Source organism: Patella vulgata, chromosome 1, assembly GCF_932274485.2.
Source record: "Patella vulgata chromosome 1, xgPatVulg1.2, whole genome shotgun sequence".
Lineage (NCBI taxonomy): Eukaryota > Metazoa > Mollusca > Gastropoda > Patellidae > Patella > Patella vulgata.
In genome coordinates, this window is record NC_065879.2 from 3,153,047 (window position 1) to 3,287,658 (window position 134,612).

The 134,612-nt window shown below is 37.7% G+C and overlaps 3 protein-coding genes and 1 long non-coding RNA gene across 8 annotated transcripts; 2 read left to right on the plus strand and 2 right to left on the minus strand.

Moving 5' to 3' along the window:
• The first annotated feature begins 12,004 nt into the window (after positions 1–12,004).
• LOC126827772 (uncharacterized) lies at positions 12,005–26,333 on the plus strand. Its single transcript, XM_050557298.2, has 13 exons — positions 12,005–12,039; positions 13,551–13,822; positions 15,931–16,164; positions 17,144–17,336; positions 17,997–18,126; positions 19,273–19,387; positions 19,891–20,058; positions 20,243–20,305; positions 21,389–21,624; positions 22,735–22,955; positions 23,876–23,997; positions 25,079–25,136; positions 26,172–26,333. The coding sequence occupies exons 2-13, from the start codon at positions 13,606–13,608 to the stop codon at positions 26,179–26,181; spliced, it is 1,767 nt and encodes a 588-aa protein (XP_050413255.1). The 5' UTR covers positions 12,005–12,039; positions 13,551–13,605; the 3' UTR covers positions 26,182–26,333.
• A 5,011-nt stretch (positions 26,334–31,344) lies between these two features.
• Positions 31,345–92,194, plus strand: LOC126827745 (mesenchyme-specific cell surface glycoprotein). 4 transcript variants are annotated; one of them, XM_050557257.1, is made up of 13 exons: positions 31,345–31,537; positions 36,553–36,768; positions 37,650–37,886; positions 39,092–39,284; positions 41,277–41,406; positions 42,642–42,756; positions 44,453–44,620; positions 45,774–45,836; positions 47,018–47,256; positions 48,112–48,332; positions 49,057–49,184; positions 49,674–49,694; positions 54,588–55,504. In XM_050557257.1, the coding sequence occupies exons 2-13, from the start codon at positions 36,570–36,572 to the stop codon at positions 54,644–54,646; spliced, it is 1,773 nt and encodes a 590-aa protein (XP_050413214.1). In that variant the 5' UTR covers positions 31,345–31,537; positions 36,553–36,569; the 3' UTR covers positions 54,647–55,504. The 4 variants fall into 4 exon arrangements, with proteins under 4 accessions (XP_050413214.1, XP_050413240.1, XP_050413232.1 ...); XM_050557283.1 differs by lacking the exons at positions 49,057–49,184; positions 49,674–49,694; positions 54,588–55,504 and adding exons at positions 79,715–79,839; positions 91,908–92,194; XM_050557275.2 differs by lacking the exons at positions 44,453–44,620; positions 45,774–45,836; positions 47,018–47,256; ... (2 more) ...; positions 49,674–49,694; positions 54,588–55,504 and adding exons at positions 73,224–73,391; positions 74,143–74,205; positions 75,487–75,725; ... (1 more) ...; positions 79,715–79,839; positions 91,908–92,194 and having other exon boundaries at positions 31,353–31,537.
• A 4,715-nt stretch (positions 92,195–96,909) lies between these two features.
• LOC126827830 (uncharacterized) lies at positions 96,910–101,773 on the minus strand. Its single transcript, XR_007682888.2, has 3 exons — positions 101,595–101,773; positions 99,692–99,933; positions 96,910–97,407 (listed from the first exon to the last, which is right to left on the minus strand). It is a non-coding gene; the product is annotated as an uncharacterized LOC126827830 (long non-coding RNA).
• A 13,890-nt stretch (positions 101,774–115,663) lies between these two features.
• LOC126827695 (NACHT and WD repeat domain-containing protein 2) lies at positions 115,664–133,588 on the minus strand. Of its 2 annotated transcripts, none has more exons than XM_050557155.2 (7): positions 133,481–133,588; positions 128,686–128,831; positions 125,120–125,208; positions 124,465–124,572; positions 123,622–123,843; positions 121,475–122,200; positions 115,664–120,503 (listed from the first exon to the last, which is right to left on the minus strand). In XM_050557155.2, the coding sequence occupies exons 2-7, from the start codon at positions 128,801–128,803 to the stop codon at positions 116,595–116,597; spliced, it is 5,172 nt and encodes a 1,723-aa protein (XP_050413112.1). In that variant the 5' UTR covers positions 128,804–128,831; positions 133,481–133,588; the 3' UTR covers positions 115,664–116,594. The 2 variants fall into 2 exon arrangements, with proteins under 2 accessions (XP_050413112.1, XP_050413119.1); XM_050557162.2 differs by lacking the exon at positions 133,481–133,588 and adding an exon at positions 129,995–130,041.
• Between the last annotated feature and the right edge of the window lie 1,024 nt (positions 133,589–134,612).

The following is a 134,612-nucleotide window of genomic DNA, read 5'->3' on the forward strand; positions in this document are numbered from 1 at the left end:
ACATCAATAAATATCAATGCGATCCACGGAAAACTTTTTACGATACGGATGTTTAACCATGCCACCGAACTGCCAATATTATGAATATTTTATTTAGTAGCGAACAGATATATAGAGAGTCTTTTTTGATATAAAAAAAATATAAATACAAGTCAATAAAGTAAAAAAGACGAGTCATGTTATCGACGAGTGTTGATATATTTTGATATATACAAAACACGAGTAGGAGATTTTATTTATCAGCCAATCCTTTCTTACGTGCATCAATAAATAAATATAATTCTTTGCTATAGATATCACTTTTACTGAACCTGATTATATTACGGCTTAGTGTCACATCATTTTTTGCCACATCATTTTTTTCAACCATTGCAAAATCCTTTATACTGCCCCAGTGTTTCCATCAAGGTCAATTAAATAAAAAAAAGTTTCCTTTTAATAAAAAAAAGTTCCCTTTTAATAAAAAAAAGTTCCCTTTTAATAAAAAAAAGTTCCCTTTTAATAAAAAAAAGTTCCCTTTTAATAAAAAAAAAAGAAGTTACTTTTAATAAAAAATTAACTGTTCTTTGAAATAAAAAAAAAGTAGTTCCTATTTAATTGACTAATCAAATTGACTCAATGACAGACCTTATGATACAGCGCGCACGCGCTAACTATTCGACCCCCCCCCCCACACACACACACCTAACATATTTAGGATAATGTATTTATTTATTATTTGATTGGCTGTATTTACAAACTGGCCTTGTAAATCATTAACATAACAATGTCCGATTTAACGTTCAATTCGTTGGTGAAAATGTATAAATATATGGTTGTAAGAAAGTAAATAATCTGAAAGGTTAAAACAACAAGTTCATATAATGGTTGGGGTGGATAGCCGAATGGTTAGTATCATAAGGTCTGTCATTGAGTCAAATGGCGTGGTTTCAATTCCCCAGTTGTGCGTGACAAGGAGTAGGGTCGCCTGTCCGACCTTCATTTGCTGATTACACTATTTTGCCTATACCGTTTTCTAGTCTTTCGAATTTTGTCTAACGGTTTGGATTGTTGTACTTTTATTTTACTCTCTCTCTCTCTCTCTCTCACTCCCTCTCTCTCTCTCTCTCTCTCTCACTCCCTCTCTCTCTCTCTCTCTCTCTCTCACTCTCTCTCTCTCTTGCTATAAATTGTATGGTTAAATCAAAATGAATTTTTAATGGCATTGTTCATTCACGATCTATCGTATGTATTATATGTGATAACTCTATATGTGTAATTACTCTCTCTATCTGTTCAATTTATGATTATATAATATAGTTGAATTGTTCTATTATAGTTGTTCCACCATGGGCCTGTGGTAATAAAATCATGGTACCAAATGATGAGGTGGTTTTAGATTGTCCAGTAATTACAGAAATAACAGTAATCACCAGAATACACTGTCTTAACGAATGTATCGTTAGCGATGACTGTACTTGTGTTAATTTTAAAAAGAATGTTCTCAGTTCAAATTGTTTGTTACTCCATTGTGCTGGACAGTCAAACACAGACGTACCATCGCCTAATACGATGTCGATATGTCTGTGAACTTAACAATCGAATCTGGTCCCCAGTCCTCAGCGAGATCTATATGACTAGTTTTGAAAAGGATGCCCTATCCACTTCACCGGTTCAACCTACAGCTTGGCTTCGTAAGGTAGATGATATTTTTGTCATTCTCAAACAGAATGAAGACCCCAACCTCCTCCTCATCCACCTCAACAACCAAAATAACAGAATAAAATTCACGATAGAAAAAGAACAGCACCAATCCCCCCCGTTCCTGGATGTCCTAGTTAAGAGATCTGCTGACAAACTAAATACCAGCGTATATAGAAAGCCCACACATACCAACCAGTACATCAATTATAAGTCGAATCATTCGCACAGCGTAAAGAAAGCTACTGTATCCACTTTAGCGCGCAGAGCCGTGAACATCTGCGACAAAGACTACATCAGAGCAGAACTTGATCACATTGAAACATCTCTAACCAACTTCAATAACTACCCCCGACAATTAGTGCAGAAAATTATCAAAGCCACCACCAATCCTCCTACAGATATAAGCCAACCTAAACCAGATAAACCACCAGTGAGAATAACAATACCTTTTCAAGGCAAACTATCGTACCACCTCAGAAGACTCCTAACCCCAACAGGCATCCAGGTAACATTTTCCAAAGGAAGAACTCTCAAAGATCTCCTGAAGGCCAGTGGCAAACTTCCCCCAACCAAACAACTGAACCCAAAAGAATGTGTTTATGAAATAACCTGCACGTGTGACAAAAAATACATCGGAGAAACTAGACAGCCTTTAGACAAGAGAATCAGTCAGCATAAATCTAAATCCTCTACTACCAATTCAGCTGTGGCCCAACACACACAATCCAACCCAGGACACAGAATTAAAACGTATAGAACCCTGGCGGCCAACCTACCGACAGAAAAAACCCGCAAAATTATTGAGGCCATACACATTAAAAGAAACAGTCCAGACCTCAACCGCGACACAGGGATATTCCTGCCTAGTGCTTATGATGAACTTATTAAATATACCTAAATTATGTGTTTTCCATCACCCCCACTCATTCTACAGTACAGTGGATAAGAAACCTTTGTGAATTTTTATGAGTTTTATTATTTTTCATTTTTCTAATATTATTATCAATTTATCAGTTATATCCACTCTATTTCTTAGAATTATTACACATATGGGTTACTCTAGTCTAATTGTACATTTAATCACACAGACATATAAAGTTAATTACCATTATCTAAACAAACCATGGTATATCATAATTGTATTGTAGGTACTATCCCATTCTGTCGGTAGTATTGTATCTATTATCATAGCTACCTAATTGCTTAACTATACTCAATGGCTACTCTTCACACTTAATTAGTTTTTGTAGAATAAACCCCTTTGATCTTGTTGTTGTCCTGTATGGTTTCATGAATTGTTGTTACAGTTTTCTGTATATATTGATCTCATTATTCTTGTATTACTGTATTAGCTTGATAACTCTTCGAAACGTCGCCCAAATAAATAAGTAGCTGCTTTTCCATAAGTATGTGTTTTTTGTGTATTGCTCTACCCAGTTACTAAATGCCTCTTAAAGATTATTGTCTTAACGAATGTATCGTTCGTGATAACTGTACTTGTGTTAATTTCAAAAACGATGTTCTCAGTTCAAATTGTTTGTTACTCCATTGTGCTGGGCAGTCATACACAGACATACCATCACTTAATACGGTGTCAATATGTTTGTGATAACATAACCCTCCATTGTTTAAAAAGACAGTTGGGACCATGTTACATGAAGATATGAAACGTGTGTAAAACAATATGCCACCGGCGATTTTTGATAAAACAAAATTCACTAACAAAAAAGAAAAGGAAAGAATGATTTTTTTTAAAAATTGGCATGTGTACTGCAATCTGATTAAAACACAGATACTATTTCGTTTCGTTTTTTATAGTTCAAAATTTCGCTTTACTTGTCTTGACTACACTCGGATCTGAAAGAGCTGTTATATAACACGCGTTCGGGATGGCGTGAGGGTTTAGCCAATGAAACGGTCTGTTACAGCGAGATTTTGGCGTGTGGTGCATCGAAAGTATAAAAAGACGAAACGAAATATAGATCTGTATTTTAATCCGATCGTTTGTAATGTTTATAATTCCACCCCGCTCCCGGAATTCGGGGTTTATTATTAAGAAAGCTTAGAACAAAAAAGATATTATGTGGAACATAAAAAACAAACAATTAAATATACAGCAGTTATTTGTTGTTTTGAGAAGGGTGGGGTGGATGACCGAATGGTTAGCACGTGCCCGCTGTATCATAAGGTTGTCATTGAGTCAACTGGCGTGGTTTCGATCCCCGGTTGTACATGACTAGGAGTAGGGTCGCCTGTCAAACCTCATGGGTTTTCTCTGGGTGCTCCGGTTTCCTCCCACTGCTAAAGACCCCTACGCGCATGCAAATTATCGAAATAAAATTGAACTATTTGTTAGCCCCGAAATGACTTGTTTGTGCCGAGTGGACATTAAATCCCATCCCTCTCTTTCTCTCTCCTTCTTTCTGTTTTTGTTTTAGGTTATAAAAGTCAACGAGTTATTAATATGGGTCTCTCTATCAGCACCAGGCCTATTTATTTATACTCTATATCTTGAGTACTACTTGTGAGTTAAATGGTTAATGACCACTAGAAGATATGCGGTGAATTAAGGGGGGGGGAGAGAGAGAGAGCGTTAATGTCCACTCGACACAAACTAGGTCATTTAGGGACTAACACATGGTTCAATTTTATTTCAATAATTCGCTTGCGCGTAAGGGCCTTTAGCTGTGGGAGGAAACCGGATGACCCGGAGAAAACCCACGAGGTTGGATGGTGAATAAGGTTGGAATCTCTAGCTTGAAGGTCAGGCATACCGACAACTCATACAGACAACTTCAATTTTACCTTCTACTAACATTGTTGTATAACGAGGCAGCACATGTATTAAACCAAATAAAACTATTTTGGGATGAGTGGGCTTATTTTTAAGTTGGGATGAGTTGTCTTTTATCTTGGGATGTGTTGTCTTCTAACTTGGGATGAGTTTTCTTATATTGCGATGAGCTGTCTTGGGCTGAGTTGTCTTCTAACTTGGGATGAGTTGTCTTATATTGGGATGAGTTGTCTTTGGATCACAATTTTGGTTGATCTTTGTTTGACGACCTTAGGGTTGGTGTTTATAATCTATGCCCGCTCTTGAATACTGCTTGGAGTTAAATGGTTATACTTCGCATGATATTCGCATGATAGTTCACTATCTGGAAGTGGACTGTGAATATCCGAATCAGGCCGTCTTCAGTACTGTCCCGGTCAGATAGATATTGAAACAGTTATTGGAATCAAATATGTCAGTTTTTAGTTAAATGTAAATAGTCATTGATAAATACCCAGACAGAACACCGAATATCCCGATATATCATTATCCCATTAATGATATATTTTTCCTGCACGATGCCAAATTTCCGTTGATAAGTGGCATGCTTAAAGAGGCAAGTGAGAATAAAAGTAACGCCAGTGTGTCTAGCTTAGGTAACAAGAGCCACGGAGTATCGTCTTATTTCTACTGATACGTCACACATTCTATATTATATTATATTAGATTTGATGTTTGTTATTGATTTTTTAACACTAAAAATTATATACTCTGAAGAACTACAGCGATATCTCTCATGGGAATATTTCCTTAAAGCCGTTTCAAAATATATGACATCCAATTCCCAATCGATCAGAAACAACGAACTGTCTATGAATAAAAGTATCGTTTTTGAAGGGTTTGCAGCTATATAATTGGGTTCGTTCAAGTTCATCATTTGAACAAGACATTGTGTATTGTTCAAGTATTTTGATTTCCAATAATCAACCTAACAGGAAAGAAAATTGAAAGCATGAAATAAACAACGACATTTTCCTACACAGTTCGTAGTGTTGCGCACCGGAATTTTTTAAAGCAACATTTTCATTATTCGAAGGTAGGATTCGTAATTTTGGGGGGCTTTAAGAGATTTAATAGGTCACGTAATAAAGCGCCGACCTTACGAATTTAAACCAAACAATGCAATGATATTTTGTCCGGATAACGACACTATGGCCTACTCTTATATCGAATTCCAACTGTCGGGGATCTTTTACGTGCACGCCAATGTGTACACTGGACCTCGGTTTTCTTATCACCATGACGACTATACATTGTACCTTCCCAGGCCATCGATCCTGCACTTCTCACAAGGAGGAACAACACCGGAAAATTCCCGATGAACTTTTTCAGCCAACGCACAGACCTCCAGGTTAGCGAGTCCACGTCTTACTCACTGAGACACCGCGGCTCCCTTTAAACAAAAAACAAAATGCATAATAAAAAGCTGAAAATATCTAACAAATGAAATGAAAATAAAATGGGGTTTAACGTCCTACTGTTCTGCTCCTAACCTGGGCTAATGAAGACGGGCATACGCCATACAGTGTGCTATGAGGGGAATTTTGCCTGGGCAGCGGCACTACGGCCTACTCTTATATCGAATTCCAACTGCCAAGGGATCTTTTACGTGCACGCCAATTTGTACACGGGACCCCGGTTTTCGTCCCGTCCGAACGACTAGACAGCTGTCCTTGTTAGACCCTCCGTCCTGCATCACTGACAAAGGGAACCCACGCCGGAAATCTGGGTGAACTTTCTCGGCCAATGCAGGGATCGAACACTCGAACTCCAGGATAGCAAGCCAGCGTCTTACCCATGCCAAGGGATCGTTTTACCTGCACGCCAATTTGTCAATTTGTACACGGGACCTCGGTTTTTCGTCCCATCCGAACGACTAGACAGCTGTCCCTCCGTCCTGCATCACTGGCAAAGGGAACCCACGCCGGAAATCTGGGTGAACTTTCTCGGCCAATGCAGGGATCGAACACTCGACCTCCAGGCTAGCGAGCCAGCGTCTTACCCACTTAGCCACGTGATCCTCCGAAAATGTCTAACAGAATAAGGTTAATCTGAAGAACAATTCTTCAAAATAATATACGTCTTCTTTAACAAAATGTTACGATTGACCTAATTTAATATGGCAACCCCTATCTTTCAGATAATATATTTAATATATATATATATATATATATATATATATATACAGAGAGAGAGAGAGAGAGAGAGACAGACACAGACAGAGATGGGGTATATCGTCCACTTGACACAAACTAGGTCATTCCGGGACTAACATGGTTCAATTTTATTTCCATAATTCGCTTGCGCGTAGGGGTCTTTGGCGGTGGGAGGAAACCAGAGGATCCGGAGAAAACCCACGAGGTTTGACAGGTGATCCTACTCCTGGTCACGTACAACGGGGGAATCGAAACCACGCCAGTTGACTCAATGACAGACTTTGTGATACAGCGTGCACTTGCTAACCATTAAGCCATCCAACACCCCTACATAAAATATAGCAAGAGATTATAACATTTTAACATTTAAAGGGAGAGTAGTTTTACATAGGCTAAACCTATTCCCCAATCCGATTTAGATAACCCGAACAAAAATATTGTTTAAAACAATGCAATAATTTTTACTTTTCTAATTTAAAATTAAACATACATTATGCAAGAGCTAAATATGATTATTGCAAGTCTTTATTTGGGCTTCAGATGTCATTGAAATTATAAATTAGATCTTTATTTACACAACAAGCACAAAACCAACTCTGTAGACCCACGGATGGCTTGGATTCAGCTTGGATTTAAACGGGATTTCGTTGACTGATTTAATTCTAAATGGCGTCGTGAGCGGAGATTAGCCGTTACGTTGACGTCATTATCCCGGATCGAGGCTAAATGATAGAGTGTACGAAGCGAAGCCGCTGTTGAGCGATGCCTTAACAAATGACATCTAAACTATTTAAAGTGCAATAAACTAAACACATATAATGACAAATTATACAATTCCTGGAGACCGTGTGATGACTAATACAGACGGACAAGTCTTCTGTCTTAATAATATAAATAACAATATTTTTATTTAACCAATAGACAGGACGCCACTGGTGTATACCTATAGATTTATCATAATTGTATTATAATAACATGTCCTATAATCAAGGGATTTAATGCATGCCCAAAATACAAGTAAGAATGAAAATTTACCCTCTCACTCATTTGGTCCAATTGTTATAAAAATCCAGAAGGTTAAACAAAAATTCGAATATGATGACAGAAGACAAAAGACAGCAGAGATTATGTAGGTGGAGTTAACGCCTGTCAATCAAACGATCGGCCATACTAGGAATCGGTGAAGATGGAATTCAATCCCATTTCTAGTCAAAAATTACACTGGTGATAACTATGTTTAGAATAAAGTAATTTGACTGAAATTTTCAATATATTCTTCTTTCATCATCTATTTTTGAACTGTTATAGCAAGAACGGCTAACTCCTTATAAAAATCTCCCATAATGTATCTTTAAAATATAATATCTTAGCATTGCACACTTACCTTTACATATGTCATCGATTGTTTATTGTAAACAGAGAGTGGGGGAGAGAAAGAGAGAGAGGGGAGAGAGAGAGAGAGAGAGATGGAATTTAATGTCCACTCGACACAAACTAGGTCATTACGGGACTAACACTTCTAAAGACCCCCTACGCGCTAGCGAATTATTGAAATAACATTGAATCATGTATGTTAGTCCCGAAATGACCTAGTTTGTGTCGAGTTGACGTTAAACCCCATCTCTCTCTCTCTCTCTCTCTCTCTCTCTCTCCTTCTGTCTCTGTTCCGACTGGTAACCCGTCCCGATCAGTGAACGGACTTTCAGCGGATTGGTGTACTGGTATCCGATCATCTGCTAATTACTTTCGCTTTGAAAAGTTTTTCAACGCAATTTTATGACAAAAACATTTCAATTTTGATCTCGTACGGCAATGGACGGAAAGCTTACCTCTAAGAAAAGGATTATCTTCAAGTTAACAAATAGGATTTTTCTTTACCCAATATTTACGTCAGAATCCACCAAATGGTATTGTTTGGGGTTTTTTTTTAATTTTATGGGGGAGGACTCCCTCAGAGGATCGATACCCCGCCCGCCTGCCCCATCCCATTTCCCATCGCACTCACTATTTATTCATTGGGCAGGGCCTACTTTCTTCATAATTTAGGAAAAAAAACCTCTAATCTCTCTAAGGGTTATGAAGGGTTATTTCCAAACTTTGAAAATCATTTTATTGGCTCAAAGTTTTTACGATGGCAATGTTTGACGAATTATATTGATGCCACCTTTGCGAATTCAGAGTCATTCTATCAGTTATTGCCGTTTAGGCGGGGCTGTTTGATCTGAGATTGATTTTCCAATCTTGGTATGATTCTGTGGAGACATTTATTTCAAAACCTCAAAATATTAGAATGGTGACAGCTGAAATAACTAAGCTGGTGGGAGGCGTATCTTTCGTTGCCCGCCAACATTAAACTCCTCATAATTGCAACACTTGTCGACTCTGATATAAGTTATTTATTGCAAAGAATATTTTTGACGGGACTGAAATTAATGACCGGATCTTTTTTTCTGCTGCGTTGTCCTGTTAAATTAAAGCACAAATCATTCATGTTATATCACAGAGACTTCCTCACAAAAACTATAGTGTATTTTAATAGCTTTGTATATTTACATCTTCAATGTCGTTCAAGGTGATGGGTGTACCACCATAAAATGCAGCACATTCCTTTATACAAGCTGAGTAATAAACCAACAGCAGCTAACAAAACTTGGCAAGATTAGAAGTTGTTACATAATATTAAGCAACTGTGGGTTTTTTTTTTTTGATTGAGTTGTAACATAGTATCAAAGGATTTAATAATAACAATGACTGTGAATTTGACTTCTTTATTTTAACAGAAACACACATTAATAATTATTACATCTATAATTCTAATAACACAGGAACATAACATATCACATTGTAGTCATTTCGGAAATCGTCTTAGTTCAAGTCTGCCTCCATTGTGGTATACCCTCGTTCTGCCTTTAGGTTTCCGACTCCTCTAGTGGACAACCACAGCCCGTCTCATTTATGTCATCATATATACCTAAGCTATTTTATACTAATTCAGTTCATTGCAGTTATCTAATTAACTACTGTACATGAATAAATGATATAATGAAATCATATTATCTCTCAATAAGCCTATAACAGACTACATAACAATGGATGTGTGATAACGTATTTGACCAATGATTATCTAACTTGGCCATTTACCTATATTAGCTGGAGTGATTGTACCTCCATCCAACTCTTAGCTAGAAACCACAGCTATTCTTGCTTAATAGTATGTAACAAAGTAACAAAATTAGCATTTAAGAGATTCTGAAAGTTGAATTTCTAAAAGTCATTCCAGTCCAAAAATGGTTCAATTCCGTTTAGTACTTACTTGAAAAATTGTAAACATTCGGAATACACTGCAGTGGAATTTAACTTGAATCTCCAAAAGTCATACCTGTCCAAAAATAATTCAATTCTATTCAGTACTTACGAAGTTACGATGATTTCAAAAATTGTCAACATTCGGAATACACTGCAGATATTTAAGATTTGTTTTCTGAAATCTAGCGATGGGGCTCTTTTTTACTTGGATTGAATTCATGACGGGAGATTATCTACTGCTTATATTTTGAATTTATTTTCTTAATCACAGGTTTTCTCCGGGTCCTCCCGTTTCCTCCCATTGCCAAAGACCCCTACGCCCAAACGAATTATTGAAATAAAATTGTAAACTCTCTCTCTCTCTCTCTCTCTCTCTCTCTCTCACACACAACCTCACTACTAATCTGGTAAGCCCCCCCCCCCTCCCCGTCGGACCGGATTGGCGTCCTTACTACGCTGCTGCTACCGTATGACGACCAAAAAATACACAAGGTCGCAGTCAAAACACACGCCGTGACTCGGCGATCATTGGCGACCATGGAGATCACAGGACGATATCTGGCGTTTCCACTACGTTTTTACCACGCTTATGGCGATGTTGAGGGCTCTGTGACGCCAGCCCGGTCTGATGGAGGTATAATTAAGGACATATAGCTACATGTAATATGTATCTTATTCCACTTTGATCACGAATTGCTCTATTATTTAGAGGGGGCAGCATTCACAGACTACACAGCAAATGGTTTACACATTGTTCAGGCGGACCAGTTAGACTGTTTGAAAGTTACCCTAGCTTCTGTTTTAAAGGGCCAATCCCGATAAAATGTTGGAGAATAAAACTGCTTAATTTTGTGTTAAAATTCCTTAAAATCTCCCATCTAAGGGCCAAGCAACTAACCCAATATTTGTGATGCGTTTTCAAACAACTTTAACCCGTTAGAGTAAATCTGGAAATGGAGACCGGTGTCCCAAGCTGTAGTCTGGAACAAACTAGACTTTTATTTTATAAAAATAATGTGTAGGTGAAATTTATCTTTCGTTATCAAGTACAGCACATGGGTCATTCACTACATAGACCTCTGAAGGAACGGGAATCGATTATCAGGTCACCCAACGAAAAAACTGACCCGAAATCTTAAAAGGGTACGTGTCCGGATAAGCATTTTTGACTTTCACGTCCAAACGACTCAATATTTTGAGCTGAAATTTTGAGACAAGGTAAATACATCATTCCTCTATATTTTGGCGCTTAAATTTCATACGTACTCAGACTTTTATTTTTGAGACTCTTTTCATATCGGGGTAGTCCCTTTAAAAAAATAAATTTACACAAAACCAGCTTTATGCCTCTAACAGCACCCAAGGCCATGAAGTTATCTTATCCCATTTGTTTTAATATTCTAATCTAATATCTTGTATTGTCCGGCGTGGTTTCCCCTTGTCAGTGATGCAGGACGGAAGGTCTGACAAGGACAGCTGTCTAGTCGTGCGGGTGGGACGAAAAACCGAGATCCCGTGTACACAATGGCATGCACGCAAAAGATCCCTTGGCAGTTGGAATTCGATATAAGAGTAGGCCGCAGTGCCGCTGCCCGGGCATAATATCCCTCATTGAGCACTGTACGGCGTATGCCCGTCTTCATTAGCCCCTTTTAAGAGCAGAACAGTAGGACGTTAAACCCCATTTCATTTCATGTCACTACTATCTTGTATTTTTTATCATATACATATGTTTTTGCTTTCAACCAGGTTGGCTATTCAACCGTGACACTGTATTAGTTTATCTGTATATTTTCTGTAATATTTTATAAAATATGTTTTTGCACCGCATGATACTTATATAACATATTTTGTTTATGTCAAAATATAAAAACAGTAAGTGTCAAAAACCGACCCTGAAGCTACGATATCTTCTTCTTACATAAATAATAAATTGTAAAGGGATGTTTCAGATCATCAGCCGTTGGCAAAAATAGTTTTCGGTTTGCCTGATTGTTCAGGATGTGAATATTTGTCATTTGATATAGGAATATAGCCAGTGTTTGGAGTTTCTAGACTTGGGTGAGTCTAGCGTTAGTTTATTATATATGATGTGATGTCATCTTTAACGTCATAATTCTTTTAAAACCCATTTGTTATGATTTACTTGTATAGTTTTATTTAGTTTTCCTATATGTATATTTATTTTTATTGCATATTTTATTGAATTGTATTGAAGAGCGCATCTGAACACGTTTTATGGAAGATAGCGCTCTATGAGTGTTAATAATGATAAAAATAATAATAATAATTTGATGTTGGTGTACCATTATTTCAAAAAATGGTACGGCCAAAGTGCCAAGCGTGCAGTATTTATACTAGTTGAAATTTTGGACCCGCGTGACGTATTTCATTGTAAAGCACGTGCGTGTATTTTAAGTTGTTTAATGGTCTCGAGCTTAAGACATCGTAATATATTGAAACAACAGCCCGGGACTACTTAATGTCTCGCCCTCGACCATTAAACCATATATTTATTTTGCTGTTCAAAGTGATAATGTCTCCCTAAAAAGACAACCTTCTTCATTAGACCAGTTGGTATAGAAAAGTAGGGCGCTAAAACCAATTTCATTTCTGAAGAGACAAATCAATTCAAAACTCTCACGGATACCCAGTCGGTGCAGAAACACTTTCGTGGTCGAACTACGAACTGCTACGAACAATACGAATGTGTTAGAACCAAATAAGAATCACTCACGAACTTCAAGAACCATCTACGAATCGGAATATGTTGGATTCGGGACGATTCGTGGCATTCGTAACCCATATGAAAGCTGGTCACAAAAGGTTTTCTTTCAAAAATCACTTATGAACCTCAATAACAGTCTACGATTTATTTACGAATCGGAAAAAGTTTGGATTCGGAGCGACCTGATAGGAATACAACGATTACTCCTCGATTACGACCACGATTTCAACCATAGCGCGATAGTGTGCATCACTTTAACCGATATCGTTCGGTTTATGATGGGGGCCACGGTGGTTAAGTGGGTGAGACGCTGGCTCGCTAGCCTGGAGGTCGGGTGTTCGATCCCTACATTGGCCGAGAAAGTTCATTCAGATTTTCCGGTGTGGTTCGCCTTGTCAGTGATGCAGGACAAGGACAGCTGTCTAGTCGTTCGGATGGGACGAAAAACCGAGGTCCCGTGTATACATTGGCGTGCACGTAAAAGATTCCTTGACAGTTGGAATTCGATATAAGAGTAGGCCGTAGTGCCGCTGTCCGAGCAAAATGTCTCTATTAGCACACTGTATGGCGCATGCCCGTCTTTATCAGCACAGTTCAGGAGCAGAAAGTAGGACGTTAAACCCCATTTCATATCATTTTCATTTCGATTTATGATGATATGTTCATTGGTACAACAAATGGTATCGTTGGTGCTTAAATGGAACCAGTAGGGGGCGAGGAGGTAATTATTATAAATGCTATATCATCAATAATCAAGTTCTGTTCATGACTCATTTCTGATCAACTTTTCCATTTGTAAATGTAAATAGGTATTGCTTTCATTCCATTATACTTTCACTTATAGTTACAGCAAGTCCCAATAGGTTGTTGCGCCAAGAGAACCATACTTTATTTTTGGTATGATGTTGCCATCTATAATGAAGTTCCTGCTAGCTGCCATAGTGCTTTTCACTCCATTCCCCGGTTTATCTGAATCGAAGTATGTTCTCAGTAAACTTTCAACCCTTTATGTACCATATTATGATGCGACAACAGGGCAACCAATATATAAATATGATATGAAGACAGCTGATCAGATTGCCTATGATCCACAAGATAAGATCATCTACCTCGTAGGTTAGTCACAGTTTTAAGACATTTGTTCACATTACAACTACTGTATTCAATCAAGAGAGCGAGAGAGAGAGAGCGAGAGAGAGAGAGAGAGAGAGAGAAAGAGATTTAACGTCTAGTCCTCACAAACTAGGTCATTTCGGGACTAACATATGGTTCAATTTTATTTCAATAATTCGCTTGCGCGTAGGGGCCTTTAGCAGTGAGTGGACACCGGAGGAAACCCACGCGGTTGGACAAGCGACCCGACTCCTTGTTACGTACAACCGGGGAATCGGCACCACGCCAGTAGATTCAATGACAGACCTTGTGATACAAGGCGCACGCGCTAAGCATTCGGCCATCCACCCCCTCCCCCTCCCTCGATCAAATAAGGACCGGAATGAAACCGATTTAGGGAGGCGGAAACAAAATGTAATTTATTCGCATCTTGAAGCCCCATTGCACAGGTTCGATCCCAGTGTTGGCCGAGAAAGTTCATCAGGATTTTCCGGCGTGGTTTCCCCTTGTCAGTGATGCAGGACGGAGGGCCTGACAGGGACAACTGTCTAGTCGATCAGATGGGACGGAAAACCAGTTACTTATCCCATTTGTTTTAATATTCTAATCTAATATCTTGTATTGTCCGGCGTGGTTTCCCCTTGTCAGTGATGCAGGACGGAGGGCCTGACAAGCACAACTGTCTAGTCGATCAGATGGGACGAAAAACCAGGTCCCGTGTATACATTGGCGTGCACATAAAAGATCCCTTGACAGTTGGAATTCGATATAAGAGTAGGCCGTAGCACCGGTGTCCTGGCAAAATTTCCCTCGTGGCACACTGTATGGCGTATGCCTGTCTTCATTAGCCCAGTGGGAGCAGAACAGTGGGACGTTAAACCCCATTTCATTTTATTTCATTTTTTTTAAACTTGGAGATTTTGTGATTTATCTGGAAAACGAAACAAATAGTCCTAACCACTGAGGCAAATAGAATGCAACATGATTAATAATAGAGACATAGCTTGTCACGCTCAGCCTCAAGTCGTATGATTCACTGACTATAGGTTACATAATACGAAGCCTTTAAAGAGAGAGAGAGAGAGAGAGAGAGAGAGCGAGAGAGAAATGGGGTTTAACGTCTACTCGACACAAACAAGCTCATTTCAGGACTAACATATGGTTTAATTTTATTTCAATAATTCGCTTGCGCGTAGGGGTCTTTAGCAGTGTGGGGAAACCGGAAGACCCGAGGAAAATCCACGAGGTTGGACAGGCCACCCTACTCCGTGTCACGTACAACCGTGGAATCGAAACCCCGCCAGTTGACTCAATGACAGACCGTATGATACAGCGCGCGCATGCTAACCATTCGTCCATCAAATTCCCCTAAAATATAAAAAGAATTTTAAAATAATTTACTTAAAATTGTTTATTTGTATGAATGTGCCAGAAACTAATTTTCCTTTAAAGATACATTATGTAGGATTTAGATAACAGTTGCTATACTAGTTCGAAAATGGATAATGTAAAATGAATAATTTGAAAATTTCATTCCAACTACTCTATAGCGAGCCAAGATATACATAGCTTTTGAAGGTTTAACAAGACGTGTGCAATAATTTCAACCACCGTACTGGTTGTTCGAAGCTAAGTGTCGCTCGTCCATTTTTAAATTACATGTAAATTAAAAAATGTCTGAACCGTTCTAATCTATTTAATATCGGAGAAATCCGATGCCATCGAGAGTTGATTATTATGGCCTGGATCAGATAAAGATACATTATGGGAGATAAGATAAAGAGCTGGCAGTTCTCACTAAAATGTAAAGGCAATTTGCTGAAAATTTCAGTCAAATTTATCCACTATGAACCGAGAATTAAGCGATTTAAATTTCGGCCTAGCCTCGATCATCATTACTGAAGTTCGTACGATCATCCATTTCATAATTAAATTATGAATGGAAGCCAAGCAGCAAATGGGATCATAATCCAGTAAATATCGCAGGCTAGCTCTTGCATAATGTACGTTTACGTCTGTATTTGTTTTTAATTTGATGTATTAAAGTAAATAAATTTATGAATATCGAATAAAGCACATCGTTAACAAACTTTTTATCCAACTCGTTTCAGGTTATAGTGTGTTGTATGTGATCGATGTATCCGACCCTAAGAACATGGCCATTTTACACCATCAGGTTTATAATAAAACTCAGTTGACAGAAATTGAATTTTGTGATGGATTTGTCTTTTTTTCTGCTGATGATGAGACTAGTGCCGATACACGACTTCATGGAAAGGTTTATGTGTTAAAGAAATACCATGCTAACGATGTCGATTCCTTGAAGGTACTTCACACAGTGGAAGGTAGTTTCAACAGCGCTATATGACTTTATATTGTAGTGATTTTGTAGTGGGGTGGACTTTTTGTCCTTCCCTCTTTTTGATGTGCAATAACTTCATTATCATTTTCACTCTATATGATATGCAACAACTTGAGATATAACTTAATAATTATTTTCACTCTCGTAGATTCTCAAATCCCCGTAGCCCATGCATGCATAGTAAATTAGAAATGCATTTCTAACTGGCCAACTGTATCTGCATAGTAAATTAGAAATACATTTCTAACGCAACTATATCTGAAGAGAAAGAGAGAGGGGGGGGGGGGGGTGAGGGGGTAATGTCCACTCGACACAAACAAGGTGATTTCGGGACTAACATATGGTTCAATTTTATTTCAATAATTCACTTGCGCGTAGGGGCCTTTAGCAGTCGGAGGAAACCGGAAGGCCGGAGAAAACACACGAGGTTCGACAGGCAACCCTACTCCTTGTCACGTACAACCGGGGAATCGAAACCTTTATGATGCAACGCGCACGCACTAACCATTCGGCCATCCAAATTATTGAATTAAAATTGAACCATATGTTTGTCCCGAAATGACCTTGTTTGTGTCGAGTGAACGTTAAACCCCATGCCCCCCCCCACCTCTCTCTCTGGTAACAAAAAAGTATCGAAGCCCCGTCTCCACCTTTCACAATATTGTAGTGTGCAACTGATTATATAGCGTTAAAATGATACATCGAGACTTTAATATAGTGTACACATACTGTTGTAAACAGAAACGCTGTACCGTGTACCCGGAATTACCAGCGGGTAAATGTGAATTAGATCCATAATTCAAACTGACAATAGCCCGGGGCCTACACAATCATAATCCGGGTCTCTCCGTCGGTAGCCTGAGGCCTGCACAGTCATAATCCGGGTCTCTCTCTCTCTTCTCTCTCTCTCTCTCTCTCATCTCTCTCTCTCTCTCTCACTCTCAAATCTTTTTTAATTGTAGTTGGTGCTATACCGGATTCAATAAAAGTAACAAAAGACTGTCGAACAGTTGTAGTAGCAGTTGGAGGAGAAGCCTTTGGAACTGGCAGAGACTTTCAAGATCCTCCCGGGTCTGTTGGAATAATCAAATTTCCTAACGGGGTCCAGGGTGATAGTACCTACACCAATTTAGACTTCGGTGAATTTAATAGCAAGTAAGAGAATTTTGATATTTACCCGTGTTAATTTTTTTGGTCTTCACGGATATTTCACAAAGGGAACTAATGATGTACGTTTCGATGTTGGACTTCATCAAGCAACAACCCGGTTATTACTTGGACCTTTTAAACTCAATCTGATTAAAATACAGATCTTTATTTCGTTTCATTTTTTTTTTATCCTTTTGGTGGCCTACACTACATGGAGATCTGACCGATATTAGTAAAAGGTCGCAACAGAGGTCGTACGAACGGCTTTTGACTTATGACGTCAGAAATTGATTAATCAATCGGCGTGGACGTTTCTATTGGTTTTACCCACAGTTCCGTGCGTCGCACGCCAAGAAATCGCCATAACAGATGGTTTCATTGGCTAATCCCTCACGCCACCCGGAAAGCAGGTTATATAACAACTCTTCGAGATCCTAGTGCAGTAAAGACAAGTAAAACAAAATTTTGAGCTATAAAAAACAAAACGAAATAGGATCTGCGTTTTTTTTTTATCAAATTGTTTTAAACTTCGCCCCTTTAAAGTCTCTCGGGACTTGCACATTCAGCAGTGAATTATCATTTTTTGGACAAGTGTTCGTGTTTGACACTGGAGCGTTGAGTTGGCATTTAGGAATTAATTTATTTATTTATTTATTTACATTTTAGAATTTTTCAGTTGGAGAAAGATGGCGTACGTTTTATATATCGTGATAATAGTAATATCTTTCTTAAAGATGCCCAGCCAGAAACTATCGCATTGAATGGGGATGAAACAATAGCTTACGTTTGCTTGCAGGTACTGTAGAAATCGCCCCTGAACTACGTGTTAAAATAATAAACTATATGTGGAGAACAGGGAATTGTGTATCCCTTGGATACGATAAGCTTGATTATACCCCTGTCAGACCGGATGGCGTCTTTACTGGGCTGCTACGTCGACGGAAATTGACTACATAGCGCGTCAAGATCGCCATAAGCGTGGTAAAAGCGTGGTGGAAACGCCAGATATCGTGCTGTGATCTCAATGATCGCCGAGTCACGGCGTTTGTTTTAAGCATATTCAAAGCGAACGCCAAGTTTCTGCGATCTCGCCTGGATGCTTTTTAAAGTTTATAATTTATCGGGACATTTTGTCGCGTTGTTTTCACGTTTGCCGGCGACCTTGTGTATTTTTTGGTCGCCGTACGGTTGCAGCAGCGTAGTAAGGACGCCACCCCGGTCTAACGGGGGCATTACAGTGGATCAACCTTTTTGAATTGTAATCTTTAAACGGCATTTAGTAACTGGGTAGAGTAAAACCAAAAATACATACTTATGGACAACAGCTACTAGTGTATGTAAGACGGCGTTGTGAAATGAAGTGAAATGGGGTTTAACGTCCATACTGTTCTGCTCCGACTGGGCTAATGTAGATGGTCATACGCCATACAGTGTGCTATGAGGGAAATTTTGCCCGGGCAGCGGCACTATGACCTACTCTTATATCGAATTCCAACTGCCAAGGGATCTTTTACGTGTATGCCAATGTATAAACGTGACTTCGGTTTTTCGTCCAATCCAAACGACTAGACAGCTGTCCGTGTCAGGCTCTCCGTCCTACACCAGTGACAAGGGGAAACCACGTCGGAAAAACCGTCTTACCCACCATGGATCCCCTGAACGTTATCAGATATGAGGAAAATATGAATTAGTTTTAAAAAGTTAAAGTGTCAATTTAATTAAACCTAGTGTGATGGTTTGTTCTGCGAAGTGGGGGTCTGTTAGAAAACCAATAGGCCAGTGTCGAGAGATATAATTATTCAACAGTCAGCAGTTTACGCCCAAATCCAAACGAAAATTAGTAGTGTAGAGCTGGAACAATATTAATTGTATTTCTGGCCAAAATAAAATAGGCCAAGTACCTTTAAATCGATACCATAATTCATTTCGTATATATTTTAAGGCAAATAATGCAATTGCAGAAGTGAATTTAGTTACCATGACGATAACTGCTCTTCGTGGACTGGGATATAAATCATGGAGCTCATATAAGTTGGATGCAAGTGATAGAGATGGAGGTATAACCGATTTGTCAAGTTTGAATTAAGGCCAATTTAAATATAAAAATTATTTTGACTAAAACTGTAATGTTTTACATAAAAATGTAATTCGCGATGAACATGCAGCCATGATCCGTTGGAATAGCTCAGAGCATTTGAGAATCCAAAACGAAAATCTATGTTAACCACTGCTGCGAGTTAATAATTTTAAGAATTAAATACATGGAAGGAGAATTTGTGAGAATATCCTAATAGATCGGTTCAAGTCCTGTGAAATGGCATGGTGTGATTTCCATTTTTCAATAATTACAAGCTTAACAGATATTCATATTACAGGGTTTATTTACAGACATGCATACGTCGTTTGCTCACGTATTTGGTTTAAGGAAGTCCTACTGGGTTATATCGATAAGAAACTCGGATATTCTACAAAGTTTGTTTTATAAAACATTGATCTTGCCAAGTTTCCGATATATAACGGACACTTCAGAGGGTTGCCCAATACCTGTCTTTATTTACAGGAATCAAAATGAACTCCTACGATATTAGAGCATTTTATCAACCCGATGGTATCCATCACACAACATGGAATGGTAAAAGCATCATCATCACCGCGAATGAAGGGTTTACTAAGAATTACGATGATCAAATAGGCTGGAAGGAGGAAATACGAGGAAGTAAAATTGTAGGTGAGATTCTCAGTGTTAAAATGTATTTATGATTTGAATGATAGATTTTGCAGTTGACTCTCTGTGTTGAGACTGTTGGGGTTAAAATGTATTTATGATTTGAATGATAGGGTTTGCAGTTGACTCTATAAATGCTTGCTGAATTCACCCTCTACTTTTAACTTTATCACCTTTTAAATTTCAGCTAGTCTCTCCAAGACAGTGTCACAGAATTTAAAAACAGCCTTAGCCGATGATAGTAAACTAGGTGAGTCTATCAATCTTATATGTAAGGTTATGAATGTCACCTGCAGAAGATCTTCTCTAATTCCTCCTCTTTTTGATCAAACTAAATAACAACGTCTAAAAAACTTAAAGACGCACGGTGCCAGAAAACCAATACGACTTTGATTATTTAGGTTTAATATAAATATGTCCCTAAATGTGTTCCTTAGATAGTATATATAGATTGCCCTATGCAAAATCACTAGAACATCAGATGGACAAAACATATGTTAGGTTGACCGATAATAATTTCTGGTCCAATATGCTTTTTCGTAAGATTGCTTTTATTGTGTACTATCCGAAAGTTTACTTTTAATGCGGAATATATTGCCTTTAATCTATCAAGATGTGATGAACCAAGATGTACAGGTTGAAACGGGTAACCTATTAACTAAATAGTGCTCGATCTGGAAAAATTCATTTTGTCTCGTGGTTAGGATAGTTTGTGTTTCTCTTTATCGTGGTCTTATTTTGTCATCGTCCGACCTCTCGCAAAACCCTAGTTTACCTACTATTGCTGTCACTGCCACCGAAACCATACAAATTTGAAGGGATATTTTTCAGTCTTGCATCTAGTTGTTCGGCTGATTGCACTTGATGGTCAGTATGATCTGTCATCAAGTCTATAGGTTTCTAGACCTCTCCGGAAGGTTCAATTAAAACTTCGATCTTGTAGTTAAAAATATGAATACGGCAAACCTGAAATTGTAAATACGAACACAGCCTTTTTGTTCATTTTATTCAGATTGGTTAGGAGCCACGTTGGCTAAGTGGGTAAGACGCTAGCTCGCTGGCTGGCTGGCCTGGAGGTCACGTGTTCGATCCCTGCATTGGCCGAGAAAGTTTATTGGGATTTTCCAACGTGTTTTCCTCTTGTTAGTGATACAGGACAGAGGGCCTGATAAGGACAGCTGTCTAGTCGTTAAACCCATTTCATTTCATAATTTGGTATATAGTCTTTTTGTATATATTTCCTGTAATATAGGAGAGATGTAATATAGGCCTAGCCTGTTCTTCAATTCTTTTCTGAGAATAAAATATTGTTTATTTTTATGTTTTTATTCAGGTAGATTGATCTTCAGTAAATTTGATGGTTTAAATGCTGATGGTGAATATAATCATCTGTATACATTTGGTGGTAGAGGGATATCAATCCGATTAGCCAGTGATATGTCAGTACTCTATGACAGTGGTAATATTGTAGAAGAACAGAGTGCTAAACACCTGCCTGACCTTTTCAACTGTGATGGGCATCCTCACAATACACCACGTGAAAGTATGGATACAAGATCGGACAATAGGGTAGATTATGTTAAACATACATTATGCAAGAGCTAAATTTGACTATTGCAGGTCTTTCTGTGCGCCTGTAATGTTATATAAACTATTAATTTGACATTTATTAACATGAAATGACCGTAATCAACTCCCTATGCCATCTTATGAATTGGATTTTCACTGCATTTGAATCCGATTTGCTGCTCAACGTTCATTGATGATTTAATCCAAAAATGTATAATCGAGACTATATTTATTATCGTACGGACTTTAGTAATGATGATCGAGGCTAGGCCTAAAATTCAAACACTAATATCTCTGTTCAGACTCGAACAATTTGACTGAAATTTTCAGCAAATTCCCCTTAGCGTATCTAGTTTTTAACTATTATAGTGAGAACTGCTAGCCCTTTATCTAATCCCCTAATGTCCCTTTAATGAAATATGTTTTTAAATCAACTTTCAAGATCATTTTTCTTTTCTGGGCACCTGGTGGCTCAGTAAGGCACTGGCTCGCAAACCTGGACGTCCCTAGACTCTAGCCGTTTTTAATGGTACAAAACCATACGTTGGCATGCACGTAACATAACTCTGGACTGCAGGAGTATGACGTAGCGTCCTTTTAGACCTGGACACCAGAAGTAAATGTCATTTCCATCAAGTTTGTACAATTTTCATGAAAATATTCCAGCGTGTAATTGAATGGAGAATAGCGCCCACTCAACACAAAGTGGGTCATTTCGGGACTAACATATGGTTCAATTTTATATCAATAATTCGCTTGCGCGTAGGGCATTTTTCGCAGTAGGGAGGAACCGGAGGGCCCGGAGAAAACCCACGAGGTTGGACAGGCGACTCTACACTTTGTCACGTACAAGCAGGGAATCGAAACTACGCCACTTGACTCAATGATATACCTTATGATCCAGCGCGCACGCGTTAACCATTCGTTAAGCCCGCCCCCAATAACCTAAGGATCAATCATCTAACTATTGTTCGTGCTTAGCTTCAGTAGTTCTGTACTGTATCGTTGCTATCCCAGTGTACTTAAGCAGACAAATTAAATACAATGCCGTTTCTAACCGAGTGGAATATAACATATTATATGCATCTGCTTTTTTTTTATTTATTTAAGGGAACTGAGTGTGAAGCCATAGAAACAGCAGTGATCGATGAACGTTTGGTAATATTTGTTGGGTGCGAGACACCCGGTGCTGTTTATGTTTTCTCTGTTGGTGATGATTTCTCTACTACGCGTTTCGAATCTATATTCACTAATGTACCCAGAAATGACGTAACCTTTTCTGATATGTACGACAAGCGTGTTCTGTCTGAAATTGACCCAGAGGATATAAGGTATTCTTTATATTTCTAAAAACAATAACCATTTTATATTATGATAAGGAACATTGACGACAAGATGTTATTTCTTCTAGTCCAGAGAACAAAACATTAATATAAAACAGAGTAGCATTCGATTAATTCAATAAATATTTAAAGGAATAAAATGGGGTTCAACGTCCTACTGTTCTTCTCCTATACTGGGCTAATGAAGACGGGTATACGCCATACAGTATGCTATCAGGAAAATTTTGCCCGGGCAGCGGCACTATGGCCTACTACTCTGCTCCGACTGGGCTAATGAAGACGGGCATACGCCATACAGTGTGCTATGAGGGCAATTTTGCCCGGACAGCGGCACCGTGGCCTAGACTTGTATCGAATTCCAACTGCCAAAGGATCTTTTATGTACACGCCAATGTATACAAGAGACCTCGGTTTTCCGACAATCCGAACGACTAGACAGTAGGTCAAGACATCCGTTCTGCACCACTGACAAGGGGAAACTTGTACGTCGGAAAATATTTTATGATTGAGACTTAAGCGAACAGGGGGTTGGATTGCCGAATGTTTAAAACATGCGCGCTGTATCATAAGGGGTGTCATGGAGTCAACTGGTGGGGTTTCGATTTCCCGGTTGTACGTGACAAGGACGGTCTCCTGTCCAACCTCACGGGTTTTCTCCGGGTCCTCCGGTTTCCACTCACTGATAAAGACCCCTACGCGCAAGCGAATTAATGAAATAAAATTGAACCATTCGTTAGCCCCGAAATGACCTTGTTAGTCCCGAAAGACCTAAATTGTGTGTGTGTGTGTGTGTCTCTCTCTCTCTCTCTCTCTCTCTCTCTCTCATGGGATACATTCCTTTACTATATGTCACCTAAAGCACCTACCTGATTCCTGTCACATGAATAACCTACCTGCTTTTTAATTAGGTATGTAACTGGTAGTGACAGTCCTACTAACAGTTCAGTATTGTTTGTATCCAGTTCGGAGTCAGGTACACTATCTGTGTTTCAAGTAAATGTAGTCAATACCAACTCGGGGACCAGAACAGGTGAGATATTTCTTTTATTTGTATAATATTCCTTCTGTTATAAGCTCGAATCGATACTGTACAACCAAAATGTAACCTCGTCAAAGGCTATGCCATTTCTGGTTACCATTAAGAAGAGGGGTCTAAGGGGCATAACCGCTATTGAACCTCCTTTAAACTAACTCGTACATGTAGTAACGAAAGAACAATAATAGTAATTTAAACTATGTCTATTCCAATGACATCTTGTTTAAACATGACAGGCTATTTGAAATGTTATGGAACGTTAACTGCAGGGTCATTGCTTTAGATATGCCATTGTAATAGCAAATCCCAGTAATCCCAGTAAACATGGTGTCTTACTGGTAAAAGCATTAAAGGACAATATTGATGTCAGTGTATTACCATGTTTTTATTAAGTATAGAATGAATAAAAACAAGGGAATGTACGGACTATTTCTATTTTTCTCGTTTTCTCTTATCTAATGACATTCATTTACTTTTTTGAATTGTCAGATATCCTCTTACAGTATCATATAACAACTTTTGGTCTTCGAAGGAATTACTAGCGAGTAGAAATTCGCCCGTGTATCTGTTATCACTCGTCACGTCAGTCAGTTATATAGAGGGATAACTCGTGTTTTCCTTTTGCGTTCGTCACTTTCGATTGTTGAAACCTTTATTTTGCATCTATCGTAGCAATGATCTCTGTGTTAAAATTATATTCGGAACGTCTTTAACCCGTTCTATCACTTATGTGATAATGACTGACACCAATATTGTCCTTTAAGAAGTCGTCCTTCTGTTCCCCATAGTAATCTTGTCTGTCAGGTCAACGATAAAACCCGAGCTATTGTAACAACCCTTATATGGATGGGAATATAGCTATGTCGGTAGAGCACTGGACTGTCCTGGGTTACCCAGTTTGATATGGATAGGAGAGGGAGGTCGGATCCCACCGAGGCCCAACTCGAAACCTCTCTCTACGGCTATGAAATATAATCTGATTATATGTATGCCAGAGTAAAGTCGTGACTTTTTTACCTGGACATATTTTTAAAATTATTTATATGTATTTAATTTGCACGTATTTTTTTTCCAGGATCTATTAACTCACTTGGATTATTTTTAGCAACAGTAGTTTTAGTCATGTTAATTAGGTACCTAATTTAAACAAATTTTATTTGACTTTATACCCCCCCCCCCCCATACGATTTAAATAATTGTCAGCTGAATACATCCACGTTTATAACCAGAATTAGACTAGATTAAAAATTTCACCGCGTGACGATTTCATTGAAATGCGCGGGCGGGCTTTGTCTGTGTTTTAAGTTGTTTAATGGAACATGAAATGGGGTTTAACATCCAACTGGGCTAATGAAAATGCGGGCATACGCCATACAGGGAAATTTTGCCCGGACAGCGGCACTACGGCCTACTCTTATATCGAATTCCATTTGCCAAGGGATTAACGTCCACTTGACACAAACCAGGTCATTTCAGGACTAACATATGGTTCAATTTTATTTCAAAAATTCGCTTGAGCGTAGGGGTCTTTAGCAGTGGGAGAAAACCGGAAGGCCCAGAGAAAACCCACGAGGTTGGACAGGCGACCCTACTCCTTGTCACGTACAACCGGGGAATTGAAACCATGTCAGTTGACCCAATGACAGACCTTATGACACAGCACGCACGTGTTTTAACGTAGCACACAATATTCTCAATGAAAACGAATGGTATTGTGTTCGATCTTTCTGTTTTATGGCTAGTAATCGGATATTTACTCCAGTCTCCATATATTAATGCTTATAGGTTACTATACACATTTGGAGTGCATTTCCCGCGATGATCTGTCCATTTTGCATCATTATGTTGTAGTATTAGGTAATATTTTGTGGTGATATTGGGGTGGTATTGGGTAGTATTGGGTAAATCGTACCACCCCATGTAATTAATGCTTATAGGTTACAATACACATATGAAATACATTTCCCCGCGATATAACTCTCTGTTTTTTGCAAAAAAGAATTAAATGATTTTGCATCATTATGTTGTAGTATTGGGTAGTATATGGTGATATTGAGGTGTTATTGGGTGGTATTGGGTAGTATTGGGTAAATCGTCCCAACCCATGTAACCATAGGAGGAACAAAGATTACAATAGATTTGACAAGACCCTGTTTCATTTTTTACAGAACTCCGTGAGACCGAGACACATGGTGTAGTTATTTCTAGATGCTTACAGACCCATCAAAAGGAAATGAATTAAAATGGCTTAATACCACTGACATGTTGTACATATAATAATTTTTAGAAATAATTTGTAAATAAAACTGTATCAATATTGACGATTAATAAAACAGTCCCTGTAATTTATAATGTGATACTATATATAATGATAACTGAAAAGTCACTTTTTATATTGATACTAATCATTTTAAAGCGGCATTATGCATGGTCATTTTTTATATTTATACTAATCATTTTAAAGCGGCATTATGCAAGATTAGATAAAGAGCTGACAGTTCGCACTATAATAGTCAAAAACTAGATAATGTACAGAAAATATGATGAAAATTTTAGTCAAATTGCTCAAATCTGAACCGAGATATTAGCGATTGAATTTTAGACCTAGCCTCGATCATCATGACTTAGTCTCGATTATCCAATTTTGGATTTAATCATCAATGAGAGTTGAGCAGCAGATCAGATTCAGGAGGAAAGGAAAATAATGGTGCGCAGATAACAGAACTCTTAGCAGTTATAATTCGATGAAGACGTTGCGGGGCGGGTAGCGGGTGGGAGGCAGTGGGGTCGCAGCTGTACGTCTTCGTCATCCCGGTTAGCGCTAAAACATTTGATTTATTAAAAAGTTTATCTTTTTCTTCGAGTGCACATTATAATTGCGTACGAACTTCAAACTTAGAACTTCGCAGCGTCACCATTATCTTATTGGGGTTAGCTTGAATAATTCCACTCTACACAAACTAGGTCATTTCGGAACTGTCATATGGTTGAATTTAATTTCAATAATTCGCTTGTGCGTAGAGTTCTTTAAAGTCTAGCTCATGTCGCCCTACCATGCGATAAAATTCATGTCGCCCGGCGACAGTTTCAGAATCGCAGCTACAGCTGATCACATGACTGCCGCGTGATAACCTTCAAAATACCCTCATTCCACTTGTCTGCCATGTTTGTTATCGCCCTCTGGGTACCACGTGACTGAACAACCAAATATTATTGGCTACCTCAGCGAGGCGCCGACTCAAAGTAGTCGTAGGTGTGCTCATGTCGCTTGCGACTAGTGACATCTAGTTGTCTCCAGTTGTAGGAGTAGAACATGTGCGACTTCAAGAAACTTGAGGCGACTGGTTGCCATCCGACTTACACCAGTCGTAAGAGCGCTCGGGTCGCCCAGGTAGTCACGACTGATCAGTTCCACTTGATCGTAAACCAGTTGCCGATTTCGAGTCGCCCTCAGTTTTGTCGCGTCGTAGGGCGACATAAGCTAGATGACTACGTGTAACCACGCAATTTGAATCAATGATAGACTGTACGCCTTAAAATATTCGCCACCTCAGATACAAAATAACTAGTGCAGAATGCCATATTTTACACATAATAATTAAGTCATGCCTACGGGATACTTTAGTTATCTGAAGCGTTTAGTATCTCGAGCGCTCGAGAAATGTTTTGGGGGTCATGTTCTAAATCTGCGAGCGTGCACATAAAATTTATCATGAGATAAACGTAAGATATATTTTAACATCACATCTGTTTACACTGTTGATATCACTAATTGACACAGTGTTAAAACCTGATATATAGGTGACCGTGTTAACGTCCACTCGACACAAACTAGGTCATTTCGGGACTAAAACATGGTTCAGTTTCAACAATTCGCTTGTGTTAGTCCCGAAATGACCTAGTCGAGTGGACAGGCGACCCAACTCCTCGTCACGTACAACCGGGGAATCGAAGTGTAAACCTAGCATTAAGCCGGTTGTCTTAACGTCTATTTTTATGGTCTGCACGAATAAAATGAATAGTCAGATCTTTTATGCTCCATATAACACCTCACTGGTTTGCACTATTAAAATGAATAGTGAGACCTTTTATGCGCTATAACACCGTCACATGTGTAAAAGAAAATTGATATTTGAGTAACTTTATTGTTGAATAACTATGCCAATAATAATATATACATGTAATATAATGTTCTGCTCGTGCAGTTCCTTATTTATACACTTGGATCATGACCTGATTTTTAAAATATTTTAATAACCAGGCACCTTTTATGAAGGGTAATCCACGTTTCACCGGTGTCCTCTTACCATGATGGGGGGGGGGGGGTAGCCGAATGGTTAGCACGTGCGCGCTGTATAACAAAGTATGGTGGGTTTTCGATTCCCTGGTTGTATGTGACAAGGAGTAGGGTCGCCTGTTCAACCTCGTGGGATTTCTCCGGGTCCTCCGGCTTCCTCCCACTGCTAAAGACCCCTAGGCGCAAGCGATTTAAAGACAAAAATTGGACTATGTGTTAGTCCCGAAATGACCTAGTTTGTGTCGAGTGGACGTTAAACCCAAATTCTTTCTCTCTTACAAGATACATCTAGAAATATCAGATAAATATATAAATAAAATGGTCCCGTGGTGCATAGCACGAGCTCGATGAATGATTGAATATGCTCTTGCCGAAAACCCGTTTTCCTGCTATTCCCGCCCGTGAATACAGCAACTTCAATATAGGCCACATTAAGTGATTTACCTGAATCCCAAACAACCAATCAGTCGTCGCGGGGTATGGAGGTCTCGCGCTCCCCGAGAGAAATTTAACCGTCGCAAATGCGTTTTTTATGCGATTCTAGCCAGTGCATGAAGCAACTTCAAAGTTTCCAATTGGGTTGCAACCGAAATCCGACCTGAATTCCAACCATCCTGTCAGACTGTTGCATCTGCATTCACAAATAATAATCGATGCCCGAAAATGTCGCACAAAGTAGAGTGACTCCAGACAAAATGTTTTAATCCATAGTCAATAAAAAAAAAATTCAGTACAAATTTTGGGGGGGTTGGATGGCCGAATGGTTAGCACGTGCGTGCTGTATCATAAAAAGCCTGTCATTGAGTCAACTGGCGTGGTTTCGAAACCCCGGTTGTACGTGACAAGGAGTAGGGTCGCCTGTCCAACCTCGTGGGTTTTCTCCGGGTCCTCTGGTTTCCTCCCACTGCTAAAGACCCCTACGCGCAAGCGAATTATTGAAAATAAAATTAAACCATATGTTAGTCCCGAAATGACCTAGTTTGTGTCGAGTGGACGTTAAACCCCATTTCTCTCTCTCTCAGTACAAATTTGTGGTTTTCAATTAAAATCAAAGTAAAATTGGTGTGGTATTACTAATAATATTAGATTTCGGATACTTTATTTTGCCAACTAGATAGATAATAATTTTTGATTTCACTTTAACCGTCCGCCCGAAAAGTCAGAAAAATTGCCCGGAAGTTAGCGGGGGTAGCTGCCCTGCCCCCCTGGCTCGCACGCCTATGTGTGGTGCGTCGCCTCTGTACTATTATGCTCCGTGTTATAAAACGATCACACACAACTGTGTATACCCTTTACAATAATAATACTTACTTGCCCATTGAGAACTGACCTTTAATAGAATTAATAGAAACATTTTGATTCAATGAAAGAAATATATCACATGTGCTATTACGAATCACTCGTGAGCCACATATGTAAGATACGGTATATTTACATAAATACATTATTATACCTAAAAGGTCCAAGTGTACTCAAGCATAATTCTATTGTTCCACATCGGCATCAGATTTTCACATTGGGAACTGAAGAATGTTTTGGGATTTAAAATTCCGTTAATTTATATAATGTTCTTGTAATCGTCTTCTTCCAGCTCCTAGTGTAGTAAAGACAAGTAAAACGAAATTTTGAACTATAATAAAACGAAACGAAATAGGATCTGTGTTTTAACCAGATTGTGAATATGATATAATTATAAGCATATAGCGCCACGTGCATGGTAAAAAGCAAAAAGTTCTTCTGAAGTTATAATTCAAACTTACTGCACGTCTTTTTTTCTATAAATGTGCCATTCTCTGTTGAATTGAAATTTTTCTAATCCCTACTTAAATGTTTTCACAGTTTGTATACTGCTTCCCTCGAGCTTCCGGCGCCTCCTGGAATATAGCATGGACGGGGTGTGGATGGTAGGGCGGATAACAATACGGCACCAGTTTGTAAACATGACAGAATGCCAGTCACATGGAGTTAAAGTCCCTGGCCCTGTTTCTCGAAATCTTAACTAACGATAAAATCCAAATTTTAGTAGATACTTCAATTTTGATTGGCTAAGCACTAAAATCAATCTAATATTATCCAATCAAATTACAAAAAAATAGATTTTATTTTAGTTAAAATTTCGTGAAACAGGCCCTAGACGTAGGCCTACTTATTGGCCTCTCACCATTTATTATTATCATTATTTATTACACTACTGATTACACAAAGAAAAAGATATAAAAAAAAATAAAATGGTGGTCCCTTAATAAAGTTCATCCAGATTTTCCGGCGTGGTTACACCTTGTCAGTGATACAGGACGGAGGGTCTGACAAGTACAGCTATCTAGTCGTTCGAATGGGCCGGAAAATCGAGGTCCCGTGTACACGTTGGGGTGCACGTAAAAGATCCCTTGACAGTTGGAATTCGATATAAGAGTAGGCCGTTGTGTCGCTGTCCGGCCAAAATTTCCCTCATAGCACAGTGTATGGCGTATGGCCATCTTCATTATCCCAGTTCGGAGCAGATTAGTAGGACGTTAACCCCCATTTCATTTCATTTAATAATAATTCAATCTATAAGTAATTGAATATTTTAAAAAGGTGAAAGGGGGAGGGGTGCAAATACCACGACGTGATGTTAGGAAAAGGCGACGTAGCGTGTTTTGTTCTTTTTTGAAAGGCATGCGCAGACTCAGTAAAGTAAATCCCCAAGCTAACGGTCTGGACTGGTATAAGCGTATTAATTTTTTGGGCCATATTAATCTATTTTACGGGGCAGGGAGGACCGAATGATTTAAGGCGTGCGCGCTGTATCATAAGGTCTGTCACTGAGTCAACTGGCGCGGTTTCGATTACCCGCTTGTAGGTGACAAGGAGTATGGTCGCTAAAAACCCCTATGCGCAAGCCTATTATTGAAATAAAATTGAACCATATGTTAGTCCCGAAATGACCTGGTTTGTGTCAGTGGACTTTAAACCCTCTCCACCCTGTACCTACCCAACTTACGCCGCCCCATCATTTTTTTCCTGTCACTTTATGAAATGATGTCACAGTCGTTGCATGTTAGTGTACTATGCGTTATCTAAGCATGTCTAGGCTTAACTGCCTTGAGTGAATATAGTTCGATGAACTTTTAAATTCGAAAGAATATAATGATTTATTAATCAATTCGGGTCGGTTTAATGGTATAAAAGACAGAGTATAATCTGTCGTATCGTTTTTCAAAATTTGGATCATATAATTATCTCACAGTATAAAAGGTAAGACATTTATTTTTGTGTATACTCGTCTGGAATAACATGCATGGAAAGTGTGGCTAGCTATTGTATCTACCCAGTCATGCATATACACGGTTGATTTTCAAATATTTCCAGGTCGATTTCTAACTCAGTTATAATCTTAACACGTGCTATTAAACTGTAGTTTATTTTGAATACTCCCAAAATGTTTTTTCTCCTTGTGAATTTTTGCTTTCGAAACATTTTGTGCTGCTGCTTTACATTTATAGTTAAAAATACAATATACAAGAGCTAAATTTGCCTGTTGCGGGTCTTTCTTTAGGCCTGAAATGCTTTCTAAATTATTAATTAGACATTAAGTAACTTATCCAGGGGCTTGTTTCACGAAATTTTAACTAAGATAAAATCCAAATTTTAGTAATTTGATTGGATAATATTAGATTGATTTCTGTGCTTAGCCAATCAAAATTGAAGTATCTACTAAAATTTAGATTTTATCTTTAGTTAAAATTTCGTGAAACAGGCCCCTGGCCATAATCAACTCTCGATGGCATCGGATTTCTCCGATATTAAATAGATTAAAACAGTTCAGCCATATTTTGATTTAGGCTAAAAATGGAGGAGCGAGACTTAGCTTCAAACAACCAGTATGGTGGTTGAAATTATTGCACACGTCTTGTCAAACCTTCAAAGGCTAATATCTTCGCTCACAATAGAGTAATTTGAATGAAATTTTCAAATTATTCATTTTACATTTCTATTTTCGAACTAGTATAGCAAGAAGGGCTAGCTTTTTATCTAAACGTGGTTTCCCCTTGGCAGTGATGCAGGACGGAGGGCCTGACAAGGACAGCTGTCTAGTCATTCGGATGAGACGAAAAACCGAGGTCCCGTGTACACATTGGCTTGCACGTAAAGTGTCCCTTGACAGTTGGAATTCGATTTAGAGTAGGCCGTAGTGCCGCTGTCCGGGCAAAATTTCCCTCATCGCACACTGTATGGCGTATGTCCGTCTTCATTAGCCCAGTTCGCAGCAAAACAGTAGGACGTTAAACCCCATTTCATTTCATTTCTTTATCTAAATCTTACATAATGTATATTTAAAGGATTTAAATCGGTAATATTTGGGACCTACAAATGGGTCGCAACGTATATAATAATGTAATATGAATGTATATAAACTGATTTGCATTCACTTGTTTCGGTTTTTACTCATTTCTAATTAGGTATTTTTAGCGAAATACGCGAGAAGTCTTAATCGAATGCCAATCTCTGGCATCTGGTTATTCCGGTCTACACCGATAGTGTTTATTGTGTATGCTCTCCAGATAGGAATATGACGTCACCGTTTGACATGACTAGTGATATGTCGACCCTTGTTCTTCGACTCCCTTTGTGGCATATGATATGAAATGGGGTTTAGAGTCCTACTGTGTGCAATCTGATTAAAACACAGATCCAATTTCGTTTCGTTTTTATAGTTCAAAATTTCGATTTTACTTGTCTTTACTACACTTGGATCTGGAAGCGTTGTTATTTAACTCGTGTTCTGCTTGAAATGAGGGGTCAGCCAATCAAATGGTCTGTCGAATCGAGCGTTTGATCTTTTTTGCGCGGAACTGTGGGTAGACATTAGCGGCAATAGAAATCAAAACAAAGCAAAAGTAGTTAAAGAATACATGGTGGTCGCTAATTGGTTAATCGAATGACTGACGTAATCGGGTGAAATGTCGCTTGCTTGGTACCTGACGTCATAGAACGTGAACTCCCACTATAACTTGTCAGATCTTCATGTAGTGTAGGCCATCGAAAGTATAAAAAAACGAAACGAAATATAGATCTGTATTTTAATCAAATTGTACTGTGTGCTATGGGGGAAATTTTGCCCGGGCAGCGGGACTATGGCCTACTCTTATATAGAATTCCAACAGGATTTGTTAAAGTTTGGGGGTTGATGGCTAAATGAAATGAAATGAAATTGAGTTTAACGTCATACTGTTTTGCTTCTATACTGGGCTAATGGAAATGGACATACGCCATATCGTGTACTGTGAGTAAAATTTTTCCCGGGCAGTGACACTATGCCTACTTTTATATCGAATTCCAGCTGCCAAGAAACATTTTACGTGCACGCCAATGTATACACCGGACCTCCGTCCTGCGCCAATGACAAGGGAAAGTCACGTCGGAAAATCCCGACGAACTTTCTCGGCCACTGCAGGGATCGAACACGCGACCTCCAGGATAGCGAGTCAGTGTCCTACCCACTTAGGCACCTTGGCTCCCCGGGTTGATGGCTAAAATGACACGAAACCACTTATCACTTAAATGAGAAATGACATCGGTTTTGTAGTTATAAAATGTCGTTGCTGAGAAAAAGGGTAGTTAAACATACATTATGCTAGAGCTAAATCTGCCTATTGCAGGTCTTTCTTTAGGCCTGAAATTTTATCTAAAATATTAATTAAACATTAATTAACTTATCAGGACCATAATCAACTCTCGATGGCATCGCTAGCCTGCGATATTTACTGGATTAGGATTCGATTTGCTGCTTAACTTTCATTGATGATTAAATCATGACGTGGATAATCGAGACTATGCTTTTTATCGTACTGACTTTAGTAATGATGATCGAGGCTAGACCGAAAATCACTAATTCTCGGTTCAGAGTGGATCAATTTGACTGAAATTTTCCGCAAATCCCCTTTACATTATCTAGTGTTAACTATTATAGTGAGAACTGTCGCCCTTATATAATCTCCCATAATGTATCTTTAATAAATCGTTCTAGGATAGTTGACATTTAATGTATAGGCCGTGTCACCAACACACCTAATCTTCATGACAAACAGGTTATACCCTAAAGCTTACGACTGGCAACCGGATCTATTCACTTGATTTGATATGTGTTTATTTTTTGCAATGTTTATTGTTCTGTCTTGTCCGCAGGTTTATTTTGTAGATTTTTGTCTTGCGTACAGTGTGGTCCACCGGAACTTTTTATTAGTATTCATGACGTCATATGCCATGTTATAAACATACTTACTTCCTGCTTTACGACATATTTGTACACATATTTGACAGCACGATTTGCATAGCAAGAGTTGACTTATACTTCGTAACAATCCCAGCACACAATCAATCATCTTTACGACACATGTTAAAGATGCATCCCCACGTGTAAACTGTGTGATTTGATTATTTATTTATAACAAAAACATATTCAAACAAACGTATCTATCTAACCTATTCAGCAAAAGTCTATTTTAAGCTCCTTTGTTTATCACGTGACTTGGGATTTTCCAACAGCTTTCTAGTCGTTCGGATGGAACGAAAAACCGCGATCCCGTGTTATTGGCGTGCAAGTAAAAGAACCCTTGGCAGTTGGAAGTCGTTATAAGAGTAGATCATAGTGCCGCTGTCAGGGCAAAATGTCCCAGCATAGCACACTGTATGGTGTATACCCGTCTTCATTAGCCCAGTATACGAGCAGAAGCTATAAGCCAACTTCTTTTTCCGATGTATAATGACAGTCTGCGGTACGTTTAAAGTAGCTAAGTCTCTAATTCAACATTATCCAAAGTTTTCGACATTGAAAACACAAATTATTTGTCAATTTAAATATTTTAAATCAACATTGATTGGCTTCTGATAATCCAATATTAATTAAGACAATGTAAACATTTTACCAGTAGTACACGAATCGTGTACCATAATGCGTTTCAGTGCCATTTGTAACAAGGGACCCGAAGAATGAGGCTAGACATATTCCATAAGTCATGTCAAACGGTGACCACATATTCTTATCTTGAGAACATGCACACTACGTACTATCGGGGTAGACTGGAATAACCAGACACCGTATAGAGGTTGCCATTCAATTAAGACTTAAGTATTTCGTCGAACATAACTGATTGATTTGAAATTAGAGTAAAAACGGAAACGATTGAATGTAAATCAGTTTATATGCATTCATATTACATTATTATATGCGTTGCTACCCATTTGTGTCAATTTCTAGGTCCCAAATATTAGCGATTTAGCTCCTTTAAGTTTCTCAAAGATCAGACAGCAAGCAGACAGGTTGTCAGTTAGTGTGTTCAGGGAATTCGGTATATTTTTCTAGTAAGACTGGGTGTCTCTACTTTCCATTTATACATATAAATACACGGCTATAATCTATTTGTTAAGGTCAACTCAATGTTTGTCAAGGTCGCTGAGATGTATGTAAGGTTAGGCCGCGTGATTGTTGGCGAGATAGTGGTTTAGCGTTAGGGTAAGCATTGTGGCTAAATCCAGGGTTAGGTTTAAGAATTTGGGGGAGAGGTTAAGTCTCCACATAAGCACTGACCTAGGATGATGAAAAATTAGTTCGTGATATTTCCTAGTTTTATTAAAAATACATACAATACATTAGATTTATATACAAAGGCGATTTCACTGTTTATTGGTGTTGGTGGCGCTGATGGTCTTCCTTGGGTGGTGCTTCTGGTATTCTGGTATTATTGTTTCTGAAGAAAAAAGAAAATAAATTTGAGGCTCTCGGGAGAGAGCCACATTAGTGTGTTTCTTACTACGGATTGGATTTTCTAAAAAATCGTGTTTGTTCCACGTCACCGGGTTAGGGCTAGGGATTCTTATATCTAATTGATTTTATTTACTAACGGTTAGGGATAGGATTTGATATATGGTTTGTTTTGGGTCAGGGTGGAGACTGGTCTTATTTAATCTAATTTACTGTGCACTAGGATGTCGTTCAGATTTTTATTTTTAGAATATGCAATTATAAGTTTCTGTGTGAATATTTTCGGGTGATTTTCTTGGAGATCAGTATAGTGTTTTCTGATGATTTTGGATGCACTTGCTGCTGTTGCGCTAAATGGAACTACAAAAGGAGCTATTGCGCTAGCCGTATGAATATTTAAACCTAGGGGGGGGGGGGGGTTGTTGTTTTCAATGAGCTGGCCTTATCATTTAGCACTTACTATAAATACAAGGGCACGCATCGTCATCTGCTGATTTTTAATCTTCAGTTTCCAACAAGTCGACCATGACGAGATTTCTAATTACATCTTTAGTGTGTGCTAGTTTGTTTCTGTGTTCCTCTGGATTTAGTTATTCGTTGAGCAAGGTTTCAACTCTGTACGTACCAGCCTATGATGCCACAGATAATGCTGTCTACGGATTCAACCAGGGGACAGTTGAACAGATTGCTTATGATCCCCAGAATAAAATAGTTTACGCTGTTGGTGAGTATGTTTAACTTTTTACCATATAATCAATTTTATATGAATGAAATGAAATGGGGTTTAATGTCCTACTGTTCTGCTCCTATACTGGGCTAATGAAGACGGGCATACGCCATACAGTGTGCTATGAGGGAAATTTGGCCCGGGGAGCGGCACTATCGCCTACTCTTATATCGAATTCCAACTGCCAAGGGATATTTTACGTGCATTCCAATCAATTTTATAACATGACACAAGGAATATAAGTAAGCAAACCATAGAGCAGTAAAGGGTTTGGAAAGATTTACCCAATACTACCCAATACCACCCCATACCACGTCAATATAACCACATACTACCCAATACTACAACATAATGATGCAAATGTGCATATTACTTGAAATAGGTAGTTATATGGCGGGAAAATTACTTCAGATGCAGTTACCGATGTCTGGCTCTCCTATTTGCCTCCCTATACAGTCACACCCTTCTCACGAACCGGCAAGACGTTCCAGAGATATAAGCCGTACGAAACCTCAGTGGCTGATAATATAATCTTTGATTTCATCTGGTGTATTCAATTAATGGTTCTAAACGGTTTTAGGACTCGGGTTTGTGGTGTCTGAGGAATCCGGGGGACCCGCAGAAAACCCATAAGGTTACATACTATCGTTACGTACAAGTTTGGGACTTTACGATCTAATGCACACGCGTTAGATGATTCGGCCACCCAACTAACAAAAGAGAGCTACACCTTGAATTGCTAGTCCATGTTCATGAAGCAACGACCGCGAGTTTTACAACATCTATGATGTACGTAGTTAAGGCGAGATCAAGCCTTCTATTGAAGGTGCTGCTAGCCAAGAGAATGTATCTTTCAAATTAACGAGATCTAATTTCAGGAGCCAATATCTTCCATGTCATTGATGTATCCAATCCCAACAGTATGCAGATTGTCTATCATAAAGTGTATGCCAACACTGACTTAACAGATATTGAGTTTTGTGGAGACCATGTTTTCTTTGCTGTTGACAACGATACCAATGTTGAGAGTCGTTTACAAGGCACAGTCTATGTTTTGAAGAAATACCAGAAAAACAACGCAGCTGAATCCTTGAGAGAAATACACAGAATAAAAGGTAAATAAAGGAAAACAATGATTGGTTCTTATATACCAGGCCATTAGCAATCTGATTAAAACACAGATCCTATTTCGTTTCGTTTTTTATAGTTCAAAATTTCGTTTTACTTGTTTTTACTACACTAGGATCTGGAAGAGTTGTTATATTACCGGCGTTCGGGTTAAGGTGAGGGTTTAGCCAATGACACGGTCTGTTACGGCGAGTTCTTGGCGCTTGATGCACGCAACTGTGGGTAAACTACTAGAAACATCAACATTGATTGATTAATAAATGTCTGACGTCATAGGGCCAAAGCCGCTCGTACATCCCTGACGCAACCTTCCAGTACAACCGGTCAATCTTCATGTTGTATAGACCATTGAAAATGTAAAAAGCGAAACGAAATATAGATCTGTATTTGAATCAGATCGCGTTAAGAGTAGGCCAAGGAGCTGTTGTCCGGGCAAAGTTTGCTAATACATACACTGCGTAGCGTATGCCCCACTATGTTCCTGAAGCAACGACTGTCAGTTTTACAACATCTTGACGTTGCCCGATTGCTTTGCCATTCCCGAACTTAAAGCTACGTTATCTCCCTTTATTGAAGACACGTGAACAGTACCGTCCAATCAGAGGTTGTGATAGAAACACACTCAAATCAAACACGACGACCTCCACAGAAACCTTAATATTGAACGAACCTTGAACTTTGCAACTCGATTATCACAGGTAGATATTTTAGCTGGAAAGCGTAAGACTTGGTATTCGCGATGATCAAGGAATCTGATAGGCTCACGAGCTGGGTGAATACCCAATCGAAATTAGTGCCAAAATATGTAGGGCATTACGTGAAGGCCTTGATAAGATGTACGGAGTTAAAGCGAGATCAAGCCGTCTATTGAAGATGATGCTCCACTGGTATTAGTGCAGAGACGTTAGACGGTAATGATCATTTCATGTGTTTTCTCATTTGCGATCAATGGGTTTAACGTCCACTCGACACAAACTAGGTCATTTTTAGACTAACACACGGTTCAATTTTATTTCAACAATTCGCTTGCGCTAACAGTGGGAGGAAACCGGAGGACCCAGAGAAAACCCACAGCGCGCACGTGCTAACCATTCGGCGATCTAATCCTTCCCCTCTCATTTGCGATCAATACATTTTCAATACAATTTTCTGCCCCTACCGGATAAAAATCTCCACCTTCTGCTCTTTTTAGTTGGCGCCATACCTGATATGATCAAGCCCACTAAAGACTGTCGGACAGTTCTAGTAGCAATAGAAGCCGAGGCTTTTGGATCTGGGAGCGCTTTCCAAGATCCCCAAGGTGGCGTTGGTGTCATCAAATTTCCTAATGGAGTCGAACAACCAAACACCTATACTAATTTAGATTTTACCGCCTTCAACAACAGGTAAGAACTGTATTGGTTTATGTATTACTGTATGTGTTATGGGAAACCACAGTGACCCGAAGATTGTGGCGTTGGCAAATGCTAGGTTCCCACTATCACGATGTGTGCTGCATTTGAAATCGTGGTTCTAATTGTGAACTAATCGTGGTGATGCTATCAGGTCTTATCATATATTGAGGCCAGTCGGAGCAATCGTGTCGATCGTATCCGAAAGTATCTGCACGTACCAGATCGTGGAATCACCAGGGACAATCCTGTCGTGACGAATCGCACGACAGTGGGAACCTAGCATGACTAACTAGGTATTCCCCGAGAATGTTTAAAGGAAATTTCCATCCACGTTTCCACTTTACGGTGTTGCAGGGCCGCAAAGGCTTTCAGACGGGACGCTACCTGGCGTGCATGAATATTTGTCATATAGAATTCGATGAAAAGCGGGCGGAGACTCCCGTCTTCATATAGTCATATTGATGTAGAAAAGTATGACATTAAACCCCATTTCATTTCTTAAAATCTGATAACACCACCCTTCTCTAATGTTTTAACATATACTATTCAAAAAAAGTAGGGGATATTTGATTTTGGGGGCATAATACTAAAATATGCAAATGACTACGAAAAAAGTCACTATAGAACTTAACAGAAGAAACATTTCCAGTTACATGTGACGCCCAAACGCACCAATAGCTACCGCATGGAATGCAGGTGATGCTTGGGATCATCATGGGGGTCCAACCCAAGATTTGCACGACTTTGAATGTTACAGTCATTGTGGCATTGAATTCCAGGGTGGAAACATCAGTTTAATTGTTTTAGTGACCAGAAAACAAATTTTGATATGCGTCGGCTTACCCAAAATGAAAGGTTACGTGCCCTTGGCATGCTACAGATCGGCACAACACAGGCGGTTGTGGCGCGGACGATGAATGTTTCTCAGTCTGTCATAAGCAGGCTATGGTCCAGATACCGTGATACACAATCTGTACAGGACAGACCACGCTCAGGTCGACCAAGGGCGACAACTCAAGCCCAGGATCGATTTATCCGTACCTTGGCCTTGAGAAATCGTGTCATCACAGCAAATCAGATCAGCGCTCGTCTTCAAACAGACACTGGTGTGAGAGTGAGTGGCCAGACGATTCGGAATCGACTGCATAGGGGTCACCTTCGCGCCCGACGTCCTCGCGTGATCCCTTGTTTGAGAGATCATCACATTCAGGCAAAACGTCGTTGGTGTAGGGATCGTCAACACTGGGATAATCGACGCTGGAGCAATGTGATGTTTTCAGATGAGTCAAGGTTCACTGTTGATTTTTTGGACAGACGTAGGAGGGTGTGGCGTCGTCGAAACGAGCGCTTCCAAGACGTTAACGTCATCAGACATGATCGATTTGGGGGTGGTTCTGTTATGGTGTGGGGAGGCATCACTGTTGCTGGAAGAACGGCTTTACATGTAGTTGCAGGGCGTGTTACAGGCCAGTACTACCGGGACAACATCTTGGCAGTCCATGTTGTGCCGTTCGCACGACGTCATGGCCGCCGTTTCATCTTCCAGGATGACAACGCAAGATGTCACAGGGCCAGGATCGTTACAGGTTACCTCCAACAACAGAACATCACCACATTACCTTGGCCAGCACTGAGTCCCGACCTCTCCCCCATCGAGCATGTCTGGGGCATGCTTGGACAGAGGTTACGTCAACGTCAACAACGTCCTGCCAATGTCCAAGAACTTGCTGCTGCGTTGCAACAGCAATGGGACAATCTGGACCAAAATGACCTTAGACGTCTCATTAGGAGTATGCCACGTCGAATCAATGCTTGTTAGTCTAACGATCATTTGGAATAAATCGATGAATGTGAACTTCATTTCATTTTGTCATTTGTTTCTTCGTCAGTTTCATTAGGTGACTTTAATAACACTTAAAAATCAAATATCCCCTTCTTTTTTTGAATAGTATATTAATGTAATATTTTGTTTCTATGATATAGATTAACTGAATTAGAAGATCAGGGCGTGCGGTTTGTTTACAGAGAGAATAATAATACCTTTGATAGAGACGTTGAACCAGAATATATAACATACAATACTGATGAATCTATAGCTTATATTGGTCTACAGGTAAATCTATACCTTATATTGGTCTTCAGGTAAATATATAGCTTATATTAACCTTCAGGTAAATCTATAGCTTATATTGGTCTACAGGTAAATCTATACCTTATATTGATCTTCAGGTAAATCTATAGCTTATATTGATTTTCAGGTAAATCTATAGCTTATATTGGTCTTCAGGTAAATCTATAGCTTATATTGATTTTCAGGTAAATCTATAGCTTATATTGGCCTTCAGGTAAATATATAGCTTATATTGATCTTCAGGTAAATCTATGAGCACCGGTAATTTGATTATTAAAGAGTAATGCCATATTATATTAGTACCACAATCTCAGACAGAAGAATTAGAAAGATTGCACTATTAGGCGTAGGGCATACTCCATGCAGAGTTTCGTTTGATTACAGCTAATGCCACTACTCACTGCTGTAAACAAAGCAAATTCTTGTTATAAATTATGGCTGGTCAATAGTCCGATTAACAACCAATAGCTAACTGCGTAACAATACCAAACAGAGCTCCAAATTGGACCACATATGTTTACATAACGTTACGTCATGACTCGCGATTTTATTATGCCCAATTAACCAGTGCATAGCAGAATATTGCAGAAAAACTAATTGTGTGACAAACAAGGTTATCAACTGTCAACACGGATATAATGTAAACAATATTGTTTTGAGACGAACAACACTTTCACTGTTTTTAATTCCTTAAATCACTGTCCAAAGTTTTAGGAAGACCCCTGATTAAAAGACAGGCTGTCATGTTGCTGTAGTTGGGATAGATTTGATTGAACGGGAAGAATAGACACACTCTCTCAAAAGCGAAAGTATCAGAAGCTAATCCAGCAATGGCCAGAGAGGGATTTCTCGGGCCATTGCGTCAGGAATATGGGCGTAGGGTAGTTGTGAAGGTTTTCTTTGATTATCTTTTTGTGTCAAAAACGTGTAATCTTTTAGCATAAGCAAATGTTTTACGGAAAGCCATAATCTTATACGTGGTTTAATGGTCGAGAGCGAGACATTAAGTAATATATTTAAACAACTTGAGGGCGAGTTCAATATATTACGCAATGTCTTAAGCTCGAGACCATTAAACAACTGAAAATACAGACACTTTACAATACGTCAACTAAATAATGTACGATTGACATATTACCTGTACCATTATTTGAAATAATGGTGCGCCAACATCAGAGGATGACGTCACATCTTTATTTTACTAATATTTATTACAGGAAAACAATGCTATTGCGGAAGTTAACCTGATAACCGAGACAATCACGGCTATTCATGGACTTGGAGCTAAATCATGGAGTAACTACAAACTTGATCCTAGTGATAAAGATGGTGGTAAGATCACGTGGTATTTTGAATTACAAAAGTAATCTTATATTAAAAGAACTAAACCCCCTTGATGCGCATTAGAAATGATTTCTTTATGAAGTATTCTGGGTCCACAGAGAGAAGAGAGAGAGAGAGAGGGGGGGGGGGGGGTTACGTTCGCTCGAGAGAGATGGGTTTAACGTCCACTCGACACAAACCAAGTCATTTCGGGACTAACATATCGTGCAATTTTTATTTCAATAATTCGCTTGTGCGTAGGGGTCTTTAGCCGTAGGAGAAACTCGCAGCACCCGGAGAAAACCCACAAGGTTGGACAGGCTACCCTGCTCCTTGTCACGTACAATCAGGGAATCGAAACCACGCCAGTTGACTCAGTGAGAGACCTGATCATTCGGCCATCCAACATAGGGTTTATTCCCGATTGAACGAAGGGCGTCTAGGATAATGTCTTAAGTGGCATATATGTTAAATCAGGCGATACGTTTCAAGTCAGTAGCTTGAAGCGTATATATGGTATTAGTGTCAGTGGCCTGTGGCACGAAGTAACGGTATATTGTCGCATACATAATATATTATGTCAACGCTTGGGCGATATAATATATTATGTCAACGCTTGGAACTAGGATGGAGGTGACTAGGCATGAACTTGCAACGATAGATTTAATTGGCGCTTTGATAACCAATGAATGCTTTGGAGACATATTTTGGCGGTATTTTCCATCATGGAATCGGTAAGTTTCGATTGTTTTTTTCTTTTCTGTTTTTTCTCTCTTTTCTGTGTCCTAACCCTAACCCTAACCCTAACCCTAATCCGAAAGAAAAGTGCCCTTTTTTGAAATTCTGACATCACAGGTGCCCTTTTTCTGATAAGGATGCCCTCTTTTATTTACAGGGACACTTTCTATTGTTAAGGGGGTGGACCGGTCCCCATGGTCCAACCCCTGGATCCGCTCTGATGACGCGTACATTCCACTGAGTCTACAGGTCTAATATGCTAACACGCTTGGAGCGTCAACACAATATATTATGTCGCCCAAGCGTTGACATAATATATTATGTATGCGACAATATACTGTTACTTCGTGCCACAAGCCACTGACACTAATACCATATATACGCTTCAAGCTACTGACTTGAAACGTGCAGGGTGGTTAAATAGTTCAATTTTTTGGTACAAATAGGAAATTTCTTAATTAAACGCAAATTATTTTTTAAAAGAAACGTTAATTGTTTAGATTTTGACCAAACACAGATCCTATTTCGTTTCGTTTTTTATAGTTCAAAATTTCGTTTTACTTGTCTTCATAACACTAGAATCTGGAAGAGTTGTTATATAACCCGCGTTCTGGTTAATGTGAGGGGTTATCCAATGAAATAGTCTATTACGGTGAGCTCTTGACTTGATTTGCATGGAACTGTGGGTAACCCACTAAAAACACTGATTGGTTAATCAAATATCTAGCGTCATAGGGTCAAAAGCCGCTCGTATGACATCTGACGCGACTTCCAGTTGCAACTGGTCAGATCCTCTGAAAGTATAAAAAAGATATAGACCTGTATTTTAATCAGATTGTGTTCTGACTCATCACTAATTGAAATGATCTACCCGAGCAACCCAATTCAACATCAACGGAGTTTGGCGCTTTTGAGTTGAATACTGGCGAAAAGTTAAATTCATTGCTTCTGTTTATTATTTTTACAGGAATTGATTTGTCAAATTACGATATAAAATCATTCTACCTGCCCGATTCTATACATTTTCAAACATGGATGGGTACCAATATCATCATAATGGCTAATGAAGGCGACGCTAAAGACTACGAGGATCTGATTGGTTGGAATGAGGAGGTGAGAGGAAGCAAACTTGCGGGTAAGTAGTCTCTATCATCCAGAAAAATATTCTACGATTATTAGTCTGGATGTGTTGTCAACATTTGAGAATAATAGGTCATCGGCTAGATTATCCGGTCTTTTACATTATCATAGACAATATCTAAGGGAGATAACTAGTCCTAAAACAAGATTTTATGACGTCAATGAAAATAAGAATGCCATTTTAAAAAATCCATTTGACTGCATAGCCATTTCAATATCCAACACTATTAATTTTTTTATTGTAAAATGTCTCTCTTCATGGGCCATATGTTTTTTTTAAAAAATTAATCCTAATTCGTCTTCACGATTCATGTTTGTTTATATCAATGCAAGAATTACGGAATTTATTGCGGGGAGGGGCGCAACTCTTAGTTGACTTGGCCAAAGATACTGGATAACCAACCACATGAAAAACCAAATTCCTGGTTACGCATGGACAATGGACTTTTCGTCAAATATTGACAACGGTTCCAGACTCTCCCTACGTTGAGGACCAGGAGATTCTGGGTGACCGAGACTAGCTGGTGAGGAAGTTGATATAAAACTGTAGGATTCATGCGCATACAATCTGAGGTACAAATGCGTGTTTGCAGGTAAAGGAATGTTACTTATACAAGCCTTGAGTTTCCACTCCTGGGTTTCAAGTAACAAAGTGTAAGGTCACCTGCGACACCACGGTTTTACGTGACAAAGAATAATGTCACCTGCTGATTATTATGGAGTATCTTCGGGTTCACCGAATTCTCCTTGCTGGTATTGGTCGACTCACAAGAGGAGTAGGAGTATTGAAATAACAAAATGTTACCCCCCCCCCCCCCAACTACAATAATACTTTCCATGGACAAAATTCGTTGCATCTTCAATTTGATTAAGATACAGAAATATATTTCGTTTCGTTTTTTATGCATTCGACGGCCTCTACTACATGCAGATCTGACCGGTTGTACTGGAAGGTTGCATCAGCGTTGACGGTTCTAGTAATATAGTAACCCTCCAGATCCTAGTGTAGTATAGTCAAGTAAAGCGAAATTTTGAACTATAAAAAACGAACCGAAATAGGATCTGTGTTTTAATCAGATTGTTACATTTACTACCTTCGTGAAAATTTTATATTAGTTTTTACAAAATATTTTTATGCAATATTTCAGCAAATGTTTCAAACGCCATACCCCATCTTGTCCAAACAGCTTTAGCAGATGATAACAGACTTGGTAAGTTTATAAATAACAATAACCGACACAGTTGGTAAGTTTATAAATATCAGTAACCCATACAGTTGGTAAGTTTATAAATAACAGTAACCGATACAGGTGGTAAGTTTATAAATAACAGTAACAGATACAGTTGGTAAGTTTATACATTACAGTAACCGATACAGTTGGTAAGTTTATAAATAACAATAACCCATACAGTTGGTAAGTTTATAAATTACAGTAACCGATACAGTTAGTAAGTTTATAAATAACAGTAAACAATACAGGTGGTAAGTTTATAAATTACAATAACCGATACAGTTGTTAAGTTTATAAATTACAGTAACCGATACAGTTGGTAAGTTTATAAATTACAGTAACCGATACAGTTGGCAAGTTTATGAATAACAATAACCGACACAGATGATAAGTTTATAAGTAACAGATACAGTTGGTAAGTTTCTAAATAACAGTAAACAATACAGTTGGTAAGTTTATAAATTACAGTAACCGATACAGTTGGTAAGTTTATAAATAACAGTAAACAATACAGTTGGTAAGTTTATAAATTACAGTAACCGATACAGTTGGTAAGTTTATAAATAACAGTAACCGATACAGTTGGTAAGTTTATAAATAACAGTAACCGATACAGTTGTTTTATCTAGTAGTGTTGTAGGTATTATAGATAAATTTTTGTATTTAAAATGCTGACGGACCCTGTGGCTGGTTTTGTTATTAACCGAAAGAAGTGTAAAAAAAAACAGTTAGTAACAATCTGATTAAAACACAGATCCTATTTCGTTTCATTTTTATAGTTAAAAATTTCGTTTTACTTGTCTTTACTACACTAGGTTCTGGAAGAACTACGCTAGGATCTGGAAGAGTTGTTATATAATCCGCGTTCCTATTGATGTGAGGGATTAGCGGATGAAACGGTCTGTTACGGCGAGTTTTTGGCGTGAGTTGCATGGAACTGTGGGTAACCCACTAGAGACATCAGCGCTGATTAGTTAATCAAATGTCTAACATCATAGGGTCAAAAGCCACTCGTATGACCTCTGTCGCGAACTCCCGTTACAGCTGGTCAATCTTCATGTAGTAGAGGCCATTAAAAGTATGAAAATAAAACGAAACGAAATATTGATCTGTAATTTAATCAGATTGAGTTAGCAATAAAGGATTTATTTTACTTTAAGGTCGTCTGTTGTTTAGTAAAGTAGACGGTCTGAACTCGGCCGGAAAATATGACAATGTATATGCTTATGGTGGAAGAAGCATGACCATTAGATCAGTTGTCAGTGGTATGCCAGTCCTGTATGATAGTGGGGGAATTATCGAGGAGCAGATTGCCAAAAACTTTCCAGACTTTTTTAATAGTAACGGTAGATCTGGAGATACGCCTAAAGAAAATATGGATGGTCGCTCAGACAACAAGGTAGGCCTCTTGATTCCTCAAAAATATGTGTTTTTGTTACCCATAAGCGATCGCCATGTTTCTTCTACAAATTGAAAACAAGTATGGCGGTCGTTTAGGGCGTTACCTTTTTTAATTAATTATTTTTGTAGTTTTGTAATCGGAGTTCAGCTTAAACCTTAATCTAACCCTAACGAACAATCTACATAATAATATGACGTCATATGTGCAGAACAGTCTCCGATCTAGCGTTCTCCAATAATGTAGTCAGAATTTTCGTCGTGTCAATCTATACAATATGGACATGCCCACGCCGTCACGTGTACTGACGATAATATATCTCCAAACAAAATATGTAATCTAAATATAGCAATATACTCAACCGTCCAGACACTCGTTTCGATCACTGGTCAACAGTGGCGCTTCTTAGCACCTTATTGGGAGATGCAAATTGGGGAGGTTCGGGAATTTCCGAAATGAGTATTTTGTGGGTGCCTAATCCTAACCCTAACCTTTTTAGAAGATTGAACTTAGTTCCAATTTAACTTTTACTCCTCTTAAAATAGTGGGGGGGGGGGGCGGGGTGGATGGCCGAATGGTTAGCGTGTGCGCGCTGCATCATAAGGTCTGTCATTGAGTCAACTGTCGTGGTTTCGATTCTTCGCTTGGACGTGACAAGGAGTATGGTCGCCTGTCTAACCTTCAGGTTTCCTCCAAATGCTAAAGACCCCTACGCACAAGCTAATTATTGAAATAAAATTGAACCATATGTTAGTTCCGAAATGTCTTAGTTTGTGTCGGGTGGACGTTGAATCCTCTCTCGTTGATACCGCTCCAAACTTATTGATTTAAGACGTTTACCCATCTATGTTACAGGGACCTGAATGTGAATCGTTAGAAACAGCTGTTATTGGTGGTCGTTTGATTATATTTGTTGGTAATGAAAGACCTGGAAGTATCTCTATATTCTCTGTCGGTGATGATTTCTCAGATACTCGATATGAATCAACTTATTTTGGTATTCCACAATCTGATGTCACATTCGGGAGTATGTACGATCAGAGGACTTTATCAGAAATAGATCCAGAAGATATCAGGTAACCTACACTGTCACCCAAGGCTTCGCGCGTTTCCGTTATTTGAGAATGCTGTCTGTATAACCTGTTTTTTTGTCTTTTAAGACAATACTGATATATTTGTATTCAGTGATTTTAAAACCAGTTCCAGACAATTATTTTGACAAAACAGGTCTTCATAAATGGAAGAACCAGCGCAATATAGGTATTCGCGATAAACATTATATTTATCGATTTTTTATAAACATTATATTTATCGATTTTTTATAAACATTATATTTATCGATTTTTTATAAACATTATATTTATCGATTTTTTATAAAATTCTCAATCTGATTACAACACAGATCCTATTTCGTTTCGTTTTTTATAGTTCAAAATTTCGTTTTACTTGTCTTCACAACACTAAGATCTGGAAGAGTTGTTATATAATCCGTGTTCTGGTTGATTTGAAGGAGTACCCGATGAAACGTCCTGTTGCATCGAGTTCTTGGTAAACCACTAGAAACATCAACGCTGATTAGTTAATCAAATGTCTGACGTCATATGGTCAAAAGCCACTCGTATGACCCCTTACGCGGCCCCCAGTACAACTGGTCATATCTTCATGTAGTGTAGGCCATCGAAAGTATAAAAAAATGAAACGAAATACAGATCTGTATTTTAATCAGACTGTAAAATTCGTGATTGTGTTTAGATATTTGACTGACTTATATCGGATGATATGAATGATTTGTTTTTAAAGATATGTATCTCCCAGTGACAGCCCAACCAATGGTCCAGTTATATTTGTTGCTGGTTCAGTGTCAGGTACCCTATCGATCCTTAGAGTGAATGTAAATGATGAACCGCCTGTAAATGATGACAATCCTGGTAAGTTACTCCCCTTTAAAATACAGATGGGGTTGGATGGCTGAATGGTTAACACGTGCGCGCTGTATCATAAGGCCTGTCATTGAGTCAACTGGCATGGTTTTGATTCCCCGGTTGTACGTGACAAGGAGTAGGGTCGTGGATTTTCTCCGGGTCCTTTGGTTTCCTCCCACTGCTAAAGACCCCCTACGCGCTGGCCAATTATTGAAATAAAATTGAACCATGTGTGATTCTAAGATGTTACACACTGTGTATGTAATATGTAATGGAAAAAAAGTAAAATAGTTAGAATTATATTATCTCGAATTGCCTTTGAACATCAGTATTACATGATAGCTAGCAAAAAGAAACAAAACTGTGATTTAGAACATATTTTCTTTAAGAAAACGCAATTTTTCTTACATCCATCGTAGCTCGAATCTAAACAATCAGTACAAATTACGAAAAATTATTAGCTATTTACAAGGACGTGTTTTTTTTGTTTTTCAGGTTCAGGTTCATCAGTATTGGGTAAGCTACTATTAAGATCGAGAGATTCATCTAACCAAACACGTAGATAGACTACTAACATTATTAATATTAGGTGAGAGCACAAAACCCTTTAACACAATATGATATTCCCGAATCATTAATGCTGATCATCATCATCAGAATTACGTCGGAACTTGTTTTTTCATTACTTACTGTCTCATGGATTTGGCTATTCGACAAGCCAAATTGACTGTCCAATGAAAAAATAATCAATCATAATTATTATCTGATGTAAATCTGAGGTTTCAGGGCCCTGCTTCTCGAAATCTTAACTAAGATAAAATCCAAATTTTAGTAGATACTCCAATTTTGATTGGCTAAGCACTAAAATCAATCTAATATTATCCAATCAAATTACTAAAATTTCAATGTTATTTTAATTAAAATTTCGTGAAACAGGCCCCTGGGTTTTAAGAAAGTAATGATCGGGACGTTAACCTTTATTGCAACTTGTGGCTAAGTAAGATGCATGGAAGTCGCGGGTTCGCTCCCGGTGTTGACCGAGAAGGTTCATCGGGATTTTCCGGCTCCGCTTTCGCCTTGTCAGTGGTGCAGGAAGGAATGTCTGACAGGGACAGCCGTCTAGTTGTTCGAATTCGACGAAAAACCGAGATCGGGTGTACACATTGGCATGCACGTAAAAAAATCCCTTGGCAGTTGGTATTTTATATAAGAGTAGGCCATAGTGCCTCTCTCCGGGCAAAATTGGCCTCATAGCACACTTTATGACGTATGCCCGTCTTCATTAGCCCTGTTGGAGCAGTAGGACATTAAACCCCATTTCATTGCGACTTCAAATGATCGTGTTAGCGGGTCGTGGGATTCGTTAATCTTTTTACCAAACCATGGACAATTGAGGGCTTATAATCAATGAAAATTCGGTTTTTTGGAATCATTTTCCTGAATTTTGAAAATTCGGTTGAAGTATTTGAATATTTTGTTAGGTTAAACTCAAATAATTCGATCTATTAAACTTGCATTTGTTGCTTACTAACACAGTCTAACATCAGCTGTTATAATCTATTATCTTGCCTCAATAACCAATCTGATTAAAACACAGATCCTATTTCGTTTCGTTTTATATAGTTCACAATTTTGTTTACTTGTCTTTACTACACTAGGATCTGGAAGAGTTGTTGAATAACAGGCGTTCTGGTTAATGTGAGGGATTAGTCAATGAAACGGTCTGTTACGGCGAGTTACACTTACTGTCTGTTCCAGGCGACACTACGACTCGAAAATTGCTTACTATTTCTTCATTTTTTAATTAAAATGGTTAAAACTTCACGACCTACCTTGAATTGTCACCCCATTACTTTCTTCGTCGAACCTTAACGCCTATAAATTTGATGAAATCCTTTATTCTCTTGTAAATTTCACATTTTTCGACACTTAATCAATTTCTCAGAACATAAACATTATCACTGCGCTTGCGTAAGTTGGGTCACTCGTATATCAGGTAGGGGTATACGGTATTCCACAAATCGGGTGCATTCGGTTAATAATATTTGTGCGGGAGGATTCGCCCGTTTGTTTTGCGGCAATGCGGGGGGTGTTGGTGTGAGTAAGTTTGTGTGTGTTTAGGTTTATTTGGTTACCGGTATTTTAATATTCCTTAGAGATATTCATAGTATTGCATGTCTCCCAAACTATTCCTAACGGAACACTTATTTTCAGCATTAGATGGCATGGTAACCTTTCTGATAAAGTATAAATTTGTACGATATCTTATAATTTTATGGACTTAAATAGTTTTGATTAACGGTATCTATTTGTATTTATATTCGCGTTCCAAAGGCACACAAGATTTGTTTCAGATATTGCCGCAGAACAGATAGAAAAAAACGAATCAATCGTAGAAAATATAATTCCTTGAATAATGGACCATCCTTTCATCACATGCATTTGCAAGTGCACGATGCTGTGTGTATATAAGAAGGTGGATACTTTAATTTTAGCACAAGAAAAGGCCTATGTCTCCCGAAGAAACACCAATTTTAATATCAAAGACGTTAAGCCTCTTTTCCTGGAGGCCACGGCTAGTGTGACAACTGGAGATTGAGCTGCATGTCAACACGTCATAGACAAGGTGGAGGATCGGTTTTGGGAAGCGGAAGATTGAATGAGGAAGTACCACCAGTCGTGATTTCGTTCGGGAGTGACAGCGAGTGTGAGAGTGAGGATTTGGGCGACAATTTCAGTGGAGAGTGTGATAGTGAAAATGTTGCTGAGAATATTGATGGCGGTGGTGTTGCGAATGAAGATTCGAGTGATGATGATATAAACGTGTGTAGTGTATGAGATTGTGAGAACCCACCGGGAAGTGAATCGGATGCGATTGTGGATTGGGTGGGTTATGATGTGTTTGAAAGGTGGATGCTTGTGAAAGTACAGGGAAAGAGATTGATGTAAGCGCAAGTGTGGTAAAGTGTGTAGATTTTGTGCATAAATTGTATGATAGATATAGCGGCTCGTGAATGTAGGCCAGACAGCTTCTGTAATATATGTATATAGTCGGGGAATTTTCTGTGAATTTGTGTAAATAAATGATTTTTATAAAACAGGTTATTTTCCGTTTTCTTGTTTAAAAGGTAGACTTGCAGAAATTGAATTAAGTTCAAGATGAATCAAAAAGAATAAATTAAATGTAAAAAAAAACCAAAAAAACAACACCTGTGGTCTGAACTCACGCATTTATGTGCCGTTGATCTATCAGGAGTTGACACGCCGTTCCGTTTTCTGTCATATTATCACTTGCTTAGGGACATTTCACAAAATCAAACAAGAAAAAGAGTAGGCTATATATAAAAATACCTTAGGAGCGCCCCCCCCCCCCTTTCAATTGGATTAAAACTTTTAAAATAGAAAAGAAAACTCTATCAATATATTGCTAACTATGGTGGTCCACCAAGGTATATATCTTTCTAAAAAGTGCTACAAGACCACGATTTGGCGGTCTGAAAATAGTATTAAAAGTCGCACAAAGGCAAATAAAATCGACAGTTATATATCTATTATTCTAAAGCCAGATAAACAATTCGTTTGAATTGTCATTTAGCCTACAATATGGGGTCAAACTTTGTATGTAGTTTAGATCAATTTCCAAAAGCCACAGAACTGGGGCCGCCAATTTAATATCTAAGGCAGTGGAGTAAACAAATGTGGTCTGAACCCAAATAGCAAATTTATATTACCTCTCGTAAATAGCTCATTAAAGCAAATTATATTCTACTGAACCGTAACAACTATTTAAAAATACAAGTAGGACGAAACGACCCCAAGTCAAATCCACACCCCTGTTCGATTTGGTTTATTCTAAATAACTAGGTCAAGCATGGCTGTCTTCATTACCGCGAAATAAATAAACAACGATTTTTCAAGAGAGAAAGGTTATATAGCTTGGTCTGAAATTAGTTAACGTGCGGTAGAAAGTAAAGGCGTGACAATTTCAGGTAGGTCGTTAAATTTTAACCATTTTAATTAAAAATTGAAGAAGTAGCAAGCAATTTTCGAGTCGTAGTGTCGCCTGGAACAGACAGTAACTGTGGGTAACCCACTAGAAACATCAACGCTGATTGGTTAATCAAATGTATGATGTCATAGGGTGAAAAGCCTTTCGTGTGACCCCTAAAGCAACATCCCACTACATCTGGTCAGATCTTCATGTAGTGTAGGCAGTCCCTCATTATTATAAGTAAATCTCTGGTGAATTCTTAATGTCTACCACTGCAAGAAATATGAGACTCGTTTAACTGTTTCAGTTGTTTTGAGATTAACTAGCGTATTGTCAGGCTGTAAACTTTGAGGTATTGTGATTTTGTGGCAACGTCGCATTCAATTTGAATTAAATTTGCCGTTTAACCCACCATGCCTCAACATTATTGCGCTTTTGTGGATTTACGTCATCCAAGTAGATAATGCCATTAAAAGAGTAGATTTTTCTTTTATAGGCGTATACAACTTTGATGTGCGAGTCTACTATCGCGTCGCTACTCATGTCCGTGCCATTGGCCTGTAAATTGATTAACTCTTTCTCTAACCCCCCGTGTTAACACGCTCTGAGACCATTTTCCGTCGCTGTAGCAGCGTAGTAAGAACGTCACCCAGGTTTGACGGGGGTATAAGGAGGAATCCTATTGAAATAAAGAGTCCCAAGTTGTTTATGTACAAAGTTATTGCACTTGTTACTAAAACCCCATAAGAATTCAGATTTTCGGGAATGTTTTATTATCATTATTAGAACTTGCTAGGATATTTCAGATAGTCCTGTCGACATAAATTATATGTGGAGTTATTGCCCCTTTCACATAATACTATATGGCGTATGCCCGTCTTCATTAGCCCAGTCGGAGCAGAACAGTAGGACGTCCCATAGTGTCTAGCATTTCCGTTCACTTGTATTTCTCTTGTTGACATCCTATACAAATGATAAATGCGCTGTTACACAAAGTGTTGTCTGGAAATATAAAAAATACACATATGACGAATCTAATTTGTCTGTTTTAACTAATTTTATTTGAAACTTTCCATCTGAAAATCCTTCAAAATTATGATTGTTTTCCATCCAGGTTCTACACATTTACTAATCTCACAACATTAGGGGGTAATATAATATAATGTTTACTAATCACTCAATTGCTTGGGCTATTAATGATATAATTTTAATTTTTGAATTTTATTCTGTTTTATTATTTATGAGACGGAATAATATAAGCTTTATAGCCTGTTTCCAAATCCATATAATTTATTATGTATTGTATATTGTGTGTATTTATATGTTAAATACTGTTCAAATATAATTTATTATGTATTGTATATTGTGTGTAATTATATGTTAAATACTGTTTAAATATAATTTTTGTATACTTTCAGGTTCTACAAATTTGCTAATGTTACATCTATTCGTGTTATTAATAAATTGTTTATATTGAACAACATAAAATATAATCTGCATTTAAAACATATTGTAAATAGGGATGGTGTGTTACTTTTATAGTGAACGCGTATAGTAGGGTATATATCATGTACGAAGCAGAGTAGGCTTACTCTATTTAGAACAAGTGTCCATTTCATGCTCTTCCAGTATTGCTGGGGGGTTGGATGGCCGAATGGTTAGCACGTGCGCGCTCTGTTATTAGGTCTGTCATTGAGTCAACTGGCGGGGTTTCGGTTCCCCGGCTGTACGTGACAAGGAATGGGTTCTGATTAGTTATTGGTTTTGTTACCTTGTTGTAGATAATTTGATTTCTTGGTATTATACTGTCATTACTTATACCCCCGTCAGACCTGGGTGGCGTCCTTAGTTCGCTGCTACGCGACGGAAAATGGTTTTAGAGCGGGTTAAGATCGCCATAAGCGTGATGGAAACGCAAGCTATCGTGTTATGGTCACCATGGTCGCCAGTGATCGCCGAGTCAGGGCGTTTGTCTTGAGCATGTCAAAACAAACGCCAAGGTTCTGCGATCTGAACTAGAAAGCTATGAGAACAAATTTTTAATTTTTTGGGACACGTTTGCCGGCGACCTTGTGCATTTCCTGGTCGCCGTACGGTCGCAGCAGCGCAGTAAGGATGCCACCCTGGTCTGACGGTGGCATTACTTAAGAACAACAAGAGAAACTTGTTGAAACGTAGCGTGAATTAAACTCAGTGATTGTTTTCCATATAAATTGTGTTTTATATATTCAATTACTAAATGCCGTATAAGGATTTTATATGAAAAGATTTATTTATAAAATATATTTCTCAAAGACGTATTATTAAATTTATATATATTTATATTTATGCAAGATGGCTGTATTCAAGAGTTCTTGTAATTATATATTTGTTAATCTGTTGACATTGGAATATTTGTTTAATAAATGTTAACTGCAATATTGTGATTTTTTTGTTGTTGTAATTATCTTTTGGTGAAGTAAAAGTGAAAATGGCAATTGTAAAGTAGACGGGTGCGCATATGCCATACAGTGTGCTATGAGGGAAATTTCGCCCGGGCAGCGACCCTATGGCCTACTCTTATATCGAATTCCAACTCCCAATGGATATTTTACGTGCATGCCAATTTATACACGCGACCTCGGTTTTCCATACCATCCGAACGACTAGAAATCTCTCTTGCCAAACATTCCGTCCTGCACCACTGACAAGAGGAAACCACGTCGGAAAAAGCGTCTGGTTATTCCAATCTATTGAGCTTGCTCTCCAGATAAGATATGACGTCTTTCTGGTCACTTGTTGCAAATGACGCTAAAACGCACTATGGTACACGATTCGTGTACCAATGCCAAAATGTTTATTTTGTCTTAAATATTGGATATCAGAAGCCTACCTTTTCCCGGTAAGATAACAACATCAATGTTGATTTGAATTGACAAATAATTCGTTTATTCAACGTGTAAGACTTTGGGTGATATTGAGTTAGAGACTTAGCTACTTTAATTAAATTGTGCGCCGGTAAAAGTGACGACAAACGCCAAGCAAATGAAAATAAAACGAGGTTTAACATCCTCTTGATCAGCACCACCCGGACTCATGTAGACGGAAAAGACGGGCATATTCCATACAGTGTGCTATGAGGTAAATTCCAACTGCATGCCAATGTTTTTCGTGCCAACGTTTTTTGTCCCATCAAGACGACTAGACGATATTCCTTGTCGGACCCTTGAACGTGAACAGTGATTCACTACCTTGCTCGTTGAATCTGAAGAAAATGTATCTGATTTTGTCCTAGGTCTCGTACACTTGGCAGTTAACGTAAGATGATGACAAATTCATCCGAGGGATCATTGTTTTACCGATATTGATAGTCAGGATGCGCAATTCGCATTTTTCGCTAAAATATCAATTTTATGTGTGGTTTAATGGTCGAGAATGAGACAGTCCAGAGTTACGCAATGCCTTAAGTTCGAGACCATTAAACAACTTAAAATACAGATACTCACACGTGCTTTGCAATGAAGTACGTCACACGAGTCCAAAATTTCAACTAGTATAAATAATGTTCACTTGGCCCATTGCCCGTACCATTATTTGGTATTTAACATTTACTAAAAAAAAATTAAATGAAATGGGTTTTAACGTCCTACCGTTCTGCACCACTAACAAGGGGGAACCACGTTGGAAAATCCCAATGAACTTTCTCGGCCAATGCAGGGATCGAACACGTGACCTCCAGGCTAGCGAGCCAGCGCCTTGCCCACTTAGCCACCGTGGCTCCAAAATTAAAAACAAACAAAAACAATATCATAAAGCATTTATATGTAACTAACTCTTAGAATGATCAGCATGTCTAGATCTACATCATACTCCTCGCAGTGTTTCGTTTGATTGGACCTAATCCCACTCAAACACTGCTGTAATGAAAGCAAATTTCTGTTCCAAATTATGACTGGTCAATAGTCCAATTAACAACTAATACTTAACTGCGTAAAAATATCATTGCGCTTTAAACAGAGCTCCAAATATGTTTACATAACGTTACGTCATGACTCACAAAATCTATTACGACCAATTAACCAGTACATAGCAGAATATTTCAGAAAAACGAATTGCGTGACAAACGATGCTATCAAAAATGGCTACAATGTAAACAATACTGTTTGGAGACGAACAATACTTTTATCGTTTTTAATACCTTAAACCACTGTCCAAAGTTTTAGGGAAGACCGCATATTAAACGAAGGGCTGTCATGTTGCTGTACTTGGGATAGATTTGATTGAACAAGAAGAATAGATACACTCCCTCAAAAGCTCAAGTATCAGAAGTCAATCCAACAACGGCCAGAGCTGGATTTCTCGGACCATTGCTTCAGGAATATGGATCTACACCTATAAGAATATAATGATTTATTAATCAATTGGGGTTGGTTTAATGGTATAAAAGACAGACGATAATTTGGATAGCATAATTATCTCAATGTATAACAGGTAAAACATTTTTATCGTGTATGTAATAATTTGCAGTGAAGACTTAATGAATGGATAAGCGAAATGGGCTTTAACGTCCCACTATTATGCACCATTCAAGCGGTTAGTAGTAAATGATAAGGCCAGCTCAATTTTCGTCATCGATCACGAGATGTAAACAGGGCTAGCGCTAATCCCAACCCTAGCCCCAATGCTTATAAACCCTAACCATCTCAGCGACCTTGAAAAGAATTGAGCTGGCCTTAAAGGGCAAATCCCGATAATATTTTGGAGAATAAAACTGCTACATTTTGTGTTAAAAGCCCTTGACATCCTCTACCCCAGGGCCGAGCAACTAACTCAATATACGTGATATGTTTTCAAACAATTTAAACCAGTCAGTCCTCATCTGGAAATGGAGACCGGTGTCCAAAGCTGTATTATGCGATGTTTGGATAAAACCAGACTTTTATTTTATAAAAATAATGTGTAGATGAAATTTACCTTTCGTTATCAAGTACAGCACATGGGTTATTTACTGTATAGACCTCTAAAGGAACGGGAATAGATTATCCGGTCACCCAACGAAAAAATTCACCCGAAATCTGAAAAAGGTTACGTGTCCGGATAAGCATTTTTGACGTTCACGTCCAAACGACTCAATATTTTGAGCTGAAATTTTGAGACAAGTTAAATACACCATTCCTCTATATTTTGGCGCTCAAATTTCATATGTACTCGGATTTTTATTTTTGAGACTCTGTTCAAATCGGGATAGTCCCTTTAACAAATAGATTTAGCCCCATTCGGGCTTATAATGACGAAAAGTGAAAGTATACGCAACTATTTTTTCTAACCGCTCAAGCGAGGATAATATCTTTGTATATTGATATGTACATCTTTTTAGCTGTAAGCTTCGAGAACTTACTGACACGTGGGTCTATTGAGCGTGTATGCTTTTAACTACGATTGGAAACCTTTCACTTACCCTTAGAAAATCCTTCTATTTGCTCAGGACATTTTTATAACACAATAACACTGAATTAATCAAAAGACTTCAACATTTTCTTAAATAAAGTTAATTAACTAAGTTAAATAGCGAGTTTTCGGATCAAGGATAGCTCTGACACTTGAAGTTTCTAGGTCTATTTATATGCAAGTCTCGGGTACGTTTTTATTTTATGATTTGGTCTTGATTTTAAGGAAATTCGACAATGAACAAGAGACTACCATTGTTCTCAGAAAAGGTGTAGTGGTCATCGCGTAAGTACAGTGAGAGAGAGAGAGATAAGAGAGAGAGAGAGACAGAGACAGAGACAGACAGAGGGGGAAATGGGGTTTAACGTCCACTCGACACAAACCAGGTTATTTCGGGACTACCATATGCTTCAATTTTATTTCAATAATTCGCTTGCGCTTAGGGGTCTTTAGCGATGGGGGGGGGGGGGGGGCGGGGGAATCGGAGAAAACCCACGAGGTTGGACAGGCGATACTACTCCTGGTCACGTACAACCGTGGATTCGAAACCACGCCAGTTGACTCAATGACAGACCTGATGATACAGCGCGCACGTGCTAACCATTCGGCCATCCAACCCCCAATTAATTACTCAACACTACTCCAGCTACCCATGTTGTCCCGCTTCGTGATACTACTTTGTCATGGATACACCAAATATTTTAGAACGTTTCCCTGGAAAGGTTTACGTAATACTGCACTAAGGTCAATGATTGTATGATTGGGAGCACGCAATTTAATATTATTATGTAAAGTATCTCTTCAGATTGTGTATGTTGTAAACGTATCCGTGACGACTTTAAGTGGATGTGCACATATAGACATATCAGTACTTTCCCAATTTGCGACCTACATTGTTAAATTGCACAATGTAATTTATGAAATAGCAGAAAATTATTATTAAAATAGATTAAAACAATACTGTTCTCGCGACATACCACAACGTTGTAGTCTAAACATTGCGCAAACATATTGACCACGATCTGTCTATAGTTTTTTAAAATTGCTTAATGCGACCTGTATTATTAAAATCTCCTACATTGTTAATATTGCGCGATGCTACCGACATAAAACTTGGATTTGGAATAATATGTATTTGGTATAATTTAAACTATAATGTTGTAGTCAAAATACTGCGGAAACCTCTTCATCTAGGGCTGTCTATAGTCTTAAAATTTCCAAATGCGACCTGGCCCGATGCGACCTGAATTGTTAAATTGTCCTACATTGTGAAAATTGACCAATGCAAACGATATAAAACCTGGAATGGAAATAGTCTGTTATGTTCTATTAAAAATCTAACAATTGATCTCTTAATATGTGCAGGGGGGTTGGATGGCTGAATGGTTAGCGTGCGCGCGCTGTATCATAAATTCTGTCATTAAGTCGACTGGCGTGGTTTCGAATCCCCGGTTGCACGTGGCAAGGAGTAGGGTCGCCTGTCCAACCTCGTGGGTTTTCTCCGGGTCCTCCGGTTTCCTCCCACTGCTAAAGACCCCTACGCGCAAGCGAATTATGTAAATAAAATTAAACCATATGTTAGTCCCGAAATGACCTAGTTTGTGTCGAGTGGACGTTAAGCCCCATTTCTCTCTCTCTCTCTTAATATGTGCTAGACGTAAACAATTAAACATACATTATGCAAGAGTTAAATATGCCTATTGCAGGTCTTTCTTTAGGCCTGAAATATTAGCTAAATTATTAATTAGACATTAATTAACTTATCCAGACAATAGATCAGACGATATTAAGTGGATTGAAATATATTTAAAAAAAAAATAATTAAACGTTAAAATGGATAATCGAGACTTTGTTTTTTTTATCGTACCGTCTTTAGTAATGATAATCGAGACTTTGTTTTTAATCGAACCGACTTTCTTGCTAACCACAATATTGTAAAAGAATTTTGGTCCTGAATAGCACATTCTTGTAAAAAATGGGCTGTAAAACCAAACAAATGAATATTTTTATTCTGCAAGTTTATCATTAAATAATGCACAAAATTTTACAGCTTAAAACAGCGGTTGAATGTATTATCTCGAGCGGTCGACTTAATTATCTCGAGCGCTCGACTTAGTATCTCGAGCGCTAGAGATAATACAATCGAACACGTCTCAACCATAAATCTCTACAAAATCCTCTAAAGATGACATATACAAGCAAGTGTTGGGTAAAATCTTTTCTTGTGGTATTTGCTGGTCTTGATTTCTTAAAGGGCGTATGGCTCTATTTTTTGGAATCTTGAAATAGATAAAAATGGTTCTAAAAACACACATTAATGTAATATGAATGTATGTAAAGTGATTCATATTCAAGTTTTGAGAAAATAAATATTGTAATTTCTAATCAATTTATGTTCGGTGAAATACGTGAACAGTTCAAATTGAACGGCAGTCGTTTACGTCTGCTCAGTGCATTCTACACGTTTTTTAAATTGTTATTTTGTCTTTTGTGAATCAGTCTTTACTAATTACTATCACATTGTGTTGTATTATATGTCTTTATTTGTTCATTACTAAATGGCACCCAAAACCATCGAGTACACGACTCGTGTACGTGTAGTGATTATAAAATGTTAATTGTGTCATTAATATTGGATATTATAGGATCCTGTAGTTTCACGGCAAGATAACAACATCAATATTGATTGAAATTGATCAATATTGAATTCTTATTCGAGTTGTTAATTTCAAATATTATGGACAATATTGAGTTAGGGACTTAGCTCCTTTAAACATACATTATATAAAAATAAATCTGTCTATTGTGGGTCTTTTTTTAGGCCTTAAATGTTATATCAACTATTAATTAGACATTTATTAACATGACAAGACCATAATCAACTCTCGATGCCCTCTGATGGGTCCGTTTTTCATGAGACTTGAATCCGATTTGCAGTTCAACGGCCGTTGATGATTAACCGTAAAATAGATAAACAAGACTTCGTTTATTATGGTAAAGAGGTAACATTGACAATCGATGCTACTGTGTTATTAAAATGAGTATTTTTCGGCTCAGAGAGAAGTAATTTTCAGCATATTCCCGTAACATTATCTATTTTTAAACTATTATAGTGAGAACTGTCAGCTCTTTACCTAATCTCCCATATTGTATCTTTAAATAAACAACTGTACATACATATGCATAACTTTATTTGCGCTGTAATTGAATATGACGAGAGCCTTGTTCGAAACCCAAACAAATACGTCCCAATAATTAAAAATATACCTGAGATAATTCGACCCACCAAATTGTTAAAAAAAAAACCAAAGATTTATTGAACCGTGTTCAGCATCGATTGTAACTTCACAGAGTTATCACCATCTCTCGGTAAAAGTTTCTTAAGGATCGAGATGTGTCATTGTACAGCAAAGATTGCATAATACTTGTCGACTTACATGTATCGTTGCATATACGTCCTTTTGATCTACATTCCTCTAGTGGCGATCGATTGTATTCATTGCATTTATGCTTTGTTAATCCATACAATTGCAAAGAGACGTCCGTAGTTGCGTAACAAATATTTCTGAAAGGAAAGGGAGGAGTGTACAACTATTTTGATGATTTTTTCGTGCTGGGACGAAGCTGGAGCTTCTTGATGAGGTTTAGCGGGAGTTTTATACGAAATAAACTAAATTATGCACACCAACGCCCACATCAAGCAACAACAGTCGTAACGTACGTGTACTTTGGACTATATGCAACAATAAACTATTTAAATAATAATGAGCCGTTGCCGAGTTTCCACTGTTTTCAGTGGATAATTCGGTCAATTTTGAAATCATTTATGAGTCATCTGCATTTGAAAAGTATAAAAGACACGAGTTAATCAGTGGCATCGTGGGTTTTTTTTATTTGGATCATACAACTATCTCACACTATAACAGGTAAGACATTGTTTAAATTGGGAATATTACTTTTGCACTGAAAACTCCTGGCTGGAACCAGTGGTCATTAGAGAGTCATAGGTCACGTGAATAGTTGCTGCTCTCACAAGAACAAACGTACGGTCTTATTCCCCTGTCAGACCGGGGTTGCGTCCTTACTGCGCTGCTACGGCGACGGAAATGGTCTCAGGGGGCGTCAAGATCGCGATAAGCGTGGTAAAAGCTTGGTGGAAACCATAGGCGCATGAGCTGGGGGGCGGCGGCCGACCCCCATTTTGGGCACCAAATACTGGGAAAATTTGGGCACACAATTTTAATATTGTGTTCTTGAATGTGTCCAATTTAACAGCGAATTTATTATTATTATGTAACATACTAAGAACCTTACTACATTTTTTGGGCATCAACCACCACCGTCCCCCCAGTCAAAAATTTCCCCGTACGCCTATGGTGGAAACGCCAGAAATTGTGCTGTTGTCTCCATAATCGTCAATGATTGCCGAGTTTGTTTTGAGTATGTTCAAAACTGAGAAGTTTTTTGTAATTTTGGGGGGCATTTTCTCGCGTTGTTGCCGGCGACCTCGTGCATTTTCTGGTCGCCGTACGGTCGCAGCAGCACAGTAAAAACGCCACCCTGGTCTGACGGGGACATTATCAAGCTATTCACGCGGTCTTGGGAGTAGTGATTTCGGACGTTTTACAAGGACCCAGGGTAGCATATTTTAATGTAGGCACATGTAAAATGTGTTTTATTTCTTTTATTATTTCAAAACTAAATTTATACAGTTCCAAATCAACATTCGTATTACCAGAAGGGTAGATGGCATCTGCAGCAAAATTTTATAAAACGACATATCAGAACAAATGCTTGCTTAGAAGGATTCTGCAATAATGAAGAATGATGGCGTTTGTAAACATCCATACAACCGTATGTGATGAATATGTACATAGAATTATATTTTATGTAAATATTTGAAAATTGGGCGTCAATGTGCGTAGATTAAAGGAGCTAAATCGCTAATATCTGGGACATAGAAATTGACACAAATGTAATATGAATGTATATAAACTGATTTACATTCAATCCTTTCAGTTTGTACTATAATTACTATAGTTACGCTAGAAGTCTCAATTGAATGGTAATTTCTAGTGTCTGGCTATTCCAGTTTACATAGGAAGTATTTTTTGCGCATGCTCTCCAGATAAGAATATGGCATCACCCAATTACGTAGACGTCATTGGCATCACCGTTTTGCAAGACTTGTGGAATATATCTAACCTCGTTCGTCGAGTCCCTTGTTACAAATGGCGCTGAAACGCATTATGGTACGCGATTCATGTACCAATGGTAAAATGTTTATTTTGTCCTAAATATTGGATACCAGAAACCCATCTTTTCCCGGTAAGATCACAACATCAATGTTGATTTAAATTGACATATAATTATAAATCGTGTTTTCAATGTGGAAGACTTTGAATGATATTCAGTTAGAGACTTAGCTACTTTAAATAAAACTGACACATGAGAAGCAGTTTGAATGATAAAATGAGCTATAATAAATATCCTATAATAGGAGTTTATAATAATGTCGAGTAAAACATAATAAGGTCTTCACTATAACAAATACAGATGTATATTACTGATATATAAATGATATCTTTTTTAATCTATCAAACAAATACAGATAAGTTTAGTGAGCTTAAACTGGGTAAGGGTAACATAGAGAGAAATGGGGTTTAAGGTCCACTCGACACAAACTTTAGCCCAGTATACGAGCAGAACAGTAGGACGTTAAACCCCATTTCATTTCATTTCATTTCGACACAAACTAGGTCATTTCGTTCGAGCCAAAATTTCCCTCATAACACACTGTATGGCGTATGCCCACCTTCATTCGCCCAGTTCGGAGCAGAGCAGTAGGACGTTAAGCCCCATTTCATTTCATTTCATTTCATTTGTTCATAGATCGGGTGTTTTATGCAAAACCACAGACAATGTGATTAAAATTAGATCTTGATTTCGTTTCTTTTCGGTTTTTATATCTAATATCTTTTATCGGTTTTAAAGTTCACCGTAGTTTGACAGTCATCACCAACAAGAAAATGAAATAGAAACGAACGGAAACTAAGGTATAGCTTTCTTCGTCGGACAAAAAGATTAAAATAATCATTTAAAGATTATTCAACACGGACACCTGCCTTTTCATTTATTCTATTAACCGGTTTGCATACAGGTAACATATATTCGGGTCACCGTACTCGTGATATAAGGTATAACAACAACGGTCTAAATTATAACTTCCTCCGTCATTACTCATTTGTACAAAAACAAGTATTTTTGTAATGACAGAAACACACTATCTGCTCTTGTTGATTTATATGAACTACCGAGGAAATAGCTAATTGTACGAATCGCAACGTTGGTTTCACTTAAAGGGTCAATGTCGATAATATTTTGCAAAAATAAAACGGCTTAAATTTGGGTTAAAAGCCTTACAATCCTCTACCTAAGGGCCCAGCAACTAACTCAATATACGTGATACGTTTTCAAACAACTTAAACTCGTCAGTCTTCATCTGGAAATGGAGACCGATGTCCTAAGCTGTATTATATGGTGTCTGGATAAAACCAGACTTTTATTGCATAAAAATAACGTGTAGGTGAAATTTATATTTTGTTATCAAGTACAGCACACTGCTCATACACTATGTAGACCTCTAAAAGAATGGCAATTGATTTTCAGGTCACTCAAAGAAAAGACTGGCCCAAATCTTAAAAGGATTACGTGATTTTGACGTTCACGTCAACGACTCAATATTTTGAGCTGAAATTTTGAGACAAGGCAAATACATCATTCCTCTATATTTTGGCGCTTAACTTTCATACGTGCACATACTTTTATTTTTGAGACTCGGTTCAAATCGGGATAGCCTCTTTAAATGCAATGGGTCAACGAACAGTATTGCCTTTTTTTAAAATTCTGATGATTTAGATCAGGCATTTGAATAATGTATATCACATAAATATAAAATCTGTAACGGATGAAACCAACCCCGTTTTGCCAAGGGCACACCTTGGAACACATGAAAAAATAGCGGCACACCCGGCTAAATATATATGAAAAATATATGAATATTGCAAAATAAAAACACGGTAAGTCATAGACGGAATACAACCGTAGACACAGACTATTCATAGACGCATAGAAAAACACAGCCATGAACTTACTTCATTGTAGTATTTCGAATTTCATCAGTCAAATAGCTGGCTTCTTTAGTGAGAAATTTTCTTAGAATGCCGTTCAAACTTTCGCGACACACTTGTTGAGAATCACTGGTCAATTCTTTGGAATCTTAAAATAGACTAAAGTGTGTTTAAAAGCATTAAACATACATTATGAGGTCACATTAATAATGACGTCATTGTATTAATCATATTATTAAACATACATTATGCAAGAGCTAAATCTGCCTATTGCAGGTCTTTCTTTAGGCCTGAAATGTTATCTAAATTATTAGTTAGACATTAATTAACTTATCCAGACCATAATCAACTCTCGATGTCATCGCTAGCATGCGATGTTTGTTGGATTAGGTTCCGATTTGCTGTTTGACTTCCATTCATAATTTAATCATGAAATGGATAATCGAGACTATGTTTGTTATCGTACCGACTTTAGTAATGATGATCGAGGCTAGACCGAATATTCAATCGCTAAAATCTCGGTTCAGAGTGGCTCAATTTGACTGAAATTTTCAGCAAATTCCCTTTCCATTATCTAGTTTTTAACAATTATAGTGAGAACTGCCATAATGTATCTTTAAGTGAATGTGCTGAAAATTTCAGTCAAATTGCGCCACTTTGAGCCGAGATATTAGAGTTTCAATTTTAGGCCTAGCCTCGATCATCATTACTAAAGTCGGTACGATAAAAAAAACATAGTCTCGATTACCCAATTTTGGATTAAATCATAATGATCGTTGAACAGCACATCGGATTCAAATCCAGTTAATAAATGTCTAATTAATAGTTTGTATAACATTTCAAGCCTAAAGAAAGACCTGCAATAGCCAGATTTAGCTCTTGTATAATGCATGTTTAATAGATGAGCAATGACATAAACACACTTATTTTTTTTCAGTACCCCTTAATTCGACTACCATGAAGTTCCTGATTGCACCACTCTTGTGCGCAAGTTTGTTTCTGTGTTCATCTGGATTGAATATTTCGTTGAGCGAGGTTTCAACTCTGTACATACCATCCTATGATTCCACAGATAACGCTGTCTATCAATTCGGACAGGGGACAGTTGAACAAATAGCTTATGATCCTAAAGATAAAATAGTTTACGCTGTTGGTGAGTATATCAGTCGGATAGTTATTCTCATTTGACGGAAAAAAACGAGACGTACACCTTAAAGGGCCAATCCCGATTATATGTTTGAGTATAAATCTGCTTAATTTTGTGTTACAAGTTCATCAAATCCTCTACCTTAGGGCCGAACAACTAACCCAATATACGTGGTACGTTTTCAAACAAGTTAAACCCGTCGGTCTTCATCTGAAAATGGAGATCGGTGTCCCAAGCTGTATTATACGGTGTCTGGATAAAACCAGAATTTTATTTTATAAAAAATAACGTGTAGGTGAAATTTGCCTTTAGTTATCAAGTACAGCACATGGGTCATGCACTATGTAGACCTCCAAAGGAACGGCAATAGATTATCAGATCACCCAACGAAAAGAATTGACCCGAAATCTTAAAAAGATTACGTGACCGGATAAGCGTTTTTTACGTTCACGTCCAAGCGACTCAATATGTTGAGCTGAAATATTGAGACAAGGTAAATACACCATTCCTCTATATTTTGGCGCTTAAAGTTCTTAGGTACCCTCACTTTTATTTCGGAGACTTTTAAAATCGGGATGGTCCCTTGGAATCTGACTTCATGTTTGTCTCAAAATGAAATAATCAAAGACTTGTGTTTTGAGACGTTAAAACCTGGAGCACGATATCCAGCTAATGCTAGGTTCCCATTATCGTGCGATGTTTAGTTTAGTTTAAACATATTTTATTGACAAATATCAAAAGGATTGAGCACAAGTTTCAAAAACATAGAGAAGCCCTTTCCATACATAGAAATGATAGACATTATTTAATACTAACAAGATTTCGAAATAGTATATACAATAATAAATAATTTATAAGTAATATAAGTAAAGTCAGATGAATTATATCTCAAAGCTCTATATAAAATAAGTGAAGAGGTGATAAAGAGAATATAAAATTATATTTAAAACATTGAAAAATAAAGTTTAATAAATGGGATATAAATGAACTGATGCATGTATAAAATGATAAAAAGAAATAATAAAAAAAAAAAAAAAAAAAAAAAAAAAAAAGTTATCCACCAAAAAAGCTAAAGCTAATAATTTATTCTAAGATGTAACTACTAACAATAACTTTTATTTAAATTTATCCAGTTATCCACCAAAAAAGCTAAAGCTAATAATTTATTCTAAGATGTAACTACTAACAATAACTTTTATTTAAATTTAAATCGTTTTGAAAGTTTGATATATTTGTGAACTTCAAGGAAAAGGTTTGTATTCATCTCAATTGACAATTCTGAATTGCCGCACAATAGGATATCTATATTAATAGGATATCGTGCGATGTGTTACAATAGGATTGTCCCTGTTGAGTCCACGATCTGGTACGTAAAGATACTTTCGGATACGTTTCGATACGATGAAAACGATTGCTACGACTGACCTCAATATATGATAAGACCTGATAGGATCACCACGATAACTCCACGATTAAAATCGTAGCACGATTCGTGATAATGTGAACCTAGCATTAACAACCAAAGAGAGAGAGAGAGAGGAGAGAGAGAGAGAGAGAGAGAGAGAGAGAGAGAGAGAGGGTGGGGGGTTACGTCCACTAGACACAAACTAGGTCTTTTCGGGACTTACATATGGTTTAATGTTTTATTTCAATATTTCGCTTGCGCGTAGGGGTCTTTAGCAGTGGGAGGACCCGGAGAAAACCCACGAGGTTGGTCAGGCGACCCTACGACTTGTCACGTACAACCGGGGAATCGAAACTACGCCAGTTGACTCAAGGACAGATCTTATGAAATGAAATGGAGTTTAAACAGATCTTATGATACAGCGCGCACACGCTAACCATTCAGTGGAATTTCTCGAGATAACCCGGTGTTTTCACGCTTCTAAAGGGGAACTAATAAGCACACCTGTCCCGTGTATAGCATCAGCCAAAGCCAGAAGACACTTGGTCAAAATGTTTTCGGAGGGAATACGGCCATAAAAAATTTAGTGGCAAAACTTAATGCAGATTAAATTCTTGTGTATTACACATTTTCGGGCACACCCTTGATTCTCACAGAACTAGGAGCAACGGTGGCTAAGTGAGTAAGACGCTGGCTCGCTAGCCAGGAGAAGTTGACCAAGAAAGTTCCTCGGGATTTTCCGGCGTGCTTTCCCCTTGTCAGTGGTGCAGGGCGGTGGGGGGGGGGGCTGGCAAGGACAGCTGTTTAGTTGTTTGAATGGGACGAAAATAGAGGTCAGGTCCCGTGCACGTAATGATCCCTTGGCAGTTGGAATTCGATATAAGAGTAGGCCGTAGGGCCGCTTTACAGGCAAAACTTTCTCTGTACAGCACACTGTATGACGTATGTCTGGTCCTCATTAGCCCAGCCGGAGCAGAACAGTAAGGCGTTAAACCCCATTTCATTTCAAGAAAACTTGAATATTAGAAAATTCACCATTATCTTACTTCAGGTGCTGATATCTTCCATGTGATTGATGTATCCAATCCCAACAGCATGCAGATTGTTTATCATAAAGTATATACCAACACTGACTTAACAGATATTGAGTTTTGTGGAGACCATGTTTTCTTTGCTGCTGACAATGCAACCAATGACGAGAGTCGTGTACAAGGCACGGTCTATGTTTTGAAGAAATACCAGAAAAACAACGCTGCTGATTCCTTGAGACAAATACACAGAATCAAAGGTACGGAAACACGTTTTCTCGTATTTATGGCAGGATGTTTTGTAGCATCGAAAAAATGTATAAATATCTTTTTCAAAACATATTAAGGGTCATTTATTTTTTAAATAATGCAAATAATTATGTCAACATATCCTTTCCATAAGTATAACACGGACCCGAATGTCAATTTTACCTGTCATAGATAAATTTCAACGTTAGTAATTTCCGCCGTTCTGCTTGAGTAGTCGTAACTTTCCGTCAATAAATAATCCGTGATGTCATTTTCGTCCTTCTGCTCATATTCTAGTCTATATTTCTATGAACAGGACTAAAATGACACAATTACTTGCAATATTTAAAAATATTATGAAGCTTTTCCGGTGACCTTTAAGATAATGGCCCTTATTTGTAATGGTAAAGCACATGTGATAAACATAGTCTTTCTCAAACAATATAGCAGTCCACCAACTGACGTGGAACAACTGACGTGGAACTCTTGACAGCTGGAAACCAAAGGTCACTGCTCTCGGGAAAGATTATCCACCCTCTTACTGTAGATGTGTAAGAAAAATGAGAAGTTCCAAATCTTTTTTTTTTATCAGATCGTTCTATTCGATAGCAGTTTGCATAAATGCATTGGCGGACTGGCCAGGTTGTCAGCTTGCCCCGAGGAAGTTGTCCCCCTTAGACATTAGATAATATATTTAAAATATAGATTATCAAAAGATATATAAATATTAGAAAAAAAAATATTAGCATGAAAATTTTAATTACATCCTTTTGTTTCCACTTACATATTTTTGGAAAATTTAATTCATTCATTTTGAAAATTAAATGGTAGAATTGTTGTATTTGGTGGGTGGGCCCCCCTTTGTCTCCTGGCAACCAATATTTTTTAAAATCCAGTCGGCCATACTGCACAAATGTACTTTCATCGTGATCGTGTGGACATTTTGATTATTACAGTTGGTACCATACCAGATATGATCAAGCCTACAAAAGACTGTCGAACAGTTGTGGTAGCAATTGAAGCAGAAGCTTTCGGGTCAGGTACTGCTTTCCAGGATCCTTTAGGTGGAGTTGGAATAATCAAATTTCCTAATGGAGTCGAACAACCAAATACCTACACTGCGTTACATTTCACTGCTTTCAACGATAGGTAAGAGAGAGAGAGAGAGAGAGAGAGAGTTTAAGGTCAATTTTTATTTCGATAATTTGGTTGCGCGTAGGGGTCTTTAGCAGTGGGGGAACACTGGAGGACCCGGAGAAAACTCACGAGGTTGGACCGGCGACCCTACTCCTTGTCACGGCGACCCTACTCCTTGTCACGTACAACCTGGGAATCGAAACCCCGCCTGTTGACTCAATGAGTATATATCAGTATCTTACAAGTTCCAATGCAAGCGGTGGTCTAAAGCAGCGGGATACAACGGAAACCCCCACGCTGTTGTGGTAAATCATCTTACTCCTTGTATAGGGGACCGCGGTGACTCAGTGATTAAGACGCTGGATCGCTATCCTGGGGGTCTCGGTGTTGGGCGAGAAGGACAGTGTCTGGTCGTTAGTATGGATCAGAAAATCGAGGTCCCGTGTACACATTGGCATGCACGCAAAAGAACCCGTGACAGGTGGAATTCGGAATACGAGTAGACTGTAGCGCCGCTGCCCGAGCAAAATTGACCTTATAGCCAACCGTGTGGCGTATCATCGTCCTCATTAGCCCAGTCCTACCTATCCCAAAGGCGATAAATGGTACTCTGGGAAACATTCAACAGTCTGGCTACATCTGTTTGGGATTCACCTGCTTGTAACCGACCGATAGCGTTGTTGCGTTGGTCTTCGTTCAGATGTGGCATCACTTGGCTCGTTGAGTGTTTACATGTGCAACTGATTTTGAAACCGAGAACCCCGAGATTTTAAATACCAAAGATTTGAGTTTCGTGCGATAAGATTGCGAAGTTGTTAAACTCATGTGTCTTAGTTCAATCAAGCGAAAACAAATTTCGGCAAAAAGTATGACGGTACATTTAAAACCAATAATAAATTTCTTTTATCCTTATATAGTGACATTAAAAACAAGTCAGATTTATGGAAACAACGATCTCGTTCAAATGATGAAAATGGGCGGTGCTTTTCTTTTTTTGAAGAGTATATTTCAGTTGAGCCAAAATGGAATATGCGTTTAAAATCATTTTTACTGGAGTGATTATAAACATGACTGCAGAGTTATCTTTCTTTGACACAGATTTACTGAATTAGAAAAGCAAGGCGTACGGTTTGTTTACAGAGAGAATAATAATACCTTTGATAGAGACGTTGAACCAGAATATATAACATACAATACTGATGAATCCATAGCTTATATTGGTCTACAGGTAAATCTATACCTTATATTGGTTTTCAGGTAAATCTATAGCTTATATTAACCTTCAGGTAAATCTATAGCTTATATTGGTCTACAGGTAAATCCATGTTAATTCATACTATACAGATCAAAGAATTGAGGTGGTAGATTTAAACAAGTCGTCCTTCTTATTAAGTGCTGTAACAAGTCTCGCGAACCTAAATATTGTTTTGGATAACTCTTTTGCTGTAAGAGACCGTTTCATTGACTTATTCCTCACATCAACTAGAACGCCTGTCATATAAAAACTCTTCCAGATCCTAATGTTGTGAAGACAAGTAAAACGAAATTTAGAACTATGAAAAACGAAATGAAATATGATCTGTGTTTAAAGCGCACCGGTAATTAGTACAATAAATATTTAGATACAATTATATTAATACCATTACAGTAGAACTCCTGGGTCAGTCCAATCAAATGTATAGATGGCAGGTCAGATGGTCTACAGCGCACTCGTTGGAGCCCCCAGACACCATACACCCTCATAGAGTTTTGAAAGGGACTAGTCCTGGGCCCTGTTTCTCGAAATTTTAACTAAAGATAAAATCCAATTTTAGTAGATACTTCAATTTTGATTGGCTAAGCACTAAAATCAATCTAATATTATCCAATCAAATTACTAAAATTTGGATTTTATCTTAGTTAAAATTTCGTGAAACAGGCCCCAGTATTCTAAGGTTTTATCGAATATATTATTTACAGGAAAACAATGCTATTGCAGAAGTTAACTTGAAAACTGAGACAATCACGGCTATTCATGGACTTGGAGCTAAATCATGGAATGCCACCAAACTTGATCCTAGTGATAAAGATGATGGTAATATTTCTAATAGACTTATTTTAATGTCCCTCGGGTAGAAATAAAATAAATATCGCCATAATTAAGCAGCCAGGGCTTTGTTGTAAAACTGCATTAGTGACTATAGAATGTCGCGGGGGTACGAATCGCGTGAACATAGTAGCGTGCACATAAGGAAAAAAAACTAAAGATTTAAACCTCGAAGATGAACAGGCGAAATGGCCTGACAAGGACAGCTGTCTAGTCGTTCGGATGGGACGAAACACCGAGGACCCGTGTATACATTGGCATGCACGTAAAAGATTCCTTGGTAGTTGGAATTCGATATAAGAATAGGCCGTAGTGCCATTGTCCAGGCAAAATTTCCCTCATAGCACACTGTATGGCCTATGCCCGTCTTCATTAGCCCATTCGGAGCAGAACAGTAGGACGTTAAACCCCATTTCATCATTTAATTTCATTTTTGATTTCACAGGCATCCATTTGTCAAGTTACGACATTAAATCTTTCTATTTACCCGATGCTATACATTTTCACACATGGATGGATTCCAGTATCATCATAACAGCTAATGAAGGTGACGCTAAAGATTATGCTGACCTTATTGATTGGGACGAGGAGAGGAGAGGGGCCAAAGCTGCAAGTAAGATATTTCATTTAATGTGAAGATTCAATTCTATGGAATACAATTACTGCTTATTACTGAGCGACGTTTCTACTAGGCTTCTCTAGTCATTATCAAGCAATTATAAAATATGTAACTTCGTATCTGATCGATGAGTTTGACTGCCACATCTCCATACTGATGTCTGATAAATTGTTTCAATGGCATTTAGTAATGTCCCCGTCAGAGCGGGTTGGCGTCCTTACTGCGCTGCTGCGACCGTACGGCGACTAGAAAATGCACAAGGTCGCCGACAAACGTGAACACAACGCGAGAAAATGTCACATAAAATTACAAACTTGAAAAAAGTCGCTCTCTCACAGCTTTTCAGGTCAGATTGCAGAACCTTGGCGTTTGTTTTGAACATGCACGATTTCTGGCGTTTCCACCATGCTTTTTCCACGCTTATGTTGATCTCGGCACCCTCTGAGACCATTTTCCGTCGCCGTAGCAGTGTGGTAAGGACGCCACCCCGGTCTGACGGGGGTATAATTGAACTGCTTGATAATGACTAGAGAAGCCTAGTCGAAACGCCACCCAGTTATAAGCAGTAGAATTGTGACCTGTATATTCCAGTTCTATTACTAAATGACATTGAAACAATTTAATTTGAAGGTTGCATCCCCGATACAATAATATACATGCCCAATGTATTCTAACACGAATGTCTCGATGAATACCGAAACTATAAATTTATATATTTTATAAATCATTTTATGTCTTATTATAGAAAAACTTTCGGATGTCATACCTGCTATCGTCAAAACAGATTTAAAAGATGATAAGAAACTTGGTAAGTTTATAAATATCGTAAAAAGAAATAAACCGAAGCTTTTTTGCATACATTCCTACGTCCTCGGTAGTCCGTTTGGTGCAGAACCATAGGACATTAAACCTTATTGTATTGCATTTCATACAGGTCTTGCTATCGTCTAGGGAGTCATTTGTGGGTAAGACGGGGACTCGCTAACCTGGAGGTACGATCCCTGCATTGGCCGAGAGCGTTCAACGCGATTTTCTGACGTGGTTTCCCCATGTCAGTGGTGCAGGACGTATGGTCTGACAAGGACAGCAACAGTCTAGTCGTTAGATAAAGAGCTGGCAGTTATCGGTCTAATAGTTTTAACTAAAAGATAATGTAACGGGAATATTCTGAAAATTTCAGTCAAATTACTTCAGTCTAAGCCGAGAAATACTCATTTTAAAAATCCTTGTAGCCCCGATTGTCATTGTTGCCGTTGTGACGAAAATATTAAAAAAAAGTCTCGATTATCCACCAATGGTTAATTATCAATGCCTGTTGAACGGTAGATCGGATTCAAATCTAATGAAAATCGGAAGCATTAAATGGCATCGAGAGTTGATTATGGTCTGGATAAGTTAATAAATGTCTATTTGATAGTTTATATAACATTTCAGACCTAAAGAAAGACCTGCAATAGGTATATGTAGAGCTTGCATAATTATGTATGGCCAATCTACCCTGTTTAACATAAAACAAATATGGGTAATAAAGGTTTATTGGGTTTTTTTTTTCAAAATTAAACATACATTATGCAAAAGCTAAATCTGCCTATTGCAAGTCCTTATTTAGGCTTGAGGTGTTATAGGAATTATTAATTAGACCTTTTATTTACACAACAAGCGCAAAATCAACTCTGTAGAACCACAGATGGCTTGGATACAGTTTGGATTTAACCAGTCGTCCATTTAAAATTAAATCAATAAATGGCGGACCAAGCTAACGTTTACCGTTAGTCTCCGATGTCACTACCGGAAAGTTGTGATGAAAGGCCTGCCAAGCGAGGCTACCATAGCCATTGGAAATGTTATTTGATAATCGAGAATATGTGGGTGGAGTTATCGTTTGTCAATCAAACGACCACCAATTCTCATAGACGGTGCATACACAATTGATGCCTATTTCTAGTTCAAACTTCCAACAGTGACAATTCCGTTCAGAACAATGTAATTTGACTGAAAATTTCAACATTTTTTTTTATCATCTATTATTGAATTATTGTAGCAAGAACGGACAACTGTTTATAAAACTTATAACTAATGTATCTTTAAGGTCGTCTAACGTTTAGTAAAGTGGATGGCCTGAACTCAGACGGAGAATATGACACTTTATATACTTATGGTGGAAGAGGCATAAGCATTAGATCAGTTGGCGCCGGTTTGCCTATCCTCTATGATAGTGGGGGAATTGTGGAGGAGCAGATTGCCCAAAACTTTCCAGACTTTTTTAACAGTAAAGGCGAATCTGAAAAAACACCCAAAGAAAATATGGATTCGCGCTCAGATAGCATGGTAGGCTGTTTTGTTATTAAATAATTACCGATTGTGTTTAGTAGTTGTTTATGTTTTTTTTATGAAAATTAAATTATGGCTTGGTTAGTAACAATCTGATTCAAATAAAGGTCTATATTTCGTTTCGTTTTTTATATATACATTCGATGGCCTCTACTACATGACGATCTGACTAGTTGTAGTGGGAGGTTGCGTCAGAGGTCATACGAGCGACTTTTGACCCTATGACGTGAGACATTTGATTAACCAATCAGCGTTGATGTTTCTAGTGGGTTACCCACAATTCCGTGCAACTCACGCCAAAAACTCGCCGTAACAGACCGTTTCATTGGCTAATCGCTCACTTCATCCAGAACGCGGGTTATATAACAACTCTTCCAGATTCTAGTGTGGTAAAGACAAGTAAAACAAAAAATTTGAAATATAACGAAACGAAATAGAATATGTATTTTAATCAGATTGTAGTACTTCAAGTTTTGGATTTGCTAAGATGCGAGTTAAGAAGTTTGATGGCATAACCGTATATAATAAGCTCCCCACCATGTTTTAGTCCCAAAACGACAAAATGATCCAAACAACGATATGGTATTAGCTAGTGTCAAGACCAGTTTGTTTAGGAGATACTCGATTGAACGTTCCGGAATTAAATTCTCTCAATTCCAAAAATAGTGTCAATCGAGTGAAAAGGATAATTTCGGAGTACAACGCATGTGCCGACGGCATAAACAATACCTCAACCAATCATGAAACTGGGACATATTTGTTACTTCAAATACGTCACGACTCTACTCACACCACCTCATCTGCCGCGACCCGCAGATTGTGACGTTCCGGACTGACAATCGAGCACTCCCGAAGCTTCTTATTGAAGGGAAGTAACTCCGTCAATGATTAAAATACAATAACCCATCACTTTACTTAAAGGGCAATATTGGCGTCAGTCATTATGTGATAGAATTGGTTAAACACGTTGCAAATATAATTTTAACACAGAGATCGTTGCAACGATAGATGCGTTATGAAGCTTTCAAGAAAGGGAAGTGACGAACGCAAAAGGAAAACACGAGTTATCCTTCTATACACGAGCGAATTCTGGTCACTAATAATTCCTTCGAAGACCAAAAGTTGTTATATGAGATTGTGAGAGGATATTTGATAATTAAATAAATAATTGACTGTCACTAGGTAAGAGAAACGAGAAAAATAGAAAAAGTCCGTGCATTACCATGTTTTTATTAATTAAAATTCCATTCATACAAAGGGTTATATATATATATATATATATATATATGACTGATTAAAATGTCTGCACATGGTGATGGTCTTAATTAAACATACAGCTATTGATGTGTATGAATTAGTCAACAACCCATTATCAATCCAGGTTACTAGATTATTTAATAATGTCTGATGTGTCATATTTATTTCAATAAATAACAGACCACTATAATGTTATAAAAGCGTCTAGTCGTTTGGATGAGACGAAAAGTCGATGTCCCGAAGGGTAAGCGAAAACTCAACTGTCCGTCTTCATAAGCTTGTTCTTGCAGAAAAATATCCCCACCGGCTAAGTCAACTTTTCAAAGATGTTATTAGACCTCGCTGTAACGTAAATGTACAAAACCATAAAAGAGAACAGGAAACGAAAGTATGGTCTAACTTGAATTAAACTGATTGCAAAGTATTATTATATGTTTTACTCAGGGGCGGATCCAGAGTGGAGGTGTAGGGGTCCTCCCCCCCTCTGCTCAGCTACATGAAAATTTTTGTAAAACAACATTGTTGATAAGAAAAATCATGTTTTTTAGCGCGTGGATCCTCTAGAGGTCACAATTTTTATACGATTTTTAAAGAATAACGTTGAGTTCGAATTTCGGGAAAATCGAAACAAAACTGCCCTACACAATGGCTGCTCCTTGTACTCAAATTGTGTAAAAGTATTAATACGAAGGTTGTCGACCCTCTAAGAGGTCACAATTTTTATCCAATATAACTTTATATCCCAAAGATCCTAGGCCCTTCATTGTACAAAAAATCTCTTCTATTTTTCTTAATTTGTTCTCTATCCATCTCTTGCAAAATGTGTGCATTTCTTGCCTAGCAACCCTTAGTTTTCACAATTAAACGCTATATGAAAGGGACCACATTTTCTTTCATAATTAAGGGACCGAGGTGTGAATCGTTAGAAACAGCTGTTATTGGGTCGTCTGGTTATATTTGTATGTTATATTACAGGGACCAAGGTGTGAAGCGTTAGAAACAGCTGTTATTGGTGGTCGTTTGATTATATTTGTTGGTAATGGAAGTCCTGGAAGTATCTCTATCTTCTCTGTTGGCGATAAATTCTCAGATACTCGATATGAATCAACTTATTTTGGTATTCCACAATCTAATGTCACATTCGGGAGTATGTACGATCAGCGGACTATATCAGAAATAGACCCAGAAGATATCAGGTAACGCACGGTTGTACGTGACAAGGAGTAGGGTCACCTTAGGTTTTCTCCGGTTCCTCCGGTTTCCTCCTACTGCTAAAGACCCCTACGCGCAAGCGAATTAATGAAATAAAATTGAACCATATGTTAGTTCCGAAATGCCCTGGTTTGTGTCGAGTGGACGTTAAACCCCATTTCTCTCTCTCTCCCTGTAAATTCTAAACAATCGGTGTTTTAAACGGTAGAATGAACTCTCTCTCTCTCTCTCTCTCTCTATCTCTCTCTCTTTTTTTTTTATTTGTTGACATGTATCTTTGACCTCCCTGATACATCACGTTGCGCATGATTGCAAATATTTTAATTGATAATCTTAAAATAACGAATAACAACCCTAAAGTCTCTAACCGTCTTCTTAGGGATCATTAATCTACTGCGATAATGGTTCATTTCGGGTCTGTATTTGCAAAGATATGGCGTATATCATGTTCCTAAAGCGAGTTTTACAACAACTAGCCGTTGCTAGATTTGTCTGAAATTTCTTGTCTTTACCGCGGACACGTAAACAACAGCGTTGTTCAATTAGATGTCATGACGCAAACACAGTCAAATTAAATATGGCGAACTCCACGGAATTAACCTTGACATTGAACGAACCTTGAACTTTGCAACTCGATTATCACAGGTAAATATTTTAGCTAGAAAGCGCGAGGCATGGTATTCGCGATGGCATTTTCTATCCAGGAGACTGGAGGTCAACAGCTGGGTCAGTAGCCAATCGAAATTAGTGACGAAATATGCAGTATTAAGTGTAGGGGGGCGAATGGTGAGCGCGTGCGCTTTGTATCCTAAGGTCTGCCATTGAGTCAACTGGCGTGGTTTCGATTCACTGTTTTTACGTGACAAGGAGTAGGGTCGCCTGTTCAACCTAGTGGGTTTTCCTCCTTGTCCTCCAGTTTCCTCCCACTGCTAAAAAAACCTATTTGAAATAAAATTGAACCATATGTTAATCCTGAAATGACCTAGTTTGTGTCGAATGGACGTTAAACCACCTTTCTCTCTCTGTTCCGCTTTAAGTCTCATATTGTAGTTATACGTGTATCGATAGTATAAAACTTTTGAGGGGATCACGTGGCTAAGTGGGTAAGACGCTGGCTCGCTAGCCTGGAGGTCGGGTGTTCGATCCCTGCATTGGCAGAGAAAGTTCATTCAGATTTTCCGGCGTGGTTTCCCCGTGTCAGTGATGCAGGATGAAGGGCCTGACAAGGACAGCTGTCTAGTCGTTCGGATGGGACGAAAAACCGAGGTCCCGTGTACACATTGGTGTGCACGTAAAAGAACCCTTGGCAGTTGAAATTCGATATAAGAGTGGGCCGTAGCGCCGCTGCCCGGGCAAAATTTCCACCATAGCACACTGTATGGCGTATGCCCGTCTTCATTAGTCCAGGTTAGGAACAGAACAGTAAGACGTTAAACCCCATTTCATTTCATTTATAAAACCCTTGAGGGCTAAGAACCCTTATAAATGATAATAATATTATGATTTATTTTTTAAAGATATGTTTCTGGTACTGATAGTCCCACCAATGGTGAAGCCATATTTGTCGCTGGTTCCAAGTCAGGAACATTGTCAATATTGAAAGTAAATATAGAAGATGATCGTTCTGCTGCGGGAAAACCAGGTACGTTATTAAACCCATTTTATATAAACTATCTAATGTGTATCTTTATCGCCTTGTCTACTACATGAAGATCTGACCAGTTGTAGTGGAAGGTCGCGTCAGAGGTCACACGAGCGGCTTTGGCCCTATAACGTCAGACATTGATTAATAAATTAGCATTGACGTTTCTAATTGTTTACCCGCAGTTCCGTGCATCGTTTCATTAGCTAATCCCTCACTTCAACCAGAACGCGGGTTATATAACAACTCTTCCAACTTAAAAAATACCGGACCCCAGAAAGTGCTGAAGTTCTTGTTCATTCATTCATATATTCTAAGATAGACTATCATAACGCAATACTGTTTGGGCTACCCAAATATCTGATTCAAAACCTTCAACGCGTCCAGAATTCTGCTGCTCGCCTCTTAACAAAAGCCAGAAAACACCAACACATATCTCCGATCAAAATCAAAAACACTTTTATGGATAACAATTACTATGGTTTATTTCACTGCGACGTTTCAACAAGGTTTCACAAGTCGTTATCATGACAGCCACATCTCCATATTGATGTCTAATATATTCTTTGAATGGCATAACGACTTGTGAAACCTTGTTGAAACGTCGCAGTGAAATAAACCATAGTAATTGTTATCCATAAAAGTGTTTTTTTGATTATGTTCCAATTACTAAATGCCATTCAAAGAATACATATCTCGGCCCGTTTTCTATGGAATTCCTTACCCTTGTCAGTTAGGCTGGCCAAGCTTTTTGTTTTGGAGTTTTCATTTTACCTTTTTGCGATCTGTATACTTCAGAATGTACTTTCTGTGGTATTCTTTACGTGCATCAACCATCAGTGTCTCTATCACATCATATGAAATAATGCCCCATCACTAAAATTAACGTAAAATCGGCGTTTTTCGAAATTTGGTCAGAGAAATTCAATGCAAAGTAATGGCGGCCTACGAGTGAGTTTTCTCACCGATCACCCACAATGCAACAGCGACACGCCCTTTTTGGGGAATGGGTGATTCATGTATAGGATCTGTGTTTTATTCAGATTGGTCTTGTCTACTCAGAAATCAGATTGTAATTATATTATCTGGATTATACTTCCCTTCTTTTTTATTTTCGTTTTCACTTGATCATACAACCTAAACGCTAGCTAGTATATTTTGTGCAGTGATCGGGTTTTTTATTTTGACTAGTTTGAATCGGCAAGTCTCGTTGTACATCATTATGGAAATTTTCACCGAGGATTTGATTTTCACTGAGATACAATTTTAAGCTCACCTCGATCGTCGTTACTAACTTTTGTACGATAATAAACAAAGTCTTGATTATCCATATTTACATTAAATTATCCCTCAGAAAATGTAATTAAATCCACTTAATATCACATGCTAACGATGGCCTAAAGAAAGACCTTCAATAGGCCGATTTAGCTCTTGCATAATGTACGAGTAATGTCTCGCTCTCGACCATTAAACCATATCCAACACATAGACAAATAGTGCGCATTATTAATACTAGGTGAGGCCGCACACACCCTGGTAAAAATGCAGCACACAAAGTTAAGATTAATATAATGCATTCTATTGTCATAAAATAGAATTATAAAACTCTATTTAATTCGTCTGTACGTACAACGAAAGTCGTAACACTGTGTAATAATTGTTTATTTATAATACCCACAAAAACTGGTCGACACTGAAATTCTCCCGTCAAAAGGCAACAGGTTTTTTTTATTTTGAGAAAACAAAGGAAAACGTAATGAATGAATATTAAACTCCAGCTTATCCATTGATTTGACTATTGAGTTACTAGGTTTTTCTGTGGCATACTAGGCAAATGAAGGAAGTTGCTAGGTTGTGCCATGGGTGTAAGTGCTTACAAAATCAAAAGATTGGAATATCTAGTACAACAACAGGAAGCACATACCCTAGTAACTACAAATTTGGTCCTAACTCAATTTTGATAATAATAAAAAGTGAGTTACTAGGTTTTGGCTTTTAATGGGAGAATTGGCTTTTTACGTAAAACGTATTGCAGTGTTCTCTGATCAGCCCTGGTTTGTTTTCCATTTCACAGATAGTTATGTGATTGTTTAGCAAGCTTAACAAAAACTGAGCTGGCCTTAACAAATAGATTTAGTCCAGAGAAGAGAAACTGTATACAAATCTAAAACAAAACAAAATAAAACTAAACAAAAAGAAAATGACAAAAGAATGGAATAATGAAAATACAAACGAACAAGAGTAAATCTACTCTTTCTATTACATTATTCACATGAACGACGTAAACGCATGAAATAGACAATATCACTACATGACATTTTCTTTTAACTCCATTCTTCCTGGGGGGGTTTTAGAATCAGAAATGTATAGATGTATTGAGTTAAGTCACTTGATTATATTATTTATTATAATAAATAGGTTGATAAAACGGAAGTCAGAACACAATAGAATATTCATACACTGCAACTCCATGGAAACGTTTGAGAGATACAATTTAATCTTGCAATTCTGAATGTAACAACATCTTGAGAAGGATGTTTTCGTGATAACATTAATGAACAACAGTTGAATTCTCTCAAACACATGAAACTGGATTCGACCGAATGGAAGTGTTAAAAACACGATTTTAATGTACGGACATAGGGCATAAAATGTGGGATTTTAGAAAGAAGATCAGTACAACTTTTTAATGTCTGTGAAAGACGCAAACATGTGCAAGGTTTACAACTGAACACTAAATGAAATGAAATGGAATGGAGTTTAACGTCCTACTGTTCTGCTCCGAACTGGGCTAATGAAGACGGGCATACGCCATACAGTGTGCTATGAGCGCAATTTTGCCCGGATAGCGGCACTACGGCCTACTCTTATATCGAATTCCAACTTTCAAGGGATCGTTTACGTGCACGGTACCATGGTTATTCGTACCACCCGGCCGACTAGACAGCTGTCTTTGTCAGACCCTTCGTCATGCATCATTGACAAGGGGAAACAACGCAAATGAACACTAAGAACGTGTCATTGCGTTAATGTGTGCCGGGTTTAAAAAAGGGTTCAGAACCCTGATCTCTTGATCAGTACAAGGTTTTTTGCAAACAGGGGCAATAACTGTCCAAAATGGATGTTCTAATTGTGAGAGACCAGAAGACACTGCGCGTCATTCGTGACAGAAGGGCTAAATCTATTTGTTAAGGCCAGCTGAATTTTTGTCATGGTCGCTGAGATGTAAATAAGGTTAGGGCACGTGATTGTTGGCGAGATTGTAAGCACTGTAGACATGATTTCAAAGTCCAATATCTTGTGGAACTCTTGTGGTAAAAATACACCACAGACCCAAAACACTCAATTAAAATTATCAAAAAGTCAAAAATCTTGTTGAATGTATTTATTTTCAGAAGTCCAATATCTTGTGGTGAAAAGTCCACACAAATGCCCCCAAACCTTGCCTTAAATGAAGCAATGGGGTCTAGGTCCAGGATTGGGGTTAGACCTCGTGACATGTATTCCCTTGCATTTATCATCGTAGATATCAATAGTAGGGTGGTCCATGTTAAAGTTTAATACCGATCTTATCAAATGTAGGAAGCATTATGTTCTAATTTTCAAATATTTAATATGCCGGGCCTGAATAGATACACCTACGCAATTCATACAGGGCCACTCAACATGAATATTTTCTACTGCCAAATATTTAACAATATGCAGGACTTGCAGAGATAAACCTATCCAATACATACAGTGCTACTTAAAGGAGTTTAGTCTCCAACTCAATATTTTCCAAAATATTCGAAATTAAAAACACGAATTAGAATTCAATATCGATCATTTTCAATCAATATTGATGCTGTTATGTTGTCGTGAAACTCTAGGGTAATAATATTAAATATTTAAGACACAATTAACATTTTATAATCAGTACACGAGTCGTGTACCCTATGGTTTCGGGTGCCATTTTGTAATGAACAAATAAAAACATGTCCTACAACACAATGTGGAAGTAATTAGTAAAGGCTGAAGGCTGATTCACAAACGACAAAATAATAATTTGAAAAACGTGTAGAATTCACTAAGCAGGCGTAAACGACTGCCATTCAATTTCAAATGTTCACGTATTTCACCGAACATAATTGATTAGAAATTACAATATTGAATATAACAAATTGAATATAAATCATATTGCTTACATTCATATTACATTAATATGTGCTTTTAGAACCATTTTCGTTCATCGCAAGGTTACAAGAAATAGGGTTATACGCCCTTTAACATGAACATTTTAGACTCGAAAATATTTAGTTGAAGATATTTTGATCGGCGCTGTGGCATAGTTTTATCAACTGTGGCTTGAGTATTTACCATCTACTCTTCTGTAACCAAACACAAGTTTTAAGATTGAACATTCTTGAACGAGGAATTGACTCAACATACTTGATAATCTTGTAGTTGTTTTTCTTGGGGTTTTTTCTTGTTCTTCTTCTTGGATCGCCACTTTTACAAAAATGCCTAAGGCTCCACCAAGTCGAGTACGATCGACAAGGCAGCTGACATAATGATCTTTGAACAATAACGCGTCGAGTGATGGACTGCGATGATTTAATGCCTCGTTCCTGGTTGATACAGTACGTTCGTACCTTGTAAACACGCCTATAGAAACCCAAAAGAGTGGGTTTTTTCTGTGATTAAAATCTATAGAAAGCCACTGAATGACTCGTTATACTGCTGCGTTGGTGTGTTCAAAAAACAAATTGATTCGCAAACTTCACAATAGCTCTGTTTATAAAACAAAATGGAATTGTGCTAATAGGTCAAATCTGAGTAAATTATTGAAAATGAAACTATTGATCTTTTACTTTTACAGGAGGCAAGTCTCAAACTCAATGTCATGTTGATTTAAATTGACCAACAAGTCTCAAACTCAATATCATCCACAGTCAACATTGAAAACACGACTTATTGTCAATTTAAATCAACATTGATGTTGTTATCTTGCACTGAAAAGATGGGCTTTTGATATCCGATATTTAAGACAAAAAGAACATTTTAAAATTGGCACACGGATTGCGTGCTAGAATGCTTTCGAGTGTCATTTGTAATGAAGCGATTCGATGAAGCTACTCGATGAACGAGGCTAAACATGTCCCGCAGGAGCATACAGCTTGTGTTGACTGGAATAACCAGACGCTAGAGATTGCCATTCGATTGAGAACATAATTAACTGATTAGAAATTACAGAAACGATTGAATGTAAATCAGTCAGTTTATATACATTCATATTACATTATTATATGCATTGCGCCCATTTGTGTTAATTTCTAAGTCCCAAATATTAGCGATTATAATTACCAGCGTATTTCTGCTAATGATGCGATGAGAACCACGGTGGCTTTGTGAGTAAGATGTTCGTTGTCCCTTGTCAGTGTTGCTGAATAGCGTTCAGTCATTCGGTCCTTTTTTCGTTCTAAGGATGTCAAAATTTCACGCGGAAGTCTATTGGCGCCAACCCCTGTCCACAATTATCGTAAGAAGTTGAACTAGATCTGCATAGCAGATATGAAAGCTTTCATATTAACTGCAAAGGGGGTTATTAGAATCTATTGAAACAATAAGTATAAATGTCATCAGGTATCTGAAAAATTACATTTACCTTATGAACAAAATGGGAAAAATACAAAACAAAAATTGTCGACTTGTGGCTACCATCCAAGGCATATTTAGAAAACCGTATATTATATTTATAGAGTACGCAGGACAGGAATTAGTTGTGCTTCAATGTAAAGCGGCCCGTTTCTTGCCTTTAGTTTTAGAGTCAGGTGTGATTTTCAAAAGATTCAATCGGAAATCGCTAAAAATCAATTGGCTTCTTCATCTCATGACCTTAAACACTGTATAAATTTAAGGTCAATCGGATATTGAATTTAGCTTCTAGAGCGTCCACAAGATTTTTTAAAGTGATCAAGGGCAATAACTCTCACGGTAATTATCGGAAATGGCAGTAAATATCAGATATCGCTGAAAATCAATACTGTAGGCATCTTCGTGTCATGACCATAAATTTAGAGTCAATCGGATATTAACTTTGGCCTCTAGAGCGTCCACAAGATATTTTGAAGTGATCAGGGGCCACAACACTGCGCATAAATTTAAAGTCAATCGGATATTAACTTTGGCCTCTAGAGCGTCCACAAGATATTTTGAAGTGATCAGGGGCCACAACTCTGGCAGTAAATATCAGATATCGCTGAAAATCAATCGCCTACTTCGTCTCATGACCTTAACCACTGTGTATAAATTTAAAGTCAATCGGACATTAACTTTGGCCTCTAGAGCATCCACAAGAATTTTTTTAAGTGATGAAGGGCCATAACTCTGACAGTAATTATCGGAAATCGCTGAAATTCAATTTCAATGTGGGCGTATAAAAATTAACCGATGGCATATAATATTTAATGTATGATAAAGAAAAAATAGTCGATTTCGGTTTTTGGTGTTGCGCTCATTTTAAAAAAAAATGTCTTTTACGGATAATGTGTATAGTACTAATAGCAATCACATACGGAAGAGGCGATAAGATCCCTTTGCATTTGGAATTTCAAAATTAATTAAAACCAAATTTAAATTCCGAAAATCGGTTGTTTATTTTTTGCTGAAACTCCTTTTTTTAATCTGATCAAAATGGGAGTAAGTCACAGAGTGGTAATTGGCATATTGTGTCCAAATTTCATGGTTTTCGGACAATCGGTGCCGGTGTCACTGCGAAATTCCACTTTTTTCCCCTCATGGAAGCCGTAAATTGACTTAGTAGTGTCGTAGCTAGTAAAGAAAAAAAAATCAAGGCAATCTGACCTATATTTCGTCGATTTTTTTGAAAACTTTGATCCTTAATTTCATCAAGGGGAGATAATTTAGAAAATTTCTAATGATATTTTTGAAATCGCATTGATAAGATCTACTTACATTCTAAATTTCATGAAAATTGTGCAACTATTAAAAAAGTTTTCAAATTGATCTCAACTTCCGGTTCAAAATCACAGCGACGAATTTTCGAAATTCGAAAATTCGAAATTGCAGATTTTAAGTAAATGTTTCAAGGCACCCCTCAAAAAAAGAATTAGTAAAATAGGTCAAATAGTTACAAAGTTACAGTAATGTAGGTCAAATGAATTTTTTCGTAAAATTCGGTGATTTCGGATTCGAAAAACGATTTGAAAATATATTTAATCAACATTCGCACCCCATTTTTGGGGGGTTAGGTCAAAGTTTCAGATTGATCCTATGGTTAGATTCTGAGAAATCCGATTTGTAGAAATGACACAAAAAAAAAAAAATAATAATAGGAACAAGTGGTATCAGATGCCTCAGAGAGAATATTCAAATGCTCCTTGTGATACGTTTGTAACACAATTATAACCTAATGTATTACACGGGAGTGGAGTGGGTGGGTCGGGGGGGCTTTTCGATTGGCAGGGGACTATTAAAATGGGTAAGCAGAGATAAGCAATTTGATGAAACTTTGTGTATAGTTTCATTACATTAGTACCTTGACCATATTACCTTGACCAAGTTCGACAATGAGCATTCTCTTAGTCAGGATAAGCAAAGCAACTTGATTGGCCGGGACTTTGAATTGGTTGATGCTTTGGGGTATGATAACTTTGGTTATAATGAAGTACTGGAACATAACAACCCAGCTTTTAATTGAGCTAGAATGTTTAAACTTGGTGTAGATGTTCATCAGGTCTTGACTGAACATTTTGAGCTACAGCTTGGCAATTTCATTGGTCGATGCTTTGGGACAAGATAACCTTGATTTCTATCTGACAGAGAGTGATGAAATTTACAGTATAGTTTGATTGCTCGATACTTTTGAAAAAAATATGAAAGTGCGATTAATTAATGTGTCATCTTTTACTTTGGGGGTTTTGGCGGGAGACATCAGCCATACTGTTTGCTTGTTTAATATCCCCTATACAATATACGCTCGACCTCATTACCCGAACTGGGGTAGAAAAGTGGGATCTTTGACAATGAGGCAATGAACTTGTACATTCTTTTGCAGCTGCACAAGAGGGAACATCAACGCCGGATTAACCATGGTGGTGGGGAGGGGGGCTGATACCGACCGTGAAGCCCCGCAAGGGGGTCGGGTCAGGGGGTTCTCCCGCTAAGAAATTTTAATTGGAGGCCGAAAACGTGATTTCATGGCATTTCAGGCACTTGTGTCGGAGCCATTTAGAAATACCTCCCCCAGAAAAATAAAATTCTGCCACAAAATTAGCCACAATCCATGCGGGTGCTGTGAAATTTCTAGAGGAGGGAGCTGGAACCCATGAGCCCGTAAATTCGCCACTGTAAATGAGCAGAGCTACATCAAACCTAATTTTGAGTCCCTCAGTGATAAATAACTTGATTCAAAATCGTATTATAGCCCCAACGACGATTTGATGAATGGAGACCGTAACGTTACGACAAAGTCTAACACTGTAAGTACCAAATAGTCATACGAGGTATGTGCATCTCATCAAATTCAGCTTATACCATACCCACAATAATGTTACGGAGTCAGTGAGTTCAAGTTAGACAATACGCTGACCTTCCACTGACCATGCTTATAATATAAAATCTGTCAATGACAGCTGATTCATTGTTTAGTTTTTTATATGATATATTTAATATCAATAATATATGTATATGCATGCTTTATTTTACTTTACACGACCTCTAAAAATGTCCCAAATCGTAAAAATACGACTTTTTGGATTTCGATCTCCTTTTTTCGGCTACCCCGGACATTTTCAAAAAATGATACAATGATTTCACACAACAGGCCAGCTATTAGCCTCTCGATTGACAAGAGTTTCATCGCCCTCCATTCATTATAACCAATGTCATAGTGCCCTAAAGAATCAACAAATCAGCTTGCTTATCTCTGCTTACCCTAGGCAAAAAATGCTCATCTTTGAACTCAATCATGACATTGACCTAGTGAACGCCTACACCAAGTTTGAACATTCTAGCTTAATTAGAAGGAGAGTTCTTGTGTTCCAAAGTCCCGGCCCTTCAAATTGCTTCTATTTTTCATTTTCAATTCAAAATGGTGACCATCACGTGACCGAAATCAAAATTCTGATCCGATAGATTTTTAGGCATTCCTTCCAGGATTCCGAAAATATGACGCCCGAGTCTGTAAGTAAAATAGCAAAAAAGCCTTTTTGATTTTTCACGTTTAAAGATGGTGGCCCTTCCGGTTCGATCGACAAACTCCATATTTTGTGTACGAATCAGTAATTACTTGTCTAGTATCAAATTTTTTTTTTAGGTCATTCTGACCTATATTTCGACGATTTTTTTGAAAACTTTGATCCTTAATTTCACCAAGGGGAGATAATTTAGAAAATTTCCAAGGACATCATTGAAGTCGCATTGGCAAGATCTACTAACATTCTAAATTTCACGAAAATCGCACAACTATTAAAGAAGTTGTCAAATTGGTAATAACTTCCGGTTCGAAATGACAGCGACGAATTTTCGAAATGCCAAAATCCGAAATTGCAGATTTGAAGTAAATGTTTCAAGATACTCAAAGAAAAAAGAATTAGTAAAATAGGTCAAATAGTCACAAAGTTACAGCATTGTAGGTCAAATGCATTCCTTCGTAAAATTCGGTGATTTCGGATTCGTAAAACGTTTTGAAAATATATTTAATCAACAGCCACCACCCATTTTTGTGGGGATAGGTAAAAGTTTCAGAACGATCCTATGGTTAGATTCTGAGAAATCCGATTTGTGGACAAAACACAAAAAAAAAATAACAATAATAACCTTAACAGAAACAATAAGCTTTCATATGTAATATGAAAGCTTAAAAAGAAAACCCTATTGAAATTCAAAATCTGTTTTCGACTCTTTAAATAGATCGTAACTTTATAAATGAAACAAACTGTTAGGTTAGTAACAAGAGGGGACATTAATGAAATTTAGATCGAGGGTGGTTGGAACCGTCACTCGCAATTAACGATCTGTAGGTCAGAATTTTGGGGAGTTTTCTTCATTAGATTATGAAAACCCAGATTCTATTTCGTTTCGTTCTTTATACTTCAAAATTTTTTTTTTACTTGTCTTACTACAGTAGGATCTGGTAGAGTAGCTATATAACCCGCGTTCTGGATGATGTGAGGGATTAGCCAATGAAACGGTCTCTTACGGCAAGTTTTTGGCGTGAGCTGCACGGAACCTTGGGTAAACCACTAGAAACGTGAATGCTGATTGATTAATCAATGTCTGACGTTATAAGGTCAAAAGCCGCTCGTATGACCAATGCCGCGACCTTCCACTACAACTGGTGTAGGCCATCGAAAGTATAAAAAAAACAAACGAAATAAAGATCTGTATTTTAATCAGATTTGTGCCCATATCACTGAATCCATGCTGCTAGTATGATTTTCTAATATGTGGCCTATTATCCGTTGCCTGGAGACGTTATATTTTATCTAAACCACAGAATTTTGAAAGAAAAATCGGTGAATATAACAAATTGGTGAAGTAAAACAGACTGACACATCAGACTAAATCATATCGCCTATTATGTTTTTCACCAAGCATAGGGAGGTCATGTTCTGTAATCATCGCAGTTTGACAATATTCATAATTTCAGTTCAATGTATATAATATAGTAGGGTCGCCTGTCCAACCTCGTGGGTTTTCTCCTGGTCGTCCGGTTTCCTCACACTGCTAAAGTGAATTATAGAAATAAAATTGAAACATGTGTTAGTCCCGACTGGACGATAAACCTCCTCTCTCTCTCTCTCTCTCTCGCTCTCTCTCTCTCTCTCTCTCTCTCTCAGAATTTCTGCACTTAACCCTTTTGATTTACGCGCCTTTGTGTTTTTCATTTTGACCCTGTCTTATGTCTGTCCGTCCGCCAGTCTTTTTGGGACAAATCCCTATGCTTCTAATTGAGCTAGAATGCTCAATTTTGTTCATTAGCTGAATATCTTGACTGAGTTCGATGATCTGCATTTTCTGCTTCTAAACAGCGATAAGCAATTCCATTGGTCTAGAATTTTGGACAGAATAATTCTACTTCTAATTGAAGAGGGGGCGGGGGTGAAAATTGGTGTTTAGTTCCGTTACATTAAACATACATTATGCAAGCGCTAAATCTGTCTATTACAGGTATTTCTTTAGGCCTGAAATGTTATCAAAATTATTAATTAGACATTAATTAACCTATCCAGGCCATAATCAACTCTAGATGGAATCGCCAGCCTGCGATCTTAAGTGGATTTTGAGCCGATTTACTGCATAACTTTCCTTCTCGATTTAACGATTAAATGTACAATCGAGACTAAGCTGTTTATTGTACTGACTTTCGTAATGATAACCGAGGCTAGGGGAAATTTCAGTCGCTGGGCAGCGGCACTATGGTCTTCTCTTATATCGAATTCCAACTGCCAAGGGAACTGCAAATAGGTACACGGGACCTCGGTTTTTCGTTCTATCCGAACGACTAGCCGATGAATTTTCTCCACCAACACCGGGATCGAACCCGCGACTTCCAGGCTAGCGAGCAACCGTGGCTCCCCATGAGAGAAATTTCCAAAGTGTCATCTATTTAATTGGGGACATCAGCCTCACTTTTGGTTAATTTAAATACTGATGAATTAATTAATGGTTACATTGAATTATATCTGAAAATCCAGGGTAACTAAAGATATATTTGACTTACGTTTAATCTTGGGGGGGGGGGGGTGATAGATGGCCGAATGGTTAGCGCGTACGCGTTGTATCATCGGGTCTATCATTGAATCCGCTGGCGTGGTTTCGATTCGCCGGTTGTCCGTGACAAGGAGTACGGTTGCCTGTCCAACCTCGTGGGTTTTCTCCGGGTCCTCCGGTTTCCTCCCACTGCTAAAGACCCCTACGCGCAAGCGAATTATTGAAATAATATGGAACCTAGTTTGTGTCGAGAGGACGTTAAACCCCATTTCTTTCTATCTCTCACTTTTAATCTATTTCTATCTCTTAATTCTAAACTCCTTCAAATATATGATATTATTATATACTTTCAGGTTCTGCATATTTACTAATGTCATCGCTGTTGGGAGTTATATGTATAATAACATATATTTACTAATGTCACACCTTAGAAATATTTATATAATGACCAAATATATATTTACTATTGGGGGTAATATGTATAATGACTAAATATATTTATTGTTGGGAGTAAGGTGTATAATGGCCAAATATATAATTTACTGTTGGGAGTAATATGTATAATGGCCAAATGTATTTACTGTTGGGAGTAATATGTATAATGACCAAATATATTTACTGTTGGGTGTAATATTTGATTTCTTGGGGGGGGGGGGAATGTGTGGATTTTGGTATTCGGGTATTTATTCCATTTCTTTTTGGGGGGGGGGGGGGTTGTTGGGGGGAGGGGGGTATATAAATTATTGTTACGTAAAAATATCTAGGTTCTTCAGCTTACGAAGCGTTTGCTACCTAATTTGTTTTTAAAATATATTATGATCTAGTTTCGTTGTTTTTATATGACCTTAAAGGACAATATCGGTATCAGTCATTATTATATATGTGATAGAACTGGTTAAACACGTTCCAAATATAATTCTAAGACATAGACCTTGCTTTGGTAGATGTTTTACGAAGATTTTAAGAAACGGAAGTGACGAAAGCAAAAGGAAAACACAAGTTATCCTATATAACTGACTGCAGTAACGAGCGATAGAAGATACACGGGCGAATTTCTGCTCACTAATAATTCCTTCGAAGACCAAAAGTTGTTATGTGAGGCTGTGAGAGGATATCTGACAATTTATCTGGAGCGTGTTTAACATGTGATAATGGCTGACACCAATATTGTCCCTTAAGTACTTCAATCAGCGTGCTTTACATCATTATCGGAGCTGTCCTGTTTAACCAATGCTATCACATATGTGATAATGGCTGACACGAATATTGTCCTTTAAATACTTCAATAAGCGTGTTATTCATCGTTATCGGAGCTGTCCTGCTGATGTAAATATTGAAATACCAATTAACACAATTATTTATAAAACATACTGACGCAATAAGACAATAAACAAAGACTCGTTACAATGGACGACAACAAATAACGAGAAGATGACGCAAACCAGTGACTTGCAGGGGGCGGATCCAGAGGGATGTCGGTGTGCTCGTATTAATCCATAATAAAAAGTAACGTCAAACGGAGTGTTGAATTTTTCATGCTTAGTGTGTATGTATGCCTACGTAATTTGGAGACGGTGATGGCATCATGCATTGTCAACTGTTAAATTTCCTTAACAGGAACCGGGCAAACCCCCTCCTGCAAATATTCCTTGATCCGCCCCATGACTAGGCGTGTTGTTCAAACACCCCAATGGCCTAGAGTTGTTTTAAAACCATATAATATGTCTCACCTTGATTCCGACGTGGTTTCCCCTTGTCAGTGGTGCAGGGCGAAGAGTCTGACAAGGATAGCTGTCTAGTCGTTCGGATGGGACGCAAAACCGAGGTCCCGTGTATACACAGACATGCACGTAAATGTTCCCTTGGCAGTTGGAATTCAATATAAGAGTAGGCCATAGTGCCGCTGCCCGGGCAAAATTTCCCTTATAATACACAGCCTGGCGTGTGCCCGTCTTCAATAGCCCAGTCGGAGCAGAACAGTAGGACGTTAAACCCATTTCATTTCATTTCTTACCTTCCAACGGAGCAAATTCATTAATACGATTAATTCGGTTGTGCACCTTTAGACGGTACGACGTCTATGACGTCAGACATTGATTAATCAATCAGCGTTGACGTTTCTAGTGGTTTACGCACAGTTCCGTGCATCAAACGCCAAGAAGTCGTCGTAACAGATGGTTTCATTGGCTAATCCCTCACGCTATCCAGAACGCAGGTTATATAACAACTCTTTCAGATCCTAGTGTAGTAAAGACAAATAAAACGAAATTTTGAACTATAAAAAACGAAACGAAATAGGATCTGTGTTTTAATCATATTGTATATGATCAGGCGTATTCAAATGTATTTTCAATATGGTGGATTTTTGATTGAACGATCTTATATTTGTTGTTGATCTTATAAATTACTACCATTTTTAATGAACCACAGTCACGCTCCGAGCCTCAGACTTATCCTCACTTCATAAATATAATAGTCTATCCATAACAATGTTTCCCTATTCTGGTACAATACTAGAGACCCATTATAAGACAGACACCAATGTGGTAAACTGCTACAAATAAAAGCTTGGCAAATTAATTATAAAAGTAAAATTTCTAAGCTTCTAAAAATGAATTCTCAAGAAGTGTGTCAAAGTACATAATTAAACAGGTAAGTATGATGTACAAAATGAAATGAAATGGGGTTTAACGTCCTACTGTTCTGCTCCTAAACTGGGCTAATGAAGACGGGCATACGCCATACAGTGTGCTATGAAGGAAATTTTGCCCGGGCAGCGGCACTGCGCCCTGCTCTTATATTGAATTCCAACTGCCAAATGATCTTTTACGTGCACGCCAATGTTTACACGGGACCATGGTTTTTCGTCCCATCCAAACAACTAGACAGCTGTCTTTGTCAGGCTCTTCGTGATGCATCACTGACAAGGGGGAACCACGCAACTGAACACTAAGAACGTGCCATTGTGTTAATTCAATGGGATATGAGTACCGGGTTTAAAAAAGGGTTCAGAACAATGCACGCCAATGTGTACACGGGACCTCGGTTTTTCGTCCCATCCGAACGACTAAACAGCTGTCCTTGTCAGGCCCTCCATCCTGCATCACTGACAAGGGGGAAACCACGCCGGAAAATCTGAATGAACTGTCTCGGCCAATGCAGGGATCGAACACCCGACCTCCAGGCTAGCGAGCCAGTGTCTTACCCACTAAGCCACGTGATCCCCAAGTATGATGTACAAGGAAACGATATAGCTGGATTGTTGTACTTGAAGCGCACTGCACCATAAGGTCTGTCATTGAGTTAACTGGCATGGTTTTGATTCCCCAGTTGTACGTGACAAGGAAAATGGTCGCCTGTCCAACCTGGTAGGTTTTCTCCGGGGCCTCTGGTTTCCTCCCACTGCTAAAGACCCCTACGCGCAAGCGAATTAATAAAATTAAACCATATGTTAGTCCCAAAATTACCTAGTTTGTGTCGAGTGGACCCGGAGAAAACCCACGAGGTTGGACAGGCGACCACGCCAGTTGACCTAATGACAGTCTTTGTGATACAACGCGCACGCATTAACCATTTGGCCACTTCTTCCACCCCCAGATGTTTTAAAACTCGTGGTCGTTGCTTTAGGAACATTGATTTAATATTATTATTATCACTCATTTTTATCTTTTCTGATTTAATGTTGCCATATATTTTGTTTTTGAAATCAATATGGCTGTTATATGTTACCTTTAGTTTAGTATCACGAACATCTATTATTAAATGTCGAACGTTAAACGGTTAACGCCGCCAATATTTTTATATCTGATGATTGTTACAATGGCATTAAGATCATTGGAATGTTTAAAAAAAAATATGTTACAAGCCAAGAAATGTTATTGAACAATGAAGTTAATGGGAAGTGAATTACTCGTCTTAATCCAGATTTTAGTAACCGGAAGTGCCATCTACTTTCAGAAGTAAAGGAACATGTACTCAGATGGATTTAATTGTCATTTCGTTGCAGGCCTCCGGTAGGGTTAGTGCTAAATGATAAGGCCAGCTCAATTTTTCGCCATAGGTCACGAGATGTAAACAGGGCTAGCACTAATCCCAACCCTAACCCTGGACTTAGCCCCAATGCTTACCCTACAGTCTCGCCAATAATCACGTTTCCTAACCTTGTTTACATCTCAGCGACCTTGACACAAATTGAGCTGGCCTTAACAAATAGATTTAGCCCCTCGGGTAGCTAGTTGTTGTATAAATATTGCTTTGTCGTAAATAAAATTTGATGCCACATTGTTTTTTGGTTTTTTCCACAGTAAAGAAAAATTTATGTTTTCAAATCTTTTCGATCAAGCTAATACTTTTTGAATATTAAGTAAGAATTAAGTCTGATAAAATTCATACGCCGATCATGACATTAAATGTCTGACCAATCAGATTGCAGGGAAATAAACCGTTACTACTTAATAATTTAAAAAACCGCGTGACTTTCATTTTGGTGATATTTAAATGAAATGAAATGAAATTGAGTTTAACGTCCTACTGTTCTGCTCCGAACTGGGCTAATAAAGACGGACATACGCCATGCAGCGACACTATGGTCTACTGTCAAGGGATCTTTTACGTGCACGCCAATATGTACACGGGACCGCGGTTTTTCGTCCCATCCGAAAGACTAGACAGCTGTGTAATATTTAATGTTATCAACATGAAACATAACACAATATTACCTTTTGATGATGACAAATTATATAAACAATGTATAAAAAATAACGGATTTTTCTCAATAGTTCCGCATTTTAGCAACAACCTTACCTAGACACTCGAGTGGTACAACGAAAACATTTCCTATACGTTTTGATCGATCTGAGTGCACATCCTATAACAGAACGGATATAATGTTATTAAGTGTATGTTGCTTATTAGTTTGAACAATTTATAGACGTTTCTATACAAAAAAATGTTCAAAACTGTATTTCACTGATATGGCTTTTATGGAAATTAAGATTTTAAAATTGAATGTTAAACGCTAACATATCATAAGATCACTGGTGATATTGCAGAAAGTCCAAAAATAACAAAACAGTTTTTAACAGATAATGATCAATTCGGTCAAATCGTTTTCTGGTTGCTGGCTTGCTGGCTTACAAATGAAATGAAATGAAATGAATTGGGGTTTAACTTCCTACTGTTCTGCTCCTATACTGGGCTAATGAAGACGGACATACCATACCTTCCGCTATGAGGTAGATTTTACCCGAGCAGTGGCACTATAGCCTACTCTTATATCGACCAATGCAGGGATCGAACACGCGACCCCCAGTCTAGCGAGCCAGTGTCTTACCCACCGTGGCTCCCTCTGCTGGCTTATAAAATCTGTGACCAAGTAGATGAAAGCCGTTGATCGTCGTTTGGGGGATTTAAACATTTTCAAACATTAGGTGTTCTCACTAGCCGATTTTCAGTCTGATTGAATGCAAACCAGGCTATTATCTAGCGTTGATATTTTGATTTCCTTGTTAAATGTTGAATAATCAATTTGAGTTTAATTGAGCGTAGATTAAGCCATTTATTAACAAATTAGCTTTTATTTATGGTTATTGTGTTATTGTCCCTTTAAGGAATTTTACAAGCAAATACACAAAGCGTTCGGGTTGACAAGTGCACCGGGGTTACCACTGCATTGTAATAAAGCACAGTTCATAGTCAGTTGATTATTCATAAAGTTTAAACATGTACATCCTGTATGACGCACACAGTGATAAAGGCATTCTAATCTGGAACTTGTTGTTAGTTCTTCTAGGACTGGACAATCTAAAGTAAGGCCTGTGTCAAACCTTAAATTTCTAACCGGGGCACAACCTCCTGAAGAACAAAAAAATGCAAACATAATTAAAAAACGGATAATCATAGCTAAAATACCAACAAAACAGTGTAACAAAGTACTCTATAATTTTCATCAAATTGAACGGTCATTTAGGTGCTTAGGACTTTATGACCTCTGCTGGTTTACAACAGAGGCGTAGCCAGGATTCTGTTACCGGGGGTGGGGGTAGGGGGAATATAACCAGCTCCGTAGTTGAAAGTTTTCATCATCCCCTGAGAAAATATTTGCAGCGTATTTGTGCAATATCAGCTTATTTCATATCATGTTTCATGAACTAGTTGGACGAGTATGTCAATATAATGTCCCCTAAGACCAGATTCCTTCCATTCGTGGCTCATCTTGGAAATTTCTGATTCGATTTCTGGGCAATTAAGTAAATCAGTACTCAGATAAAATGTACATATTGCAGGTATTTATACAAATCTATCAAGACTCGCCTGGGAAAATACAACAGACTAAATAGAATGATTCTACTTGATTTTATGTCAGTCATGTAATGTCTGAATATAGCCATTATGTCCACGCAGCAACTTTGTCTTAACTCAAATGAAATGAAATGGGGTTTAACGTCCTACTGTTCTGCCCCAAACTGGGCTAATGAAGACGAGCATACGCCATACAGTGTGCTATGAGGGAAATTTTGCCCGGACAAGGGGAAACCACGCCGGAAAATCTGGATGAACTTTCTCGGCCAATGCAAGGATCGAACACCCGACCTCCATTTAGGTGACCATCTTTGCTTGATTATATTGCGGGACATTATCTTTAAAACAAACAGTATGCATAACAATGTTGATATATAGTTACTTCACTTTTCAACACAACAACAATAGACAATCAAACTATGAAATATTCACACATGCTTGGTTTGTATTCGTATTTCGGATGATATTTTAGGATAATAATACATAGCAACACTATCAATATAAATACATAGCAGCAAGTCATATAATATTCTTATCAGCTTTTTTATATTCGTATGCCATAAATGAAATCAATATCATCTTGCATTTCGAAAAAACGAACACAGTTTATTTTGTAGCTGTAAAAATACCTTTCTTTCAAATATATAAATTATTAATTTTTGCGTCTGGAACGTTTGAAAGGATACATGAAGTTGAATGAAATTTTTAAGTCACAATCAAATGGCTGCCAAATTATCATCTATGTACATCGATCGTTTATCGCTAAAATTAAATCATGCGGAAAGTAAGTGAAACGTATTGAGATTTTATCGCTTATGTTTAACCATGCTAAATGACGTGAAACATACTGAGATTTTATAATAACTGAGTATAAAGGATGTTATGCTGGTTAAAGATGCATTTTTAGAGCTAAATTTGTCTATTGCAGATCATTCCTTTCACCTCCAATGTTATATAAATAATTTATCCGACATTTATTTACATACCAGATTTTTAACAGATTTATGATTTAATTCAAAAATGACCATCGAGACTAAGCTCTTCTGTAAACGACGATAACTCATCTCAGAATGAAGTAACTTGACTGAAACTTTAAACATATTCCCCTTTCATTATCTATTTTTTAAACTATTATTGCGAGAACTGTCAACTCTTTATCTAAATTTTACGAAATATGCATCTTTAACTTTCCCTGATTGATCACCAGGGTCATGCTATATTAATATTACAAGAATAGACACACTCCCGCAAAAGCTCAAGTATCAGAAGTCAATCCAGCAATGGCCAAAGAGGGATTTCTCGGGCCACTGTTTCAGGAAGATGTCGCCACCAGGCTTATGTTACTCCCCGGTTCTAGCTACCGCTATACACAAAATTTTACTTTCGGGACAGAACTAGTGTAGCCCCCAACCCTGGACAGACAGACAGACAAACAAACGACAGTCACAAATATTAATATAGATTAGCCAAGATCTGGCTGGTTGAATGTTCTTCTTTTTTTATCCTTTTATACATGGATCTGTTCATTTATATCCCATTTATTAAACTTTATTTTTCAATGTTTTAAATATAATTTTATATTCTCTTTATCACCTCTTCACTTATTTTATATAGAGCTTTACGATATAATTCATCTGACTTTACTTATATTACTTATAAATTATTTATTATTGTATATACTATTTCACAATCTTGTTTGTATTAAATTTTGTCTATCATTTGTATGTATGGAAAGGGCTTTTCTAAGTTTTTGAAACTTGTGCTCAATCCTTTTGATATTTGTCAATAAAATATGTTTAAACTATTAAATAGAATTAGTATGAAATGTTTGGCTTACCGGGTATTGACACAGTTGTTGCTTCGTCTCCAGGTGTCGCCTGTTCAACAGTGGTTGGTTCATCTAATTCTGGATGATATTGGTCACATGTTGTCTCACATCTCTTCAAAGGTTGATTCCAATAAGATCCGCCTGCACAGTCCTTAATATAAGTCTGGTCGGAGGAGCATTGATAGAATTTTGTACAGTCCGCTATATACGGATAAAACTCGCCAGTTCTTCCTACACAAAAGTTATCTGTCCTTTAATGTTAAAACAAATATAAGATTAATATTTCGCGGAGTAATTTTTTGCGAGTATAGATTTTGTGTATTTGTATTCGCTGTAATCAAAGATGATGAGGTAGCAAAGTTAATGACTTCAAAATGGATTCAATACCATGCGACGGCCACTCTTGTTAGGTTTATAATAACAGAACAGAACCAGGATAAAAGGTTAAATTTTCGATTTATTCAATAATGCTTGTTAGTAAACATGTTCGTGACCTTTAAGACAAGTAAAAATATGTTCAAAGTAAACTCGTTTGAACGACTGTCGCTTGTCCGTGTATATAATTGTTTTATTGTTGGGAAATGAACAATTCCAAGATAACGTCATGCTCGGTTCCGGTTCTTAGTCCATAATAGTACTAGCGTATGGAAGACCAAACAGCTCTTTATTTAGTCTTCTTAATTCTTAGTCATTAATGCATAGTCCTTAATTCTTATTTCTTCATTTGTACACTAAAATTAACATTTCTATCTTAAAATCAATATTTATTTTACAAATCAGACATGTGTGTTGTAAAATGTATTTTTGTTTAATTTAATTGTATTTTAATATAAAGATAAAATTGATTTTAGTAAATCAAAAAAATAATCCACATTTACATTTCATCAAAGACATACAAATTGATTTTAAGATACAAATGTTAATTTTAGTGTACAAATGTCGAAATACGACAAAAAAATGAAGAAACAAGAATTAAGGACTATGGGTTAAGAACTAAGAATACTGAATAAAGAGCTGTTTGGTCTTCCATGCTATCGTAGTTTTTTTACTTAAACGTTGAAATTGAGACGTGCATACGTCTTACCGTGTGCTATGACGGAAATTTATGCCCGGGTAGCAGCACTATGGCCTAATCTTATATCGAATTCCTACTGCCAAGGGATCTTTTACGTGCACGCCAATGTATACACGGGACCTCGTTTTTTTTTGTCCCATCCGAACGACTAGACAGCTGTCCTCACCAGACCCTCCGCCCTGCACCACTGACAAGGGGAGACCGCTTAAACTTTGAAGTGCGAATCAAATCTCTTATATTTCAGTCGACGAATTGTGTTTAATATTGAACGTTTATTCTATCGCCACCAACGTCGACATATCGCAAGGAGTTAAGACATTTTGTATAGTTCCTGGGCGATTACCCGGAATGTGATTGTCTTCAAAATTGTTTTACCATGGGATATATTCCACTGCTATAAAATGTATATAAATGCGTGTAAAAACATTTACAACCGAAACACGAATGTTATGAATCCACGAACAGGAACTATTGTAATAGGTCGCCGTGTGTATTGAGTTTCGTAAAGAAATAACTCAGAGATTGTGGCGCTGCAATGGCCATTATAACATTCTTTTAAATTCTAAACAGTCGGTGTTTATCTTCTAAATGGGTATTATAACAGCCCTTTAAATTCTAAACAGTCGGTGTTTATCTCCTAAATGGGCATTATAACAGCCCTCTAAATTCTAAACAATCGGCGTTTGTCTCCTAAATGAGCCTTATAACATTCCTTTAAATTCTAAACAATCGGTGTTTGAAACGGTAGAACGAACACTAGACAATAAATATAGTAATTTTCATACATTGTATATATTTTTACTTACCTATATAATACATATACTATTAGATACTTACCCTTTTAATGTTGGTAGAATTGATAGAATTAAAACAAGTATCAGATTCGTTAATCCACACATTTTGAGCACATATCTGCGTTTCTTCCAAACAAATAAATAAACAATATTGTTCTTCTATGAGCAGTATTATTTTGCCAATGTGATTTTTACAACTATGGATAATATTATTTGACTGACGTTACTTTACAACGATCATGTAACAGTGACGTTACTTTACAACGATCATGTACGGTGTTTATGATTCTGTTTCATTGGATCAACGTCCGGTAAGAGGTAATATCGTTATTGATTTCTTGATAGAATATATATATATATATAACACAAGACACTTTCTGGCTAACGTGTAATCTGCTTTATAACATTATTCAGTTATTTCTGGGGAGGTTGGATTGCCGAATGGTTAGCGCGTGTGCGCTGTATCATAAGGTCTGTCATTGAGTCAACTGCCGTGGTTTCGATTTCCCGGTTGTATGTGACAAGGGGTAGGGTCGCCTGTCCAACCTCGTGGGTTTTCTCCAGTTCCTCCGGTTTACTCCCACTGCTAAAGACCACTACGCGCAAGCGAATTATATTAATAAAATTGGACCATATCTTAGTCCCGAAATGACCTAGTTCGTGTCGAGTGGACGTTATATTTTTCCAAATGTCCCGTGTTTTCTTATGATCAAAAAGAAGAGCCTTTCGACGTTCGACTGCAAAGTCCGTTAATTTCCACTTTATGTTGAGCGTTTTTGAACACCATGCAGACATTTTTAAACAATTTGGTGGGATTTTTTTATCACCTGGCGGAGGACCTTACGCTATTCAGAATACAACATTGGCAACAACTTATAAACATATACTTGAACACCACTTTTTAGCTCTGGAGAACACACTCTGCCCTTGTAAACCTAGCACGGTAAGTCTCTTTGATCTTTGGGGCATATTCTATTCCCGGAATAACTTGCGGTCTGAAAGTCGGAGGCGGTTTTGAATATATACAGGGGAATTTGGGGTTATTCTCCTAAAGGTTTTCTTTAAACCTGTAACGGGTTATTCTTCCAGGGTAGGCTTTCTTTCCCAGAAGAAAACATGATATAAGATTTTTCTTACTGGGATATTCTCATTTTACGTACATGTAAACATAGACCGTTTACAAGCAAGATAAACTCCTCGACTTCGGTTATGCTGGGGAAGAAAGGAATGAACAATCGGTTTTTCATTTTCTTGGGTTATTTTCTTCAGTCTTTCTTTCCTCAGCATAACCTCGGTGTCGTGATTTATCGGTCTAAACCATAACGAATATAGTCTGAACAACATAGCGTTAAATTCCTATACATTGTCAAACCTCTCAAACTCTTGACAATACTGGTCTAACCTTTTCATTTGAAAATCTATTCGACCCGCCGAGTATTATAGCCACAAGTGTCACAGCCTTTGTCTACTTCTCTTTTCTGAGGAGAGACATCTGAACTGTTAAATATGCATGATATTTTCTTTTCTTTTATGTGCGCACGCTTTGTTTTGTATTTTGATATATTATGTACCCTGTATATGTGGGTCTTATACTGTCGAGTCATGTGATTTAATACTGTGTACGTTTTGTTTCATATCCAGGTTCCATACTGTTTATTTATGAGTGCTCTGAATTTATGTCCGTCCATATTTTTGTATCCGTCCAATTTTTTGCACCTGTATTTAATATTTTGTATATTGTATGTTGTCCTCAAGGGAGGTTCCGATGCACCTGTACTTAATATTACGTATATTGTATGTTGTCCTCAAGGGAGGTTCCGATGCAATATTGTGTGTCTTGTGTAATAATTGTCATATTGTTATAATTTCTTGTACACGTTTATATTGTATGCTGTCCTAAGTGGATGTTTCGATGCAATAAAATCTTATCTTATCTATGTATCGGTTGAGAGATCGCATTGTATTTGAAATGGGCCTAATGTATAGTTAAATGGTGGCATATCACAGCGTGATTTTAAGCTTAAAGTGGACATTTTGGAGAGAGTTTATCAGTCGCCAGTACAGGCTTGAATTAAACACACCAAGGTTATTTGGTAGAACGCAACTTCGGGTTGGTACATGATGGCTCGAAAAATAAATCATGCCTGGTATTTTCATCTTCTGTTGAAGCGACGCTGTTTTCATTGTGGGGTTGGTTGGTAACTATCAGGCCAAGGTAGCCAGTTTATGTTGGTAAAAATGACAAATTTGGAATGCACAACATAATGCACAGTAAAGAATGGTAACCGTTTACCAGTAACTTTTGTCATGTGAAAAAAAAATAACATAAAAATTTATTATTACATACTAAACTGTTTAATTCTTTTTAAAGGATGACAATCTTGATACACGATAAAATATAGAATTCCGTACAATCATAGACTCTAAAATATAATAAACATTTGAGGTTTAGTTTTTATCAATGTTAATTCGCCATTGTTATGTGATTTTCTTAATATTTAAGAGTTAACTTTAATCCTTTAACCCCTTCCATTGTGTTAACATGGATGTTTTACAAACATGGATGTTCACATGATTGTTTTACAAACATGGTTTTCACGTAGTTGTTTTACAAACATGGATGTTCACATGAATGTTTTACAAACATGGTGTCCACATAGATGTTTTACAAACAAATAAATACACCATTCGGCGTTTCTTTAACTTTATAACTTGTAGCTACGCCACAGTCTAATAAATAACAGTTTGAACTCGGTTGACCCTTCATAAAGTTTAAACACATACATCCAGTACGGAGCACACAGTGATAAAGACATTCTAAATAGGAGCTTGTTGTTCGTTCTTCTAGGACTGGACAATCTAAAAGAACGTCGCCATCTGGAGAGAACAGTAACTTGGTAAACCGACCACAACCTCTTGCTGGATCTGTTCAATACAAACACAAAACAGACTTAATTAAAATGTGGACAATGCTAGATAAAGGAAATAAATGAAATGAAATGGGGTTTAGCGTCCTACTGTTCTGCTCCAACATGGGCTAATGAAGACGGGCATACGCCATACAGTGTGCTATGAGGGAAATTGTGCCTACTCTTATATCGAATTCCAACTGTCAAGGGATCTTTTACGTGCACGCCAATGTGTACACGGGACCCAGGATTTTTGTCCCATCCATACGACTAGACAGCTGTCCTTGTCATGCCCTCCGTCCTGCACCACTTACAAGGAGGAACCACGCCTGAAAATCTGGATGAACTTTAAATCAACCTGTCCGTATCATACATTATGTATTGGACGGTAAATACATAAATAGAAAGACCACCAGTCGTTACAACTTCCGGTGTAGCCAAGTACATTTATAACTCGCACTACATTAAAGATACATAATGGGAGATTCGATAACGAGTTGGCAGTTTTCACTATAATAGTTAAAAACTAGATGATGTATAGACATTTTGCTGAAAATTTCATTCAAATTGATCTACTATGAACCAAGAACTAAGAGGTTGAAATTTCCGCCTAGCCTCGATCATCATTACTAATGTCAGTAGAATAAACAGCATAGTCTCGATTATCCATTTAATCGTTAAATCGTAAAGGAAATTTATGCAGAAAATCGACTCATAATCCACTAAGGATCGCAGGCTAGCGATGCCATCTAGAGTTGATTATGGTCTGGATAGGTTAATTAATGTCTTATTAATAATTTAGATATCATTTCAGGCCTAAAGAAAGACCAGCAATAGACAGATTTAGAGAGAGAGAGAGAGAGAGAGAGAGAGAGAGAGAGAGAGAGAGAATGGGGTTTAACGTCCACTCGACACAGACTAGGTCATTTCGGGACTTACATATGGTTCAATTTTATTTCCATAATTCGCTTGCGCGTAGGGGTCTTTAGCAGTGGGAGGAAACAGGAGGACCCGGAGAAAACCCACGAGGTTGGAAGACAGATTTAGCTCTTGCATAATGTATGTTTGATAATTACTAGACTTAGTCCATGTTATTTTTGGCTTATAAAACTTTAATAACCCGATGCTTTAACAATCCGAGGGTGGATTCCCTGCTAAATCTATTTGTCAAGGCCAGCTAAATGTCTGTCAAGGCCAGGGGACGTGATTGTTGGCGAGATTGTAGGTTAGGGTTAGGGTAAGTATTGGGGCTAGATCCAGGGTTAGGGTGAGGATTAGCGCTAGCCCTGTTTACATCTCTTGAACTATGACCAAAAATTGAGATTGCCTTATCATTTAGCACTAATCCATTTGGGTGGAATTATAAACCATAAGCTTACCTTGAGGCTTTGGAGTTGTTGATGCTGCTACTCCAAGTGTGGTCTGTTGAACAGTCGTTGGTACATCTAATTCTGGATGATACTGATCGCATACACTATCACATATCTTATTTGCCTGATTCCATACTAAAGACGAGGGACAATCACTGATATAAGTCATACCATTTGAGCATTGGTAGTATTTGGTACAGTCGGAAATATACGGATAGAATTCTCCAGTTCTTCCAACACAGAATCTGTCGTTTCTTATCAAGTGGAAAAAGAACTTTTAAGCATACAAATATTATAATAGATAAATGAAAATGATATATACAATCGAAATTTAAAACAAAGACCTGTCGGTTTTAAAAAGTCTAACACATTATTATGAATACCCGGTTGGAAAACATGTGATAACGGTAAAAATGAGATCTAACATTCTTGAGATGCTTGCACTCAACCAAAATCTGCTTAACTGTCAAAGAAACATGGCAGTGTTCACATTCTGATTGGGGCTCTCGCTTTAATATAAGAAATGTGAATCAAAAAAGTATGACCAATACGAGAGCGACACAAAATAACTTCATCCCTCATGTTGGTTTTATAGGAGGTTGGCCAGTCTCTTAAGAGATGCTTGATGTGATGAAGTTTGTTTGTGTCTGCAAGATCCCAATTCCGTTACCAGCGATCATATAGACTCCTTGTCGAATCGGGGATGCTTTGAGTAAATTTCCGCAATACGTTTTTACCACCCTGGTGGCTCCGTGCGTATGGCAATAGCTCAATAACTAGGGGTCTCGTGTTCGATCCCGGTAAACACGGCTATCCGGACACCGTGCGCTTGGTTGAGCATGTCCGTCTTCAGTGGTCCAAGTGTTTAGAAAAGTAGGACGTTAAACCCCATTTTATTTCATTTCTACACCCCCAAGAACTTCATCTGTTTTCATAAATAGTGGAACAAAACTGATGGCATTATCAAATTATAAGACATCGTAGACAAGAACATGCCAAATCTAACCAAGGAGAAGTTAAGTCACTTCTATATCTTGTACATCTGAGGTTTGGATATTTTCAACATCATATTCAATACACGCAATCTCAATAAAATTGAAGGAGCTAAATCGCTAATATTTGGGATCTAGAAATTGACATAAATGGGTCGCGACGCATATAATAATGTAATATGAATTTTCATAAACTGATTTACATTCAATCGTTTCCGTTTTTATTCTAATTTCAAATCAGTTATGTTCGGCGAAATACACGAGAAGTCTCAATCGAATGGCAATCTCTAGTGTCTGGTTATTCCAGTATACATTGATAGTGTTTATTGCGCATGCTCTCAAGATAAGAAAATGTCGTCACCGATTGACATATACCAATGGTAAAATGTTTATTTTATCTTAAATATTGGATATCAGAAGCCTATCTTTTCCCGGTAAGATCACAACATCAATGTTGATTTAAATTGACAAATAATTCGTCTTTTCAATGTCGAAGACTTTGGATGATAATGAGTTAGAGACTTAGCTACTTCAAATTGACAAATAATTCGTCTTTTCAATGTCGAAGACTTTGGATGATATTGAGTTAAAGACTTCGCTACTTTAAATATAGTCAACTGGCGTGGTTTCGAATCCCCGGTTGTACGTGACAAGGAGTATAGGGTCGCCTGTCCAACCTCGTGGGTTTTGTCCGGATCCTCCGGTTTCCTCCCACTGCTAAAGATCCCTACATGCAAGCGAATTATTGAAATAAAAGTAAAACCAGATGCTGGTCCCGAAATGGCCTAGTTTGTGTCGAATGGACGTTAAACCCCATTTCTATTTCTTTCACTTCAAATTGACAAATAATTCGTCTTTTCAATGTCGAAGACTTTGGATGATATTGAGTTAGAGACTAAGCTACTTTAAATATTCACACTGTAAAACTACTTACCCCACTGCTGATAATACAAACATTAAAAAGAAAACGATTCTCTTCTTACTGACACCTTCCATTTATGCACCCATAAAACTACTGCAAATATCGAAAATAAAATACAAATATCAAATAGAAATAGAAACTTAAAATATTGTTTAAAACGTAAAACGAGAAATTAAAACTTAGTCCCAAGTAAGTCCTATCTGTGGTCGTTTTAGAAATTGAATCTGTGAAAGAACTTATAGGGTTCGTCTTTCTATAAATTGTACGTTAATTATACAACGTAAGATCAGATAATGAAATAAAGAAACAAGCATGTTTTACTATGCAATTAATTTATTGATTGGATTGATCGATTATTTACCAACAAAGTAAACTCGTTTTCTAGTTATTGTTTATTCTATGTAACATTCCAGGCTACATACATATACAGGTAAAGTCATTGTTTTTTGTTTTTCTAACCCGTTCAATAATTAGAAAACTATTTATTACTACAAATCATTTTTAACAATGATCAAATCAAATTGCGCTGATACAAAAGGGGCAAACGTGGGATTTAAAGTGGCTTAGTCTCTAACTCAATATCATCCAAAGTCGTCAATAGAGTATCAGAAACGGATGCTTGCTTCTGTCTTAATCGACAGGCTGAAATTTCTCTTATGTATGAGAGAGAGAGATGGGGTTTAACGTCCACTCGACACAAACTAGGTCATTTCAGGACTAACATATGGTTTAATTTAATTTCAATAATTCGCTTGCGCGTATGGGGTCTTAAGCAGTGGGAGGAAACCGGAGGACCCGGAGAAAACCCACGAAGTTGGACAGGCGACCCTACTCCTTGTCACGTTCAACCGAGGATTCGAAACCACGCCAGTTGCCTCAATGACAGGCTTTATGATACAGCACGCACGTGCTAACCATTCGGCCATCTACCCCCTCCCCCTCTTATGTATGACGTGGCAGTCAAAGCGTAATTGTTATTATATTTTAATCATATTCGGAATTATATTGCACAAGAATCAATTTGCTACAAAGGGGATGCTAATGTTCCGAACTGACAGAATTGCAATCACAGAGGTGGTGTGAGTAGAATCGTGACGTAACTAAACACAACAAATATGTTTCGGCTGTCGTGGATAGTTGAGATATTTTTTCATGCAGTCATGCGTTCTAACACCAAATTCCCATTTTCACTCAATTGTCTCTATTTTTGGGTTTGACAGAATTCAATTCCGGAACGGCCAATCGAGCATCCCAAAAACCTTCAGTAAACAACCTGTTCTAAAAAAAAAATAGTATAGCGGTGATGAATTCACCGGGGTATATTTAATGGCCTACCAGGACGAAAGGGAAGTCCGTATAAAATAGTGGGTTGGATGGCCGAATGGTTAGCACGTGCGCGCTGTATCATAAGGCCTGTCATTTAGTCAACTGGCGTGGTTTCGAATCCCCGGTTGTACGTGACAAGGAGTAGGGTCGCCTGTCCCGCCTCGTGGGTTTTCTCCGGGTCCTCCGGTTTCCTTCCAGTGCTAAAAACCCCTCCACACAAGCAAACTATTGAAATAAAAATGGAACCATATGTTAGTCCCGAAATGGCCTAGTTTCTCTCTCTTTCTCGCTCTCTCTCTCTCTCCGTATAAAATACCGGCGCAGACCAATGATCATTCGTTAGTTATTGACAAATAGGCCTTACCTCAAGATGTGCACAGATAACCGTAAAGTAATTAATCCCCTTTCACTCAGTCACTGCTGAATAACCCACTTCATAAATCTGCCTTTTCCATTTCAGGAGTTGTTGCGATAGATTTTGTTAAAGTAGCTAAGTCTCTAACTCAGTATCATCCAAAGTCTTCCACATTAAAAACATGAATTATATGTCAATTTAAATCAACATTGGTGTTGTTATATTAGTGAAAGGGTGGGCTTTTGATATCAAATATTTAAGACAAAATACACATTTAACCATTAGTACACGAATCGTGTACTATAATGCGTTTCAGCGCCATTTGTAACAAGGGACTCGAAGAACGAGGCTAGACATCTAACCATTCCACAAGTCATGTCAATGGTGACGCCATTATTCTTTTCTGGTGAGCATGCGCAATAAATACTATCAGTGTAGACTGGAATCACCAGACGCAAGAGATTGCCATTCGATTCAGACTTAAGGCGTATTTCGCCAAACATAACTTGATTAGAAATTACAGTAAAAACAGAAACGATTGAATGTAAATCAGTTTATATGCATTCACATTACATCATTATATTCGTTGCAACCCATTTATGCCAATTTCTAGATCACAAATATTAGCGATTTAGCTCCTTTAATTTTATTGAGATTGCGTGTATTGAATCTGATGTTGAAAATATTCAAACCTCAGATGTACAACACATAAAAATGACTTTTCTTCTCCTTGGTTAGGTTTGGCATGTTCTTGTCTGTGATGTCTTATAAGTTGATTGTTCACGTGAATACAAGTTCATGGAACAATACTTGATTGCATAGCACAGTCTTGTTCGATAATCTTCTTATGGTCATCAAGTTATTGTTAACCCATCTTCAATAAGATTAGAGAATGTCGTTTTAAATCCACCAGACATAGACATCATACACAAAATAATTAATTGTCTTTGGGGAAGCATGTTAGATGTTTTGTTGTTTTAAAAAAAATTCTTTTGGGGTGGGGTTTTTTTTGTTTGTTTTTTTGTTTGTTTTTAAATTTGTTAAAGATGTTATGGAGGCACTCTGGTTTCGGTATTCGTTTTTAATTTTTCGATGTAACTTATTTGACAACGCAGTTACACATGTATATTCAAGATTTAGCTGTTCTTTGGCACATAGAAACGGACACAAATGGACAGCAGCAGATATAATAATGTAATATGAATGTATATAAACTGATTTACATTCAATCGTTTCTGTTGTTACTGTAATTTCTAATCTGTTATGTTCGGCAGTCTTTGGCGTTTGGTTATTCTGGTCTATTCTGTGGGGTATGTTCAGCCTCGCTTATTGTGGTCGCTTCATTATATATGGCGCGCGAAAGCATTCAGGCACGCGACTGGTGTGCCAATTTTAAAATTTTCATTTTGTCTTAAATATTGAATATCAGAAACTCATCTTTTCTCGGTAAGATAACAACATCAATGTTGATTTAAATTGACCAATAAGTCGTGTTTGTAATGCCAAACACTGTGGATGATATTGCGTTAGGGACTTAGCTACTTTAAATTGTGTTTGCCTGTACAAACTGGGGCCAATTTATCGATCTTTCACCACGGAACGGAAGATACTCTTTTACATCTCCATGGTCCTGTCAAGATGGCGCCATTATCTGGGGCCCGTAATACCTAGGAGAGATAGACCCGTTGGTCGTATTGAACGAAACTTGACTCTGCTTCACCATGAAGGACCACAAGTTCAGGATTCATCAGAAAGTTAAAAACAAAATCGGAGGTGGGGGGGGGGGGTGGCTTAGCTTTGGGTTATTTTTGAAAGACGCTTTCCAAAATAGTGTTATGAATATAACATGCTACAAAACGAAAATCTAAAGAAATAGTCCATTAAAAGATTACAAAATAAATATCACAGACTACTAAAAACAATTACTTTGCCCATGTATCCTTGAGACGCATGCTCTTGATAAAAATAGGGTCAATATTCTCAGTCATAATGCTTCACATTTAGGGGCCACGGTGGCTAATTGGGTAAGACTCTGGCTCGCTAGCCTGGAGGTCGGATGTTCGATCCCTGCATTGGCCGAGAAAGTTTATCCAGAGTTTCCGGCGTGGTTTCGTGGTTTCTCCTTGTCAGTGATGCAGGACTGCGGGCCTGACAAGGACAGCTGTCTAGTCGTTCGGATGGAAAGAAAAACCCAGGTCCCGTGTACACATTGGCGTGCACGTAAAAGATCCCTTGACAGTTGAAATTCAATATAAGAGTAGACCGTAGTGCCGCTGTCCGGGCAAAATTTCCCTCATAGCACACTGTATGGCGTATTAGCCCAGTTCGAAGCAGAACAGTAGGACGTTAAACCACGTTTTATTTTATTTCGCTTCACATTAAATTTTGAAAAAAAACATAGTCTTCACGGGCTTACACGGTGGTGGAGGAGGAACGAAAGGTCTCGCGAAACTCTAAATATCAGTAGGAGTCGTCCACCCATGACCCTAATGCTTCACGTCAAATCTGGAAAACAAAAACTGTGGCCTCTTTTGTGTTCAGTTCAGAAAGATTCCGACAAAGGGGAGGTAACTCCGGAACTAAAGGCACGGGAGCGCTGAATATCGACAGGTTCATCCTCACATTACCCCTGTGTTCCAAATCAAGAAATCTTTTCAAACTGTAGCCTCTGTCGCGTTGAAAAAATTTTCGGAGAAGGGCGGTAACCCCGGAACAGAATGTCACGGAACACTGAATATCGATAGGGGATCGTCTCGTCATCACCCTAACGCTTCACACCAAATTTGAAAAAGGAAAAGGAAAGTGCTCGCAGTAAAAACCACATAGCTGGACCCGTGGGTTATTTACATATTAAAAACTGTTCGTCCAAAAGGTACCACATGCTTTAAAGTTAGTTAAAAGTTCTTTAATGTAGTTCCCTATATTAATGTCAATTTATTCTGATATTATTAAAGCATCCAGGGGGCTTAGCTGCTAACCTGGTCAACGCAACCAGTATTTCGCAGCTAAAAAAGTAATTGAATGTCATTAGATAAGAGTACACGAGAAAAATAGAAATAGCCCGTACATTCCCTTGTTTATATTCATTCTATACTTAATAAAAACATGGTAATGCACGGACTTTTTATATTTTCTTTCATGTTCTCTTACCTAGTGACAGTCAATTCTTTTTATGAATTGTCAGATATCTTCTCGCAGTCTCACACAACAACTTTTGGTCTTCGAAGGAATTATCAGTGAGCAGAAATTCGCCCGTGTATCGATCACTTCAGTCAGTTATATAGAAAGATAACTCGTGTCTTCCTTTTGGGTTAGTCACTTCCGATTGTTGAAACCTGCATTACGCATCTATCGTAGCAATGATTACTGTGTTAAAATAATATTTGGAATGTGTTTAACCAGTTCTATCTCATATGTGATAATGACAGACACCAATATTAAATAGTTAAATCTCGATTCTGCGCTGTTACTAATGGGGGATCAAGCTTTTTATTATTAATTGCTTGTAGACAGAACAAAGAATCAATACGCTGTTTTTACTTGTTTTGTCCATATATATAATTATCAACTATCCGTTTTATCTATTTAATCACACTTGTAAATATATACAGTTTAATTAAAATGTCATAGATTGTTTTAAAATCAATTCAGTAGAAGTGAACGTTAAACAGGACTAGTTCGGTCATAACAAAAAATCAAAAAGTTTAAGTGTTTTTCATTATGACGAGGACTGAATGAACTCGAAACATCTGAATAAAATCTAAAATTGTTAGCCTCGGGACAAAGACGAAACAGAAATGGTCTCAGATGGCGTGGGATATTATATATTGGTCCTTTTTAATAGCAATGCCACTGTATAGCACTGTCAGTTTTAACCAGTATTAGAGTTCAGTATACTTCTATCTGAAATACTTATAATATGATCAAACTAATAGAGCATCAAACTCGTCTTCACATTCCTCGGTTGTACGTGAAAAGGAGGTTTTCTCGTAGGTTTTCTCCGGGTCCTCCGGTTTCCTCCTACTGCTAAAGACCCCTACGCGCAAGCGAATTATTGAAATATAATTGAACCATATGTTAGTCCTGAAATGACCTACTTTGTACCGAGTGGACGTTAAACCCCATTTCTAACTTTCGTCTTCAATTTCATCACGATTAGAAGATTTATATGTTCTATTACTTCTTTCAATATTGCTATACCTTCCTTTCTCTATTTGTAAGTTCATCGGATTTTCCGTCGTGGTTTCCCCTTGTCCGTAGTGCAGGACGGAGGGCCTGACAAGAACAGCTGTCTAGTCGTTCGGATGGTACGAAAAACCTAGGTGCGCGTATACATTGGCGTGCACGTAAAAGATTTCTTGTCAGATGGAATTCGATATAAGAGTAGGCCATAGTGCCGCCACCCAGGCGAAATTTCCCTCATAGCACAATGTATGGCGTATGCCCGTCTTCATTAGCCCAGCCAGAACAGAACAGTAGGACGATAAACCCCATGGGCACATATGTTATATTATACATATCAATAGTTACATGGATGCTCAATCAATCATAGTTATCATCCCAATGGTACATGTATATATCTCATTATATTTTCAGTTCATTATATCATGTTATTTCATGTAAAATATATTTTTGTATACATGTATATTGATGTATGTGTATGTTTTGTATGTTTTGTATAATGGACGTAATATTCCAATAAAAAGTTATTTTAAGTTAGTTGAAGTTCGTTTAAGAATAAATGTAATATAGTATAGGATTAAAGCATCAATGGAGCCGACGGTTTTGAGTTACCCTCTCTGATAATATTAAGTGTAGTTTAAGTGCTGGTCTTTCTTTAGGCCTGAAATGTTATATAAATTATTAATTAGACATTAATTAACTTATCCAGACCATGATCAACCCTCGATGGCATCGGATACTCGAGATTTTAACTAGATTAGAACGGTTCGCCATTTAAAAATTTAATTTAAAAAATGGAAAGCGAGGCTAAGTCTCGAATATACCAGTGTTCTGGTTACCACAATGCACACATCTTGTCAAAACTACAAACAATGATAACTTGGCTCAGAATGAAGTAATTTGAATGAAATTTTCATTATCTATTTTTGGGCCATTATAACAAGAATGGTCAGCTCTTTATCCAAATCTTACATAATGTATGTTTAAGAGGTGAAATGAAATGAAATGAAATGGAGTTTAACGTCCTACTGTTCTGCTCCTATGCTGGGCTAATGAAGACGGGCCTACGCCATACAGTGTGCTATGAGGGAAATTTTACGTCCACGCCAATGTGTACACGGGACCTCGGTTTTTCGTCCCATCCGAACGACTAGACAGCTTTCCTTGTCAGCCCCTCCGTCCTGCATCACTGACAAGGGAGAACCACGCCGGAAAATCTGGATGAACTTTCTCGGCCAATGCAGGGATCGAACACCCGACCTCCAGGCTAGCGAGCTAGTGTCTTACCCGCTTAGCCACGTGATTCCCTCTTTAAGAGGTAGTAGGTAAAATAGTGGGCTAAAAAAAACAATACGATTTAATCCAGACCTGAAATGTCATGGATTTTTAATTATATTTCGATTCAGAGACCCTTAAAACATACGAATAGACACCTCACAAGCTTATATTAAACAATTTTATATTTTCCCGCCAAATCTGGCCGCCATTTTGAATTTGGCCCTCTAGTGGATTCCGCCAGCATTTTAGAGAGAGAGGCACCCAAGCTTATTCGCTTCAGAAGGTTTTTTTCATATAGAAACCACCGTCAAAACAACTTCCCCGCAAATTGGTCACAGTTTTTAGGTCTCGTACCCAACTATAGTGTTTGAAGAAGGCTTTTTCCTAAGATGATTGTAAGAGCACGTTTGATTATGTAATTTGGCTTTTATTTCAGTGTGTAACTGTCACAGAATTAAACTGATTGTAAATTAATATAGATCGAAAGCTACTACTACATTGCATCGCTCCCTTTCGATTGGTAGCTTGCTTTAATCTGCGTGTGTCACTGTCTTTGAGAAAAGCCGTCCGTCTCGAGTCTCTAGCGGCGTGTAAGTACGTGCAGGCGCAGTGTAAGAGTATTTGCCCGAAAAGTTATAGCCAATTCGACATATCACAACCTTTGCATTTCATTAAAGTAAAATATCTTGTTGGGATTTTAAGGAATACCTAAATAAATACAACAATAAAAACTTCTACGAGCACGAATATCACTTAATAAGAAACATGACAAGACAGGAATGTCAATAATAGTTTATCTCAAAAGTTCCAGAGAATGTTTATCTCAAAAGTTCCAGAAAGAGTTTATCTAAAAAGTTCCATAGAATGAGTGTTTATCTCAAAAGTTCCATATAATGAATGTTTATCTCAAAAGTTCCAGAAAGTGTTTATCTCAATAGTTCAGAGAATGTTTATCACAAAGATTTCCAGAAAATGTTTATCTCAAAAGTTCTATCCTCTGAACTATAATATAAATTCTAATTGCTATACCTAGGATTCACTTGGAATCTCCAACTTCTTGCGTTTTAAATGGAATATACAAAATTATTATGAGATCTACAAGCATATTTATTAGAAAATAACGATTCCTAAAACAATTAGTCCTAATTTTCAAAAGGTAACAGATTGGTATGTCTCTGTACACAAATTGTGTTATCTGATAATGGACCGACGCGGTACTATAACAAGAAGTTTAATTTGAACGCACTTTTCAAAATTAAGCTAAAAGACAAATTCGCCATAAAGCTGGATCTGTCTACAAAGGGAATACAGGCCAAATTCCATAGGCCTACATGATATAATATATTATATTATAAAACTATAACTACATCGATGGATAACTAGTCGATACTTGTTATCTCACATTAAAACTATAAAACTATCCATCAATAACTAGTTGATACTTGTTATCTCACATTAACACTATAAATACATCCATTGATACCTAGTCGATATTGATTATCTTACATTAAAACTATAAAACTATCCATGGATACCTAGTCGATACTTGTTATCTCACATTAAAACTATAAAACTATCCATCAATGACTAGTTGATACTTGTTATCTCCATTAAAAGTATAAATACATCGATGGATAACTAATCGATACTTGTTATCTCACATTAAAACTATAAATACATCCATGGATAACTAGTCCATATTGGTTATCTTACATTAACACGCATGTTTTAGAATTGATAACTGAGTGTGTTGAACATGCTGAAACAGGTCTGAGCATTTGGGGCAGGGGTTTTATTTGGTCGAGATTCGTTTTGTCTTGTGGACCATGGCAAGTAACTGTTGGTGGACGGGAACATATGATATCATCCTCTGAATGAAGTTTATCCCAGGTGATAGATTTCCTTCCGCTCTCTTCTTTATCATTGCCCCAGCTTATACCTGTATCCCCTATACCTTCATTACTTAATGTATATGATAATACCGCACCATCTGTACACCCTACCAATATCACACTATCATCTGGACATTGTTTCAGATAACATATGGTAGAATGAACTTTACATTTTCCCAGCCGTGTTTTATCTGTTAGTCTGATAGCGTATAATATCGAATCATTACAATAGACAACAACCGTATCATTTACACACAGAATACATGGTACTGTAAATCTTAAATTGGTTTCCTTTCTAGCTTCCAGATGAACTAATGTTCCTTTATCTGTCAGACAGAAGGTAAAGTCGTTGGAAAAGATGTAACTGGCAACCATCTCTCTACTAACAGCATGTGGTAAAGGATGGAACACTTTGGTTATGAGTTGGTTGTTCAGGTGGAACAAACAGAGACCTGTTGCTGAACCATCACCATCATTATCAGTGTCATCAATCTTTGACTCCCCACTCTTGTAGATTATAGCAACTGTGTTTTCTGAAGCTTTATATGGCCGTAGAGCAATCAGAGTCTGGATAATAGTTGGTGAAGATATTGTATCGGGGGTATACCGCTGTAAGGCTAAGTTGGATTGAAGATCAAAAACGCACATTTCTAAATTTGCATATTGTCCAGATTTCTCTTGGTAGCCATCAGCAGTCAGCACTACCAGGAAACAATCATTGGATGTAATGAACGGATCGTCTAAAATATACTTTAACGGTGCGGAGTGTTTAATTTGGAGTGTCTTACTGTTTTCAAAGCTGATAGAATGTAAGAAATACGGAGCTTCATATGAAATCTCATTTTGGCACATATAATATAACTGTTCCCTTTCATGACACGGAACACATTTAACTACAGCATTTCCAAATTCCTTTATGACTTTACGTTTCTCGGTATCCCATATATTAACAGCCGAGTTGCTTAATCTTGGGTTTATTGTAACTAGTAAATATTTGCCAGTTGGGGTGATCATAAAGTCCACCACGTTCCTTGTGTGGGTTAACATTCCTATCAATAGTCCTGATTTCATATTAATAATACCTATCTCATCACTGTTATCACATTGAACGTATGCAATTTCGCCGAATTTATCCACGACAATTTTCTTCACTTTTCCTGTAAGCTTTTCAGTACTGGTTTTGTTAACAGTTGTATTGGAAATGCTCCATACCTGTATTTCAGCAGAGCCATCTGTATGTGTAACAAACTTCTGGGAATGTTTGGCTACCAATAATGAAGTTATCATACCAACTGGTGCTTGTACCGTTGTTACCATTTCTCCTTCTAATCGCCATATATACACCGCTCTAAAGATAACTGCCAAGACGCAGCTACTATCACTGCTAAACTGGGCATCAGTGAATACCAATTCCTGGAAATGACTTTTTGGTAGTTTGAATTCCTCCGGTATATCGCTTGGTCGTTTAATCTGTGAGTATAATGTCATCAAATGTTCATCATAAACCAATATGTCATATTTACCCCTTACAAGCACTTTCAAATTATCTCTAGCCACACAGATGTCTTGTATAGGATGATTATTTAGTTCGTGTCGTACATTCAGTTTAAACAGTAAGTCCACGGTGAAATTAGATAGCTTGATGCATACGACAGTGGTTGACTCGGTACTACCCACGTAAACCAATGATGCATCGTGTGAGAACACCATGATCTTTGGATTGAATTCCAACTGAATATTACAGGTCTGAAAATAAGTAATCAAATCATATCCAAGCAAGGTATCACTACAGTTACAAAACACCTGACGATAATCTGGTTTTATGTGACAAAATGTCGCCTTCCCATCCAGCCATATCATCTTCACTACCTGGCATTCCACGAGGTCAGCAATACATAAATAGGAGCAGTCTGCACCCATAGCGATGACACATAATGTATCGTTCGATAAACTAACAGGTCCCAAACTGTAACTCTCACCAGCCGTATTGTCTATATATAATTGTGGAATAATTTGGCCTATAAATGTCCCGGTCTTCGTATCATGAACCTTGATGACAGCTTCTGTAATATGATCAACTATTATAAGTAGTTGTCCATTAGGTGTTGTATACAGATCACCATTAGAAGCAAAGATATTGTCCTTACATTTACCAGTCGATACATTATATATGTACACGTTAGAATCTTCACGTGCTTTACATATTAGATACTTATCCGAATCAACAAAGGCAAAATATTCTGGTACCACTGGGCATGTAATAGTGGATTTTAATGCCGATCCCGCCGTACGCGTATAGGGAATGTTTGGTATGAAGGCACAGTTGCGACACCCATCCATTTTACATTGTTCTATTAATCTTCGGATGTGCACGCTATCCCAATAATATGGTAGTAGACGACCGATTAATTCTGGACCTAAATTGTCTATATCATCTTTTATTGTTGATTGGGACTGCTTTAATGCTTCCTTTACAAGCGAAGCTTCTTGGCTAGGATTCAGGACAAAGTCTTCTATAATATGTTCCAATGATAGAGATTTTATTTTGTTGTAGAGCCACTGGTAATTAAAGAAAATGAGTCGATTGAGTTCATCCAGACGACCGCTTCGATTTAAATGTCTCGGCAGCTGATCGTACTTCCTCTTGTTAAAGCGAACGAGACCACTATAATCGAATGTAAGTGGTTGAGCTATGACATATCGCTCTGATGCTGTTAACGAATTAACAGGTTTAGCAATACCAGACCAACTTCCCAGAAAGAAATCAGCTAAAACCGAATGTTGTTTCTGTATAATATCAATATTATAAAGGTATTTTCGTTTAATAAGCTCGATGAAACAGGCGTGTTTTACCATATTAACAGTTACACCATCCGTATCATAACTATATAAAAAACCTTCTATATTATCTTTTAAATACAACCATTTGGCCGGTGATATCCGTCTTATTGGTGGTTGGTAATCTCGATATACATCATCTAAAACCTCTTCATCTAATGACAAAATATCTTCCATTTCAGAATCACTCAGTCCGGTATTGGATGACACTAAATAACCCAAGCATTTTCCCACAAAAACACGCCCATGCAGATTTTCAAGATTGGTTAAAAGTCTTTTCAGTGCCTCTTCAATGTTTGTGGGCAAATTTAGTTGATCAACTTCAGTAAAGGATTTAAACGATTTTAACTCATGCGCTAGTAGTTTCACAAATATTGGCGACGAGCATTTTTCAAACACATGTTTCACGGCTAGCAACTGTTTATCTGTAATAGTTCGCTTAACTCGATTGAGAAAATGAAAAAGAAGAACAGCGCAGTCGTCCGGCTTGAAATCCGTCATCTGTATAAAATTATCTGCATCTGCAGCTAGTTTGAACAATCTGGTAGTTAAAGGATTATATTCCGAGTAACAGGACACAATGAGCTTTACGTTTAGTGGCAGTTTATCTGGAATCCAGGCATATCTATCATCAGCCTCTGAATGTAACTGGTCAATAGAATCCAGGTAAATAACCAAGGTATATTGTTGTGGTATATTATTTAGTAAATGATGCATGAACCGCTGTAAATGGTTAAGATCTACTGGTATGGTACCGGTGTCTAATCCAAGGGCAACATATATTTGACAACATATCCCGTATAGTAACTGGCGTGCGGTAGAACTGACAACGGTATAGCCAATAAAACGAATAATAGTAATTGTGTTACCTCCCAGGAGACCATATGTCTGAAAATATATAATATTCAAAATATATAATATTCAAAATATATAATATTCAAAATATATAATATTCAAATTTGTCTTATATATGATTCAATGTAGATAAGTTTTGACATAAATAATGATATTGCAAATAATCGACTTTTGGAAGGCATGCCTGTATTATTATTACCACGTTATACCTGCAGCTATAGTACATTAGGGGGCCACGGTGGCTAAATAGGTAAGACGCTGGCTCGCTAGCCTGGAGGTCGTATGTTCGATCCCTGCATTGGCCGAGACAGTTCATCAGGATTTTCCCTTTGTCAGTGGTGCAGGATGGAGGGCCTGGCAAGCACTGCGGCTGTCTATTCATTAGGATTGGACGAAAACCCGAATGCTGAAAATGGATAGGGTTGGTTCGTCTTCCCATGACAACAATATGCTTTACACATTGGAAAAATCAATCAGAGGGAATAACTCTGAAAAGGAAAGTCATGGAACGCTGGACATTAAAATGGTTTAACTGTTCATGACCAAATTAAAAGCAAACATTAGTCTCTATCGCGAACACACGAATTTTGGCAAAAATGGTAATTCTTGAACGCAAGGTCCCGAAACGCTGAATATCGATAGGGTTCGTTCTTTCATGACCACAATGCTTCTCTAAAAGGTTTTAGTCAAGGGGTGGGGTGATAGATGGTCGTGGTCCTATAATGACCCTAGTGCTTCTCACCCTATTTTTACACAAATCCTTGTCCTCAATCGCGTTCACAAGGTTTTCGGAAAGGGAAGAATAACTCTGGAACTGAAAACTAAATATCGACAGGGTTTGTCATCTCAAGCCCACAATGCTTAACACCACATTTGAACAGAATCCGTAAAGGACTGTAGTCACTATCTCGTTCACAATTGTTCACGGGCCGACGGATAGGGTGACCTTTAAAATTGACAACCGAAAATAACTCACATAGAAGAATAGACTAGGTAAAACTTACATCCGTGGCAATCTTGGATAAGAATTTTGTTTTGCCTGAACCAGACGGGCCATGTAGTATAAAAAGACAACTAGAATCTGTTCTAAGGTAATCATAAACTTTGTTGAGAACATCTTCTCCACCATAAAATCGACCAGCTACATCAAAACAGCGAGTCCAGTGTTTGGATACTTCTACTGCTAGTTCGTCTGTCGGTAGAAAACTCTTTGTTGCTGGTGGTAACAAGGTGTCTATCTGAACTTTTAATCTTCCATACAGTTCATCACATAGAGTGTTTAAGTATTCAGTGTGAAGCTCAGCGTTAATAACATCGTTGTAACGCCATAAAACGTTATACGAAAGGGTGTTGTCTTTTCCGATTAAACCCATCACTTTGGACTTCATCATTTCTAGGCGAATTTGAGATTCCTCATTGGGTTTCAACTCTTCTTCAATTTCATCAAACTGTAATTCAATGAATTCTGGGGTTTGGTTATCTTCAACATAGTTATGTAAATCAATGATCTTTCTTAATATCAAGATACATTTATCATTAAGGTTATCACAAAAGTCCAAACCAATCTGAAGATTTTTCTCAAGATCTGACAACCGATAGCACTGTGAGTTATCTTTCCTTGAACAGCCATCTTCATAAACTAATTTGGTGCCCCTTTCTAGTTGTCGTAATATTTCATCTTCTATTTCTTCCATGGTTTCCGGGCAGTATGAATCTTTTGTGAAATTATTCTGAAATGAAATGAAATGGGGTTTATCGTTCTACTGTTCCGAATGGGCTAATGAAGACGGGCATACGCCCTACAGTGTGCCATGAGGGACAGCGGTGCTGCGGCCCACTCTTATATCGAATTCCAACTGCCAAGGGATTTTTTACGTGCACGACTAGACACTCCGTCCTGCATCACAGACAAGGGGAAACCACGCAGGAAAATATCGATGACGTTTCTCGTCCAATACCGGGATCGAACCCGCAACTTGCAGGCTAGCTAACTAGTAAATACTTGCACATGGAAGACAAAACAGCATTTTATTCAGTGTTCTTCATTCTAAGCTCTTAATTCATAGTCTTCATTTGTTGTCGTATTTCGACATTTGTACACCAAAATTAACATTTGTATCTTAAACCAATATTAGTTTTACAAATCAGACATTTGTTTTACAAATCAGACAATTATTGTCATATCAGATTTGTAAATTTATCTTTGTTTAATTTAATTGTATTTTCATATAATGATAAAAATTCTTTTAGAAAATCAAAAAGATAGGTTGCCAGGCAACGTAACATACGCCTACAACAGCTAAGTCGTCCGCTCAGTCAACAAGTGTTGTCACTTATTTTTTCTTTTGTAAGTAATGAAAATATTTACAACACATGAAAATAACCCATTAAGACTAAGTAATTGTTTGTCTCATGGCCTTAAACAATTTATATTAACTTTAGCCTCTAGAGCTTCCACAAACTTTTTAAAGTGATCAAGGGCCTTAACTCTGGCAGTAATAGGATTCCTTGGTGTATACATACTTTGCCACTATTTGCATAAATGGGTATCATTTTAACGGAAAGTTACGTCCGATTTTATCTAAAAATATACATCTCGTCCTTGATTGTTGCGTGAGGAACATACATTAAAGATTCACGAGCTATGTACGCGATTTTCGTTTAATCGGGGGCAATAATTCAGAAACGTACGTGTCAAAACCTAACCCATCCGAGATCTTTGTGATATAAATATACATTTTAAATTTGATCAAAATAGGATAAAAAATGCAACCTCTAGTGTTTCTGTACACAATCTGATTAAAACAAAGATCCTATTTCGTTTCGTTTTTTATAGTCCAAAATTTCGTTTTACTTGTCTTTACTACACTAGGACCTGTAAGAGTTGTTATATTACCGGCAATTTGGTTGAAGTGAGGGATAAGCTAATAAAACGGTACATCACTAAAAAAAACATTGATTAATCAATGTCTGACGCCATAGGGTCAAAAGTCGCTCGTATGACCCTTGACGCGACCTTCCAGTACAACCGATCATATCTTCATGTAGTGCAGGCCATCGAAAGTATAAAAAACGAAACGAAATATAGATCTGTATGTTAATCAGATTGGTCTGTACGATACTAAGTATGAAATATTTGCTCAACTCTTACCTGAGACTGAATGCTGTTCTTTATATCATCAAGTTTAACCTTTGTAGGGATATACACAGCGGGGATGTTATTCTCATCTTTGATGAACCAAATATCAAGAAGAAAGGCTCTTCTTGTTTCACGTCTTTTATTATGTAACAATGCGTACTTAATCTTCTCAAATTCATCAGCTGGTATAGAAGTAGGTAATACTCGGTTACCATATTTCTGTCCTATAAATACCTGTACAAACAATAATAATACTTCAAAATTGTATTAGAGAGAGGGATAGAGAGAGAGAGAGAGAGAGAGAGAGAGAGAGGGAGGGAGAGAGAGAGAGAGAGAAATGGGGGTCAACGTCAACTTGACACAATCCAGGTCATTTCGAGACTAACATATGGTTCAATTTTATTTCAATAATTCCCTTGCGCGTATGGGTCTTTAGCAGTGGGAGGAAACCTGAGGACCCGGAGAAAACCCACGAGGTTGGACAGGCGATCCTACTCCATGTCACGTACGACCGGGGAATCGAAACCACGCCAGTTTACTCAATGACAGACCTTATGATACAACACACACGCGCTAACCATTCGGCCATCCAACCCCACAAAATTTTATTATATCTAATACATAAAGTGGCTGTGCTTATTAAACGCTGGAAGTGTGAAGATAATAAAACAAAACAATGATTTGAAGGAATGTTGGGTAAATTGTATTAGATATAATTTACTATAGTTTATTAGTATTACGGTGTAAGTTAAATCATATAAGTATTACAGTGTAACGTACTGCAGTATATTACAGTGTAACTCACTACAGTGTATCAAGGTATAACTCACTACAGTGTATCAAGGTATAACTTACTATTAGCGTTGTAGCGGAAGACATAGTTTGACATTTGATTATTTCTCGCTGTTTAAAATCATCAGTTAAAGATTGGTATGGTGGTAAACCCCATTCTAGATCAACAACCTGTATTAATAGAAGACGTATAAAATGTAACGTATGTATAACTAGACTAGCGTCATTATACTACTAGGTCCATACGATTAATAGACACACGACCCTGACATAAGCTGTCTCAGCGGAAACATACACACGTCCAAGGGTGTTGATTGACGGAGGGGTGGGGGGACAGCGCAAAACAGAAAATTATTACTGATGCAAGCACCCTGAAAAACAGAGCACCTGTTTAGTGACATAGACATTTAAGCCAAACAAAATTTGGGTGTCTGTTAGAGCTTGTCAAAGAGAGATTCATAATGGAGTAATTTGACTGAAATTTGCAGCATATTTTGTTTTAATCATCTATTTATAACATGACCTGTCTGCCCTTTATCTAATCTTACCTAATGCCCCTTTAAAATAGATTCTTGTGACATGCGGTAGTTTTCTTGCTATTAACATTTTCTGAGGGGGATTTAAAGCAAAGGTTTGATAGATAAATTAGTTTGACTATATATGTTTTAGTCCAAATATATTACCCAGTTTGTAAGTGGGAAGGCATCATTAAAGTTACCTGAAATTCCACCCCATACTGTCGACGACAATATTCCCTAAGTCGAGGGTACACATTCTGAATAAAAGATGTTCTCTCCGTTACTGAATCTGTAAACAAAATACATCATATTTAATATTACATATAATAAATATTATCAATTTAATAATAATAAACAATTTGTATAGCGCTGCTTGTTCCAGCTAATAAGCTGCTTCAAGGCGTACTTTACAACTAAAATACATTAAAAATAAAACACCAGTTTTGAAATATCAAATCACATTTTAAAAACCAGTTAAAAAAGTTCACATTTAAGATTCTTTTTAAAATGTTCAGGGCCCTGTTTCTCGAAATCTTAACTAAAGATAAAATCCAAATTTTGGTATATGTAGATACTTCCATTTTGATTGGCTAAGCACTAAAATCAATCTTATATTATCCCATCAAATTACTAAAATTTGGATTTTATCTTAATTAAAATTTCGTGAAACAGGCCCCAGTTTTAAGATTATATTTTTAAAAGTTTTACTGTAGGACAAGGTTGTACATTTTTATCAGTAGAGAGCAAGTCCCTGCATGGTTTATATACGGCGTCAAAATTCATTAAGATCTTGTAAACTCCATGATTTTTAACTGATTCTTAAATCAGTTTTAGTTGAGTCACCAATTTTAACAGTTTGAGAAAGAGATTTTCAAGGTTTCACGAGGAAGATGAAGATTTACCTATGAAATCATTCAGTTTGGTATTAAAGGGACTATCCCGATTTCAAGAGAGTCTCAAAAATAAAAGTCGGATTACGTATGCAATTTAAGCGCCAAAATATAGAGGAGTGGTGTATTTACCTTCTCTCAAAATTCCAGCTGAAAATATTGAGTCGTTTGGACGTGAACGTCAAAACTGCTGATCCGGACACGTAACCCTTTTAAGATTTTGATTCAATTCTTTCGTTGGGAGACCTGATAATCGATTCCCGTTCCTTTAGAGGTTTATACAGTGAATGACCCATGTGCTGTACTTGATAACGAAAGGTAAATTTCACCTACACTTTATTTTTATAAAATAAAAGTCTGGTTTTATCCAGACACCGCATAATACAGCTTGGGGCACCGGTCCACACTTCCAGATTAAGACTGACGGATTTAAGTTGTTTAAAAACGTATCAAATATATTGAGTTAGTTGCTCGGCCCTAAGGTAGATGATTTAGGGGATTTTAACACAAAATCAACCAGTTTTATTCTCAAAAATATTATCGGGATTGGCCCTTTAAAATTCATTAAGATCTTGTTGGAGCAGCTGAGTAGAGATTTTTAACTGATTCTTAAATCCGTTTTAGTTGAGTCACCAATTTTAACAGTTTGAGAAAGATTTTCAAGGTTGCTCGACGAAGATCACCCGATTAGATTTTATTACATACTTCGAGAAGGTATTTGTTGGGTAATAAAACCTTCTAGTAGTTTATCGAGGGCTGGCCGTCCTTACCGCACGGTACAAATAAAACCTTCTAGTAGTTTATCGAGGTTCAGGTGCTTCCGGAGTCCAAAATGGCCGCTTTATATAAATGATAATTTGGGGGATAACTAACCCGAACCCTAACCCTTTTTAAAAGACTGAACTTGGGTCTAATTTAGTTTTTACTTCTCTTAAAAGGGTTAGGGTTAGGGTTCGGGTTAGTATTCCCCTAAATACTCATTTGTATAAAGCGGCCATTTTGGTATGAGTTCTGGCTTGTTCTGGAATTTGTTGCTTCTAGTGGTGATAATATTTGTACCGTGCGGTAAGGAAGGCCAGCCCTCGATAAACTACTAGAAGGTTTTATTACTCAATAAATACCTTCTCGAAGTATGTAACAGAATCTAATCGGGTGCGAAGATGAAGATTTACCTATCAAATCATTCAGTTTGGTATTAAAAGTGTGGAAGACCAAACAGCTCTTTATTCAGTGTTCTTAATTCATGGTCCTTAAAGGGCGTATGACTCTATTTTTTGGAAATGAAATGAAATGGGGTTTAACGTCCTACTGTTCTGCTCCCATACTGGGCTAATGAAGACGGGCATACGCCATAAAGTGTACTATACGGGAAATTTTCACCGCCAGCGGCACTATCGCCTACTCTTATATCGAATTCCAACTGCCAGGGGATCTTTTACGTGCATTCCAATATATACACGGGACCTCGGTTTTTCGTCTCATCCGAAGGACTAGACAGCTGTCCTTGTCCCATTTTTTGGAACCTTGCAATGGACGATAGTGGTTCTAAAAGCACATATTAATGTAATATGAATGTATTTAAAGTGATTTATATTCAGTTTTATAAAACAATATTGTTAATATTTTGTCGTTTATGAATCAACCTTTACTAATTACTTCCACATTGTGTTGTAGGATATGTTTATGTCAAACGACAACATTCGTTCCATGGCTGCTATAACTATTGTAAGGACTAAATAAAATATATTTTTAGTGGTAAAAGAGCTCTTGTTAGACACATAACAGACCGTGTACACACAATAGAATAATATCTCAATTTATCTAAATTTTTACTAAACTTAAATTGATTTAAAAGGTCCCTAAAATAGGCAGGTAGCACATTTATTTCCTTTGTCATTTCGGACTCAAAATAGACTCGTTTTTTTGTTCTTTTATACAAGGCTGATAGTTGTCTTTTGTTTTATTTCATTGATCGGCGATTGTTGAGGCCGCTAATAAAAGATTAACACTGCTTGTTCTATTTTGTTTTGTTTCATCTGCGGGTATTGAACTTAACAATAACATGTGGTTGATAAGTTGTGTCTATTTAGTTATACTTCGTTGGATTTCGGTTCCAAAACCACACAAATAAGGCTATGTATTGGACTACGTTTAAGCCTGGAATAGTAAGGAGGATGTGTTTGCGGATTGCGCAGAGTTTTTATGGGGTTTTTTTTTGGTGGCACGCCAATGTATACACGGGACCTTGGTTTTTGTCTCGCCCTCTATACAACAAGATTCTGTTTTATGGTAATCATTCACGCTGTCCCGTAATATCCGGTACCACAACCAATGTTACATACTAAACTTAGGCTGTCTGTCTACAGTTAGCTCCGCTTGAGAACAGACACTAAGCTAATTGACCGACATTTTAAATCCTAGATCGACGATTTTAGTCGAAAACACAAAGTAAACTTCGAGAATTTTGTTAAGGATTTAATACAATTGAAAAAGTTTATTTAGTCTTTGCGTGTATGACAGATGTGAAACGGAGTAGAACCTAATTACAAAAAAAAGTATGCTAATTTTTAGATATGGCGGCCATTTAAGACAGAGATCTATTCTCGTGGAATGAAGTAGTTGGACCTCTGTGTGCAGAATGTTAATGTTAGTTATTGCTGTACTGAATCAGTAATATTATTTTGTACATATACAGGGCCGGCGGAAGCAATTCATGATTGGGGGGGGGGGGGCTTTCATCCTAGGTCCTTATAGGCGTGGGTCCAGGGCCGCCATAACCTGGAGAAAAGAGTACTTGCGGCCAAATTATTGGGGGGCCTGCATATACCTACATCAATTTCTACTTAGACTCAATTTGAACCAATTAATAATTTTACCTGTGCCATTTGAAGCCAGATATACACGAACAATTTCAGCAGGAATCTTTGGCTTCTCTGCCGCAGAAAACGTCCCTGTTAACACTTTGTATGCTCGCTCTTCCATGCCCCCCGCCATTGTTGTTCTGATACCCTCTTTACATACCCTAGAAGATAAAAAGATACGCCATTCATGTTTGGTGTGACTCCCATTTTTGTGTCTCAATATTTCATTGTTGTTGAAGATTTTGTCTTACTCATTGGTTTTAATCTTAAACCCCTTACCCTGAATTTATAAAATCTTTATATGGCATTTAGTAACTGAACATATGATATTAAACACAAATTTATATGGAAAACAATCACTGGGTTTATTTCACACTACGTTTCAACAAGTTCCTCTTGTTGTTCTCAAGTGAGTAATGACAAGAAATTAAATTATATACCACAAGGTGTAATGTTATTATTGTACTTTTTATTAGCCCTTTGATGGTTTCATATGAGTTATTGTTTTTGTTACCTTGTTGTAGATAATTTGATTTCTCTTGCTATTATACTGTCATTACTTACTTGAGAACGACAAAAGGAACTTGTTGAAACGTAGTGTGAAATATACCCAGTGATTGCTTTCCTGAATTTATAGGTTTTAATCTTAAATACCTGAGCCTAACCCTAACCCTAATCCTTCAATGTAACAGTGATGGGATGTAAAAGTGATGGAAATAGATCAAACATGATCGCCATAGATACACGTGGGTACATCTTACACAATATAACATAACACAGTAGATTATATGTAATAATATAAGTAATTTAGAGCTATAGAAATGAAATTAAATGAACTTGTGCGTAAACGTCCTACTGTTCTGCTCCCACTGGGCTAATGAAGACGTGCATACGCCATACAGTGTGCTATGAGGGGAATTTTGATCAGACAGCAGCACTATGGCCTACTCTTATATCAAATTCCAACTGCCAAGGGATCTTTTACGTGCACGTCAATGTGTACACGAGACCTCGGTGTTTTGTCCTATCCGAACGACTAGACAGCTGTCCTTGTCAGACCCTCCGTCTTGCACCACTGACAAGGGGGAACCACGTCTGAACATCCCGATGAACTTTCTCTCGGTCAATGCAGGGATCGAACACGTGACCTCCAGGCTAGCGAGCCAGTGTCTTACCTACCTCTACGCGGACTCGAATTATTGAAATAAACTTGAACCGTGTTAGTCCCGAAATGACCTAGTTTGTGTCGAGTGGACGTTAACACCCCCTCCCCTCTCTCTCTCTCTCTCTCTCTCTCTCTCTCTCTCTCTCTTGTCTTACCTACCTACTTATCCACCGTGGTTCCGGTAGAGCTATAGCCTCCCCTCTCTCTCTCTCTCTCTCTCTCTCCCTCTCTCTCTCTCTCTCCCGTCTTATCCACCGTGGTTCCGGTAGAGCTATAGCCTCTCCCTCTCTCTCTCTCTCTCTCTCTCTCTTGTCTTACCTACCTACTTATCCACCGTGGTTCCGGTAGAGCTATAGCCTCCCCCCTCTCTCTCTCTCTCTCTCTCTCTCCCGTCTTATCCACCGTGGTTCCGGTAGAGCTATAGCCTATCGTTATTAATATTCCCAATATATAATGATATATACGTTGAGAACGATCACCACTCTACATGTCATAGTGTAACAATAGATATATACACAACATATCAAAGAACAATAACAAACGTAAACAAATATCTTACACATATAGATGTTGTTAGGGGTGATATCTATCTACCTGTCACAAAAACCATAAACACATTACACTATCGTGATCTCTTTAATTTACACTTGTACCATATTTCTCTCACATAACAAATCTATCAAAATGAATAATACTCATTAATGAATAGAAATGGACAAGAAATCACCCCTAAACTTTAATATATAGCAATTCAGTATATATAGTACACTTATTTTGGTGACTGAGGATTGCTTAACATTCGATAATATACTATGTAAACATAACTATACAGAACCCTTCACCTTGTTGACCTTGTATTAGGATAGTTTCAAGTATTAAATTGATCGCTTATGTTAAATATCGATTTTATTGTACAACAATATCTACCTTTATAAAAGTATTGCCAGGGCCCTCACATGCTAATGTGGCGTCCCAGGGCAACAGTGTCAGCGATGCCCCCCCCCCCCCCCTGCCTTTGCATACCGTAACTGTTGTTCAGTGTCTGCGATCAGTGGATTTTTTTATGACGAAAGAAAGTTTAAAATGCGATTTTTATGATGAAAGAAAGTTTAAAATGCGAATTTTTTTTATATTTTTAACACTTCATCTAAATAACTATTTATTAAATCAACTTATATGTAAACTGTTTATGTTTATTTCCCATAACCCTATAATATATCTTGGAAAAATCATAATTCTACCCTCGCTATTTGCTGAAACATGAACTGGTTTACAAAGGCTCAGGGGAAGCGAAGGTTGGTGAGGTTAGCCCATGAATATTAAAGGGGATTTCTGCTAAGCACTGAGATAATTTGCCGCCCCCGAGAAGTGTCGCCCCGGACATATGACCCCCCGCCCCTCAATCCCTCCCTATGTTTGGACCTTGATTATTGTAATGTCCCTACTAGACAGAAAGACTAGGTTTTAGACTTGCAACAAGGTTTAAATAATCAGGTACCTCTTAGGGTATACAAAATGATCCATGCTAGAAATAATAACCATTACAAAGAACCTTGAAAAAACCCTAAATAGGTCCCGTCACACAATCAAGTCACACTAGATATTCTGGGCACCGGCCTAAACAATGTTTAAATGGTCAAGCACACCTGGGTACCTAAAAGAGAACAAACAATATCCATTGAAATGACCATGCCAGATCATACCCCCACCTCCACCCACAGCCCTCCCCCATTTCCCAATGGGCCATGTTGTACAACTAGGCTAGAGCTGGGCCTGTGGCACAACTGTGGGTACTAGGCTCAGTCCCCAACTAAATAGGCGACACATATTAAAGATACATTATGGGAGATTCGATAACGAGTTGGCAGTTCTCACTATAATAATTAAAAACTAGATAACGTAAAGGCAATTTGCTGAAAATTTCATTCAAATTGATGTACTATGAACCGAGAACTAAGCGAATAAAATGTCTGCCTAGCCTCGGTCATCATTACTAAAGTCAGTACGTTAAACAGCATAGTCTTCATTATCCATTTAATCGTTTAATCGAGAAGGAAAGTTATGCAGTAAACCGGATCACAATCCACTTAAGATCGCAGGCTAGCGATGCCTTGTAGAGTTGATTATGGTCTGGATAAGTTAATTAGTGTCTAATTAATAATTTAGATAACATTTCAGGCCTAAAGAAAGACCTGCAATAGACAGATTTAGCTCTTGCATAATGCATGTTTAATTGATTGTACATTTATCTTTTCGTAAAGCCTCTCGGGGAGGGTGATTATATAGGCGTTCCCTGTTTCCTAATCCTAGAATTAGATAAAATAATGTTTATAAAACAAATTGGCAAAAAAGGTATGAATATGGGGATTTTCTGGCATGGTTTCCCCTCGTCAGTGGTGCGGGACGGAGGACCTGACAGGGACTCCTGTCTAGTTGTTGGGATGGGTTGGAAAACCGAGGACCCGTGTATACATTGGCGTGCACGTAAAAGATCCCCTGGCGGTTGGAATTCGATATAAGGGTACATGTAGGCCATTGTGCCGCTGCGCAGACACAATTTCCCTCATAGCACACTGTATGATGTATGCCCGTCTTCATTATAGCTCAGTATAGGAGCAGAACAGTAGGACGTTAAACCCCATTTCATTTCATTTTCATTTGATTTTCATTTTCTCTAACAGTCCAACTTCTAAAGATCCCTACGCGCAAGCGAATTATATAAAATTGAACCATAGGTTAGTCCCGAAATGACCTAATTTGTATCGCGTGGACGTTAAACCCATCTCTCTAATCCCACACGCCTTGCGGCGTTGATGGTATGAAAGATGCACGTGACGCTACTTTCTACCTGAATAAATACTACCAATTAAAACACAATAAGAAATACAAGAAATCAATTGTAAAATATTGATGGCACCCTGTGGCCAGCAGTCATCATCATATATTATTTGTAAATTTATTTACAAACGAAGACAAGAACATGTTGCAAACAATACTATTGCCAATTTGCAACTAACTTCAAATATGTATATGGGAATCAACTTTAGAAAATAAATTACGAATTGTTACTAATGGTAGTACAATGGTTTGTCGAAATCTACAATGGAATGTCGTCACAATATCAAATTTGACGCATTAAACTTTATTATATAACTGTCGTGGAAAACATGAATAAGCAAAACGAAAAGAATAAAAATGATTGGAAAAAAATATCCTCTACCATTTCGGTGGTAGAACAAAAATTATCGGAAAAAAATATCCTCGACCATTTCGGTGGTAGTAACCTTATACCCTATTATGACACTACAACATCAAAGCTGAAAATGAAAATAAAAGTTTGAGGCGCGGCTACGCTCAGCGCCATTGTCATTGTTTCAATCTCAATCCGGTAACGTTTAAAATCTCACTTAAAATTAAGTGGATTTTTCTCACTTGAATACCGCTAAAAGACGAAACACTTAAGTTAAAAACAGCTTAACTAAAGGGAATATGTATACTTAGCACTGCCTTTGAGTACCACTTACCCGTAACTTAACATGAAGTTACGTATATTAGTTAAGTGACTTAAGCTAACCATTGAATACGGACCCAGGTATGATGTATTGATCTCAGGTTGGAGTTAAAATAATAATCTAGTTAACTTACAATAATCTTGCCTGTCAGTGTCCACAAAATATGCCATGTACGATCTATCGCCATGACACTAAACAAACTCAGTCGTGACGTTATGGCATTGTCAACCAAACAATGCACATAGACCTACTGGGAGTTTTTATTTCATATGTACGTATACCTATTATCTACATATTATCAACTATATTTATAGGTATATAGAGCATTGTGTGGGGGTTGGATGGCCGAATGGTTAGCGCGTGCGCATTGTATCATAAGGTCTGTCATTGAGTCAACTGGCGTGGTTTCGATTCCCCGGTTGTATGTGACAACGGGTACTGACTACTGTCCAACCAGCAGAGTAGGCCGTAGTGCCGCTGTCCGGGCAACATTTCCCCCATAGCACACTGTATGGTGTATGCCCGCCTTCATTAGCCTAGTTCGGACCAGAACATTAGGACGTTAAACCCCATTTCATTTCATTTCATTTCTTTCGTAGTCAAAGGATATAATTGAAGTCCCTTTTCTTGGACCTTTTTCCACACTGCCAGATTTCAGTAAAAGCGCAGCCATGTAGCACTGTATCATCAAAAACCGATCTTAGGGCTTGCCATATTCTGGCGACAAAACCAACCACAAATTACGGGTGGCCAGGAATACCTTCTAAATATTTAATAATATATTAAATGAAATGTCCTTAAACATGTTTAACCAACCTCTTATTTTTTTTCATTTTACAGCAAATTATAAAATATACAGATAACATCTTGAATCTGTCGACCACGAGGATGAACACCAATGGAACTTGTTTTATGTCGTCCCCAGGCTTGTAAATAATCTTGAATGTAAAAACAAGTCTTGGCTTGTCCGAGAAGTTCCAACTGCTTATCGTCGGTTGCAAAAATTAAATGTCTGCTTTCTTTTCGTTGTACATCTTGTAAAACAGACTAGACTGTCTGTCGGAATAGAGTAAACAATTAGAACGATGGACTCTACCATAACATTATCATCTGAAAATACAACAACATGAAATTGCATTCAAAATATTTTAGACAAATAGTGTAAAAAAATCAAATAATGTCGAAATTATGTCTGTATTAAATAAATCTCCCGAGGCCAAATATATCCAAACATAATATTAACAGACTTTTCATTATATACCCCG

What these genes read in the sequence shown, in the direction of transcription:
- LOC126827772 (XM_050557298.2), top strand. Translation starts at nt 13,606, where the DNA reads ATGATGTTGCCATCTATAATGAAGTTCCTGCTAGCTGCCATAGTGCTT. An exon ending in GGTACTTCACACAGTGGAAG is followed by an intron (nt 16,165 to 17,143) that starts GTAGTTTCAACA and finishes TTTTAATTGTAG; the next exon opens with TTGGTGCTATACCGGATTCA. An exon ending in TTCGGTGAATTTAATAGCAA is followed by an intron (nt 17,337 to 17,996) that starts GTAAGAGAATTT and finishes TTTACATTTTAG; the next exon opens with AATTTTTCAGTTGGAGAAAG.
- LOC126827745 (XM_050557257.1), top strand. Translation starts at nt 36,570, where the DNA reads ATGACGAGATTTCTAATTACATCTTTAGTGTGTGCTAGTTTGTTTCTG. An exon ending in TTTACCGCCTTCAACAACAG is followed by an intron (nt 39,285 to 41,276) that starts GTAAGAACTGTA and finishes TCTATGATATAG; the next exon opens with ATTAACTGAATTAGAAGATC. An exon ending in TAGCTTATATTGGTCTACAG is followed by an intron (nt 41,407 to 42,641) that starts GTAAATCTATAC and finishes TATTTATTACAG; the next exon opens with GAAAACAATGCTATTGCGGA.
- LOC126827695 (XM_050557155.2), bottom strand. Translation starts at nt 128,803, where the DNA reads ATGGCGGGGGGCATGGAAGAGCGAGCATACAAAGTGTTAACAGGGACG. An exon ending in TCTGGCTTCAAATGGCACAG is followed by an intron (nt 125,209 to 128,685) that starts GTAAAATTATTA and finishes TTTTGTTTACAG; the next exon opens with ATTCAGTAACGGAGAGAACA. An exon ending in TATCCAAGATTGCCACGGAT is followed by an intron (nt 120,504 to 121,474) that starts GTAAGTTTTACC and finishes ATATATTTTCAG; the next exon opens with ACATATGGTCTCCTGGGAGG.